The following is a 121896-nucleotide window of genomic DNA, read 5'->3' as shown; positions in this document are numbered from 1 at the left end:
CACGAGGGGGTATGGAATATATACCACGACTAAGGGCTGTTCTTATGCACGATGCAATGCAGAGTGCCTGGTTACAGCCCTTAGCTGTGGTATATTGGCCATATACCACAAACCCCCGAGGTGCCTTATTGCTATTATAAACTGGTTATCAACGTAATTAGAGCAGTACAAATAAATGTTTTGTCATATCCGTGCTATACGGTCTGATATAACACGGCATTCAGCCAATCAGCATTCAGGGCTCCAACTATCCAGTTTATAATTTATTATAATCTGTATTCATTCCCAGAGCGAGAAGTGAGTGGGTACATAAAGGGGTGTTCAGTTCAAAACAAAATAGGCCTTTAAGTCTTTAATGCTAATCCCACAATAAAAGATCATGACAAATAGTCAACAAGAAAGGGCTATAATTGTCCAGCTAATATAAGGGCACAAGGCACAAACCTCATGGCTTAGTTTTTGCTCTGACATGCACTATCAACTGTGGGATCTTATATAGACAGGTGTGTGCCTTTCCAAATCATGTCCTATCAATTGAATTTACCACAGGTGGACTCCTATCAACTTGTACAAACATCTCAAGGATGATCAAAGGAAACCGGATGCACCTGAGCTCAATTTCGAGTTTCAAAGCAAAGGGTCTAGTGTCCGGAAGGGCGCTCTCCTTGGCAACAGATGTGTGGGAGCAGGAATCCACTGTGTGTCATAGCCTGGAGGAATTTATGGCAGAGGTGAGGAAGGTTTTCGATTCTCCGGTGCCCGGGAGGGAGGCGGCTCAAAGTACTGCAGATACGTCAGAACTCCCATAGTGTGGCAGACTGCACGGTAGATTGATTAAGGTGACCAAGAACCCGATGGTCACTCTGACAGAGCTCCAGATTTCCTCTGTGGAGAAGGGAGAACCTTCCAGAAGGAAAACCATTTCTGCAGCACTCCACCAATCAGGCAGACAGAGGCCACTCCTCAGTAGGAGGCACATGACAGCCCGCTTGGAGTTTGTCAAAAGGCACCCAAAGGACTTAGACCATGAGAAATAAGATTCTCTGGTCTGATGAAACCAAGATTGAACTCTTTCACCTGAATGCCAAGCATCACGTCTGGAGGAAACCTGGCACCATCCCTACGGTGAAGCATGGTGGTAGCAGCATGATGCTGTAGGAATTTCTTTCAGTGGCAGGGACTGGGAGACTAGTCAGGATTGAGGGAAAGATGAATGAAGGAAAGTACAGAGAGATCCTTGATGGAAACCTGCTCCAGAGAGCCCAGGACCTCAGACTAGGGCAAAGATTCACCTTCCAACAGGACAACAACCCTAAGCACACAGCCAAGACAACGCAGGAGTGCCTTCGGAACAAGTCTTTGAATGTCCTTGAGTGGCCCAGCCAGAGCCTGGACTTGAACCCTGATCAAACATCTCTGGAGAGATCTGAAAATAGTTGTGCAGCAACGCTCCCATCCAACCTGACAGAGCTTGAGAGGATCTGCAGAGAATAATGGGGGAAACTCCCCATACAGGTGTGCCAAGCTTGTAGCTTCATACCCAAGAAGACTTGAGGCTGTAATCACTGCCTAAGGTGCTTCAACAAAGTACTGAGTAAAGGGTCTGAATACTAATGGAAATGTGATATTTCATTTTTTTTTTTTTATACATTTGCAACAAGTTCTAAGAACCTATTTTTGCTTTGTCATTATGGGGTATTGTGTGTAGATTGATATGGGGGAAAACACGATTTAATCAATTTTAGAATAAGGTTGTAACTTAATAAAACAAGGTGGAAAAAGTCAAAGGGTCTGAATACTTTCCAAATGCACTGTACATTTGAAATGAAATAATATTTTGTCTGAAATAGCCAAATTGTTCAATTTGACCAATCCAAATTATAGTATCTTGCTATTAATTAAAAACATATATTTTTAAAGGATAAACTATTTTCTATGTATGGAGAACATCCTACTTATTTTTTGTAATATTTGGTTGTCCTTTCTGGCTTGATTTGGAGAGGTAACCTTCTATCTTACTTCTTTACCATAAAATGAATGGAAAGGTAAAGAGGATACCTAGTCAGTTGCACAACTGAATACATTTAACCAAAATGTGTCTTCTGCATTTAACCCAACCCCTTATCAATGACACCATTCTGACCTCATAAACCACACATATAATGATTATTTTTAAAGTTGTTATTTTGATGTGTAGAGAGGGCATCAAAGTTACCCTTGAAGTATTTGGTTGTCTATAGTTGTAGAATTTCAAACAGAAACAACCTCACCAACTTGTCTATCAATGTATGAATGTGGCCCTACGTCTCCGTTTGACAACTCTTTACACACAATGTCTGGGTTTTGCAACACTTACAAAACGACCTTTAGCTCTGACACAGAATGTTAGTAGAATGTTGGCACTCACAGGGTTAACATGACTCTGTGAGTGTGGAATGAGATCAAGATGTGAGAATAAGACAACAGTCTGACTGCAGGACATGGAGGGAAGCCATACTTTCACTCAAAGCAAGGTTCTGGCTCTCCCATTCCCAAAGCCCAGGACAGGGCAGCATCTGGACAGGGCAGCATCAGGACAGGGCAGCATCTGGACAGGGCAGCATCTGGACAGGGCAGCATCAGGACAGGGCAGCATCTGGACAGGGCAGCATCTGGACAGGGCAGCATCAGGACAGGGCAGCATCTGGACAGGGCTACATCTGGACAGGGCAGCATCAGGACAGGGCTACATCAGGACAGGGCTACATCAGGACAGGGCTACATCTGGACAGGGCAACATCTGGACAGGGCTTCACAAGGACAGGGCTGCACAAGTACGGGGCTTCACCAGGACAGGGCTACATCAGGACATGGCTTTACCAGGACAGGACTCCACCAGGACAGGGCTGCATCAGGACAGAGCTACATCAGGACAGGGCTACATCAGGACAGGGCTACATCAGGACAGGGCTGCATCAGGACAGGACTTCACCAGGACAGGGCTGCATCAGGACAGGGCTACATCAGGACAGGGCTGCATCAGGACAGGACTTCACCAGGACAGGGCTGCATCAGGACAGGGCTACATCAGGACAACACTATCAGACCTCAATAAAGACCAGACTTTGGTTCAAATACTATAAAAAATCTTTAAAATAACTTGAGTGTTTGCTTGAGTCTACCTGGAGGGCCAGTTGAATGGGGTGTGCAGTTCTCGTACCCTTCTATTAGTTCATTAAGCCAGGCAAGGTCAATCAAGCCAAGATTAAGCATTTCAATTATTTCATATAGTTATTTGAAGTCTGCACTGGAACAAGGATTAAAGGTTTTGCCTCCTTTTCCTGTTTACACACCAGCTTGACAAATATTACAATGTTAAAAGATTTACAAAATAAAGAGTGCCTTAGATGTGAATTTTACATCATATAGTCAAACATTTAATAAAAACACAGCCTCTGAAGCCCAACTGAATACCCCTATGAAGATATCAAGTACACCGTAGATGGTGTTCTTCATAAAAAGTTTCAATAGCATTGCAGGGATGTCCTTGTTGTGAGGGATTTCAAATGTGTGTGTTGTTAGTGTAATGAGTAATAAATAACACCAGTGGATAAACATCTGTCAGTGGATACAGGGAGCCTGGGGCTTCCTGCAAACTCTATCACACACAGACATAAAGAGAGAAAGAGAGGGTTTGTCTGCCTCTGAAGATGTGGCTAAGAATCAAAGCAATAACACATTAAGAGCGTGCTTACAGGGACGTCTCTGTTTGTTCCTCCCTCCCTCCCTCTGTGTCTCTCCCTCCCTCCCTCCCCCTCTATGTCTCTCTCTCTCTCTGCCTCCCTCCCTCCCTCTCTTTGTCTCCCTCCCTCCCTCCCTCCCTCCCTCCCTCCCTCCCTCCCTCCCTCCCTCCCTCCCTCCCTCCCTCCCTCCCGGTCTCTCTCTGTCTCTCTGTCTGTCTCACTCCCCCTCTCTGTCTCTCTCTCTCTGTCTCCCTCCCTCCCCCTCTCTTTCTCTGTCTCTCTCTCTCCCTCCCTCTCTCTCTCTCTCTCTGTCTCTCTCTCTCTCTGTCTCTCTCTCTCTCTCTGTCTCTCTCAATAGTAATGACAGACACTGGACAGCAGTTCTACAATATTTGTGATTCTATTGGTGTTAAAAGGGTTAGCTAACCCAATGTATAAATGTGCCTCGTCTTATGAATACCTAGAAAGTAGTCTTCCCAAAGACTCAGTAATCCAACATTTTAGTTTTTATTTTGTTGTTAAGCAACATGTTAGCATGAGAATAATTTAATGCAAATCAATGAAAGTAGTGAAATCCACAATGGAAGAAGTGAAATCACTGTTACACTCCAAATATCAAGTCTAATGTTCAGATTGAATTGAGCAGCTGGAAGAATCTCGAGTCATTGAATTGAAACCACACAACAAGTTATGAGGTCGAACAACAAGTAATGAGGTCAAACAACAAGCAATGAGGTCGAACAACAAGTAATGAGGTCGAACAACAAGTAATGAGGACGAACAACAAGTAATGAGGACGAACAACAAGTAATGAGGACAAACAACAAGTAATGAGGTCGAACAACAAGTAATGAGGTCGAACAACAAGTAATGAGGACGAACAACAAGTAATGAGGACAAACAACAAGTAATGAGGTCGAACAACAAGTAATGAGGTCGAACAACAAGTAATGAGGTCGAACAACAAGTAATGAGGACGAACAACAAGTAATGAGGTCGAACAACAAGTAATGAGAACGAAAAACAAGTAATGAGGTCGAACAACAAGTAATGAGGACAAACAACAAGTAATGAGGTCGAACAACAAGTAATGAGGTCGAACAACAAGTAATGAGGTCGAACAACAAGTAATGAGGACGAACAACAAGTAATGAGGTCGAACAACAAGCAATGAGGTCGAACAACAAGCAATGAGGTCGAACAACAAGCAATGAGGTCGAACAACAAGTAATGAGTTCGAACAACAAGTAATGAGGTCGAAGAGCAAACATGATGATAGAGCATAAGCTGCAGTCTGTGAGAATGAAGTAGCATGTTGAACATGGAATCTGACTTCTCACAAGAGAGCTTTTAGATTTCAGTAGTTTAGCAGACACTCTTATCTAGAGCAACTTACAATAGTGAGTGCACACATCTTTCGTACTGGTCCCCTCGGGAACCCTGCAAGCGTCATGCTCTTTAACCCACGTCAGATGCTTCAGAAAAGGTGGATTCATACCATCCAAGACTGCTGGGCCTATTGAGGGACCCTCTTGTCGACTATAATGTTAACTAAACATTGTAAAACTATTCCACTGCATGCAAGCTCATATTGCCCTGTTTATGTTCTGTCCTTTAGTGGTGGTTGAGTTTTACACAGAGCTACATTTTATAGGTCTCTGAGCTCTGGATGATGCAGGCTAGAAAGAGTACTGTCTTTATTAGCGTGACAGGAGAGGGCACAGGTCCAACAGACTCCCTACGCTGTTGTTGAGATTTTCTAAAGATGACCCGTATTATTCTCTATCGTTGGATTTGTTTGTTTTCGCAGGGGGCAACCATTTGTGGAATCAAAGGCAGAGTGAAATAAAACACAAACTACTTTAAACCACAGAATGGTAGACCTTAGCACACTGTTGCGAAATGTGGTTTCCTTTGAAAGCTAAGCACACTTTATGACATGCGTACTTGTATTCAACCTCCTCTTCTCTCAGTGCAGCACAGAGGGGCGTTCTCGCCCTCGCAGCTTCTGAAGAGGAGAGACTATATGAGACGTATTGATCAAATTATGACAAATGTGGATGTTCTAAACCAAACAGAAACCACCAACGATGGCTCGCTATTTAGAGTAGACTGAAAGCGCATAGTCTTCAAATACTGTTACAGACCACCACATTTGTATTATTGAAACGTACAGTCTGTAATAGTCTGTAATAGTCTGTAATAGTCTGTAGTAGTCTGTAGTAGTCTGTAGTTGTCTGTAGCAGGCTGTAGTTGTCTGTAGTAGGCTGTAGTAGTCTGTAGTTGTCTGTAGTAGGCTGTAGTTGTCTGTAGTAGGCTGTAGTTGTCTGCAGTAGTCTGTAGTTGTCTGTAGTAGGTTGTAGTAGGCTGTAGTAGTCTGTAGTAGGCTGTAGTAGTCTGTAGTAGGCTGTAGTCATCTGTAGTAGGCTGTAGTAGTCTGTAGTAGGCTGTAGTAGTCTGTAGTAGTCTGTAGTAGGCTGTAGTTGTCTGTAGTAGGCTGTAGTTGTCTGTAGTAGGCTGTAGTAGTCTGTAGTAGGCTGTAGTAGGCTGTAGTAGTCTGTAGTAGGCTGTAGTAGGCTGTAGTAGTCTGTAGTAGGCTGTAGTAGTCTGTAGTAGGCTGTAGTAGTCTATAGTTGTCTGTAGTAGGCTGTAGTTGTCTGTAGTTGTCTGTAGTATTCTGTAGTAGGCTGTAGTAGTCTGTAGTTGTCTGTAGTAGGCTGTAGTAGTCTGTAGTAGTCTGTAGTAGGCTGTAGTAGTCTGTAGTAGGCTGTATTCGTCTGTAGTAGGCTGTAGTAGTCTGTAGTAGGCTGTAGTAGGCTGTAGTAGTCTATAGTTGTCTGTAGTAGTCTGTAGTTGTCTGTAGTAGGCTGTAGTAGTCTGTAGTAGTCTATAGTTGTTTGTAGTAGGCTGTAGTTGTCTGTAGTAGGCTGTATTAGTCTGTAGTAATCTGTAGTAGTCTGTAGTAGGCTGTAGTAGTCTGTAGTTGTCTGTAGTAGGTTTTAGTAGTCTGTAGTAGTCTGTAGTAGGCTGTAGTAGTCTGTAGTAGGCTGTAGTAGGCTGTAGTAGGCTGTAGTAGTCTGTAGTAGTCTGTAGTAGGTTATTTGAGAGAACTATCATAACTCTGTGATTCCTTCATTCAGGTTTGTCTTCTTGTAATCTCCAATGCACTAGAAAATTGTCTGTCATATCATATGTCAGACTATCATTTGACTGTATGTGTGTTCAGTTAATGTCATATTTACAACTATGATTTACTGTAAGCTTTTGTATTAGACTTTTATTCTAAAACTATATTGAGTCCGTATATCTGACAGTACTGCTATTGTGAAGCATTTAAATATTCCCAGAAGGCACCTGTGTGTGTCCAGAGGGAAAAAGAAGAGCTTTAATGTTGATGTGATTCCTACTTGGCTGCGGTCTTGTGATGGGAGAACTAATACAAGATAAAGTATTAGCATTTTTTTCAGGGCTCCCCATTCCCCCGGAAGATGAATGAATATAATACACAACTATCATCAGAATTAAAACATAGAAAAGGCAAGCTATAAAACGCTATAAAAACGATCAGTGAATGTGGTCATCAAGATTGGACAGGGCCAGCGTCTGTAGTAGTTATGAACACAGGATCTCTGTTGTGCTGATAAGTAGAGCCTCTCCATACTTAGGATACCTCCCAAATTGGCACCCTATTCCCTATATTGTGCACTACCTTTGACCAAGACCCATAAGGATCTGGTCAATAGTAGTGTACTGCGTAGGGAATAGGTTGCCATTTGTGACACACATGTCTTTGTGAAGCTGAAGTGGATGATAATGTAGTGTACACCGTACTTAAGCCTGGTTGGTTGGGATTTGAATGAATTAACACTCTCTGAACATCGAGTGATCTTAATTGCATTGAGAATGGAGGGGCTGGGTGCACCGCGTACCAATTAGTAGGACGCTCTTCTATGGGGGGCGCCGGGTGGGGAGGTACTTTGACACTGTAGGAAGGTGATAGTTATCCCATCTGCATCATGGCTATGCCATGTTTACTGATAAACTCAAGAGACAAATATCAAGAATGCCTAACGCCATGTACTGTATGGGCAGCGACACTGAGGACAACCACCTCAGATTTCAGTCATATTCATATCGGTGATACCAAAGATCCCTCCCAAAGTCATTAATATTGCATACATACAGCATTGTTGTGATTTGTGGGAAAATATGTTACAATTCTCACTTCCAAAACCATTATAATGTAACACTTTACTTGGATAGTCCGTCTGTAGATGCTCAGTAACATTTCATGTCAACTCTCTTCTAACCCTTGCCCTAACCCTAGGCCTAGCCCTTATCCTAAACCTAAACATAACCATTACCCTAACCCTAACCCTAACCCTAACCCTAAACCCTAACCTGAACCCTTACTGTTATTTTAGCAAGCAGTGGCTTATCAACAGATAGTTTGTTGATAGTATGACCATCTGTAGAGCACCTCGAGCATCTACAGATAAACTATCCCGACTATCCAAATAAAGTGTGACGTAATGTTCTTATAATACTGTAGGGATACCAGTATTTGTGTCATCAAATCACTTTCCAGTTGTTCAGAGAGAGAGGAGTCAGTGGATGTTCAAAGAGAGAGAGAGGAGTCAGTGGATGTTCAAAGAGAGAGAGAGGAGTCAGTGGATGTTCAAAGAGAGAGAGAGAGGAGTCAGTGGATGTTCAAAGAGAGAGAGAGAGGAGTCAGTGGATGTTCAAAGAGAGAGAGAGGAGTCAGTGGATGTTCAAAGAGAGAGAGAGAGGAGTCAGTGGATGTTCAAAGAGAGAGAGAGAGGAGTCAGTGGATGTTCAAAGAGAGAGAGAGAGGAGTCAGTGGATGTTCAAAGAGAGAGAGAGAGGAGTCAGTGGATGTTCAAAGAGAGAGAGAGGAGTCAGTGGATGTTCAAAGAGAGAGAGAGAGGAGTCAGTGGATGTTCAAAGAGAGAGAGAGAGGAGTCAGTGGATGTTCAAAGAGAGAGAGAGAGGAGTCAGTGGATGTTCAAAGAGAGAGAGAGAGGAGTCAGTGGATGTTCAGAGAGAGAGAGAGAGGAGTCAGTGGATGTTCAAAGAGAGAGAGAGGAGTCAGTGGATGTTCAAAGAGAGAGAGAGGAGTCAGTGGATGTTCAAAGAGAGAGAGAGAGGAGTCAGTGGATGTTCAAAGAGAGAGAGAGGAGTCAGTGGATGTTCAAAGAGAGAGAGGAGTCAGTGGATTTTCAAAGAGAGAGAGAGGAGTCAGTGGATGTTCAAAGAGAGAGAGAGAGGAGTCAGTGGATGTTCAGAGTCAGCGAGAGGAGTCAGTGGATTTTCAAAGAGAGAGAGAGGAGTCAGTGGATTTTCAAAGAGAGAGAGAGAGGCGTCAGTGGATGTTCAAAGAGAGAGAGAGAGGAGTCAGTGGATGTTCAAAGAGAGAGAGGAGTCAGTGGATGTTCAAAGAGAGAGAGAGAGGAGTCAGTGGATGTTCAAAGAGAGAGAGAGAGGAGTCAGTGGATGTTCAAAGAGAGAGAGAGGAGTCAGTGGATGTTCAAAGAGAGAGAGAGGAGTCAGTGGATGTTCAAAGAGAGAGAGAGGAGTCAGTGGATGTTCAAAGAGAGAGAGAGAGGAGTCAGTGGATGTTCAGAGTCAGCGAGAGGAGTCAGTGGATTTTCAAAGAGAGAGAGGAGTCAGTGGATGTTCAAAGAGAGAGAGAGGAGTCAGTGGATGTTCAAAGAGAGAGAGAGAGGAGTCAGTGGATGTTCAGAGTGAGAGAGGAGCCAGTGGATGTTCAGAGAGAGGAGTCAGCCAACTGGTTGAGGGAAAGGAGAGCATCAATATATCACACTTCCTAAATTACAGATTAGAAAGCATCTGGTTCATCGAACAGCGTTCTGCTTCTCATTTAGAGTCAGCCCTCCCCATGTTATGTTCATCATCCCTGTATTCTCCCTGTAGCTCCTCTCAGCCTAGATCAGTCTGAAGGAGAAGACCAGATGGCTATGATCATTTACCAAGTTCAAATCAGACCACCACCTTTATGTGTGTTGCATGGGTTTATTATTGAGTCATTAGACAACTATTTTTCAAAGCAGTGGTTTTATTCTATGAGAAAATATAGGGATACATTTCAGATCATCTTTTTACAGATTTGGATCCTCTCTGTTTTAGACTGAAGTTCATGACTATGTTATAATGGTCACTGCTGGAAAATGGAGGGACTTTATACTAGATGTATACTAATCATTAGATCCAGGCAGGGTCAAAGGCCAAAGCTCCATAATAAGTTATCAACATTCAACCCTGTAACCCTTGAAGTGTTGTGTTTCCACAGCCTGCTGCCTGCAGCCCGTAGTCATCTAGACCCTGTCAGAACCATTTATCTCAGGTGATTTCCTGCTCCTAGTGATAATTGCAGCTGTGCCCTGAGGGTGGTATGTGTTTTCAGCTAGCTAATCTGTGAGGTCGGCGATCTCTATCAATAAGTGTTTATCTCTTGCAATCTGGAACTCGTTAAAACAATTAACCCTTAACATAAACATTTTAAAATCTATTTCAAGAATAATCGTCTATAAAATATATCAGTAAAGGAGAAAAATATTGTGTTTGCCTGTCATCCAGACTGACTGAAAATTACAAAGAATTACGAAGACAGACAACCCCCATACAGTCCTAACTCAATAACCCAAAGGTCCTTCCTTACCTTACAACTCTACAGCCTTATAGCCTTACTGCCTTGTAGCTTTACTGCCGTACTGCCTTACAACCTTAGAGCCTTACAACCTGATAGTATATCTGCTTTACACCCTTACTGCCTTAGAGCCTTACTGCCTTACAACCTTACAGCCTTACTGCCTTACAGCCTTACTGCCTTACAGACTTACAGCCTTACAACCTAACAGTCTTACAGTCTTACAGCCTTACTGCCTTACAACCTTACTGCCTTACTGCCTTACAGCCTTACTGCCTTACAACCTTACTGCCTTAGTGCTTTACAGCCTTGCAGCCTTACTGCCTTACAGCCTTACTGCCTTACAGACTTACAGCCTTTCAACCTAACAGTCTTACAGTCTTACAGCCTTACTACCTTACAGCCTAACAGCTTAACAGCATTACAACCTTACAACTCTACAACCTTACAACTCTACAGCCTTACAACTCTACAACCTTACAACTCTACAGCCTTACAACTCTACAACCTTACAACTCTACAACCTTACAACTCTACAACCTTACAACTCTACAACCTTACAACTCTACAGCCTTACAACTCTACAACCTTACAACTCTACAACCTTACAACTCTACAGCCTTACAACTCTACAACCTTACAACTCTACAACCTTACAACTCTACAACCTTACAACTCTACAACCTTACAACTCTACAGCCTTACAACTCTACAAACTTACAACTCTACAGCCTTACAACTCTACAACCTTACAACTCTACAGCCTTACAACTCTACAACCTTACAACTCTACAGCCTTACAACTTTACAGCCTTACAACTCTACAACCTTACAACTCTACAACCTTACAACTCTACAACCTTACAACTCTACAACCTTACAACTCTACAGCCTTACAACTCTACAGCCTTACAACTCTACAACCTTACAACTCTACAACCTTACAACTCTACAACCTTACAACCTTACAACTCTACAACCTTACAACTCTACAACCTTACAACCTTACAACTCTACAACCTTACAACTCTACAACCTTACAACTCTACAGCCTTACAACTCTACAACCTTACAACTCTACAACCTTACAACTCTACAACCTTACAACTCTACAGCCTTACAACTCTACAACCTTACAACTCTACAGCCTTACAACTCTACAGCCTTACAACCTTACAACTCTACAACCTTACAACTCTACAACCTTACAACTCTACAGCCTTACAACCTTACAACTCTACAGCCTTACAACTCTACAACCTTACAACCTTACAACTCTACAGCCTTACAACTCTACAACCTTACAAATCTACAACCTTTACAACTCTACAGCCTTACAACTCTACAGCCTTACAACTCTACAGCCTTACAACTCTACAACCTTACAACTCTACAACCTTACAACTCTACAACCTTACAACTCTACAGCCTCACAACCTTACAACTCTACAACCTTACAACTCTACAACCTTACAACTCTACAACCTTATAACTCTACAACCTTACAACCTTACAACCTCACAACTCCACAGCCTTACAACTCTACAGCCTCACAACCTTACAACTCTAACACCAAACAACCCCAACGCCCATACCTTGATTGCCTACAACCCTAACCAGGCCCTCAGATCAAAAATACTTCAAAGGGCCTCATATAACTATACTCTCTGTCCCACCACATCAGACACACACAGTCACCACAAAAACATGACATGATAGTCGATTTGTGGGTCTATGAGAAACAGAGCTAAAGATGTGTAACAATCTACACCATACAGATATTGGATCTTAATTTGAGCCAGTTTGCTACAGCAGGAAAATAATCTTACTGTCAGTCCAGAGGCGCTAGAGCCGCCCGTCAGTCCAGAGGCGCCAGAGCCGCCCGTCAGTCCAGAGGCGCCAGAGCCGCCCGTCAGTCCAGAGGCGCCAGAGCCAACCGTCAGTCCAGAGGCGCCACTCACGTCCTCTAATCCGGGGTCGGAGGTGAGGGTTCCCGCTCCAGAGGAATTATTAAAGTGGGCCGAGCCAGAAGTGGAGCGGGGTCCACGTCCCTCACCAGAACCGCCACCGCGGAGTAATGCCCACCCAGACCCTACCCTATAGGTTCAGGTTTTGCGGCCGGAGTCCTCACCTTTGGGGGGGGGTACTGTCACGCCCTGACCATAGATTGCTTTGTATGTTTCTATTTTTTGTTTGGTCAGGGTGTGATGTGGGTGGGCATTCTATGTTTGTATGTCTATGTTTTCTATTTCTATTGTGTTTCGCCTGGTATGGTTCCCAATCAGAGGCAGCTGTTCATTGTTGTCTCTGATTGAGAACCATACTTAGGTAGCCTGTTTTCCCACTTTGAGTTGTGGGTGGTTATTTTCTGTTTAGTGTTTGTTGCACCTTTCAGAACTGTTCGTTGGACGTTTTGTTGTTTTTGTTCGCGTGTTCATCTTTATTAAAAGTATTATGGATACATACCACGCTGCACTTTAGTCCTCCTCTTCTTTTCCCGACGACAATCATTACAGAACCACCCACCAAGAAAGGACCAAGCAGCGTGGTATCGAGAGGCAGCGATATCTGGAGAAATGGACATGGGAGGAGATATTGGACGGCAAGGTACCCTGGGCACAGGCTGGGGAATATCACCGCCCCAAAGAAGAACTGGAGGCAGCTAAAGCTGAGCGGCGGCGATATGAGGTAAGGCAGCGCAACAGGCACGAGAGGCAGCCCCCCAAAAAAGGGGGGGGGGGGGCCACACGGGGAGATTGGTGGAGTCAGGCAATAGACCTGAGCCAACTCCCCGTGCTTACCGAAAGCAGCGCGTTACTGGTCAGGCACCGTGTTATGCGGTGAAGCTCACGGTGTCGCCAGTACGCACTCATAGCCCGGAGCGCTATAGGCCAGCCCCCCGCAAGTGCCATGCGAGAGTGGGCATCCAGCCAGGGCGTATTGTGCTGGCTCAGCGTGTTTGGTCTCCGGTACGCCGTTTCGGCCCAGGGTATCCTGCACCGGCTCTGCGTGCTGTGTCTCCGGGGCACTGGGAGGGTGCAGTGCGCCCTATGCCTGCGCTCCGCCCGTGCCGGGTGAATGTGGGCATTGAGCCTAAGGGAGAGGTGCGAGTGGTATGCACCAGATCTCCAGTGCTCCCCCACAGCCTGGTTCAACCTGTGCCTGCACTTTGCAGGGTCCGGGCTAAAGTGGTCATCCAGCCTGGAGGAGTGGTGCCAAGGCTGCGCACCAGAACTCCAGTGCTCCCCCACAGCCCGTTCCATCCGGTGCCTCCTCCACGCACCAGGCCTCCTGTAGGTCTCCCCAGCCTGGTGGGCCCTGTGGCAGCGCCACGCACCAGGCTGTCTCTCCGTCTCCTCCCTCCAGGTTCTCTCTCCAGTCCGGAGCTGCCAGAGCCGCCCTCCTGTCCGGAGCTGCCAGAGCCGCCCTCCTGTCCGGAGCTGCCAGAGCCGCCATCCTGTCCGGAGCTGCCAGAGCCGCCCGTCAGTCTGGAGCTGCCAGAGCCGCCCGTCAGTCCGGAGCTGCCAGAGCCGCCCCTCAGTCCGGAGCTGCCAGAGCCGCCCTTCAGTCCGGAGCTGCCAGAGCCGCCCGTCAGTCCGGAGCTGCCAGAGCCGCCCGTCAGTCCAGAGGCGCCAGAGCCTGATTGGTTCCCAATCACAGGCAGCTTCTGATGAGTAATGAGTAATGAGTAATGAGTAATGAGTGATGAGTAATGAGTAAACTTAAATATTTTACAGTGAACTATGGGTGTACGATAAAGAATGGTGGGAACATGGAGTACCAGTCTTTGGTGTAGCATCCAAGTTAGTGAATAGACAGTAAATATGAGCCTTGAGGCCAAAGAAGCAGGCCAGTAACCAGAAGGTTGCTGGATCAAATCCTAATTGTCCCTAGAATTTCTAAGCAAACAGCGGGAGGCAGGGCTTTCTCCTATAGATCTCAATTTTTATGGAACGGTCTGCCTACCCATGTGAGAGACGCAGACTCGGTCTCAACCTTTAAGTCTTTACTGAAGACTTATCTCTTCAGTAGGTCATATGATTGAGTGTAGTCTGGCCCAGGAGTGTGAAGGTGAACGGAAAGGCTCTGGAGCAACGAACCGCCCTTGCTGTCTCTGCCTGGCCGGTTCCCCTCTCTCCACTGGGATTCTCTGGCTCTAACCCTATTACAGGGGCTGAGTCACTGGCTTACTGGTGCTCTTTCATGCCGTCCCTGGGAGGGGTGCGTCACTTGAGTGGGTTGAGTTACTGACGTGATCTTCCTGTCTGGGTTGGCGCCCCCCCTTGGTTTGTGCTGTGGTGGAGATCTTTGTGGGCTATACTCGGCCTTGTCTCAGGATTGTAAGTTGGTGGTTGAAGATATCCCTCTAGTGGTGTGGGGGCTGTGCTTTGGCAAAGTGGGTGGGGTTATATCCTTCCTGTTTGGCACTGTCCGGGGGTTTCTTCTGATGGGGCCACAGTGTCTCCTGACCCCTCCTGTCTCAGCCTCCAGTATTTATGCTGCAGTAGTTTATGTGTCGGGGGGCTAGGGTCAGTTGGTTATACCTGGAGTACTTCTCCTATCTTATCCAGTGTCCTGTGTGAATTGAAGTATGCTCTCTCTAATTCTCTCGTTCTCTCTTTCTTTCTCTCTCTCGGAGAACCTGAGCCCTAGGACCATACGTCACGGCAAACCGGACATGATGACTCCTTGCTGTCCCCAGTCCGCCTGGCATTGCTGCTATTCCAGTTTCAGCTGTTCTGCCTGCGGTTATGGAACCCCTACCTGTCCCAGACCTGCTGTTTTCAACTCTTAATGATCGGCTATGAAAAGCCAACTGATATTTATTCCTGATTATTATTTGACCATGCTTGTCATTTATGAACATTTTGAAAATCTTGGCACTCTCTAATTCTCTCCTTCTCTCTTTCTTTCTCTCTCTCGGAGGACCTGAGCCCTAGGACCATACGTCACGGCAAACCGGGCATGATGACTCCTTGCTGTCCCCAGTCCGCCTGGCCTTGCTGCTATTCCAGTTTCAGCTGTTCTGCCTGCGGTTATGGAACCCCTACCTGTCCCAGACCTGCTGTTTTCAACTCTTAATGATCGGCTATGAAAAGCCAACTGATATTTATTCCTGATTATTATTTGACCATGCTTGTCATTTATGAACATTTTGAAAATCTTGGCTCTCTCTAATTCTCTCTTTCTTTCTCTCTCTCGGAGGACCTGAGCCCTAGGACCATACGTCAGGAATACCGGGCATGATGACTCCTTGCTGTCCCCAGTCCACCTGGCCTTGCTGCTATTCCAGTTTCAACTGTTCTGCCTGCGGTTATGGAACCGCCACCTGTCCCAGACCTGCTATTTTCAACTCTTAATGATCGGCTATGAAAAGCCAACTGAAAATTATTCATGATTATTATTTGACCATGCTTGTCACTTATGAATATTTTGAACATCTTGGCATAGTTCTGTTATAATCTCCACCCGGCACAGCCAGAAGAGGACTGGCCACCCCTCATAGCCTGGTTCCTCTCTAGGTTTCTTCCTAGGTTTTGGCCTTTCTAGGGAGTTTTTCCTAGCCACCGTGCTTCTACACCTGCATTGCTTGCTGTTTGGGGTATTAGGCTGGGTTTCTGTACAGCACTTCGAGATATTAGCTGATGTACGAAGGGCTATATAAAATAAACTTGATTTGATTTGGAAGTGGTGGGAGTGAGCTGGTAACTGAAGCTGCAATCAGGATACATATGATTTTGTATCTGGCATCACAATATCAGATGCCACCTACTGCCATGTGCCCTTAAGCAAGGCACTTAACCTGCTCCAGGGGTGTTTCTCTGCAGTGGAACATGTGCTGCCTCCTCCAGATACTCATAGTGATATTGGCTTGTGTCGCAAATGGGGATCTGTGAAACTCAGTCGACCTATAGTTTCTGCACTAGCTTTTCGGTGGAGTGACTGGGTAAGATGCTCCTGGAGGGCAGTCACTTGTGTTTGCGAAGCAGACATCCTGTGTCCAGCAGACGTCCTGTGTCCAGCAGACGTCCTGTGTTCAGCAGACGTCCTGTGTCCAGCAGACGTCCTGTGTCCAGCAGACGTCCTGTGTCCAGCAGACGTCCTGTGTCCAGCAGACGTCCTGTGTCCAGCAGACGTCCTGTGTTCAGCAGACGTCCTGTGTCCAGCAGACGTCCTGTGTCCAGCAGACGTCCTGTGTCCAGCAGACGTCCTGTGTTCAGCAGACGTCCTGTGTCCAGCAGACGTCCTGTGTCCACCAGACATCCTGTGTCCACCAGACATCCTGTGTTCGAGCCTCAGTATGAGCCAGTACCCACTAAGCAAGCAGTGTGATGTCCTTTCCACTTGCAGTCTTTCTCCCATAAACCTACTCCATACCTCCATCTCTTCAAAATAGAAATGTGTTATTCCATCAGATTTATTTTGACACTGCAAAACAACCATAACATGTACCAATATCTTGACAGGGGTGTAGCCTATATATTATTTGTGGGAATACTTTAAATAAGATGTACATATTTTGCTCACTATGTCTGCCCTCTAAATAACATTATAGTGTCCAGCTGTTTCGAATGTGAAACCATTTCTGCCATCTTTACCACCGATGTCTTCGTTTTAGCATCTTTCCACCAACTGGGCAAGAGTTGGGAGTTTGAATTGACCAGGGGAATGCTGGTGTTGAAACCGATGCTGTAGGCTATAATTTTGGAATGTCTAATTGGCATTTTGGATCCATCAAAAGTAAAGCTGAGAGGAACGCTCTGTCCTCAGATGGCTGGCTCGCCCTTTGTGGCTTTTTTGCGGCTTTCAGCAATGAGCCTCTGTGTGTAATGTCATGTTTTATCCATCCATACCTATTGCACTCTCATAGCTCACACAAGACCGTACCTTGACTTCTCCGTCGTAACAATCGCCCCAATAGGGCTATCGAATGAATGAGGGCTTTTATTTTGCACGCAACTTGGACATCTTCACGGTGTACTCGTCTCGTTTCCATGACGATTTCAAAATCAGGTTGACTGAAAGCGAGTTACTGTTGGCAAAACGAATGTATCTAAAGTGGATCCATTTTATCGGACTGGACTAATGGACTCCCTAAGAATTCGATGGAAACTATTGAGTCCGTTTTTGTCACTCATGGAAAAGGACTAATATACTATTTTCGGCCATGCCACAATGGTTATAATTCTGGTCTTGCTATTGGTGAATGTATTACACCCCAGTCACCAAAAGCCTCGTTCTTCTTCGGTGGTAAGGACATCTACTCCGCAGAGTGTCGGTGGGCAGAGCTGTGGCCTGAGGCACCGCAGGGATGCTGTGGGGCGCGGAGGAGTGTATGAGCACCTTGGGGGAGCACCAAGACACAGAAAGCTGTACTGTGCCACAAAATATCACTTACAAATACATCCCAATGGGAAAATAGATGGGACCCTGGAGGAGCATAACCCTTTCAGTGAGTAGAGTATAATTTGCGCTCTTATTTCTTCCTTGTTATATGCTATGCATATATTGAAGTTTACGTTCAGCCACTATAGAGGCTAACGCCTAACAAACATAGTCCCACGGTATACATGATTGGAAATAGTTTTCAAGTAGACATTCATGATTTTTCAGTTAAAACAGAGCTCTGATTTACTTCTTACAAGTCGCGTGCATTATTACGGGGGTCGTTCCTACTAGCCACTGTGCATTGGTAATTTGGTAGGCTACATTGGAGTGACCAGAAGACTACCTGATGATGTAAAGTGTTACTGAAGTCTAACTAAAATCCATTGTTGCATCCAACACAACTGTAGTGGTATCTACGTTATGATAACATTGTTATTACACTGACATAAGTATCACTTGTCATTCCATGAAATGACAATGAATTTAAAAAAAAATTAAATTGACTAAATTGTTTTCCAATTGAGGTATATTGGAGATCACAGCAGTGGATGTGGGACTGGTGATGATTAAAGGACTGTTCTCCGGGAGATATCTGGCCATGAACCAAAAAGGACGACTACATGCATCTGTAAATGAGACATGATCTCTGAGATCTTTCTTTGTCCTCCCTCTGTTCTTCTGTCTCTCTCTCTCTGTCTCTCTCTCTCTCTCTCTCTGTCTCTCTCTCTCTCTCTCTCTCTCTCTCTCTCTCTCTCTCTCTCTCTCTCTCTCTCTCTCTCTCTCTCTCTCTCTCTCTAATAATTGGATAATTGACTACCATTCATATACAGCCTCATTTCCATTGTGCACAGTGTTACATTTGGAAAATCTTTATTTGGTTTCAACTGAAGTCATTTTGTTCTCAGGCTGCCTTCACCCAGGAGTGTGAGTTCATAGAGAGGATCCATGAGTTAGGCTACAACACCTACGCCTCCCGCCGCTACCGGACAACTCCACACTCCACCTCAACAGGAAGTAGGCGAAGGGTGAGCGCTGGGAGGCTGTGGTATGTGTCAATCAATGGAAAGGGCCAGCCGAGGCGGGGCCTGAAGACCCGAAAGACAGAGAAGGCCTCCCTCTTCCTGCCTAGGGTCCTGGGCAACGAGGACCATGACATGGTTCACCTGTTGATCAACAGTAGTCTGGGGTACAGGCAGACTGCCCTCAGACTCACAGGGGAAACAGGGCAGAGGAGATAGAGATGTGTCCATCTCCAGGGAGCTTGATGACAAGTCTCACTTGTCAGACACGTGGACTGTGGGAAGAGCATGACTGGTGACTGAGAGATACAAGCTCCCCCTGCTCTAATTTAAACCGGCATAATGATACTGTCCTGTGAATAAAGTGATGAGTGTCTTGAATATAATGTATCTTTGTACTCTTATTGTTAACTCACATTATCGGAAGTACATGCAGTTAATGTCCTGTATTTTTCTTGATGACCATTTCATAGGAAGATGTCTGGAAGGATGCATGTGGATTTACACAATAATATAATGTACAAAAAAGCACTTGTACAATCAATGGTATATTGTCCTTTGTGACTCAGTTGGTAGAGCTTGATGCATGCCAGGCCAGGATTGTGGGTCCCATCCTGATGTACGTTACTTTGGGTAAAAGTGTTTGCAAATGATAAATAGTATGTATATTACCATTGTGGTGTTTATTTATTTGCTTTTTATATCATAAACACATTTTCATTCAAAATTGCTTTTGCATTGTTTTTCTACTGGTCTATATAACTCAAGTTTTATGAATCATGGCAGTCTAGGTTTTTATTTAAGAATTAGGCTAATAGTCTAGAGTTTTGAGGAATTATCGGGCCGCCTGTGTAAACGCAGCCTTTGGGTTCTATTTTCAAGGGGTAGCATCGGTTCTGTTCATTAGTAGACACTGCACCCTAGCGGCAGCAAGTAAAACCACTTCTCTTCAGACGTTCTGTTCACATTAAATTACATTCCAAGAGAGTAACTGTAACTGTACTCTTTAAAATAAATATTTTAAGCTATTATTAGTTGACCAATTTCCCAATGACAACAGAAACATAACGAAAGGAGCACAGCTCATTCGTTATTGGAGTATTGATAAGGAAGACAGTTGTAGGGCCTACTAATCTCAGTAAGGTAGTCATAAATCACTTTCTTACAAAATCAATGTATTTTATTATTTGAAATTACTGAAACAAGTGACGGACTGTGGCTTTAACATACATTGTTTCACAGCCTGTGAAAAGTTAAACAAAGACATCCTGGATGCGGCACCCCGTCCAGCATCGATCGGACTATAACGCAAAACCACGTGGCTAAAATGCAGTACCATGGAGAGCAGCTGGAAACGCGTATGTATAGGCTAGAATTCAGAAGCCTGAAATTATGATTCATATTTTGGCTCTTGCGTGATACGATATGGGTAAATATCAACAAACAACCGATCTAATAAAAAATAACAATCTAAAAGACTGTGTTGAAGTTTGATTCTTGCAAAGCAATTAATTACCTAAACCTGAAGATTTTCAGACTTTTTTTCAAGTATCAAATAAAATAAGTAGGCTACCTAAATATCAGACTAAAGGCTAATATCTTTCTTGGGACATGAGTTTGCGGTTAAACATTTACTCTCAACCGATTCCTAAGCAATATTGTTGGAAGTTCAATACCAAAAACACGTTTTAAACATCAAATAAAGTTAAGTATATTTGAGACTTTTGCCAAAGTAATGGACCGTTTTGACTTAAACTCAGGACCACGTTATATCAAAAGTAAATATAGATTTATCAGTGGAGGCTGCTGAGGGGAGGACGGCTCATAATAACAGCTGGAAAGGAGATAATGGAATGGCACCAACACATGGAACCCATGAGTTTGATGTATTTGATACAATTCCACTCATTCCACTCTAGCCATTAAAATGAGCCTGTCCTTCCCAATGAAGGTGCCACCAACCTCCTGTGGATTTAATATAGCTTCTGACATGGCCCTCAGTCTTTGTTTCATGCATAATTTAACAACAATTAGCCGCAATTTTTCCACCAGTAATTCGCCAGCTTGAAATAATGAAATCATGTTTGTGAACAGGTGCAAAAGTCGCTGCGCCTCACGCCCCAATTGACACCTCTATGTCATTCCGGTTGTGTATTACACTGGCAAAGTGGCAATAGGCTTTCCAAGGTGTGGACGGTCACACATAGGGTTCAAACCTCGAGCAAACCTTTGATATGAACTTTTATTTAACTTTTATGGACGTGCATTGATATTGCATGGATGTTTTGCGCATCACTGGCCACCATGGGCCAGAAGTTGAGTCTAATAATGGACATCTCCAACATCCTGTGCGTAAAGCATTGGAACCTTGTGCGTAGTCGCTTGGTACAGTCTGGGTGTTTTACATTCTGTTTAGCTGATCAGATGAACAGAAGATTACTGTATCAGATTACTGTAGATCCCTCATCCCCATGGCAGGAGGCTTGGGTTGATAATGTCACCAACCTTTTTATGATGCTAAAGTATTTGTCTTGCATCAAAATAATACAAATATAACCTTATTGTTGATATTGTTCCATTTAAATAATAGGTTTCTGTCTGTCTGTCTCTTATTTCCATTATTTTAAAAGTAGGAAATTCCACTAAAGTGCTGTTGTTTTCCTGTTATGGTTTCATTTATAGCACTGTCTACTGTGCAACAGTCTGCTGGCTTTTCAGCTTCCTATTCTGCATCCTGCAATACATTTGTTTTATTTCAGACGATATCGGAGGAAGTTTTAGACAACGATCACATGCGTAATTCATCCTGTCGCCTGGACACACATTGAGAAGCCTGGGAAGAGCAAGATAAAGACACTATATACAGGCTGGGCAAAACGTTTATATGGTTACATGTGTCAGCTCACACTAACATTAAAGTCAATACATCAACCGAACGCATTGAATTGCTTGCCCACCGCCACTCCGATATCAAAGTGCACAAGAAAGGGAGGTGGTTTTCTAATGACTTTGCGTCGAAGGTTACTCCGACTCTAAGAGTTGAGAGCAACATTTCGGTACAGTAGGTGGCGTGTGATGTAATTTCGGAGCACATATAAGTATCGCCAGGAGAGGAGATACATGGCCATGCCCTGCAACACGACTGACAACACACAACTCCAACACAAAGCAACTCGGAATAGAGTAATAGAAAACAAACAGCGGAGCCATTGAAGTAGCCTACAGAAAAGACTTCATGCAGACTCAGAAATAAGTTAACCTTTTCACTGGATAGACTAGTGAGGCTCACTGAGTCCCACAGTCTCCACAACTTGTTTTTGTCAACCTGTGAGCACCACGGACAGGGGAAAGGGGATTTGGGGAATTGTAAAACCTCTTCAAACACGTGAGACAGCACTGACCGACCGCACAGGGATGTCTGTCCACGCGTCCTGGTTACCAGTACCGCTGCTGGTGTGGGGACTAGTGTGTACCTCAGTGCGCACTGCCCCGTTCGCGGGTAGGCAGACCGACACTCCAGAGCGCCATTGGGAAACGCTCTACTCTCGCTCACTGGCTCGAAACCCATGGGAAAAAAGAGAAATCAACCGAGACGGTGACTATCTTACAGGCATCAAAAGACTTCGGCGTCTATACTGCAATGTCGGCATTGGGTTTCATATTCAAGTTTTACCAGACGGAAAGATAACTGGAATACATAACGAAAACAGATACAGTAAGTTCATTTTCATGCTTTTATTGAACCCATCATCTTTGCGCAAATTGTTTGATGCCCCTCTCTTGGTCTGCAACCTGTTTGTGCCATGCGCCACCACTTTGGAACTTCATATTATGGGATCGAGTTGTGTGAATGGGCACCATGCCAACTTGAGCATAATACGGTGTTTAGATTAGGCTACTAGCGAATTGACGTCACATGGATGTTAGTGTTATTGTCCCATGTGACTACAGTGGAAGGATGCATCGGTGTGTTTTAGCCAAGAGTGATTTTTCATTTCGGCTTCTTTGCAAGGCTTTGATTATTAATGCGCCTCCTTGAACAATTTTCGCAGGTCTTAAAAAAAAAGGCTTCGGGACATGTTTCTGAGATGTCAAAAGGAATCAGGGATGATACCAGATCTGAGAATAGAGGGGAAGGGGGGGGGGGGGGGCGCCCCAAACACACTCACTTTAAAATGTACTATTTTATTTACAAAATTATATTTAAAAAATCGCTCTAACCAAGTGGATTATTTATCTTTAGGCTCCCCTACTGGTATATATAAAACAGTTTATAACTAACAGTTTATAACTCTAACTGCATTAGAGTATATATACTATATAACTTTTTCTAAATCACAAAATATTAGATCAAAATGCCTCAAAATCGTTTCTTTGGAGTGACTTAAAAAGTTGATATGACACAGATGAAATGTTTAATTGAGCAAGACTAGTAGTATCCAGGGAAAGTGTTGAAAAAATAACATAAAGTGGTTTCTGTGAGAAATACAGGAGGGGAGCGTTTAACCGTTGGCTATCAATATATTGGTGTGATATTAGGTCAGTTGTTTTCCATTATATATATTTTTATTTAACTAGGCAAGTCAGTTAAGAACAAATTCTTATTTACAATGACGGCCTACCCCGGCCAAACCTGGACGGCGCTTGGCCAATGGGACTCCCATTCACAGCTGGATGTGATGCAGCCCGGATTCAAACCAGGGACTGCAGTGACACCTCTTGCACTGAGATGCAGTGCCTTAGATCACTCGGGAGCCCGGGTATTATGGAGAATAGACTAGTCATCATCCAGTAGTGTATAAAGTAAACCAATTGGAAATTATGGACTATTTTCCTCTTCTTTCCTCACAAATGAGTCTATGAGAATAAGTAGTATTATTTTTTAAACAATCCTCAAATAGAGCCAGAGAGACAAGACAAAGTTGTAAAAAAAAAAATGTATCTTGTTTTATTGTGCAAGCCCAATGTAGGCAATTTAATCAAAAGTCCAACCTGTTACTGGGTACTTGACTGAAAGGAAGTCTATATCATATTTAGCCTGGGCCTACTCGATGCTCCAATTCATCACCTAGTATCAAGGGAGGCATCATTTCCTTGCAGGATGTTCCAGTACCAGTTTGAACAGAGACCTAAACAGACCTGTCTACTACAGTTGTCCTTATCTTCTCCGTCTACTTTTACAACACAATGGATTATAAACAACTTCGTTTTGGTGTAGATAAGTACAGTGTAAACATAGCAGTGATATTCTTTGTCTCATTTCAGGTCTCCTTGAGATATCACCTGTGGAGAGAGGGGTTGTGACGCTCTTTGGCGTCCGAAGTGGTATGTTTCTGGCCATGAACAGCAAAGGGAAGCTGTATGGATCTGTAAGTGGACATGACATGTTTTCTGGGATGTATTTCTGCGTCACACCATACTTTGCTTCATGAGAGATCTCCACAGCAAAATTATAGTCAATGTCTTGGCACGCCTGTACATGTTTTGTAGCTTATGAACGTCATAGTACACTACGCCACAGATGCATTCAATACAAGGTCATTTGGGGTCATTTGGCAAACAGAGCTTCGTTATAGTCTACTGTACATTGGATTATTTTAAGGTAAATATTAACCTCTCTTCTCTCATCCCTTCTCCAGGGTCATTACAATGATGAGTGCAAGTTCAAGGAGAATCTCTTGGCAAATAACTACAATGCTTATGAGTCAGCAGCTCACCCAGGGATGTATATTGGACTGAGTAAGACTGGCAAAACCAAAAAAGGAAATCGAGTTACACCAGCTATGACAGTGACACACTTCTTACCAAGGATCTGAATGACTCCAATGAGACTGTACCTTCAACAAGGGTAGAGGAGAGAGACTGGAAACAATGCACTTTCAAATGTTTTTATAGAGTGAGATATTTAAGTTATTTATTTATGATTCCTGAGAATGTTTATATTTTGGGAAAGTGGAGTAATGTAGAAAGAGGGGATGAATAATGACAATTGTTTTGTTTTGTGTGCTGCTATAAGTGTCTTAAGATGAATGCTTTTTGAAAATTGATTTAGCACTTTTTTAAAGAACTGTTGTGCAGCAAAGGTTGTGCAGTAAGCATTGTTATCCTACTTGTACTGCTTTTAAAGGAATTGGAGACCCACGTTTGTCAGATTTGTGTCTCGGGCATCAAAAAGGAAGATGATGATGGCAGGTCCAAACCATTCAGCTCAGTACTGGTCCCATTATTTTTTCATTCCTAATTGATTTAGTGTTTTACTACCTCATTATGGAGAAGCAAGGAGGGATTGTGTTGTTGTTTGTTCAGTGTCATTTATGTTGTTTTGTCTTTCTGAGCATGACATACAGTATGACGCAACCACGCTTCTACGCTTTACAACTTAGCCGACACTGGATATCACTGATGAGATTGAATAGAGAGGAACCTAATCAGAGAGAGGGAATCGGAGTTTAGATGGCACATCTGTTAACCCTGGTCCGAGGTTTAACTATATTTTTGTTGTATGCATGTATGGTAAAAACTCTTTCATAAATAGCAAATGCACACACAAATGAGTGGACCCTCCTCTACTGCCACATTAGTGATTATTATAACTTTATATACATATATAAAGTTATCAATGACATTGTCACGTTGTAAGGTTTCCTGTATTTCAAATATATGTCTTGTTGTACTCAATGCCTGCTATGTGCAAATGAAACCAAGAAGAATGTCATTTCTTGTTTGGCACGGCGGATGCAGAAAATGTACATTTCAGTCTCTATTCAGGGCTCTATTCAGTCTGCATCGCTGAAGCATTACAAATTGCCCAATGGAAATATAAAGTTAATTTCAGATTTAGCCAACATACTGATGTAGGATCTTAATTTGAGCCAGTTTGATACAGCAGGACAATAATCCTGCAGCAATAGGAAATGTGAATTGTTATTTTGATTATAATTAATGAACATTTTTGTAGGTGTTGATGCATTTTTCGTAAGGGAACTTCAGAAGACTTTTTAAACCTCAAATACGCTAAAAGTTTAAAATGTCTTGCATTGCAGGAAAGGGTGGTCTAATTAAGATTCTACATCTCTATGCAGTGTTTAATGTGAGTGCAGTCTCCGTTAACGCGGGGAATTTGCTTTTAAATTTCAATCACACTTTATTAACGCTGAACTTCCGTGGTACGGATTGAATAGAGCAGTAGTTGTGTTTCTTACTGTGGTCATTAATATTATCCCTTGTGATATTCTGCGTTCCGTTCAAAATGATGTTATGTCCCCTTATGTTATGCATTTCATGTAGCCTATACAGTATGTATCAACATTATGTCTGTAGTTTTATACAGGTCCTGTTCAACATTATGGTGTATGTGCAGTGCATATTATCAAATGACATTAGGAAAGTAAATAAATTGTCTTCTACAGCATAACAACTTTGTGTTATGGATTGTTCCAGAAAGCAGTGCATTGACAAGTAGAGACTGAAACCAACTCTGCACCACCCTATCAAGCTAATACTCAAGTTCAAGTCAACCTAAAAAAAAATGCTGTGTCTGTGAATAATGCCAACCTCTCTCGATAGTTTACAAACACAGTACCCGTCAAAAGTTTTGACACACCTACTCATTTAAGGGGTTTTCAGTATTTTTACTATTTTCTACATTGTGGAATAATAGTGAAGACATCAACACTATGAAATAACACATATGGAATCATGTAGTAACCAAAAACATGTTAAACACACCCAAATATATTTTATATTTAAGATTCTTCAAAGTAGCCACCCTTTGCCTTGATGACAGCTTTGCACACTCTTGGCATTCTCTCAACCAGCTTCATGAAGTAGGCACCTGGAATGCATTTCAATTAACAAGTGTGCCTTGTTAAAAGTTAATTTGTGGAATTCTTTCCTTCTTAATGCATTTGAGACAATCAGTTGTGTTGTGACAAGGTAGAGGTGGTATACAGAAGATAACCCTATTTGGTAAAAGACCAAGTCCATATTATGGCAAGAACAGCTCAAATAAGCAAAGAGACACGACAGTCCATCATTGCTTTAAGACATGAAGTTCAGTCAATCCAGATAATATCAAGAACTTTGAAAGAATCTTCAAGTGCTGTTGCAAAAACCATCAAGCACTATGATGAAACTGGCTCTCATGAGGACCACCACAGGAAAGGAAGACCCAGAGTTACCTCTGCTGCAGAGGATACGTTTTTTAGAGTTAACTGCACCTCAGTTTGCAGCCCAAATAAATGCTTCACAGAGTTCAAGTAACAGACACATCTCAACATCAACAGTTCAGAGGAGACTGCATGAATCAAGCCTTCCTGGTTGAATTGCTGCAAAGAAACCACTACTAAAGGACACCAATAAGAAGAGGAGACGTGCTTGGGCTAAGGACAGTGGAAATCTGTCCTTTGGTCTGATGAGTCCAAATTTGAGATTTTTGGTTCCAACCGCCGTGTCTTTGTGATGTGCGGATGATATTAATTTGTGTTTCGCACCGTGAATCATGGAGGAGGAGGTGTTATGCTGTGGGGGTGCTTTCCTGGTAACACTGTCAGTGATTTATTTAGAATTCAAGGCACACTTAACCAGCATGGCTACTACAGCATTCTGCAGCGATAAGCCATCCCATCTGGTTTGCGTTTAGTGGAACTATCATTTGTTTTTCAACAGGACAATGACCCAACACACCTCCAGGCTGTGTAAGGGCTATTTAACCAAGAAGGAGAATGATCGAGTGCTGCATCAGATGACCTGGCCTCCACAATCACCCGACCTCAACCCAATTGAGATGATTTGGGATGAGTTGGACTGCAGAGTGAAGGTAAAGCAGCCAACAAGTGCTCAGCATATGTGGGAACTCCTTCAAGACTGTTGGAAAGCATTCCAGGTGAAGTGGTTGAGAGATTGCCAAGAGTGTGCAAAGTTGTCATCAAGCCAAAGGGTGGCTACTTTGAAGAATCTCAAATATAAAATATGTGTGTTATTTCATAGTTTTGATGTCTTCACTCTTATTCGACAATGTAGAACATTGTAAAAATAATGAAATACTCTTGAATGAATAGCTGTGTCCAAACTTTTGACTGGTACTGTATATAAAATAGACACATATCACAGATAATTTGTCCATACCACCGATTCACAGCACTTGTGGAATTCAGAAAGCTCTTTCAAGTAGGCCTACTGATTGGGGCAATAGTTAGCCTGGGGGACCTAGGCCTATCAGACGCTCCCATAACAAGAACGTGTTACGCAGTGTGCTCTTGTGAAAGATGACTCATAAGGATACAGCTCAGACTTCAAACTATGACGCTTCGGTGTGTCACACTAAATAATCGGGGTTGCCCAAAAATGACAGTGTTGGAATGCATTCTCAAAAAAGACAGAAAGTGAACGAAACGATTAATAATGGCGATGAATAACGGATTGTATTATCTTACTCCCCCCTGTAATTTAAACTCACTTACAGACCTGCAAAAGATTTAACAGCAGCACTTTAAGTTAGACTTTAAATCCAGACTGATTTCAGCCTCATTTCGTATCTGTTTCAGTGAAAGAATGGTGAAACGTGGCATGATTAAATCTGAAATTCCAGGCTAATTATCAATGACACTTCAACAGAGAAATCCAAGTCCACGCTGCTTAGGTTACTGAGCGGTAACCAGATCACTGAGACGAAAGGGTAATTTGCATACTTGTATTTATCACTGTGTTGAGAGCAGATTAACACGCTAAAAGCCTGTTGCATTCACACTTCTCTAAAGTGGTAACGCTGCGGAAATCTCATCAGTAAAATTGGCCATGCTAACAGGGATAAACATGACTAGACGGTTTTACTTGTAGCTGGCTGAGACAGCGTGAATGGAGGACAAAGCAGTAGCCAATCCGAGAGTGTGATTTCAATGAATGAATGTACTGTGTGTCAGGAGAGCATCAGTCCTGCCTCCTCGTTTGGCTCCACTCAGCCTCTATACATGCTCTGCTTGCCTGGATTAAACCGCCATTCACTATAGAGACAGACATTCAGAACTTTAACAAAGTGCTTAGCCCATGTAAGTTAGTCTTCTGACATGCTAAATCTAAGGTGGCTCTAAGATGCAAAGTAGCAACCGGGAATTTGTTTTTCTACTTTAGTAGCTAGAATCATAAGATCACAGAAGGTAGTGGCTTATTAGGTAAAAACAGGTGTTGTATGTGTCCACTCCCCACACTAACATGTTAGGCCTCCTCTTCCAAATGCTTCCCCCATAAAGATGACAGTACGCTGATACCCTCCCAGCCAAGATCTGTCTTGCAGCTGAGAGGACCTATAAAATCGGTGTCATTTCCGCACTAATTGCACTATCATCATCAAAACCAATATTTGCGCATCGCTCGGGTGCTACTCCTACATTGAACAGCTCACCTCAAGGGTCTGCTTTATGCCCAATGGTCATTTCATGTCCTTCAGATGTACAAAGGTCCCAGCAAACTCCAGACAATCCAGGAAACTGACAACGATGTGTGTGATAACCGAAAGTGTATTGGTTGATAGTAATTGAAAGAGGGTTAAACATCCCAGCCAGGCAATGGCAGGCTAGATGATAGCTTTTTGCTAGCTATTTTCATGTGATGTGTTCCTCTCTCCTTTGCACTTTGCAGTGCTAACACACACACACACACACACACACACACACACACACACACACACACACACACACACACACACACACACACACACACACACACACACACACACACACACACACACACACACACACACACACACACACACACACACACACACACACACACACACACACACACACACACACACACACACACACACACACACACAGAGTGGCATGGAGGCTTGCAGCAGGGAACTCACAGCCAGCACGACACATTGACAGCAGGCTGTTGTAAGAGTGCATGTATAATCCAACCGTCATCTTGTGTCTGAGAACTCAGGTGCAAAAGGGGGGATGTCGTAAATGTTTGCAGAATCACATTAGTGGAAACCAAGACTTTTCTCAGTGCACGCCTGGTTGTAGCTTGAAATGTTTGAGGTGCGCTGTGGACAATTTAGTAATTTTAGTTAACCATAACCCTTTTCCTAACATTAACCTAATCCTCCTTACCTGCCACATTAATCATCCTAACCTGTTGCGTAAGTTCTCCTAACCTGCTGCGTAAATTCTTCTAACCTGCTCCGTAAGTTCTCCTAACCTGCTGAGTATGTTCTCCTAACCTGCTACGTAAGTTCTCCTAACCTGCTCCGTAAGTTCTCCTAACCTGCTACAAAAATTCTCCTAACCTGCTCCGTAAGTTCTCCTAACCTGCTCCGTAAGTTCACCTAACCTGCTCCGTAAGTTCTCCTAACCTGCTACGTAAATTCTCCTAACCTGCCACGTAAGTTCTCCTAACCTGCTGCAGAGGTTCTCCTAACCTGCCACGTAAGTTCTCCTAACCTGTTGCGTAAGTTCTCCTAACATGTTGCGTAAGTTCTCCTAGAAGAAAAAGAAACGCACACCTATTTAGGAGAGGTGCTGGCTAGCGGAGTAGAAAACTTGAAAATAAAGGAGAGCCGCACACTCTAGGAGCTCAGATGCAAAAAATATTTAATTTACCAACGTTTCGACAGGCAAGCTGTCTTCATCAGGGTACAATCACAGACACTGCGGGATGACTCGTTTATATAGTGTCAAGACACACAGGTGTCTATAATCATGGCCAAGAGTGGCCTAATATCATTGGTTAATTTCTCAAATATTAAAATGGCATAGAAAGAGCAGCATACAATAAATACAAATGGATAGCATACGATCATAGACTCACTTAAGACCACACAAGCCTACAAACAACCACAATGGCAAAGTCACAACAATCACAAGAATGGCTTCAGATCAAAGTCCACGTTGAGACCGAAGGGAGCAAGGGTCTTTAAGTTAAAGATCCAGGCAGCCTCTCGTTTTAACAATAAATTATCAAGGTCACCCCCTCTCCTAGGGAGGGTGACATGTTCGATGCCAATATAACGCAGAGACGAAATCGAGTGGCCTGCCTCCAAAAAGTGGGCCGCAACTGTTGTGACTTTGCCATTGTGGTTGTTTGTAGGCTTGTGTGGTCTTAAGTGAGTCTATGATCGTATGCTATCCATTTGTATTTATTGTATGCTGCTCTTTCTATGCCATTTTAATACATAAGTTCTCCTAACCTGCTGTGTAAGTTCTCCTAACCTAATCTGTAAGTTGTCCTAACCTGCTGAGCATGTTCTCCTAACCTGCTACATAAGTTCTCCTAACCTGCTACATAAGTTCTCCTAACCTGTTGCGTAAGTTCTCCTAACCTGCTACGTAAATTCTCCTAACCTGCTACGTAAGTTCTCCTAACCTGCTACGTAGGTTCTCCTAACCTGCCACGTAAGTTCTCCTAACCTGCTGCAGAGGTTCTCCTAACCTGCTGCGTAAGTTCTCCTAACCTGCTACGTAACTTCGCCTAACCTGCTGCGTAAGTTCTCCTAACCTGCTACGTAAGTTCTCCTAACCTGCTACGTAGGTTCTCCTAACCTGCCACGTAAGTTCTCCTAACCTGCTGCAGAGGTTCTCCTAACCTGCTGTGTAAGTTCTCCTAACCCGCTACCTAAGTTCTCCTAACCTGCTAAGTAAGTTCTCCTAACCTGTTAATTAAGTTCTCCTAACCTGCTGAGTATGTTCTCCTAACCTATCTGCTGCTTAAGTTCTCCTAACCTGCTGCATAAGTTCTCCTAACGTACCTGCTATGTAAGTTATCCTAACCTGCTCTGTAAGTACTCCTAACCTGCTACGTAAGTTCTCCTAACCTGCTCCGTAAGTTCTCCTAACCTGCTGCATAAGTTCTCCTAACCTACCTGCTGCGTAGGTTCTCCTAACCTGCTGCATAATTTCTCCTAACGTACCTGCTATGTAAGTTATCCTAACCTGCTCTGTAAGTACTCCTAACCTGCTACATATGTTCTTCTATCCTGCTGCGTAGGTTCTCCTAACCTGCTGCGTAAGTTCTCCTAACCTGCTGCAGAGGTTCTCCTAACCTGCTGCGTAAGTTCTTCTAACCTGCTACGTAAGTTCTCCTAACCTGCTGCGTAAGTTCTCCTAACCTGCTGTTTAAGTTCTCTTAACCTGCTGCGTAAGTTCTCCTAACCTGCTGCGTAAGTTCTCCTAACCTGCTGCGTAAGTTCTCCTAACCTGCTGCGTAAGTTCTCCTAACCTGCTACATAAGTTCTCCTATCCTGCTATGTAAGTTTTCCTAACCTGCTACGTAAGTTCTCCTAACCTGCTACATAAGTTCTCCTAACCTGTTACATAAGTTCTCCTAACCTGCTACATAAGTTCTCCTAACCTGCTATGAAAAGTAACTTGTGTCTGTCCCATGCACTGTATATGAGAGACATAAAAAACATCAGGAAACTATCTTTATTTACTTTTTATCTTAGGCTCTAAACTATCTCCATATATTCTTTCATTTTTTAAACTGGTACTAGGGACCTTCAGATGAGTCTTTAGAGGTTTGTGGTCGTCCTAGGGAAGACTATTGTGTTAGTGAGAGTCTCAGCTTTCCACAGAGGGGTTATTATATTAGTGTGTAGGCCAAACCGTTTCGGACACTACAGACGTTTTCGTGAGAAGACCTATTTTCGGGATGTCTCATGGTCTGACAAACACTGCTCTAGCCGATATCGGCGGACGCAGTGGATTGAGACGCAGCCCATGCAACAAAAAAAAACGTTATATCTCTCTAGCTTAAACAGACGGATTTTGATGGGGATTTTTTATTATGTTAATTAGATTTACGGCGGGGCACGGAAATTGTAGGGCAAAGGTTAAACTAAGCATTTGTCTTAAAATTTAGCTCCCACTTAATCTTCCTATAATGCTGTGAGTGAATGAATCTTCCTCTGCCTCTACTGCTGTGACTGACGTATTCTTCCTCTGCCTCTACTGCTGTGACTGACGTATTCTTCCTCTGCCTCTACTGCTGTGACTGACTTATTCTTCCTCTGCCTCTACTGCTGTGACTGACGTATTCTTCCTCTGCCTCTACTGCTGTGACTGATTTATTCTTCCTCTGCCTCTACTGCTGTGACTGACTTATTCTTCCTCTACCTCTACTGCTGTGACTGACGTATTCTTCCTCTGCCTCTACTGCTGTGACTGATTTATTCTTCCTCTGCCTCTACTGCTGTGACTGACTTATTCTTCCTCTGCCTCTACTGCTGTGACTGACTTATTCTTCCTCTGCCTCTACTGCTGTGACTGACTTATTCTTCCTCTGCCTCTACTGCTGTGACTGACTTATTCTTCCTCTGCCTCTACTGCTGTGACTGACTTATTCTTCCTCTACCTCTACTGCTGTGACTGACTTATTCTTCCTCTGCCTCTGCTGCTGTGACTGACTTATTCTTCCTCTGCCTCTACTGCTGTGACTGACTTATTCTTCCTCTGCCTCTACTGCTGTGACTGACTTATTCTTCCTCTACCTCTACTGCTGTGACTGACTTATTCTTCCTCTGCCTCTACTGCTGTGACTGACTTAATCTTCCTCTGCCTCTACTGCTGTGACTGACTTATTCTTCCTCTGCCTCTACTGCTGTGACTGATTTATTCTTCCTCTACCTCTACTGCTGTGACTGACGTATTCTTCCTCTGCCTCTACTGCTGTGACTGATGTATTCTTCCTCTGCCTCTGCTGCTGTGACTGACTTATTCTTCCTCTGCCTCTACTGCTGTGACTGACTTATTCTTCCTCCGCCTCTGCTGCTGTGACTGACTTATTCTTCCTCTACCTCTACTGCTGTGACTGACTTATTCTTCCTCTGCCTCTACTGCTGTGACTGACGTATTCTTCCTCTACCTCTACTGCTGTGACTGACGTATTCTTCCTCTGCCTCTACTGCTGTGACTGACTTATTCTTCCTCTACCTCTACTGCTGTGACTGACTTATTCTTCCTCTGCCTCTACTGCTGTGACTGACGTATTCTTCCTCTACCTCTACTGCTGTGACTGACTTATTCTTCCTCTACCTCTACTGCTGTGACTGACTTATTCTTCCTCTACCTCTACTGCTGTGACTGACTGTCAGGGGAGCCTTTGACTATTCATGGTCCCATTAATGTCTAATGTCTCAGCATCCATGATTGTTGAATCCATTAAATAGACAGGGGGTTTTATTCCCCTCTTTATCCTCCTTTAACAAACACACCGACTCTGCTTTTGGGAGACAGCGATAGGCTCAGTGCCGGGAAGCAGTCTCCAGGACAGGGCTCATGTCTTGTTCTCTGTTATGGCCTTCAGGCTTGAGCAAATAGGAGAAGAGCTGTGGAAGGATCGTGAGTACACCACAGAGAGGGGGTTTGTGGGTATGGTAGTTCAGTAGGAGGTCAGATTTGCTACTAAAGACTCATATAGTTCAGCGACTTTCTGGACCATGTATGAAATGTCTGTAGACACGGGAGCGTAAAACAATGCAATGCTTTGGTGAATCCAGTATGACATCAGGGGCTGGTTTTCCCGGACACAGTCCCCCATAACTTTCCTTTCAACATGTGTTTTGGGGACAGTAAGATACACCTATGTCATTTCTTCTTCAACACAAAATCCACTTGCCTTTTGATCACATTTAATTGATGATTCACAAGACTGTGAATTAAAGCTGTACTCGATCCACACTGCATGTCATTTGACTCGTGTTAAAGGTTTACTCTCTAGATCTCAGAGCTTTGGTGTGATACTCCAGGCACAGCTAGTGTTTGGCTGTGCTGCTGTTTAGTCTGGCCCTGGCCTTTTATCTAGTCACTTCACCTTGGGCTAAAACAAAACACAGAGCAGATGGAAGTCTTTCTTTCCCTAAAGTCAGACCACCTTGCATATTATACTTAGCTATAGTACAATATTGAAGTGCATAATGACAGTGCAGTGCCCCTAGCGGGTTTCAAACCCAGGTCTCCCAGACAATAGCCATACTCGCTAACAACTGCTAATTATTTTATTTTTTTCATGGGGTTTGAAATATGATACAATTGCTTTGGGAACATATAAATATTTGTGTGACTGTGTTCTTTGTGAGTGAATGTCAAAGTAAAATGTTGTAGTATTGAATCCAGGCAAGTACTAAGCGAGTTTACTGTCCCGTTCGCAAGAAGCAATTCTCAATGCAAACAGAACATTAAACATCAAAGGGGAATTACTCATGGCCAGACATGAAAGAGCGCTCATTTAAGAGTGAAATCGCATGATATACAGTCAGGGCTGCAGTAAGATGCCACATGCTCCGGTCTGTTTGTCTGTAATCATTTCTAAGCACGTAATGGCCAGCCTTTTCTTTGCTAGGAATTCACAATCTGGGAAGTCGTAGCTTAGCTGTTCACCTGCTTCTCCTCCTTCTCCCTCCAAACTAAATGGCCACTCATGTGAAAGTACTCATTTCCTATCTGGGCGTGCTCTGTAGAAGTGTGCGCATGTCTGCTCCTGCCCCGTGCAGCAATGGCGGCCCAGGCTTGGCCTGGGTCCATGGTGTGGCAGGCCCGGACCTGCAGCTGGGAGCCGAGTCCTAGCCTAGCAGAGCAAGGGATGTGTTTAGCCAGCGTGTTTGTGCCCCTGGTCTCCTTTGTAGAGCCAGCTGTGAGGTGTGTGTTTGGGACAGTGGTGCGGTGCGGTCCTGCAGATGTTTGACCATAAAGTGCAGCACTTCAAAAGGGCTGAGACATCCCCGGCTCCCCCCTCTCTACCCTCCCTCCTCCCTCCTCCCTCCTTCCGCTCCTGTCTTCTGGGACACAGCTCCACACTGGAGGAGTTTAGAGATGGGAAACAATGCAGACTTGGGCCTTGTAATCAGAGGCCACCGACAGGTGTGAAGAGTAAAGGGCTAGTTCTGGACTGGAGAAACAAGTTTAGATGCACATCACTTTCTATGCTGTTGTCTCTCACATGATAGAGCGGACTGGCCACTGTAAACTTTGGGCACCTTGAACTTGACTTCTACTTGCCTTCCCTCCTGGCCGTCCTGTTTCTGTCCAGGAACAACCTCTAGTAAAGCATTTGAAAACACCAGAACCTGAAACATAAAAAAATGATAAATGGATTAGCGTGTGTGAGTTAGGAAAGCTTGTGTTCGTACTAACACTGGGTGTTTTATCAATATATACTGGGAACTGGATCAGCTAACATGTTTGCATTATCTATTTAAGGATCCATTTTGTTCTGCTCTAACAATTACATGTAGGATCCATTTTGTGCTCTGACTTACATAAAGGATTCAATATATGCTCTGACAATTACCTGTGGGTAATTTAACCAAGGATTTAGACCTGTTAAACCCATCTGTTTGAAGCTCTTCAGATCCGCATCACAAACACTTGATTGCAGGGACCACAGAGGAAATGACTGGTTGGTGAGGACATTGGAAGTATTGGAAGTATCAACACTGTTGCATTTACTGTGTTATTTCCTGTTAATTCTCTCTAAACTAGCCAAGTTCATATCTGACAGAATATAATGTGCTAGATTCAATCGGAACTTCGCGTAGACCAACAACTGTACAATGCGGGTTCCCCAGGGATCTGGCTTGGGGCCTTTACACTTTAGCTTACAGTATGTCACTTCTAATTGATCATAGTATCCTAGCGGTGGCATAGCGCCTGGTATAGTGTAACTGCTCAACCCTCCTGGAAGCTCCATTGAAGCCCCCACTAGTTGACGAGCCCCAGGTGACAAGCGGTATAGGCAGGACATAGGAGGGATGTGCACACCTCCAGTGTTTGTGTGATTAGAATCTTCTCTAGGGGGGAATAGAACAACTTCTGTTCTCAAAGGTCAGTCAGATTTCTACTGCATTCCTGCTACATGTTTTCACATTTCCAGTAGCTTTGTCAAACGTCCCCATTCTTCTCCTCTGGCACTCCCTCACAGTTGAGTTGGTGCTGCCAGGGCAATATGGCCATGAAATGTTACAGCTCAAACAGATTTCTCAGGCAGGCCGTGAATTTGTAAAACAAATAAACAGCTTGTACACTTCTGTAAGAAATTGAATGGTTCTTCTCCTTTTCAAATAGTTAAATAGATCGTTTCCAATAGAACATGAAACAATGGTTTCTTTTTCAACAAACGTCTTTATTTTTTCCTGATAAGGTCCAACATAAAGTGATGCCTAAGCACGCTCCTCTTGACCCAGGTTTGTTTCGCGGCATGGTCAGTGAGGTCGTTAAAGATAAATAAAATAAAAAATTCAACTTCATATTCATCATCTCCAGCACCACCCCAACATCCACATATGTGAAAATTGCTTGTTTCTGTGTTTTGTAGTAAAAAAAGATCGAGAAAGATAAGTGTTTACAATTACATAATCGATACGCATCGTGTGATTTTAACCAAGTATGAGTAGGCATTGCCTACTAATTGTCTACTAATTCGTTGATGATGTAAACACTTATCTTCTATATTTGTTACTACAATTTTCACAAACTGTATGTTGGGGTGGTGTTTGGAAATTATGAATATGAAGTTGAAAAATAGAGAAATGTACCTTTAAGATCACACGCCTTCATTTGACTGGCTCCTCCCTCTCGTCAGCGGTCTCGTTGACATCCACAGCTGAGTGTCATGCCCGGGCCTCAGAGAGTCGTGCCCGGGGATAATACTCCTGTCCTGCCGCTAGACTCCTATCATAGAGAGAAGAAGTGATGGCTTCAGGGGGGGGAACATCTCATCTCATTCATCAACGTTTCTGAGTTCAGGCCCTGCCCTAACTCAAAGATGTATCGTATCTGATCTGTTAAGCATAAGAAGCCGTCTTCTTTCATTTAGCAGCCTCTTGATCAAACGCTTCACTCTCAGGTATCAGATCCAGCAAACATTTGGCTGCGACAGGGAACAAGGTACCGTATCAGTACATGAGGGCTCGCTATAAACAGGGGTATTATCGTTTCATAAATGATGTGGGACACTTGATTGTTGCTCAGGATTGACGTTGGTGGTAAAAGGGCTTTGAGTTTTTAGGTACTCTGTGAACTGTGACTACCTCAGACACTTCACTGTGCTTATGGTTCTTCATAATGCATAGGGCATTAGTTACAGTATATGAATGGCATTCATTTCACATATGACGAATAGATGCAGTGTTTAATCATTGGTCTCATAATCTACATTAACTCCTATTCCTGCTGTTTCCCTCATTTTCACCTGAGTGCCTCCTCAGTGGCCTATGGGGGTTGATGTCAAATCAGGCAGAGACTATCGTTCCAGAAAGCTGCCGCAGCCTTATTACCCCATGGGAGCCTGAGATCAAACAACCTGTTATGGGAAGTCATTAAGCAGGAAGCAAGGTAGGCACACATTTTGTATCTGAATCAAACTTTACTCATGATTTAAGTCAACAGAATAGAGCACTCAGTGAAACTTCAGAAGGGGACAAACATGTGACATGGTTTCAGAGATTATAACATGAACATTCTTTTGTTATGGAATAACGTTTGATATCATTCAATCCCTTTGTGTTTGATGGAATAGTAGTACAGTAGTACAGACAAATGACGAATAACACATTGTCAGCATGTCCTACAACTATCCAACTTACATATAGCAGCGTATTCCCTTCCCGTGTTATCTGACAGTGAAACAAACTCTCAAAGACAATCTGAGGGGGAGTGAGCTGCAAAATAAACACTTTAAAAGTATTATTAGGGGAAATATACGTCAGCTTGTTGAGAGTTGCACTCTGGGGGGGTTCTAATCATCAAACACACGAGTCATCAGTGAGTTTCTCAGCAGGTGAGCAGTGAGTTCTCTAGGTGTCTGTCCTGTCCTGTCTGTCTCTCTGTGGTGGAATGGGCTCTGGAGATCAGACACTACATCCACCCCAGTCTCTGTGTGTGTGTGTGTGTGTGTGTGTGTGTGTGTGTGTGTGTGTGTGTGTGTGTGTGTGTGTGTGTGTGTGTGTGTGTGTGTGTGTGTGTGTGTGTGTGTGTGTGTGTGTGTGTGTGTGTGTGTGTGTGTGTGTGTGTGTGTGTGTGTGTGTGTGTGTGTGTGTGTGTGTGTGTGTGTGTGTGTGTGAATGTGTGAGCGTGTGAGCGTGTGTGTGTGTGTGTGTGTGTGCGTGTGTGTGTGCATGCATGTGTATCTCCCACCCACCTTGGAGTGACAATAAATCTATACAGGCCAGGCTCACTCATCATCAGGAAGTGTTCCCTTACCCTCTGGGCAGATGAGCAAACTGTGCAATAAGATACGTCCTACACACTGGAAAACAAAACAAGTGAAGTGGGTTGAGTCAGCGGATTGAGAGACACAAGGAGTCAGCCTGACTGAGGGCTTCTCCTGATGAACACCTGTCAGCCCTGGTTCCATTTCCGCCTCCTGTTTTAGATCCTGTGGCTCTTGTGTTCATAAATCCAAAAAGATTCAAGGACTCGGTAGGTGAAGCAGTATAGTGACGGCCCTAAGCCATTAAATAAAGGTAAAAAAAATCGAAAAAAGTCTCTGTAACATGCTAAGTGGTGCATCTACCAGCACTAGTCAGAAAATTCACATCTTTAAGGAGTAGGCGTCATCAAAGGAGCTAGGATAAAATGGAACTGGGCCTCCTCAACTGGGCCGTCTCAACTGGGCCTCCTCAACTGGGCCTTCTCAACTGGGCCTCCTCAACTGGGCCTTCTCAACTGGACCTCCTCAACTGGGCCTCCTCAATATGTGATCTTCAAAGTGTGAGTAGCGTGTTGGTGCAGGAGCGGCAGCTCCCACACGAGGGCGATGTTGCGTGAGAACAGATTGAATAGAGACGGAATTTCAAAGGCTGCGTTTGTAGTGCCGCTCAGGCTCACCTGCAGAAGTGGACTAGATTTACAGGTAGGTACACATGCATTCATGCTTATGCCCTGACATGCATGGAGTTAGATTTTTTTCTGCATGGGCCAATAGTGTAAATCACAGACCAAAGGTGTAATATGTATTCCCATTGACAAGCTTAGCACCCTTACCCAGGAGACCCTGTAACCAATAAGGGTGATTTTTGTGTGACAATAATTTAGAGTGTAACATGGAACGTACAGTATAGGACAAATGGCTTATACATGTATTACACCAGTATCCCACACACTGAGAATAGCGTGTCAATTTCCCATCAGCCTTGACAAAAACAGTCATCTTAAAAGGCTCTTTTAAGCCACCTTATTTACCTGCTTGTCCTCTGATAGGGAGCCCTTGAAAGGCAGAGCCGCTCCAGATAAGATACCGCGACATAACAATATATTCCTGGAGGAGCACTACACTTCAGAGACACCAGAGAGCAGGGGGCACAGATTACCTCAATGCTGGCTGCAGGAATGCCCATTTAAAGGAAGGTGTTTTGTCCTGTTCTGTTTAAGGATTTACCTGGAGAGCTTTGAACAGCATGTACCTCAGTTTATTTTGCCAACTTTGTCCCAGCAATGCTCATTCTGCTTCATTTGAGTAGATTGGATTGGACTGAATTAGACTTAAAAAATGAGAAAATCATAAACGATTCAACAACAAACATGATCCTGGGTACTGTGAGAATTAATTAAGGATCAAAAACACAGAAGGTGAGCAGATAAGCAGACAACTACAGTTCTAATCATCTAATCTACTGCTCCAAGGTTCAATGGGTTTTAGAAGATATCAGACATGTAGGTGTTGAAAGCAGTTCAACCGGTTAGTATAGTAAAATCAGTCACACATTAAATTACTTTTTGTGAGACTCCAAAGTTAGAAGGAAGACCCCATTGGGATAGTCTGGGTGCCATAACAGTTACCTAGCAAACATAATCCAGCAAAGTGCTGCCATCATCTGGGTAAAATAGAGAATCACAAGGTAGCAATGTGGTATAGTCTTTTCTCACTCTCTGCAGCCATTAGGAATGATTTCTGAAGCATGCATCTATATAGGTCTTATAGAAGGTTTATGATGACTTCATAAACTATTGAACATTTTTGTTTAATTAAAGTGTGACCCCAAATTCTACAGAAAGGTGGAAGTATGACAACAACCGTATTGATTGCCTTATTATCAGACGTGTGCTCAATCTGTTCTGGACCCTCCAGCAGAGGGTGATATGACCCTTCCTCTGGGACCCTGTGACACCACATGCCACTACAGTTGGTTGAGAGTGAATGAGAGCCACAGAGGCTGTCTGCACAATGCTGCTGCCTGCCAGGCTGGTTTTGTCCTGATGCTGCTGGACAGCTGCCTTTCTGATTTTCCTTTTCCTAGAAGAGGCCTGGATCAGAACTCAGCAGGACAAAGCAGGCAGGGGCCAGCTGCCGAAAGGACAGCTGGCCTATAGCACTCTGCAGCAGGTGAGGATCGGACTGGCGGCATGAACTGAGGCCCACTGATAACATTGCTTTGCTCTCGCTCTCTCTTCTCTCACTCTCTCTCTCTCTCTCTCTCTCTGGTATCTCTCTCTCTACTTCAAGGCTCCACTCTGCAAACAAACAGCACTTCACGTCAAATGCTGCCAGCTTTACCGCTTGTAAACCTGTGTGCCAACGACCATGACCCTCTTCTTCATAATGCTATGTCAGTGGAAAATGCAAGAGCACAAAGTGGACAACTCTGAGAAGCACACTGTCTGTAAGAGCATTTTGTGTTGGTAAGACAGATCATTTAGAAAAGGAGAGAGAGAAAGCAGCATTCTCTAGAAAGCAGTATTCTAGACAAGCGACAGCTGATATCGAAAGTCGTCACATAAGAGGAAAACCCTGCAGTCGTTATACTGTAACTAATTTACACATCACAGCGTACATCCCTTTACAGGCTACTCTTTATGGTTACAGTGTTAACTCTCTGGAGGACAGAAACTAAAAGCAGATTTACAATCTTACAAGCTAATGAAGAGGATAACGCTACTGCTCTCGCTACTGTTTGATAAATGACATTATGCAGTAAGAGGCTGGTTACTATAGCAGCTGTTCTATTGTGTGACGTAACAATGGTGGTGTCATAGTCATTGGCGACTCCATTACCCGCAGTATTAGACTTAAAACGAATCACCCAGCGATCATACACTGTTTACCAGGGGGCAGGGCTACCGACGTTAAGGCTAATCTGAAGATGGTGCTGGCTAAAGCTAAAACTGGTGAGCGTAGAGAGTATAGAGATATTGTTATCCACGTCGGCACCAACGATGTTAGGATGAAACAGTCAGAGGTCACCAAGCGCAACATAGCTTCAGCGTGTAAATCAGCTAGAAAGATGTGTCGGCATCGAGTAATTGTCTCTGGGCCCCTCCCAGTTAGGGGGAGTGATGAGCTCTACAGCAGAGTCTCACAACTCAATCGCTGGTTGAAAACTGTTTTCTGCCCCTCCCAAAAGATAGAATTTGTAGATAATTGGCCCTCTTTCTGGGACTCACCCACAAACAGGACCAAGCCTGGCCTGCTGAGGAGTGACGGACTCCATCCTAGCTGGAGGGGTGCTCTCATCTTATCTACCAACATAGACAGGGCTCTAACTCCTCTAGCTCCACAATGAAATAGGGTGCAGGCCAGGCAGCAGGCTGTTAGCCAACCTGCCAGCTTAGTGGAGTCTGCCACTAGCATAGTCAGTGTAGTCAGCTCAGCTATCCCCATTGAGACTGTGTCTGTGCCTCGACCTAGGTTGGGCAAAACTAAACATGGCGGTGTTCGCCTTAGCAATCTCACTAGGATAAAGACCTCCTCCATTCCTGCCATTATTGAAAGAGATCGTGATACCTCACATCTCAAAATAGGGCTACTTAATGTTAGATCCCTCACTTCAAAGGCAGTTATAGTCAATGAACTAATCACTGATCATAATCTTGATGTGATTGGCCTGACTGAAACATGGCTTAAGCCTGATGAATTTAGTGTGTTAAATGAGGCCTCACCTCCTGGTTACACTAGTGACCATATCCCCCGTGCATCCCGCAAAGGCGGAGGTGTTGCTAACATTTACGATAGCAAATTTCAATTTACAAAAAAAAAAATGGCGTTTTCGTCTTTTGAGCTTCTAGTCATGAAATCTATGCAGCCTACTCAATCACTTTTTATAGTTACTGTTTATAGGCCTCCTGGGCCATATACAGCGTTCCTCTCTGAGTTCCCTGAATTCCTATCAGACCTTGTAGTCATAGCAGATAATATTCTAATTTTTGGTGATTTTAATATTCATATGGAAAAGTCCACAGACCCACTCCAAAAGGCTTTTGGAGCCATCATTGACTCAGTGGGTTTTGTCCAACATGTCTCTGGACCTACTCACTGCCACAGTCATACTCTGGACCTAGTTTTGTCCCATGGAATAAATGTTGTGGATCTTAATGTTTTTCCTCATAATCCTGGACTATCGGACCACCATTTTATTACGTTTGCAATCGCAACAAATAATCTGCTCAGACCCCAACCAAGGAGCATCAAAAGTCGTGCTATAAATTCTCAGACAACACAAAGATTTCTTGATGCCCTTCCAGACTCCTTCTGCCTACCCAAGGACGTCAGAGGACAAAAATCAGTTAACCACCTAACTGAGGAACTCAATTTAACCTTGCGCAATACCCTAGATCAGGGGTGTCAAACTCATTCCACGGAGGGCCTAGTGTCTGCAGGTTTTTGTTTTTTCCTTTCAATAAAGCCCTAGACAACCAGGTGTGGGGAGTTCCTAACTAATTAGTGATGTTAATTCATCAATCAAGTACAAGGGAGGAGCGAAAACCCGCAGACACTCGGCCCCCCGTGGAATGAGTTTGACACCTGTGCCCTAGATGCAGTTGCACCCCTAAAAACTAAAACCATTTGTCATAAGAAACTAGCTCCCTGGTATACAGAAAATACCCGAGCTCTGAAGCAAGCTTCCAGAAAATTGGAACGGAAATGGCGCCACACCAAACTGGAAGTCTTCCGACTAGCTTGGAAAGACAGTACCGTGCAGTATCGAAGAGCCCTCACTGCTGCTCGATCATCCTACTTTTCCAACTTAATTGAGGAAAATAAGAACAATCCAAAATTTATTTTTGATACTGTTGCAAAGCTAACTAAAAAGCAGCATTCCCCTAGTGAGGATGGCTTTCACTTCAGCAGTAATAAATCAAATCAAATCAAGTTGATTTTATATAGCCCTTCGTACATCAGCTAATATCTCGAAGTGCTGTACAGAAACCCAGCCTAAAACCCCAAACAGCAAGCAATGCAGGTGTAGAAGCACGGTGGCTAGGAAAAACTCCCTAGAAAGGCCAAAACCTTGGAAGAAACCTAGAGAGGAACCAGGCTATGAGGGGTGGCCAGTCCTCTTCTGGCTGTGCCGGGTGGAGATTATAACAGAACTATGCCAAGATGTTCAAAATGTTCATAAGTGACAAGCATGGTCAAATAATAATCATGAATAGTTTTCAGTTGGCTTTTCATAGCCGATCATTAAGAGTTGAAAATAGCAGGTCTGGGACAAGTGGCGGTTCCATAACCGCAGGCAGAACAGTTGAAACTGGAATAGCAGCAAGGCCAGGTGGACTGGGGACAGCAAGGAGTCATCATGCCCGGTAGTCCTGACGTATGGTCCTAGGGCTCAGGTCCTCCGAGAGAGAGAAAGGAAGAGAGAAGGAGAGAATTAGAGAGAGCCAAGATTTTCAAAATGTTCATAAATGACAAGCATGGTCAAATAATAATCAGGAATAAATGTCAGTTGGCTTTTCATAGCCGATCATTAAGACTTGAAAACAGCAGGTCTGGGACAGGTAGGGGTTCCATAACCGCAGGCAGAACAGTTGAAACTGGAATAGCAGCAAGGCCAGGCGGACTGGGGACAGCAAGGAGTCATCATGCCCGGTTTGCCGTGACGTATGGTCCTAGGGCTCAGGTTCTCCGAAAGAGAGAAAGAAAGAGAGAACGAGAGAATTAGAGAGAGCATACTTAAATTCACACAGGACACTGGATAAGATAGGAGACGTACTCCAGGTATAACCAACTGACCCTAGCCCCCCGACACATAAACTACTGCAGCATAAATACTGGAGGCTGAGACAGGAGGGGTCAGAAGACACTGTGGCCCCATCAGAAGAAACCCCCGGACAGGGCCAAACAGGAAGGATATAACCCCACCCACTTTGCCAAAGCACAGCCCCCACACCACTAGAGGGATATCTTCAACCACCAACTTACAATCCTGAGACAAGGCCGAGTATAGCCCACAAAGATCTCCACCACAGCACAAACCAAGGGGGGGCACCAACCCAGACAGGAAGATCACGTCAGTAACTCAACCCACTCAAGTGACGCACCCCTCCCAGGGACGGCATGAAAGAGCACCAGTCAGCCAGTGACTCAGCCCCTGTAATAGGGTTAGAGGCAGAGCATCCCAGTGGAGAGAGGGGAACCGGCCAGGCAGAGACAGCAAGGGCGGTTCGTTGCTCCAGAGCCTTTCCGTTCACCTTCACACTCCTGGGCCAGACTACACTCAATCATATGACCTACTGAAGAGATAAGTCTTCAGTAAAGACTTAAAGGTTGAGACCGAGTCTGCGTCTCTCATATGGGTAGGCAGACCGTTCCATAAAAATTGAGATCTATAGGAGAAAGCCCTGCCTCCCGCTGTTTGCTTAGAAATTCTAGGGACAATTAGGAGGCCTGCGTCTTGTGACCGTAGCGTACGTATAGGTATGTACGGCAGGACCAACTCGGAAAGATAGGTAGGAGCAAGCCCATGTTACGCTTTATAGGTTAACAGTAAAACTTTGAAATCAGCCCTTGCCTTAACAGGAAGCCAGTGTAGGGAAGCTAGCACTGGAGTAATATGATCAAATTTCTTGGTTCTAGTCAGGATTCTAGCAGCCATATTTAGCACTAACTGAAGTTTATTTAGTGCTTTATCCGGGTAGCCGGAAAGTAGAGCATTGCAGTAGTCTAACCTAGAAGTAACAAAAGCATGGATTCATTTTTCTGCATCATTTTTGGACAGAAAATTCTCTTGACACAATGATGAAAATAATCATGGCCTCTAAACCTTCAAGCTGCATACTGGATCCTATTCCAACTAAACTACTGAAAGAGCTGCTTCATGTGCTTGGCCCTCCTATGTTGAACATAATAAACGGCTCTCTATCCACCGGATGTGTACCAAACTCACTAAAAGTGGCAGTAATAAAGCCTCTCTTGAAAAAGCCAAACCTTGACCCAGAAAACCTTGGCCTATATCGAATCTTCCATTCCTCTCAAAAATTTTAGAAAAAGCTGTTGCGCAGCAACTCACTGCTTTCCTGAAGACAAACAATGTATACGAAATGCTTCAGTCTGGTTTTAGACCCCATCATAGCACTGAGACCGCACTTGTGAAGGTGGTAAATGACCTTTTAATGGCGTCAGACCGAGGCTCTGCATCTGTCCTCGTGCTACTAGACCTTAGTGCTGCCTTTGATACCATCGATCACCACATTCTTTTGGAGAGACTGGAAACCCAAATTGTTCTACACGGACAAGTTCTGGCCTGGTTTAGATCTTATCTGTCGGAAAGATATCAGTTTGTCTCTGTGAATGGTTTGTCCTCTGACAAATCAACTGTACATTTCGGAGTTCCTCAAGGTTCCGTTTTAGGACCACTATTGTTTTCACTATATATTTTACCTCTTGGGGATGTCATTCGAAAACATAATGTTAACTTTCACTGCTATGCGGATGACACACAGCTGTACATTTCAATGAAACACGGTGAAGCCCCAAAATTGCCCTCGCTAGAAGCCTGTGTTTCAGACATAAGGAAGTGGATGGCTGAAAACTTTCTACTTTTAAACTCGGACAAAACAGAGATGCTTGTTCTAGGTCCCAAGAAACAAAGAGATATTCTGTTAAATCTGACAATTAATCTTGATGGTTGTAAAGTCGTCTCAAATAAAACTGTGAAGGACCTCGGCGTTACTCTGGACCCTGATCTCTCTTTTGACGAACATATCAAGACTGTTTCAAGGACAGCTTTTTTCCATCTACGTAACATTGCAAAAATCAGAAATTTTCTGTCCAAAAATGATGCAGAAAAATGAATCCATGCTTTTGTTACTTCTAGGTTAGACTACTGCAATGCTCTACTTTCCGGCTACCCGGATAAAGCACTAAATAAACTTCAGTTAGTGCTAAATATGGCTGCTAGAATCCTGACTAGAACCAAGAAATTTGATCATATTACTCCAGTGCTAGCTTCCCTACACTGGCTTCCTGTTAAGGCAAGGGCTGATTTCAAAGTTTTACTGTTAACCTATAAAGCGTTACATGGGCTTGCTCCTACCTATCTTTCCGAGTTGGTCCTGCCGTACATACCTACACGTACGCTACGGTCACAAGACGCAGGCCTCCTAATTGTCCCTAGAATTTCTAAGCAAACAGCTGGAGGCAGGGCTTTCTCCTATAGATCTCCATTTTTATGGAATAGTCTGCCTACCCATGTGAGAGACGCAGACTCGGTCTCAACCTTTAAGTCTTTACTGAAGACTTATCTCTTCAGTAGGTCATATGATTGAGTGTAGTCTGGCCCAGGAGTGTGAAGGTGAACGGAAAGGCTCTGGAGCAACGAACCGCCCTTGCTGTCTCTGCATGGCCGGTTCCCCTCTCTCCACTGGGATGCTCTGCCTCTAGCACTATTACAGGGGCTGAGTCACTGGCTTACTGGTGCTCTTTCATGCCGTCCCTAGGAGGGGTGCGTCACTTGAGTGGGTTGAGTTACTGACGTGATCTTCCTGTCTGGGTTGGCGCCCCCCCTTGGTTTGTGCTGTGGTGGAGATCTTTGTGGGTTATACTCGGCCTTGTCTCAGGATGGTAAGTTGGTGGTTGAAGATATCCCTCTAGTGGTGTGGGGGCTGTGCTTTGGCAAAGTGGGTGGGGTTATATCCTTCCTGTTTGGCCCTGTCCGGGGGTATCATCGGATGGGGCCACAGCGTCTCCTGACCCCTCCTGTCTCAGCCTCCAGTATTTATGCTGCAGTAGTTTATGTGTCGGGGGGCTAGGGTCAGTTGGTTATATCTGTAGTACTTCTCCTGTCTTATCCGGTGTCCTGTGTGAATTTAAGTATGCTCTCTCTAATTCTCTCCTTCTCTCTTTCTTTCTCTCTCTCGGAGGACCTGAGTCCTAGGACCATGCGTCAGGACTACCGGGCATGATGACTCCTTGCTGTCCCCAGTCCACCTGGCCTTGCTGCTGTTCCAGTTTCAACTGTTCTGCCTGCGGCTATGGAACCCTGACCTGTCCACCGGACGTGCTACCTGTCCCAGACCTGCTGTTTTCAACTCTCTAGAGACCGCAGGAGCGGTAGAGATACTCTTAATGATCGGCTATGAAAAGCCAACTGACATTTACTCCTGATTATTATTTGACCATGCTGGTCATTTATGAACATTTGAACATATTGGCCATGTTCTGTTATAATCTCCACCCGGCACAGCCAGAAGAGGACTGGCCACCCTTCATAGCCTGGTTCCTCTCTAGGTTTCTTTCTAGGGAGTTTTTCCTACCCGCCGTGCTTCTACACCTGCATTGCTTGCTGTTTGGGGTTTTAGGCTGGGTTTCTGTACAGCACTTCGAGATATTAGCTGATGTACGAAGGGCTATATAAAATAAACTTGATTTTGATTTGATTTGGTGCAGTTTGACCTGAGGCACAATGCGGTTGGCTGACTGGCAAAGTAGTGCACTACAGATGTTGGATCTTAATTTGAGCCAGTTTGCTACAGCAGGACAATAATCCTGCATCAACAGGAATTGTGAATTATTACATGGATTATAATTAATTGTAAAAAATTTGGGGGGGTTGATACATTTTCTGTAATGGAAAATCAAGTCTGAAGTTTCAAAGTGGAAATTACAAATTTCAGACGCCTTTTAATACCTCAAATATACTACAGGAAAGTTCTCCTGCAACAGGTTGCTCAAATGAAGATCCTACATCATTCAGTAGGGAATAGGGTGGCATTTGGGATACGGTCTGGTGGTAGGAGGCAGGGGTACAGCATTGCTCTTCTCCTTCCACTGCCCTGGCCCATTCTTCACTGTTTGTCCAGCTCATGTTCACTGGCCTGTGAGAAAGGATTAGGGTTTCAGCCTTTCCATTCCTCTATACAGAACCCCCCTTCAAAAGCATTCCATGCATAACAAAATAGTATGTACTATGTCCCTCTCCTTCCTCTCTATTGCCCCCCTCCATCTCTCCCCCCCATGTCTTTTCAACAAATGTTCCCCACTAGGTAGGAATCAAAGTGAGAAAGACTTGTACAGCAGCATCATATCCATGCAATGTATTTACTTGACTTTTCTCAGAGACCAGAGGCATACATTATTTTCTTATTTTATGACAAAAAAAACACAATATTGGCTCAGTGTGGGACACTAACATACTATAAAGACAAAAGATGCAGTAGTCTCCTGGGTCATTTTTTTTTCTCTCCATTTATTGTGCAGTAAAAACACATGATTGATAATGTCATGTCTCTGGTCGTTTCGAGCTGATGACACAAGATGGCACAATGTTAATTATTTTTTATCAAAATGGTGTTAAATCGATATCAGAAAACAACCTATGGCTTAATAGGTAAAGATCCCATTTACAAAAGTCCATCATATCTGTTTTCAATTTGTACAAAAGCTGTATATGTATATATATATATATCTATATACACATATATATAGGGCCATCGTCGACCTAATGGGGGATACAGGCTTCTTAACTGAAACAACTTAAAAAGGGCTTATAAAGATGTAATAAAGGAGTTATAACAACTTATAGGTTGGTTATTATGGGACCAGGTTCAATCAATGCTTTCTACTAGCTCCCTGCAGGACCCATTTGGATAATGGTATTAAACCATCATTTTTTTTATTATAATGTTATACCAGAACTATCATCATAGGCAAATAAAATAGTAAAACTCAGATGAAATGAACAGATAATTGTGTCTGTGGCATGAGGTATTGTGAAGGAAACAGGAGCTCTATTTGAAAAACAATTTGAATAAAGCAGAAATCATAAAACAACAGTTTAAAAAAAATCTGATCACATACCAATACAACTATGAAAGAAGGACAATATCAATAATATCATATAATTTTCTATGAGAAAATTAATTTTATTACATGGCAGTATATTGACATTTTAATAAAAATATCTACAAAGTAGCAGCAAACAATTGATAAGGGAAAAAAAGCATTGTTTTTATTTTATTTTTAATTTCATTTAGTCGTGAAACTTTGCTGGGAATATTCCTCCATAGCAGCCTCATTATAAGGAGTGTTCACTCGTTACTTTTCTGTCATTATACAATCAAACGCATTGATTCTGCAGTTTACCCACACACTGTACTTCATGCCCCCCTATCACTCCCCTAGCAACCCCATATCACTCCCCTAGCAACCCCTATCACTCCCCTAGCAACCCCCTATCACTCCCCTAGCAACCCCTTAGCAACTTCAGTTATGTCTTCCAGATTCATCCTCCACAGATCTCTAACAATACAAAAAAGACATATATGAGTTTGTGCAAAATGATATAAAAGCCCTTTAAATGTTTATTTTATGACAGGTGAAAATTTAAAACATTTAGTTTTTTAATTTGAGCTTTTCCTCAACATTCAGTACACTAAGCCAATGCAATGATTTCATAGTAATATTTTGAGTTTACTTCCACTTCGCATGCCTTTCAAAGTATTGAATGGTTTGACATATTGACATGAAATAGCCTTCTGTCATCATGATCCACACGGGCCTTGACAATAGAATATTGTGCAATAAATAGTTGTTGTTCATGTAACTATAAATTACAAGCTTCAGATTCAATTCAAGCAGTTAGAAAATTCCAAATCTGTCATCAACTGTCATGAGAAGAACTGATAGAAAGGTGCCTGCTTCTGAGGATGGCACCGCCATCTTTCACTGTGTCTTTACTATTAAGAAAGCTTGGGTCCAGGTACTATAGCTGGATAAATAGATTAGACTTCCCCAAAACATCCTACTATGTCCTGCCTTTCCCACATAACACCATATTTAGACATCCCAGAGGCAAGTCTGTCGTTGTTCCCAAACCATTCCATTCTTCTCAAAAATAGTCAGTAAAGAGTTATTGACCCAAAGTGCTTTTCCGATGGAATGTTTTTAGAAAGTAAGACAGAGTAACAATTCTATAAAGACTGTGGACTATGTTAGCTTACATAGAGAGAGCATGCAGGACAGCTAGCTAATCATTCTGTAGCAGAATGCAATGATGCAAGTATTCAGTACAATAGAATGAAGACTTTTTCCTGACGACATTCTGAAGTAACTGTACCTTACTGGTTAGCTTGCTGTCTTCCGAAGGCAGAGTCTCAGCAGTTATGACAGAGGTAATCCACAGTCCTCTGATGATAATTGAAAAAGTATGCTAAACAAAATACATTGTATATGGTTACATTCTCCATTTAAAAATAAGAGGAGGTTAGAAGACCAATTTTCTAAACAATATCTCAAAGTTGGTTAAACGTTGAGGCAAGCATGGACATACCAAACAAACCAGGCACAGCAGGCACACCACTCCTTTAGAAGTGGGGTTAACACTCTTTAAAACGTCTATGTCATCAAACAACTTGAAACTAGCTTTTTATGTGAGAAATTGCAGGTGTACGGTACTCAATCTGTTGAACAAAAAGAAGACCTGGTTCATTATTCTATAGTTTGTCTATGTTGCACATACAGCACTACATCTAATTTTCTTCTCTTATTCAAGCTTGTTTTGGAAACACGCCCAATTTATGCTGCCTTAAACCAGTGAAGGGACAGAGAGCAATGTAGGAATGAAGCCCTGGCTGATCCCTTACAACACACGTTGGGAGCCAGACAAGACGTTCAGGCCAGGCCAGACCAGTCCCTGTGCTATGAGCACAGGTATGTAAGTAGGTGAGAGCGCAGTCAGCGGGGAGCGGTGCTGCTGAGACAGTGTCAATCAGCGCATCCTCTTCTCTCTCCCGAAGCCCTCTCCTCCATCTATGGCCTCTCCTTGGAGTGCACCAGACAACACTGTCCCACTCAGATGTTCACATCTCTCACGTCCGTAGGCGTGCACGAGAGGTCCACCTCCTCATCCATGCTCTTGGTGTCCGTGGAAACAGTGTGTTGCTGTGCCTGACGGAGACTGGTCTCCAATAAGGACTCGATCTGTTCTTGACACGCCCGTAGACAGTCCTGCAGAGGGAGACACATCGTTAGTGATGAGATATGAACTAACGTTAGATTGTTTCTCAGTAATGAGTGCCACTTACAATCAGGGGCAATTGACTAACAGGTGGCCTTTTGGTCTGCCTTCTAACAAACACTTTCAATCAATCTGAACAATACAGATGCAGGATCTTAATTTGAGCACTCTTTTGTTGATGAGAATTTCCCTGTACTGCAGGGAATGCAAACTTGTAGTGTATCAAGGTTTAAAAAGGCTTCTAAAGTTTGTAATTTCCACTTTCAAATTTCAGACTTGATTTGCCCGAATGTCAAATGTATCAACCCCTATAAAAAATATCCATGAATTATAATACACAAAATAATTCACATTTCCTGTTGCTGACGTATTTTCCTGCTGTAGCAAACTGTCTCAAATGAAGATCCTACATCTGTATACAGTATAAGAATGGTACCAATGACCACGGCTAAGGAGTCGTGGCAGCACACATAGAACCGCAAGGGCAGAGTGGTACTCTACTGGGAAGGGCTGTGACTATGTGAGGATTAGGAGGAAGACAATACATCCAGAACGACTGGAAACCCAATCTGCTAGCACCCATTTCTGGCCCCAAAACAATAGGAGCTAAAGCAATTCACTGGGCCAAGGATAAGAGGGCCAGACCCTCAGTCAGGTGGGGGAAGGAGTGCCCCAGGGACAGCATTCTAATGATTACGCTTCTTATTACCTGGATCAAAGAGGCCTGTGGAAACTAGAGCCAGACCAGTGGGTGAGGAAGGTTTCAGAAGTTATTCTATTGCTAACAATACTAAGTTATTAACCTAAAAGAGAGGATGGCTTAAAAGTGTTTTTATTTAAAAAAAAGTAATTTGTGACATTCCTCTGAAATAATGAGAGATTCTGTATTGAATTATGAAATTAGGACTGTGTCCTGTGTTGGTTATGTGAATATGCACAACAGACTTCTAGAAAAAAAGTACATGCTCAAAAGTGCATTTAATCATGGTGCCTCCTCTACTTTCATTTTATTTAGATGTTTTTCTCCTTTCCTTTTGGACGCCACAAGAGTTAGGCCCCTGTACCAATGACCATGGGAACAACGAGCGAGAACGTTTTCACACTGTTGTTGTGGAGCTGATTTCACTCGCCTCTCATCTCCTAGCCCCTTTCAGAGACAGGGTTTATGGCATGGCTACCTGCTGCTTGGCTACCTGCTGCTCCACATCCCGTCTCTCAGATCTCTCTCTCTCTCTCTTGTTCTACTGTCATCCCCTCTCCCCCACGAGTTACCACATAGTGGAAGCAATCAGATCAATAAATGGAATCTGTGGAAGATACATCTCAAACTGACTAAAGAGTCGGGCATAGATAAAGTATGAACAGCTGTGCAGAATTACTACACATTTGTTATATTAGGGTCTCTTCGGAGCTATATGTGCAATTTCAATCTCTTTGCATGAGACTGGGTTGTCCTCGCGTACCGGGTCACTTCTGATGACTTGGGACAGGAAGTAAGTCAGTTGCTGGGATGACATTGCATCGTCCATCTTCAGATGCAGCCCCTGCACAGCAGCCGCCACACTGCCCGCTGCGATCATTGACGGAGGGTTGGCAATGAATTTGACATCTGATGTGGAGAGAGAGAGAGAGAGAGAGAGAGAGAGAGAGAGAGAGAGAGAGAGAGAGAGAGAGAGAGAGAGAGAGAGAGAGAGAGAGAGAGAGAGAGAGAGAGAGAGAGAGAGAGAGAGAAAGAGGCAACAGATCAAATTCCTGAAGCAAGGCATTTGATCCACAAACAATTCACTAATGACCTTGTTCACTGGCTGCAACGAGGCAGCTCAGGCCATTGACTATCTGTAGGGAGCAGGCGACACAGGCTGGGACAACAAGACACAGATTACAAATGTCAATGGGCCATTCTAACTATCCACATCTTCTCCATCCACCACCTTGGCAGTGAAGGGTGAGGAGGAGGTGTGGGGGAGGAAGAGAGGGGTGAGAAGAGGTGACGGGGAGGGGGGAAATGTTTTAATGTGACACAACCAGATAATGGCAAGGCAGAGAGGAGAGAAACCGTGCGTCCAGCAGAACCAGAACAGAGGTATTCTAAAGTTCTAGTGACACCATGCTGATATGTGGCAGGATGCTACTGATGAACTATGCTGTAGGTCCCAGCCCTTATTACACCCCTGCAGCCATCATCCCTTCTCCTCTCTCCAGACCCCTCTCTCTATCCTCCCCTTCCAGCCGCCTCTCTCTACGCCCCAGCTCTGTCCTCTTTTCTCCAGCCCCTCTCTCTATCCTCTCGATCATCCTCTCTCTGTCCACTTAGAGAGTAAATTGGCATGCATACAGCACATTAGGTAAGATTAAAGAGCAGATAAAACATGCAATTAAAATAAGAGGGGAAACCTATTGCACTTGTTGGAATAATGTAGTTGGTGATGAATTATTTATTCAGCCAAAGAGCTTCTTAATAATCACACACAGAGAAAGAGAGACATTCACCTCCTAACCCCCTCCACCCCTCTACCTCTAGCCCAAACCCCCCTCTAACCCCGACCTCCAGCCCAGACACCCTCTACCCCCTTTTCACCTCCGGCCCAAACCCCCTCCACCTCCAGCCTAAACCCCTTCCACCACCTCCAGCCCAAACCCTCTCTACCCCCTCTACCTCTAGCTCAAAACCCCTCCACCCCAAACTGCCTCTACCCCCTCCCCCTCCAGCCCAAACCCTCCACCTCCAGCCCAAACCCTCTCTACCCCCTCCAGCTCAAACCCCCTCTAGCCCCTCCAGCCAAACCCCCTCTACTCCCTGCAGCCAAACCTCCTTTCCCTTCTCTTCTCCACAGCCTCACAATGCAATAAATCACCTTTCAACTAGCTCTGCTGATACCCCTCTCTGGAAAGATCATGTCTCACTTCCTATTTTTAAGTGGTTAGAGAGACAATGCATCTACTCCAGGCAGGGGTGCCCACACACACACACACACACGCACACACGCTCACACGCTCACACGCTCACACGCTCACACGCTCACACACTCACCCGCTCACACACTCACCCGCTCACACACTCACCCGCTCACACACTCACCCGCTCACACACTCACCCGCTCACACACTCACCCGCTCACACACACACACACACACACACACACACACACACACACACACACACACACACACACACACACACACACACACACACACACACCTCGGGCGAGGCACACTGTGTGAAACAACAGGTCTAATCACTAGGCCATTAATTTGACCATATTAATTAGGGGGCCTCCCAGTCTAGGAGACAAGCCCCCTTTAAACCCACCAACCCATGCAAAGAATATGAGGCATCACTGTGACTGAGCTCCCATTACAAGAGCCTGCACCACAAAGAGCTTAGAGACAAGGATTGAGGTAGAGAGCTGTCAGATTAATTGAACTTGACACTGGCATAAAGGCAAGCCAGAGAGCCATTATCTGGGCCAATATCCTCACTAGATCTACCCAATCATATCTTCTCTAAATCTACCCAATCATATCCTCACTAGATCTAACCAATCACATCCTCACTAAATGTACCCAATCATAGGCTCCCCTAAAAGCCTTTAGATTAAATGTAGGAATGCCAGCCAGTAGCAGCCCTTAAGGAACTATATAAACAAGAGACTCCACAGTCTCAGAAAAAAGGAGCTATAAAAAGCGGATCATCTCTTCTATGGTGGCAAGATGAAGGAAGTACAGTAAATGTATTTCACAGAGGTATTTCACAGGGGTGTGTCAAAGCCTATCGAAACACCTTTGACAACAACAATTTGGCAGCAGTTCAAAACTACACTGAACAAGAATATAAACACAACAGGTAAAGTGTTGGTCCCATGTTTCATGAGCTGAAATAAAAGTTCCCAGAAATGTTCCATATGCACAAAAAGCTTATTTCTCTCAAATGTTGTGCACAAATTTGTTTTTATCCCTGTTAGTGAGCATTTCTCCTTTGCCAAGATAATCCATCCACCTGACAGGTGTGGAATATCAAGAAGCTGATTAAACAGCATTACCATTACACAGGTGCACCTTGTGCTGGGGGCAATAAAAGGCCACTCTAAAATGTGCACTTTTGTCACACAACACAATGCCACAGATGTCTCAAGTTTTGCCGGAGCATGCAATTGGCAGGAATGTCCACCAGAGCTGTTGCCAGAGAATTTAATGTTAATTTCTCTACCATAAGCCACCTCCACGTCGTTTTAGAGAATTTGGCATTACGTCCAACTGGCTTCACAACTGAGTGCCCCATCATGGCAATGGGGTTATGGTAAGGGCAGGCATAAGGTACGGACAACGGACACAATTGCATTTGATCAATGGCAATTTGAATGTACAGAGATACTGTGAAGAGATCCTGAGGCCCATTGCCGTGCCATTCATCTGGCAACATAACCTCATGTTTCAGCATGATAATGCACAGCCCCATGTCGCAAGGATCTGTACACAATTCCTGGAAGCTGAAAATGTTCCAGTGGCCTGCATACTGACCAGTCATGTCTTCCATTGAGCATGTTTGGGATGCTCTGGATCGACGTGTGCGACAGCGTGTTCCAGTTCCGGCCAATATCCAGCAACTTCGCACAGCCATTGAAGAGGAATGGGACAACATTCCACAGGTCACAATTAACAGCCTGATCAACTCTATGCGAAGATGTGTCGTGCTGCATGAGGCAAATGATGGTCATACAAGATACTGACTGGTTTTCTGCTCCATACCTTTCTGGTCCAAGCTCTTTGTGGTGCAGGCTCTTGTAATGGGAGCTCAGTCACAGTGATGCCCCATACTCTTTGCATGGGTTGGTGGGTTTAAAGGGGGCTTGTCTCCTAGACTGGGAGGCCCCCTAATTAATATGGTCAAATTAATGGTCTGCGCCTGGTGATTAGACCTGTTGTTTCACACAGTGTGCCTCGCCCGAGGAGCCCCGGTGTGTGTGTGTGTGTGTGTGTGTGTGTGTGTGTGTGTGTGTGTGTGTGTGTGTGTGTGTGTGTGTGTGTGTGTGTGTGTGTGTGTGTGTGTGTGTGTGTGTGTGTGTGTGCACCCCTGCCTGGAGTAGATGCATTGTCTCTTTTTCTTATGTATCTTTGACCAACAGATGCACATCTGTATTCCCAGTCTTGTGAAATCCATAGATTAGAGCCCAACTAATGTATTTCCTTATATGAAATGTAACTTTGTAGAAATTGTTGCACTTATATTTTTGTTCAGAATAGTTAAATCCCTTCCTTAGAAGTATTACTCATCACAAATAGCACATACAGGATCTTCAACATGCTTTCACACTCTCTAGTCTTCCACTCCCTACCCCCGCCACATCCAGCCTAAAATCCTCTACCCCTCCACCTCCAGCCCAAACCCCCTTTATCCCCCTCCACCTCCAGCAAAAAAACACCTTCAGGCCCATTCATTCAATCTCCTAAATTATGCAGTAACTTCAAACAGCACCTTGAGTTTTCCCCTGACTTACCACAGGGCAAAATAGTTTCCTCTAGCACAAATCCACTTTTGTTGAGGAGGTACAGGTTTGAAACCTACAGAGCAGGTATTCTCCTCAGTATCATCTTAGTTAAAACTTTCCCTGCAATTGGAGAGCAGTCTTCCATTGTGCAGACATGGTGGAAAATGAACGGTGCAACAGCAGCTAAGCCTAAGTATCTCCCTGAAGTATTTGCCCTACTGATCAGACATAAGGAGAAGACAATATATATGTAACTCACAGCTTTAACTATGGGATTGATCACACCATTGACAAATATCAATGTAACTGCTTACCTTAAAAACCCATCTTTAGTACCACACAGACAGAATATCTATAATCCAGCTGGATATGTAGGCCTACAACATCCCTCTAAATCAGCAGCACTAAACAACAACAGCAAGAGCACAGTAGAGCAGCCAGCAGTATACAGATGTAGGATCTTAATTTGACAACGTTTGCTACAGCAGGAAAGTAATCCTGCAGTCACAGGAAATCTGAATTATTATGTGGATTATAATTAATGGATGTTTTTGTAAGGAAAAATCTAGTCTGAAATGTCTAAATGGAAATTACAAACTTCAGAAGCCTTTAAAACCTCAAATACACCTCAAGTTTTAAATGTCCTGCATTGCAGGAAAGTTCTCCTGCAACAGGGTGATCAGATTAAGGTCCTACATCTGTAACAACAGACAGGCAGGTGGTGGTGGAGCTCCCATCATGCATACCTGTAGCACAGAGGGCCACAAAGGTCTGGGCATGCTTGCGCAGGATTTGCTCGGTGTCCTGATGGATGGGTAGTTTGGAGAGGAAATGGTCTATGAAATCGTGCGGAGTCACTGAGGCTAGATCCCATTTCAGTTTGTTCAATACTAGTAGTTCCATTTGCTGTAGATAAGAGAGAGAGAGATAGAGAGTGAGAGAGAGAATAACCTGTAGTGGAACAATGTGCAAGGGTTCAAGACACCAACACACCACTAGAGGGGGTATACACCACACAGGTCTACGCTCTGCCACTGTGCCAATGACTTATCATTACAATCATTGATACAGTATGTTATGGGAATTAGGTTTGAGAATTTAATTCAGAATTTGAGTTATTTTCTCATTTTAAAAAATTGATCTCCCAAAGTTAACCATGGCTATATGGAATATAATGAACACATCAATTATAGTTATGATTATAGGCATACACTATACTATATTATACAAAAGCTCGTTAACAGAATCTACATTGGTTACAACTAATGAGAACATGATGAGGAAGTCAAATTACCAGCAAATCGATTGGTCGGATGGAATTGTCAGTGTATATGCACAACTTCTCTGCGGTTAGCGGAATGGTCTCCTTCATTTTAGACGCCAGAAACATGCAGGTAGCTCCCAATAATTGTAGTCGGGTCTTCTTTGTCGGTTCAACAGACAAATATCTGTCCAAAAAATTCATAGCGAGGGGAAAAACCTCCTCTTCGCATTTCTGTTCCTCACACACCTGTGATCAAAAACCAAACGAAAGATGCGTTACATGTGCAGTCTATACCCGTATAGGCCTATATCTATATACTACAAAGTAGTGGTGGGCACCAATATTGATAATTCAATATTATATCAATATCGTTTGATATCGATATGAGCAAGGCATATCATGATATTGGTTTATTCTCCCTGTTAACCTACACTGTTCTGTAAACAAAAAGCATACATGACTGTTCCTGCATGCAAAAAAAATCTTCGGATATAAGCATACTTAATTGCCCGCTGATGGGCCAACAACTGTGGATGGGATCCCCTTGTTTTCAAACTGGTTGGGTAGCTTTAGGCTACCAGAACATTTACACCAGAGCCAATGGGCAATCCGAAAGCAGTTGTATGAACTGTACTTTCTACAAACCGATATGATATCAATATCAAATCGAAAAATGCAACTGAGATTTTACATATCGGTGACCCTCACTACTACAAAGTAATCTTAAAGAACAAACAATAACACGAGTCATACATGCATGCATATAAATGCATATTATGTGACCGTAAATGCAGATGTAAGACCTTTTGGATTAATCTACAACATTTTGACATACATTTTATTTCACTCGTGGACACAAAGGTGGCCGGCCTCAAGGCAAGCACATGGCGTAGAAAGCAATTGTAGTTCGTCATATTTTCAAAAAACATGTTTTAATATTTTAAAATTGTTTTAGCATGTAACAATTGAATGTAAACAGTCCAAGACGTATACTTAATCGGACAGAATCGTCTTATTCCGAATAGCTAAAATAATACTGGTCAAAAATAACTTTTTTGTAAGCCACTAAATTGGACAAGGAGCATGCGCCCGAATCTCATTACAGCATGCAACTTTAGAAATTAATTAAAAGTATATTCGTCCACATCACGAGAACATTTTTATCATGTAAATTTTAAGCAATGTCTCTTCTTTCATTATATGACACTTTCATTGCATTCTCTCGAAAGGGATCGAAGCTATTAACCATATTTAGACTAGTCGACCTTAGCAACTATCACAACCACGTTGATGGTTCAGTTGTAAGTTTGCTTTATCAAGTTGTACAATATAAACAATATAAACATAGCTCCAAATGCATATGAGTTCAATTAGCCTACTATATCGAAAACATCAGTGACAAAATTATAAAAAATGTAAACACACAAAAGTGCTATAAACCACAAGAAAACAAAGATGGCGCATTTTGGCACTTGTGACTGCATACGTGTACATTGACTTTAATTTAGAGAATTATGAAACTAAATTGTTCGTTCCCTTTAATACATAATATAATGGAATATTTGACGTCATTTGCAGCATGTCTCTGGTAAAATTAGTCTCAATGAGTCTCACAGACAACCTCTTAATGTAGTCCAAAGGATAAACTGGGTGAATAACTAGGTCTAATGTAATAAACACATTTTAAAGGTAGGCCTATAGAAAACGTTGACCAACACAGGACAAGTAATCTTTATAGACGCATGTTAGTAGCGTATGTTGCCTATTATTATTCCAAAGGGCATATAGGCTAGACCTATGATATGTTTCAGTGAATGGAATGTTATGTTTCTGTTAGAAAGTGTTTCTTGCACAAACCTCCAGCATCCACGTAGAAACAATTCTCCTCATGCAAGGTACAATCTCTTTCTGTACACATTTGAAGTAGTTCGTTGCTGGGAGATAGCTGTCTTCGGCTTTTAGCATGGTCTGCAGAACTCTGTCGTTGAGCAGGTTCGAGTCTTGGTAAGCTCTCCGGATGGTCTCCACTTCACAGCACAGCAACTGGCGTTCCATTCCTCCGGCTTCGGCAGTCGCTCGAGCAATGAGAGAGACAGAGAGAGACTGATAGAGAAACTGATTGGTTGCTTCCCCTAAAAGTTTCGTGGATGTTGCTCTGCTCTGTCTGCTGCGACTGCTGTGTCGAAGCTCTCAGGAGGCGACCCAACTCTGCTCTCCTCAATAAACTCCCCTCCCCTCCGCGCACTTGGTCAGTGACGTGCCTGTTGTTATTAGAGAGCAGATTAAAGGAAGGCGGCGTCCACCATGAGAGACAGTCAGAGAGACAGAGAGAGAGAGAATTCGACATACCAATTAGGATCTGGCAAAAAAATACTAGAATCAGTTAAAGAACCCATTGCCCTTTATGGTTGTGAGGTCTGGGGTCTGCTCACCAACCAATAATTCACAAAATGGGACAAACACCAAATTGAGACTCTGCATGCAGAATTCTGCAAAAATATCCTCCGTGTATAATGTAAAACACAAAATAATGCATGCAGAACAGAATTAGGCCGATACCCGCTAATTATAAAAATCCAGAAAAGAGCCGTTAAATTCTACAACCATCTGAAAGGAAGTGATTCCAAAACCCCCCATAACAAAGCCATAGCCTACTGTACAGAGAGAAGAGATTAACCTGGAGAAGAGCCCCCTAAGCAAGCTGGTCCTGGGGCACTGTTCACAAACACAAACCGAACCCACAGAGTACAGCAACACAATTAGACCCAACCAAATCCTGAGAATACAAAAAGATAATTACTTGACACATTGGAAATAATTTACAAAAAAACAGAGCCAACTAGAATGCTGTGTGGCCCTAAACAGAGAGTACACAGTGACAGAATACCTGACCACTGTGACTGACCAAAAATAAAGAAATATTAGACTATGTACAGACTGAGTGAGCATAGACTTGCTATTGAGAAAGGTCGCCGTAGGCAGACCTGGCTCTCAAGAGAAGACAAGCTATGTGCACACTGCCCACAAAATGAGGTGGAAACTGAGCTGCAATTCCAAACCTCCTGCCAAATGTATGACCATATTAGAGACACACATTTCCCTCAGATTACACAGACCCACAAAGAATTCGAAAACAAATCCAATTTTGATAAACTCCCACATCTATTGGGTGAAATACCACAGTGCGCAATCACAGCAGCAAGATTTGGGACCTGTTGCCACAAGAAAAGGGCAACCAGTGAAGAACAAACGCCATTGTAAATACAACCTATATTTATTTTTATTTATTTTCCCCTTTGTACTTGAACTATTTGCAAATCTTTGTATAGACACTGTATATAGACATAATATGACATTTGAAATGTCTTTATTCTTTTGAACATTTGTGAGTGTAATGTTTATAATCTATTTCACTTGCTTTGGCAATGTAAACATATGTTTATCATGCCAATAAAGCCCTTTGAATTGACAATTGAGACAGACAGCAGGAGAGAGACCCCCAAAAAAGAAGCCGCCTTAGAGAAGAGGGCAAGTTTTAGAACGCCTGAGCTCAGTCCTTTCCCATCGCAGCCAGAACATTGCGTGGGCTATTGGAAGTGGGAGGTCTCAGGTCCGATCTGGAGGCAGTAGGCTAAGCGAGGCTATGAGTGCAGCTACTGAGGGGTACCAAAAGGGGAAGCAGAGATGCTCGGTGGCAGGACTGGAGAACCTGGTTCAGTCACTTTGACATTGTGGGGTATTGTGTGTAGATTGGTGAGAAATCTATTTCATCAATTTTGGTATCAGGCTGTAACACAACAAAATGTGGAACAAGTCAAGGGGTAAGAATACACTGTATTTTGGGTTCTGATGGGGTACGACAGTTGAACTAAGCTTATGAGGCATTTATTCTTCTTCAAGAATCAATGGGTATTTACTGTATAATGAATCTTTAAATGCCAAAATGGATTAAAAAAAAATAAGGATTCTAGCTTTATAAGCATGTATTAATAAATACTGCTCTGACTCCTCTAGCAACTTGTTCACAATAGGCCTATAGGCTACACTACTTGTAACTAAGATTTGAGTGAGTCTGAAAAGGGTAGCTGGGTTTAGCTTTCTAGGCTTTACATCCAATGATATAGACATTACAGTTTCACCAATTCAAAGATGCAGCACTCATGGATTTTAGTTGCTATGAAGGGTCGCTGCTTGAGCATAGTAGCAGCATGGAACATTCCAATCATTCCTCTCTCAGCTCTGCACAAGCTGTAAAACTCATATGAGAACCGCATAAATAATATCTAATAAATAGACTAGGCCTACTACAGACGTAGGATCTTAATTTGAGCCAATTTGCTATAATCCTGCAGCAACAGGAAATGTGAATTATTATGTGGATTATAATTGATGGACATTTTTGTAGGGGTTGATACATTTTTTGTAAGGGAAAATCGAGCCTGAAATTTCAAAGTGTAAATTACAAACTTCAGAAGCCTTTTTAAACCTCAAATACACTAAAATATTGAAATGTTATCCTGCAACAAGGTGATCAAATTAAGATCCAACATCTGTAGGCTAAATGGCAATAATCAGGACTAAACAAACTAAACTAAACAAAATATGTTTTCCCTTTTAGTATGATAATTACAGTAAAAAAATCATTTTTAGTCTGCGAATTACTGTAAAACAATCCCTTTCAGTCTGAGAATTACTGTTAAACAATCCCTTTTAGTCTTAGGATTATTGTAAAACAATCCAGAGTTCACTTCCCACACAGCACTTTGTGTTCTCACATCATGTATTGTGAATTCAGAACAAACCATTGAGTATTCATACTAATATATTGTAAAAACTAAATATTTCCTTACAGTGTAACATGTCTGTGTGGTATAAGAAGAAAGGGAAAACATACGCACGCACGCACACACACACACACACACACACACACACACACACACACACACACACACACACACACACACACACACACACACACACACACACACACACACACACACACACACACACACACACACACACACACACACACACACACACACACACACAAACACCTCTTCTATAATTGTCCTCTGCTAAGCTTGCATCAGGGGTAGACAGAGGGATTCATTCCTCCCGTTGGTCTGATCAGGGGAATAATACAATAGAAAGAGTAATACTGTATACTTCACTTATTTCACAGTGACTTTCTGGTCCATTGCCACGTATGAGCAACAGAGGAGGTATGTGAGTGTGTGCCAAAGCCTGACCCAGCCCTGTGTAGGACGGCTCCACTTCAGTTCCAGTAGAGCAGAGTGGGAGAGGTGGAGGTGATGGGAAGGCGAGGGCAGTTTAGTTTTCCCACGGCCCTCTGCTCTCTTCCTCTGTGCCATACACCTGTAGGTGTGCTTGAGGAATAGCTACTCATTAGCTGCCAGTGGGGCTGGCTCTTTTCAGTTGCCATGGATTATCAAAACAAACTAATTCATGGATGAATGAATGAGAGAGGTAAAGGTTGCCATTCATGGTAAGTAACAACCCTCTCACTTTTTGCCCACACTGACTGTGAGTCACACCTACTGTAGCTTTACAGTTGTGTCAGCAATCTATTTGACATGTCAATTTGACATTGTAGATACAAATGCCAAAATATTTGACTAAAGTTAATCAAAAGAAAAATTAAGAACAAGTAACAGCAAGCATACATTCCGGCGGCGTCAGCTAGCCTACCGGTTAGAGAGGCAATCAGAGGGTTGCCAGTTTGAATCCTGGGTTGGACTGAAAAAATCTGCCAGAAGTGAGCGGGCAAATCCTGCCATTGACTGACATTGTGCCCTTGAGCAAGGCACTTACCCCCCCCCCCCCCCCACAACAACAGCTCCCCAGTGTGGCAGTCCCCTGCCCCTTTCCAACAACCTATATGTGTGTCTTTTGGAGGGGTTAAAAGTTGAAGTCAAATTTCAGTTGGACATTGTGTAAAATTGACCAATAAAGTTATCTTAGTCACAACATACTGTATACAATAGATGACAGAACAGCAGCTGATATGATTTCCCCTGAGAGAAGGCTGAGTAACTTCTGTTTCAAAAATCCCCTTTGGTCTAAATCTTGAGCCACACCTCAGATCACCTTGTGAACATAAATTCCAGTTCCTTGGAGAATTCTGAAGTTTGACAACCCCATAAATCAGGCAACATAATGGAAAACGAATTACATAGGGAGTGGTAGAGTACCATGTAACAGTAATACAAGATGAATGTCTACACTCTGTCTTCTGACCACAACACTGTGACCCCATAGCTGTAAATCAACTATACTTGAATAGATTCAAAACCCAATGAATCTAGAACTCAAAGGAGGGAGTTTGATTGGTTCTCATAACCTGTGTTAAAGGTTCCAAATGAAAGAACTTGTCAGAAAGGGAGTGTCATTGGCCGGCACAAGCAACAAAGGCAATGATGTTTTGATATTAGGATTTTTTTGTATGGCCTGGATCATCTTGTTGGGGTCAGGGTTATTTTGGTCCTGTCCTGAGTACGGTTCCTGCTTAATGGACCAATAGGTCTTCAACTGAATCTTTGTCTTAGCATGGTCTTAATGTTATCAGTGTTTACCTTGTTATTTATTACTTGTCATTGTACCTTTAACCATATCAATACCCCGGAGTAATAGCAATCATTAGCAATAATTAGGACAGAGAAGGGTCCCTATCAATGCTTACATGAGGGCCTCTCTCCACACAGACCCCAGTGCAATGCTGCTTCAAATCAAACTGTATTTGTCACACGCTCCGAATACAACAGACCTTACCGTGAAATGCTTACAAGCCCTTAACCAACAATGCAGTTCAAGAAATACAGTCAATAAAATATTTACTAAATAAACTAAAGTATAAAATAAAAAAATCTAAGCAATCAATAGGTAACACAAGAAATGTACATAACAATAACGAGGCTACATACAAGGGGTACCGGTACCAAGTCAATGTGCGGGGATACAGGTTAATCGCTTGTTGACGTTGTTTGGTTTTATTTATTCAAGCCTCAGTGACTTGATTACGCAGTGACGTTATGCCATGGCCTATGGGAGAGAGGTTTTGTACATACCTTTATGGCTGCTGTAATATTCAACTGATCTCCAGGGCTATATTTTCTGTCTCGCACTCTGTCTCTCTGTGTATGAAGGATCAATCCCAAATGGCACCCTATTCCCTTCATACTACACTAAAGGGGTATGAGTAGTGCACTACTTTTAGAATTAGCCATAGGGCTTTGGTCAAAAGTAGTGCACGATATAAGGAATAGAGTACCTTTCGGGATGCATGCATGTGATTCAATCCCCAGCTAGCCTGTGTCTTTTTGAAGTCACTCTCCTTCTCCCTGGCCAGTGTTTTTTATGCGGTAATGATGATGAAGATAAATGAAGTGCCAGGCAGAAGAAAATAGATGCCTGCTGCCCTTTGAGAAAGATCTGGCATTTCTGTCTTTCTGTGAAGATGAATGTAGAAGAAGTGAGTGATCTGAAAGCTTTAGTTTTGGGGGATTATTTGCATCAAAGTCTGTCCTCCTGTGAGGGGGAGGGCTTTTGTCTCTTTATTCCACACCCACTGGATCCCTAATCTCAAACCAAGAATCAAACCTGCTTGTGTGCTTGTGGGCAGCTACTCGATTTGAACATCAATGTTAACAATCTGTCATGACTGGATCCGTAACATGTTTAATCTTGTCAATCAAAATGAATGTGATACAGTTATAACGAATATGTGATTGTGCGTACAACGTTTCCTTTATGACAGAGATTGAGAATTTTCAGTTTACATTCCATTCAACCAAGTTGAGATACGAGTAAATAAGCATTTCCCAATCAGTACTAATGGAAAAACCCTAACCCTGCTTTCAAAGTACTCAGCCAAGCCAAGCCAGTCCAAGACTGTTTCTACACATTCCTTGTTTTCACTAATTGACCAATTTCAAAATTATTTTACAGGCATTAGAATCTGACAGTCAAGCACCCAATAACGCAAACACAGCACACTGCCTGTAGAAAAAGCTCATTGAGGAAATTCCCCATTGAAACAGCCAGGGAGCATAGCTACAGTGGGATTCCTCCCCTGAAGCACGTCACTGAGAAAACCAAATCCTTTCAAGCAGGGGAGCCTAGATTAGAGGCTGTTTACACAGGGTCATCTCTAATTGATGGATGTGCTGCAGTCAAACCTGGGTTCAAAAAGTGTTTGAAATCATTTCAAATACTTTAGCTGAGCTTGATAGAGCTTGCCTGTTGCATGGGAACCAATAGAATTGGTCCCAAAAGTGCAAATCAGGCACCTGACACCATCTGGTAGCCCAGGCAGGTTTAAGCAAACACAAAAAAATATTTGAAAGTTTTTTGAACCCAGGTCTGACTGCATTAGTGCTTCACGACCTCTGACTGAGGGGGCTGTAATGGGGCATGGGGTGGGGGTACGGAGCAGTAGGGGGGCCGGGATGAGGGTGTTGTTTTGCAGGATCTTTCACGCCTCGCCGCAGGTTTCATGAGATGCACCGGTGACAGACACATAGTCACCCGTTTAATCCTGCCCTCTGGGCATTCCATCGTCTCTCGAACTAACTGCAAACTAACTGCAAACGAACTGTAAAGTAACTGTAAACTAACGTTATGATTAGTACCTTCTTTTGACTAGTGAAATTGAATTCAAGCCTGGTCGTAAAAAAGAACAAAACAACTCCTACTCAATTAAGACAGGATTAAGGCAGGATATTTTATTCAGACAGGATTATAATACAGTGGGCGTGAACTACCTGGAGGATAGAAGGTGCTCTGAGAAGAAAAACACTTTACTACAGTGAGACTCTGTCACAACAGGTTGCTGACAGACAGGCCGGAAGTTTGGGCTCTTGTGTGAAGAATGTTCTGTGTTCTGTGTTTGGGTTAATGGGTGAATCACTGTTTGAGTGAGCACATTGAGTACTTGACTGCTAATGATGGTAGATATCTTTTCAATAACATTAGGATATCTGGTTCCCTCAAATTCAGCTCTGCGTATGATTCTGCATGAACCCTTCTCCTACAATTTCCGCGGACCTGCAGAAATCGAATTAACATAATAAAAAATCCCCATCAAAATCTGTCTGTTTAAACCAGAGATATCTATTTTTTTTGCATGGGCTGCGTCTCAATCCACCACATCTGACGATATTGCCCTTCCGCATCTGCGGAGAAAGATGGCAGAGCTAGAGCGGTGTTTTACAAAATTATCAAAAACTAATTGCTAAATGATCCCATATGTTAGCTTAGTAGAACACCCCCTCCCCCTTGGGGTATAAAAAGTTTTTAATGAAAGTGACTTAAAAATATATATTTAAGCAGGCAGTCAGTTAAGAACAAATTCTTATTTACAATGATGGCCTAGTGGGTGAACTGCCTTGTTCAGGGGCAAAATGACAGATTTTTACCTTGTCAGCACAGGGATTCGATCCAGCAACTTTTCGGTTACTGGCCCAACGCTCTAACCACCAGGCTACCTGCCACCCCACTTACATTCACCCACAGCAGAGACTGAAAGAGAGAGAGAGAGAGAGAGAGAGAGAGAGAGAGAGAGAGAGAGAGAGAGAGAGAGAGAGAGAGAGAGAGAGAGAGAGAGAGAGAGAGAGAGAGAGAGAGAGAGAGAGAGATAGAGAGAGAGAGCAAGAGAGAGAGAGAGAGAGAGAGCAAGAGAGCAAGAGAGAGAGAGGGGAGAGAGCGAGAGCAAGAGAGAGAGAGAGGGGAGAGAGCGAGTGAGAGAGAGAGAGAGAGAGAGAGAGAGAGAGAGAGAGAGAGAGAGAGAGAGAGAGAGAGAGAGAGAGAGAGAGCGTGAGCATCACAACAAATTATACTGAAAAAAATATAGACAGAACATGCAACAATTTCATTGATTTTACTGAGTTACAGTTCATATGAAATAAATTCATTAGGCCCTAATCTAGGGATTTCACATGTCTGGGAATACAGATTTGCATCTGTTGGTCACAGATACCATAAAAAAATGGGCCTCACAATGGGCCTCAGGATCTCATCACGGTATTTTTGTGCATTCAAATTCTAATCGATAAAATGCAATTGTGTTCGTTGTCCGTAGCTTATGCCTGATCATACCATAACCCCACCGCCACCATGGGGCACTCAGTTTGCAACGTTGACATCACCATATCGCTCGCCCACACGGCGGTTGTGAGGCCAGTTGGACATACTGGCAAATTTTCTAAATTTACGTTGGAGGCGGCTTATGATAGAGAAATTAACATTAAATTCTCTGGCAACAGCTCTGGTGGACATTCCTGGAGTCAGCATGCCAATTGAATGCTCACTCAAAACTTGAGAAATCTGTGGCATTTTGTTGTGTGTCAAAACTACACATTTTAGAGTGGGCTTTTATTGTCCCCAGCACAAGGTGCACCTGTGTAATGACAATTCTGTTTAATCAGCTTCTTGATATGCCACACCTGTCTCACTAACAGGAATGAAAACAAATCTGTGCCCAGAATTGGAGAAAAATAAAATGTCTGTGCGTCTGAAACATTTCTGGGATTTTTTTGTTTCAGCTCATGAAACATGGGACCACGACTTTACATGTTGTGTTTATATTTTTGTTCAGTTTAGGAATTCAGAGCACTAGGGTAAGTATGCAGACCGGTGTTGTATCGTTTTCTCTAGAGCCTCTAACTAACCAAGTGCTATCTGATACAACACATTCCTGCTGCATCCCAGTCAGTGGATGGCTTGTTACAGACCAGAGACTATTGATGACAACATGATGTGTGGAAGGAAGACAATCGTGGAGAAAGAGAACATTCATGATGCACAACCAACATATTGTGATTATGTGATCTCGGATTTATGTTCATTATTATACGACTAAGTAAAGCTTTTGAAACAGGACTTTGGCCTATTTCCACTATATAAATGAAATGCTGAAACAGGACATGCTATATCAAATCGTTATTTGAAAACTCTTTATTTGAAGAGTACCTACTTAGGACTTCATAACACATTAATAAGCTGTACATAACACATTCTTAGGCAGAACATAACGATTTCATATTTAATTTTTATCTTTATTTTACATTTATTTTACCAGGTTAGTCTCAATGAGATAAAAAATATATTTTGCAAGATAGACCTGGCCAAAATTGCAGCACACAAACTTTAAAAAATGTACAACATAAAACACAAAGCACTACAGTTTAAAACATCAGCTTACACATTGAACTGGAACATTGGTTTTGGGAGGAGGGGTTCAACTTGGGGTCAAAACATTGACAGCCTCCTAAATCATTTTCCACCATAGCGTTTTCCCTAGCTGTAAAAAACATTTAAGGAGACAAGCTCCTGTAGTTTCAAGTCCCTTTGTAGTTCGTTCCAAGTAGAAGAGTACTGGAATGCTGTTTTTCTCCCTGTACGGAACTTAGGCTTCTTCACGGAGATACAGTCCTGTGCACATTGGCGATAATTGTCATTCGTCTGTTGGACAGTGTGCGTACACAAGTAAAATGGGAGCTGCCTTCTAAATAAAAATGTACCAATGACTTAGTCTCCAAAGAGCTAAGGAATGCCAGCCCATTCTGGTATAGAGGTTACAGTGATGGGTGAGAACTTTGGAGATGACAACACGCCTCTAATGGTACACAGTGTCCAGCATACGTAACAACGCCACAGGGGCAAACATGTACAATGTATCACATAGTCTATTACAGGCAAGAAAGCAGCGGAATAAGTTTGTTTTTTGCTTTAAAAGAAAAACAACTTATTTCTAAAATAAAAACCCATCTTGGGCCTGAGCTTTTTCACAAGACCTTCTATGACCTTCTATGACCGTTTATGACCTTCATTAATGAATGTTGCAATATTCGTCTGTTAATGAGTTAGAATTTCCCACAATCCACCTCTTCCATCCCACTCTTCTGTCCATCCGAGGGAACGCCGCTCTCTCTGGCTCCCGGTCTATCAGCTGCTTTGATGTCCCGCTGAATACTCTTCATGTCACGGATATCAAGTCTGGGCATTAAAAAAGAAAACGGATAAGGGCTTCCCAAAATAGACACATAGTCTGGGGGTTTGCTTCGTTTTCTTTCTTAACCTTCAGGAGGAGGAGAAAGAGGAGAAAAAGGTTTCCCAGTGAAAGAAAAGCGTTCTCAACCCAGGGTGTCTCCACAATAATGAAACGATGGATAGAGAAATGGTCCTGTTTAGTGATCCGCAAAAGGGAGAGAAGGGGGTCCTCTGTGCACCGGACCCGACCTGACCTGACACAGAGGGGGCTAGACAATGAGAGGCCAAGGGTGCTAACGAGAGGAAAACCCGGAGACAATAGGGGCCTCCACCAGAGCAGAGCTATGGCCACGCCAGCCACAGAGCAGCAAAATGAAATGCTTTAGACACCAGAAGGCCAAGTGGAGCGTAAGGAACGCAAAGTTTCCCCCAGTGACCAGAGAGAGCAGAAGCAGTCAGGGTGGGCTACCGTGTGGCCTCGACCATTTGGGTTTAGAAATATTCTTAGGGACTGGACTCCACAGGTCTCCTCAGTGAGAGCTTAGTTAGACACTATCCACTCAAATAAAGATGATTTGATTTGACATGAAAAGGAGTTGCACCCAAAGGGGGTTGTGTTTAAACATACTGTAGTGATGAATAGGGTCTGTGGTCTCCTGGCCTGATCGATCAGCAGCTAAGGCCATTCCTCTGCTTCATTCCTTTCCTCCAATAAGGCCCTGCCACTGTTCTCTCTGTTCTCTCTCTCTCTTCCTTCTGGAATGTTGTTTATGTTGTCAGCCAAAGGAGCAGATGGGAAATTAGAACATTTCAAGCCAATTAGAATGGAATTATGCAGTCATCAATCTTATTTTCTAGGCACGTAGGAACCCCACAGCGGAACAGGGCCACAACAGAACTAACATGGAGGTCCTGTTTAGAATGACTAATCAAAAGACTGTTTAGTTTAGAAAGTGACTGCTTCTTCAAGTCCTATTTATCTGACTACACCATAGCAGTGTTTCACGTCAAAAGACAGGGAGCTAAAAGAGACATGAGAAAACATTTATGTTGCTGGTTATTACAGCTCTTTATAAGTTATGTACAGAAATTCAAATAGTATGCTTTATTATGATGACCAAAATGCAAAATGTTAACCTAATTAACCTGACCCAAGAGTAGCCTATGTCCGTCTTCAAAGTGTATTTGTTGGCCAACATATGAATGAATCAGAGAGTGTTTTAATCCTGGTTCAGTCTGACTTTACGACAGACTTACACTCATCCACACTCATACATTTTTAACCACAATTTCCTTTTAGCTGATTTCTCAACAATTACATTTTCCAACTAAATTAGGACATTAACTTTGCCAAAGCACTCTGTTGCTCTATATAATTATTTTTAATCAATGTTGAGTCATGAATCATGCTTGCTAAAGGGCTTGAAAATAAATGACGTACTTGATTCATGAATCATGCTTAATAAAGAGCTTGATCATATACAGTATGAGAAATAAGCATGATGAATGATGAGCATGTTCTGACCAAATTATCTGTAATGCAAATATGACTATTGAGAATTTATGTGTTTTACAATGCAATTTATTTTCCATTCCTAATGTTTTGATTTCTTGGTTAAGAAGTGACCCAGGGGATTTAAGGTCCTCGTTTTCTATCTAGATTCTATATATCTATAAGATTTTATTTTGGGGGAGGAAAGAAACCCTTCTGGAGTTCCCAGCCCAATCACTTTGAACTCAGATTCATTGTATGTGGCTTGAAAAAGGTTTGTTCGTATTTCAACAAAAGGGTCCCAATCCCCTATAGCTCTGTTCAAGCATTATCCATATTCATCAAGACTTAGGGCTACCATTCTGCCCTTGTTTCACAAACAACTTGTCTGAACTTTATATGTGGCATAATGTGACTAGACATTCACAAAATCTACCAGTGTCAAACTATCCAGTAAGAGTTATCCACCAGAAATAAGATAATGTCTATTTTCAAGGATTTATCTCCACTGTGATAAGTTATGTAAAATAACAAGAAACAGCCCACCCATTAATAACAAAGTAAGTGGCCCTAAGTGGGGCCTTATGGGCCTTTGTCCCTGCATGCCTGACCCCATAGTGCTACCTAACATTTTCTAGCTACACGTTATTCATCCTCTGGGAATTTTCTCCTCACCAAACCCCTCAGCTCTTGATCTGTGTGCAGACACGACATCATGTGCAGGACAGGAGCCAAAGGCAGGAAAAGAGAAAAAACTAAACAGGAGGGCGGACAGTCTCTCTCTCTCTCTCTCTCTCTCTCTCTCTCTCTCTCTCTCTCTCTCTCTCTCTCTCTCTCTCTCTCTCTCTCTCTTTCTCTCTCTCCTGCTCTTTGACTGCTCTGCACTGATGTTAGGGACCAAAGATCCTGAGAACAGATGGTGTACATGGAATCACCTGGGATCGCCCAACTAGCACAACCTCTTATTTCAGTCAATGTGAGTTAAAATAACAGGGCGGATCTCCTTACACTGTCTGCGTCCCAAATGCCATCCTATTGCCCATATAGTGCACAGGGCTCTGGACAAAAGTAGTGCAATATATCAGCAATCGGATGCCATTTGGGAGGAACACCCTCAGTCCAACCCTTCCTAGGTGATAGTTACAACTGTGTTCAGGCTGCTCCACTATTTTACGCACAACAGCTAAAGTCATCATGGACGTGAGGTGGTCCACTTTAAACAGAGGTCAGGGATTAATGATTACATTATTAGCAGGCCCTGCAGAGGAATGTAGATGTCAACAGTTGGTTACTGGTTGCAAGTGATCTCTTGTTTAACAGTTTACAGCAGCGCATGGTACCGTCGCTAGACCAGTCACATTACTGGGGTGAAGGTGTTGCACGGACATTCCACAAGTCCTCTGTAGCTCAGTCGGTAGAGCATGCAAGGATAGTGGGTTCCATTCCTGGGACTACCCATACAGAAAATGTATTACACCCATGACTGTAAGTCACTTTGGATAAAAGCGTTTGCTAAAAGTCACATGTTATTATTCTACCAGCTGGAATGCGGTTTTTAACCAATCGGCGTCCAGGATTAGACCTACCCGTTGTATAAACTAGCATAAGTAAGATGAGTGTTCAATAACAACACTAACAGTTCGGTAGTGTGATAGAACAGACACCAGTAGCCATGTAATGTACTGACAGGACACTAGTATCACTCTGTCGCTCTCTGTCGCTCTCTGTCTCTGTCTCTCTCTGTCTCGCTCTGTCTCGCTCTGTCTCTCTCTGTCTCTCTCTCTCTCTCTCTCTCTCTCTCTCTCTCTCTCTCTCTCTCTCTCTCTCTCTCTCTCTCTCTCTCTCTCTCTCAAAACCACTTCCATGGGAGCCGTGGGAGAGAGAGGTCAGTCTGTGTTGTTGGGAGAACTGGCATAAGAATGAGGTTGTGAACCACTACTTAGATTCATACACACTGAACACAGCTAACCTTTCTTTTAGCATTACTTATACTTGAGATGGACAGCAGTTGTATCCATTTTGCCAAATGGATGTTCTGCTGATGCAAGATATTCCAAATAAACCAACTTAGCTTTCATTATGAAAGGGACAATTTGAACATAATGGAAACAGTCAGTCTGACGACTTGGCATTTTTTCAAAGCAGACATTCATTCAGTGACTATGATTGACTGGGCTGCTTTCATTTCGGCATTGGTTTCCTTTGACCCTCAAATATAAACAAATATTGTTTTGTAATGGCTTGAAACGATCCATGCTTTCCTGCAATAGAAATGTGTCCTTGACTAGTGGACTTTAAAGTGACGATTGGAAAGTGATCCTGGCTTGGTGATCAGACGGATGGGATGCGTCAGCCCCATTCATGAGGCTGTGGCCAAGAGTGATAGCTGAGACAGGGGGCCGGGGCCAGTAAAGTCTGGATGCCACACACAGCGTTTGGCCTCTCCCTGTCACAGAGGCACCCATGGGGCTGGAGAGGACAAGTGGGATGGGAGGCAAGGCCCTCCTACACTGCAGTTTCTGTAGACCTACCATTCTGCTGAGGGTTAGGAGGACAGCATTGAAGGATACGTTCATTTTAGAACTCATCGTTATATGGTTCCTTACCAGTGGTGTAAAGTACTTAAGTAAAACTACTTTAAAGTACTACTTAAGTCGATTTTTGAGGGTATCTGTACTTTACTTTACTATTTATATTTTTGACAACTTTTACTTTTACTTCAGTACATTCCTAAAGACAATAATGTACTTTTTACTCCAAACATTTTCTCTGCCACCCAAGAGTACTCATTACATTTTGACAGGAACATGGTCCAATTCAAACACTTATCTAGAGACCATCCCTGGTCATCCCCACTGCCTCTGATCTGGCAGATTCATTAAACATAAATGCTTTGTTTTTAAATTATGTCTGAGTGTTGGAGTGTTCCCCTGGCTATCTGTCAATCAAAATAAAAATACAAATGTGCAAAAATACAAAAGTACATTTTAGCAATTCCATTTACTTTTGATACATAAGTATATTTAAAACCAAATAGTTTTCGACTTTTACTCAAGCAGTATTTTACTGGGTAACTTTCACTTTTACTTGAGTCATTTTCTATGAAGGTATCTTTACTTTCCTTACCGTGACATTAGTCTATGGGCCAGGAGAGACAGGATTTTTCTTTAATAATAAACAGACACTACTAACCCAGTAACACATTGGTTCTTGAAAATAATTCCATTGTAATTACATCTCCCACATCTTATCTAGACTGGACTCCTGTGAAACACAAGCCACTGCTAGCTCCCATCCATGCAAGGCCTGGCATCACGTCAAACAACCTGCCAAAGCTCAATTAAACACATTGGCACAATGCAAACAGCTCCACACTCAGCTCCTCGATTCACTCATTAACTCACCCTAATTAGCATTTAAGTGGAAAAACAACAAAAGAAAAGGCACAGAAGTGCCTGTTGATTTCTCGTGCATTGATATATTAGATGAATGGTAGACACTTTTACTAATACTTTTACTGATACTGCTACTGATAAGACTACTGATAATGACACAGATAATGATACCGATAACGATATAGATAATGATAATGCTACTGATAGCGATACAGACAATGCTACCGATAATGCTACAGATAACGACAATGCTACCGATAATGATACAAATAAGGATACCAATAATGCTACCGGTAATGATAACACTACCGATATTGATACCGATAATGTTACTGATAACGACACAGATAATGCTACGGATACTGATAACGCTACTGATAATGATGCTAATAATGATATTGATAATGCTACTGATAATGATACTAATAATGATATTGATAATGCTACTGATCATGCTACTGATAATGCTACTTTTACTATTACTTCACTTGACTTTACCTTGTGTTACTTTACTGTACTTGTCTGTACTTTACTATATTTGACTTTACTTGACTGTACTTTGCTTTACTGTAAGTTACTGTACTTTCCTTTTGTGAAGATGAGTGAAGATGGTGCAACATTAGTTCAGGCTGCTGTGGACCTGAGTCTCTTAACCAAACAGATATTGACCGGCAACCTAACCTTGATATGTTAAATTCCTACCACCAGGTTCTGGTCTGGTGTCTGAGTTCAACTGTGTATAATACCTAAAGGGTCGAAACAAATCATATTCTGTAGGAGTTCTCTTTGGCTCGTTTTGGCCAAGTAACTTAGAATACAGGGAAAACAAGCAAACCTTCGTAAAGGACATCACTAGAAAGACAGGAACACAGGCTAAAGGATGGGTATTACATATAGAAACTATGAAGCTGGCTCTTATAGTGCGGTTGCGTCGTGTGTATCCAAAAGGTCACCAACCATGGACATTTTCCTCTCCAAGTTATATTCCACAGTAACACAGTAATCCAGCCTGCTTCTGTAGGATACATGTTTTAGAGGGTTATATCTAGTTTTGAAATTGTGAAAACAAATAATGTCTCCCACAATTCCTTGGAGACACAACGACACAAACATGGCGCACACATTCCTTGATATTTTTTTTTTTTTAAAGTACCCCTTTTTCTACACAATTTCGTGGTATCCAATTGGTAGTTACAGTCTTGTCCCATCGCTGCAACTCCCGTATGGACTCGGGAGAGGCGAAGGTTGAGAGCCGTGCGTCCTCCGAAACACAACCCAGCTGAGCCGCACTGCTTCTTGACACAATGTCCGCTTAACCCGGAAGCCAGCCGCACTAACGTGTCGGAGGAAAGACAGTACATCTGGCGACCGGGCGCACACACACACGCACACACATTGGGCTCCCGCGTGGCGCAGCGGTCTAAGGCACTGCATCTCAGTGCAAGAGCTATCACTATAGTCCCTGGTTCATTTCCAGGCTGAATCAAATCTGGCTATTATTGGAAGTCCCATAGGGCAGCGCACAATTGGGCCAGTATTGTCTGGGTTTGGCTGGGATAGACCGTCACTGTAAATAAGAATTTGTTCATAACTGACTTGCCTAATAAAAAACAGACAATTCCTGAGCACAGGCCTACACATGCAAGTAACAGACCATACAACATGTTTCTATTGTTTTCATGTAGAGCTCATAGTCTTCACGGTTCATTTTCTAGTACACTGACAGACATAATAAAGCTTGCTGCACATCTCTTTCCATGTAGTAAACAAAAAGGTTATGACAAGAACACCTCTTTAGGATTACCACTGTTAGACACGCTGTCCCATATGCTCCCGTCTGGTTACAGCAGGCTCCTGGAGGGACTACAGGCTTATCATGCCAAAACAGCCAATACTTAGTTAACAGATTTGGAAGCAGCACATACGTAGGCGACAACACTACATTTACTGTTATATGGATGAACTTGAAGATGAACCTGTTAGTTAGGAAGACTTCTATTTTGGCGCATGTTGTTCAATGGTCACCTCTACAGGGGACCTCTATGACCTTATATGGCTAGTCCACCATGGATAATCGCAAATCAGAACCACCCAGTCTCCCCTATTGTGGACCTGTAAATAGTTGACAGGAGTCAGTGTTGTAGCCCAAGGCTCTCAGGCCCTGCTCATGCCCTCCCTGTCCAGCTGTAAATCCTTCAGTGGAAAGAGAAGGAAAGAGTGAAGGAAAGAAAGAAGGAAAGAGAGGAGAAATGTAAAGTGGGCACTGCCATTTGTCAACTTAAGACTCCTTCCTCCCTTCTCCTCGATAAGACTTTTCTTTGCAGTCAGCCAGGCTAGCCAGGTTTGGCCCTAGCTGACACATCGTTTAGCATCTCTCAAAGCTTTAGGTCAGTGTGACCTGTGACATGGAGCTCTTTGTCCATCTGGATAGTGCTTATAGCCAGGGATCCTCTGAACTTCTGTTGTCTTTATGGTGAGATTTCCCAGTAAAGGAGAAAGAGAAAAGGAGGGGACAATCCATTTCCCCCACTCTTACCTCCAGTGTTTCCCCTTCTATAAGACCCCTTACAAAGACGGTGTCTTTAAAAAGACAAAACAGCTCCAGCCCCATCACCCCAACACCAACCCCTAAACCCAATGGTCAGTGCAGGGTTTCTTCAATGTGGTGGTCACTTTGTCTGTGGTGTAATGATAGTCGGAAAATAATCGACTAAAACAGGGGTCTTACGGACTTTTCTTGCCAAGGGACCACCGCCCAGGCATATCGGGGATCCATGGACCCACATCACATGTTTAGCAAGACATGTTTCACATGTTTTGACTCATCAGGTGAATGATAATGGCAAGCAAAATTAATCAACATTCTAAAATGAATAGATTTGGTCGATAGTTTTCCAATATTTTAACCTCCCCACATTATAATTGGAAGAGGAAGTGTAAACTCTAACAGCCTATTAGCTAGAAAAGTAACTCCAAACACATTTTCGCTAAGAGCAGCTCTTAAGCTGTTTAAACAAAGGTTAGTGTTGTGTGGGCAAAAATGTATGTCCAGAAAGATTACCAGCAGCCAGTGGCACTAACCACAACTGCTTTTTCAAAGCCTACAGATGTAGTATCTTAATTTGATCACTATTTGATGATAATTTTATTTTTATTTTTATGTAACCTTTATTTCACTAGGCAAGTCAGTTAAGAACAAATTCTTATTTACAATGACGGCCTACCAAAAGGCAATAGGCCTCTTGCGGGCTTGGATAAAAAAAAAATATATATATATATATATATGACAAAACACACATCACGACAAGAGAGACAACACAACACTACATAAAGAGAGATCTAAGACAACAACATAGCAGGGCAGCAACACATGACAACACAGCATGGAGGCAACACAACATGACAACAACATGGTAGCAAACTTTTAGTGTATTCAGGGTTTAAAATGGCTTCTAAAGTTTGTAATTACCACTTTAACATTTCAGACTTGATTTGCCCAAATGTAAAATGTATCGACCCTTAAAAACCATATCCATGAATTATAGTGCACATAATAATTCAATAATAATCAAATTTCCTGTTGCTGCAGGATTATTTGCCTGCTGTAGCAAACTTGCTCAAATTAAGATCCTACATCTGTATGTCAGATACTCCAGTAAGTGTAATTATCTCAATATTAGGAGTTGATAAATTAAGTTGTCATTAGAAAGAAGATATTCTCCCTCTTTTCTACTGTAGGTATGTAATTCAAAATGTGTTTATTCTGTTCTTTCCATGTATATTCATAAAAACAAGTATTCAGATACATTTTATTTGAAAAGACAAGTAGTTGAATATTTATGAAATACACTCCCATGCATTTAACCCAAGTATGTTAAAATAGTATTTGAAATAAGTATTTCTCAAATCAATTTGGTAGACTGTTATGTTTTTACAAATTAAATCCTCAAAAAGAAGTACTTGTTTTGGGGTGTGTATTTGAAAATAATCAAATACACAGAAAACATTTATTTAAAATATCAGATACTCAAAGACACATTTATTTCATCCCAGGTCTGCAAGATTCATGATCATATTTAAAAGTTCCTACTTCAAACTAGTTTGCCAGGATGTATGAGAAGCCTTTTGCATGAAAAGCTCTTCATCATCAATGTTATGGTGCAAGTGAGAAACCCATTGGATCATTCACCATAACAATTTTCTCATGAGAACCCAATCGGATCATTCACCATCACCATTTTCTCATGAGAACCCATCGGATCATTCGCCATGACCATTTTCTCATGAGAACCCAATCGGATCATTCACCATAACAATTTTCTCATGAGAACCCAATCGGATCATTCACCATAACCATTTTCTCATGAGAAGCCAGTTGGATCATTCACCATAACCATTTTCTCATGAGAACCCATCGGATCATTCGCCATAACCATTTTCTCATGAGAACCAAATTCACCATTCACCATAACCATTTTCCCACGAGAACCCAATCGGATCATTCACCATAACCATTTTCTCATGAGAAGCCAGTCGGATCATTCACCATAACCATTTTCTCACGAGAACCCAATCGGATCATTCACCATAACCATTTTCTCATGAGAACCAAATTCACCATTCACCATAACCATTTTCCCACGAGAACCCAATCGGATCATTCACCATAACCATTTTCTCATGAGAAGCCAGTCGGATCATTCACCATAACCATTTTCTCACGAGAACCCAATCGGATCATTCACCCTAATCATTTTCTCACAAGAACCCAATCGGATCATTCGCCATGACCATTTTCTCATGAGAACCCATCGGATCATTCACCATAACCATTTTCTCACGAGAACCCAATCGGATCATTCACCATAACAATTTTTTCATGATAACCCAATTGGCTCATTCACCATGATAGTTTTCTCACGAGAACCTAATCGGATCATTCACCATAACCATTTTCTCATGAGAACCCAATCGGATCATTCACAATAATCATTTTCTCATGAGAACCCAATCGGATCATTCACCATAACCATTGGATCATTCACCATAATAATTTTCTCATGACAAGTTTCTCATACTTCAACAGTAGTAAAAACACTGGAACTAAAACCCAAATCGAAATGTTCAGATTCCTCAACAATTGGTTTTGATAAATAATCTTGTAGGTTTACTCAAGGTCATGTCTGAGACATGGACATAACTAGCTAATAGCTAATATCATGCATAATCATCTCAATTCCAGACAGATCAATAAGGTGATCCACACCCTAACAGATCATGTTCTTATTGATTACTACACACCTATCATCAAGCAGGATGTTGTTTTGAGTGTGTGTTGATTCGCCCTATGGAAACAAATCAAATTATTTAACCCAGATCTATAATAATCATTTGAGTCTTTCATGGTCTGTGAGGCAACATTAGCATGCATTAAACATCTGAGTTTTGTAAGTGACATATAACTAACATGTCAGCTAAGGTGACATATAACTACCCCCCTCCGTCAGCAGCACCCCCACCCTGTCAGCAGCCCCCCACCCCACCCCAAAACATCTTCCCGCGGCCATGAGGACAGGAATTCCAACAACAAAGGAGTTCTTTGGCATTTATGGGGTGGCTGGAAAGCACATTACACTGTTCAAATGACGTCCTCCTCGGACTTCCCACGCCGACATGGGCTGAGAACTGTGGCGTACGGGTATGGAACACAGGATAGAAGGGCCCCATTCATATCCAAAAGCAAACAGAGGTCTGGAAAAGAAATACAAATAGTAAATCCCTCATTCTGAGTGAGAGATTCTAGGCTCTGAACCCCTTCAGTCCCTTGAAGTCACAGAGTCAGAGGAAATATAGAGAGGTTCAACTTGAGCCTGCTTCTCTCTGATACAATACTCACTTTATTGTCTCCATGCAAATGTTGGCTGCCACTCAACCATGTCTGAAAAGGATTAAACAGATACAGTAGAACTGTAGAAAACGTACAGTAGGCTTACAGTAACTTACAAACTAGATTTCATGAATATAGTAGAGGTCTAGACTATTTTGAAAGATCGGATATTATCTCAGGGCTCAAAAGAGGGTTACAGTTAACTTTGAAAAACTGATAGATGACAGCACATTGGCCAGAATAAGGCCAGTGCTGTCCTAGCTAACCTGGCGACCTAGCATGGCTACGGAAAGGTAACAAGCCTTACTGTAGGTTACGTAATACTCCAAATCATAAGGCCTCCGTGCTTCATTTAATCGAACCTCCAAGCCGAGCAATTAATTTATCAGATTAACATTAGTAACAATACGCTTTACATTTTCTATCAGTGAAATAAAACTTGCCAGGCAATATGTTTTTGGAAACCCCTGATGGATGAACAGATGATGTGGAGGCCCTTGACCTAATTCTCAGAACAGCAGACAAACAGGGGGCCATGGTCTACAGCAGTGTGGGAAGAGGGGCAGTAGACAGATAAAGGTCCCAAGATGTGGAGGGCAATGTGTGTGTGTGTGTGTGTGTGTGTGTGTGTGTGTGTGTGTGTGTGTGTGTGTGTGTGTGTGTGTGTGTGTGTGTGTGTGTGTGTGTGTGTGTGTGTGTGTGTGTGTGTGTGTGTGTGTGTGTGTGTGTGTGTGTGTGCACATTCATGCATGCATGCATGTGTGTGTAAATGTGTGTATGTGTGCGTGTGGAAGGTCCCAGTCCCATGCACTCCCATCCCATCCTATACTGACCAAACAGATCGGGCGGCTGCCCAGTGAAACGGTCTGACAGGTGGATGCTTGGCCCCCAGTCCTCCAGCGTTTATGTAACAATGTCAATGGGCCAAGGGGCCCCAGCTACGGTGCTGGGTGGATAATGAGCACAATGAGAACAGGGTGACGTCTCAAATGAAGAAGGGGTGACTGTTTGTTCTGAGGAGAGGGGCTGATGTGTGGTATGGGTTTGGTTGGGTCTGTTTGTGGTGGTGTGGGTTGTGGTAATGTGGGGTATGAGTTTGGTTGGGTCTGTTTGTGGTGGTGTGGGTTGTGGTAATGTGGGGTATGGGTTTGGTTGGGTCTGTTTGTGGTGGTGTGGGTTGTGGTAATGTGGGGTATGGGTTTGGTTGGGTCTGTTTGTGGTGGTGTGGGTTGTGGTAATGTGGGGTATGGGTTTGGTTGGGTCTGTTTGTGGTGGTGTGGGTTGTGGTAACGTGGGGTATGGGTTTGGTTGGGTCTGTTCGTTGTGGTGTGGACTTGATATGGCAAGCAGATTATACTTGATATGGCAAGCAGACTGGACTTGATATGGCAAGCAGACCGGACTTGATATGGCAAGCAGACCGGACTTGATATGGCAAGCAGACCGGACTTGATATGGCAAGCAGACCGGACTTGATATGGCAAGCAGACCGGACTTGATATGGCAAGCAGACCAGACTTGATATAGCAAGCAGACCGGACTTGATATGGCAAGCAGAGTGGACTTGATATGGCTAGCAGACTGGACTTGACACGGTAAGCAGACTGGACTTGATACGGCAAGCAGACTGGACTTGATATGGCAAGCACACTAGACTTGATATGGCAAGCAGACTAGACTTGATTTGGCAAGCAGACTGGACTTGATATGGCAAGCAGACTAGATTTGATATGGCAAGCAGACTAGATTTGATATGGCAAGCAGACTGGACTTGATATGGCAAGCAGACTAGATTTGATATGGCAAGCAGACTAGATTTGATATGGCTAGCAGACTGGACTTGACACGGTAAGCAGACTGGACTTGATATGGCAAGCAGACTGGACTTGATATGGCAAGCACACTAGACTTGACACCGTAAGCAGACTGGACTTGATATGGCAAGCAGACTGGACTTGATATGGCAAGCAGACCGGACTTGATATGGCAAGCAGACCGGACTTGATATGGCAAGCAGACCGGACTTGATATGGCAAGCAGACCGGACTTGATATGGCAAGCAGACCGGACTTGATATGGCAAGCAGACCAGACTTGATATGGCAAGCAGACCGGACTTGATATGGCAAGCAGAGTGGACTTGATATGGCTAGCAGACTGGACTTGACACGGTAAGCAGACTGGACTTGATACGGCAAGCAGACTGGACTTGATATGGCAAGCACACTAGACTTGATATGGCAAGCAGACTAGACTTGATTTGGCAAGCAGACTGGACTTGATATGGCAAGCAGACCGGACTTGATATGGCAAGCAGACCGGACTTGATATGGCAAGCAGACCGGACTTGATATGGCAAGCAGACCGGACTTGATATGGCAAGCAGACCGGACTTGATATGGCAAGCAGACCAGACTTGATATGGCAAGCAGACCGGACTTGATATGGCAAGCAGAGTGGACTTGATATGGCTAGCAGACTGGACTTGACACGGTAAGCAGACTGGACTTGATACGGCAAGCACACTAGACTTGATATGGCAAGCAGACTAGACTTGATTTGGCAAGCAGACTGGACTTGATATGGCAAGCAGACTAGATTTGATATGGCAAGCAGACTAGATTTGATATGGCAAGCAGACTGGACTTGATATGGCAAGCAGACTAGATTTGATATGGCAAGCAGACTAGATTTGATATGGCTAGCAGACTGGACTTGACACGGTAAGCAGACTGGACTTGATATGGCAAGCAGACTGGACTTGATATGGCAAGCACACTAGACTTGACACCGTAAGCAGACTGGACTTGATATGGCAAGCAGACTGGACTTGATATGGCAAGCAGACTAGATTTGATATGGCAAGCAGACTAGATTTGATATGGCTAGCAGACTGGACTTGACACGGTAAGCAGACCTGACTTGATATGGCAAGCAGACCGGACTTGATATGGCAAGCAGAGTGGACTTGATATGGCAAGCAGACTGGACTTGATATGGCAAACAGACTGGACTTGACACGGTAAGCAGACTGGACTTGATATGGCAAGCACACTAGACTTGACACCGTAAGCAGACTGGACTTGATATGGCAAGCACACTAGACTTGACACCGTAAGCAGACTGGACTTGATATGGCAAGCAGACTGGACTTGATATGGCAAGCAGACCTGACTTGACACCGTAACCAGACTGGACTTGATATGGCAAACAGACTGGACTTGATATGGCAAGCAGACTAGACTTGATATGGCAAGCAGACTAGACTTGACACTGTAAGCAGACTGGACTTGATATGGCAAGCAGACTGGACTTGATATGGCAAGCACACTAGACTTGACACCGTAAGCAGACTGGACTTGATATGGCAAGCACACTAGACTTGACACCGTAAGCAGACTGGACTTGATATGGCAAACAGACTGGACTTGACACCGTAAGCAGACTAGACTTGATATGGCAAGAACACTAGACTTGACACCGTAAGCAGACTGGACTTGATATGGCAAGCAGACTGGACTTGATATGGCAAGCAGACTAGATTTGATATGGCAAGCAGACTAGATTTGATATGGCAAGCAGACTAGATTTGATATGGCAAGCACACTAGACTTGACACCGTAAGCAGACTGGACTTGATATGGCAAGCACACTAGACTTGACAGTGTAAGCAGACTGGACTTGATATGGCAAGCAGACTGGACTTGATATGGCAAGCAGACTGGACATGATATGGCAAGCAAACTAGACTTGACACAGTAGGCAGACTGGACTTGATATGGCAAGCAGACTAGACTTGATATGGCAAGCAGACTAGACTTGACACAGTAAGCAGACTGGACTTGACACCGTAAGCAGACGGGACTTGATATGGCAAGCAGACTAGACTTGATATGGCAAGCACACTAGACTTGACATCGTAAGCAGACTGGACTTGATATGGCAAGCACACTAGACTTGACACCGTAAGCAGACTGGACTTGATATGGCAAGCAGACTGGACTTGATATGGCAAGCACACTAGACTTGACACTGTAAGCAGACTGGACTTGATATGGCAAGCACACTAGACTTGACACCGTAAGCAGACTGGACTTGATATGTCAAGCACACTAGACTTGACACAGTAAGCAGACTGGACTTGACACGGTAAGCAGACTGGACTTGATATGGCAAGCAGACTGGACATGATATGACAAGCAGACTAGACTTGACACAGTAAGCAGACTGGACTTAATATGGCAAGCAGACTAGACTTGAAACAGTAAGCAGACTGGACTTGACACTGTAAGCAGACTGGACTTGATATGGCAAGCAGATTAGACTTGATATGGCAAGCAGACTAGACTTGACATGGCTAGCAGACTGTACTTGACACAGTAAGCAGACTGGACTTGATACGGCAAGCAGACTGGACTTGATATGGCAAGCAGACTAGACTTGATATGGCAAGCAGACTAGACTTGACATGGTAAGCAGACTGGACTTGATATGGCAAGCAGACTGGACTTGATATGGCAAGCAGACTAGACTCGATATGGCAAGCAGAGTGGACTTGACACGGTAAGCAGACTAGACTTGACATGGTAAGCAGACTGGACTTGATATGGCAAGCAGACTGGACTTGATATGGCAAGCAGACTAGACTCGATATGGCAAGCAGAGTGGACTTGACACGGTAAGCAGACTAGACTTGACACGGTAAGCAGACTGGACTTGATATGGCAAGCAGATTATACTTCATATGGCAAGCAGACCTGACTTGATATGGCAAGCAGACCGGACTTGATATGGCAAGCAGAGTGGACTTGATATGGCAAGCAGACTGGACTTGATATGGCAAACAGACTGGACTTGACACGGTAAGCAGACTGGACTTGATATGGCAAGCACACTAGACTTGACACCGTAAGCAGACTGGACTTGATATGGCAAGCACACTAGACTTGACACCGTAAGCAGACTGGACTTGATATGGCAAGCAGACTGGACTTGATATGGCAAGCAGACCTGACTTGACACCGTAACCAGACTGGACTTGATATGGCAAACAGACTGGACTTGATATGGCAAGCAGACTAGACTTGATATGGCAAGCAGACTAGACTTGACACTGTAAGCAGACTGGACTTGATATGGCAAGCAGACTGGACTTGATATGGCAAGCACACTAGACTTGACACCGTAAGCAGACTGGACTTGATATGGCAAGCACACTAGACTTGACACCGTAAGCAGACTGGACTTGATATGGCAAACAGACTGGACTTGACACCGTAAGCAGACTAGACTTGATATGGCAAGAACACTAGACTTGACACCGTAAGCAGACTGGACTTGATATGGCAAGCAGACTGGACTTGATATGGCAAGCAGACTAGATTTGATATGGCAAGCAGACTAGATTTGATATGGCAAGCAGACTAGATTTGATATGGCAAGCACACTAGACTTGACACCGTAAGCAGACTGGACATGATATGGCAAGCACACTAGACTTGACAGTGTAAGCAGACTGGACTTGATATGGCAAGCAGACTGGACTTGATATGGCAAGCAGACTGGACATGATATGGCAAGCAAACTAGACTTGACACAGTAGGCAGACTGGACTTGATATGGCAAGCAGACTAGACTTGATATGGCAAGCAGACTAGACTTGACACAGTAAGCAGACTGGACTTGACACCGTAAGCAGACGGGACTTGATATGGCAAGCAGACTAGACTTGATATGGCAAGCACACTAGACTTGACATCGTAAGCAGACTGGACTTGATATGGCAAGCACACTAGACTTGACACCGTAAGCAGACTGGACTTGATATGGCAAGCAGACTGGACTTGATATGGCAAGCACACTAGACTTGACACTGTAAGCAGACTGGACTTGATATGGCAAGCACACTAGACTTGACACCGTAAGCAGACTGGACTTGATATGTCAAGCACACTAGACTTGACACAGTAAGCAGACTGGACTTGACACGGTAAGCAGACTGGACTTGATATGGCAAGCAGACTGGACATGATATGACAAGCAGACTAGACTTGACACAGTAAGCAGACTGGACTTAATATGGCAAGCAGACTAGACTTGAAACAGTAAGCAGACTGGACTTGACACTGTAAGCAGACTGGACTTGATATGGCAAGCAGATTAGACTTGATATGGCAAGCAGACTAGACTTGACACAGTAAGCAGACTGTACTTGATATGGCAAGCAGACTAGACTTGATATGGCAAGCAGACTAGACTTGACATGGCTAGCAGACTGTACTTGACACGGTAAGCAGACTGGACTTGATACGGCAAGCAGACTGGACTTGATATGGCAAGCAGACTAGACTTGATATGGCAAGCAGACTAGACTTGACATGGTAAGCAGACTGGACTTGATATGGCAAGCAGACTGGACTTGATATGGCAAGCAGACTAGACTCGATATGGCAAGCAGAGTGGACTTGACACGGTAAGCAGACTAGACTTGAAATGGTAAGCAGACTGGACTTGATATGGCAAGCAGACTGGACTTGATATGGCAAGCAGACTAGACTCGATATGGCAAGCAGAGTGGACTTGACAATGTAAGCAGACTGGACTTGATATGGCAAACAGACTGGACTTGATATGGCAAACAGACTGCACATGATATGGCAAGCAGACTGGACTTGATACGGCAAGCAGACTGGACTTGATATGGCAAGCATCATTCCAATAGAATTATCGATTTTTGATATCAAAATAGCCTTTAATGCTTTTATATCTCTACCAATATCGCCCTGAACATGCAGCAAGGCCTTTACTAATATATCTTATCTACAGGAAACTGTCTTAGAGCGTCTGTATCAGTTTTGTCCTGAAGAGCACAGTCAGGAAACACTAACTCACTGTTGGCCTCCACCATCTCTGACTGCAGTATATTTCTTTTGACACAATCAGTTTGTGTCACCATATGGCTCAGTTGAATATGGCCACAGCCGGCCTCCACACATCCCCAGGATTTCCAGGGTGGAGCTCCACAAAACTATCAGAGAGGAAAAAAGAAGGAAGGATCCCAAAAAATATAATAATTTGTCTAAAATGGCAGGGGAAATTGCAGCGATAAAAAGCTTTTCATGATGTTAACCTATGCACTTTATCATGGTAAACTATTGTGTCAAACAACGGAGAACATGAACTAGGCTTATCCTAATATAGAGCACCTATTCTGTTAAAATATAAATTATCTTTAAAACAACTCCAGCTGTTGAGAATCTTCCTTCCCAGTCATGAACCAAGTAGATATAAAAAGGGCCACATTTTTGGGACTCGGCAGGTTTTGAGCCTCAACAGGCTTGGGTCTCAACAGGTTTGGGCCTCAAAAGGTTTGGGCCTCAATAGGTTTGGGCCTCAACAGGTTTGGGCCTCAACAGGTTTGGGCCTCAATAGGTTTTGGGTCTCAACAGGTTTGGGCCTCGACAGGTTTTGAGCCTCAACAGGCTTGGGCCTCAACAGGTTTTGAGCCTCAACAGGTTTGGGCCTCAATAGGTTTTGGGCCTCAATAGGTTTTGAGCCTCAACAGGTTTGGGACTCAACAGGTTTGGGACTCAACAGGTTTGGTCAACAGGTTTGGGCCTCAAAAGGTTTGTGTCTCAACAGGTTTGGGCCTCAACAGGTTTTGGGCCTCAATAGGTTTTGAGCCTCAACAGGTTTGAGACTCAACAGGTTTGGGCCTCAACAGGTTTGGTAAACAGGTTTGGGCCTCAAAAGGTTTTGAGCCTCAACAGGTTTGGGCCTCAACAGGTTTGGGCCTCAATAGGTTTTGGGTCTCAACAGGTTTGGGCCTCGACAGGTTTTGAGCCTCAACAGGCTTGGGCCTCAACAGGTTTTGAGCCTCAACAGGTTTGGGCCTCAATAGGTTTTGGGCCTCAATAGGTTTTGAGCCTCAACAGGTTTGGGACTCAACAGGTTTGGGACTCAACAGGTTTGGTCAACAGGTTTGGGCCTCAAAAGGTTTGTGTCTCAACAGGTTTGGGCCTCAACAGGTTTTGGGCCTCAATAGGTTTTGAGCCTCAACAGGTTTGAGACTCAACAGGTTTGGGCCTCAAAAGGTTTGGGTCTCAACAGGTTTGGGCCTCAAAAGGTTTGGGCTCAACAGGTTTGGGCCTCAACAGGTTTGGGTCTCAACAGGTTTGGAATTCAACAGGTTTGGGTAGTCTTAACATCCTAATTTCATTATGAATACAGTCGGTTGATGATTGATGAGATATGATGTGATGGCAGCCATTAACAAATGGCATTACTAAATGCATACATTTGGATATAGGTTGTATGAGTGGGAATGATCTTTACAACAAAAAGCCTTAGGTTAGATTTCCTGAGGGTAGCCTATATTTAGAACTATGCAATTCCCCAACGACATTCAGTTGTTAAAGGGTTTACCATCATCAACTAGAAAGTTTTCCTTCACGTATACTTTCTCCACCTGTTTTCACTCTTCTCTTTGCCTTTTCAACAGTGTCCCTCCCCCACCCTTTACTTCTCCTGCTTCAAATAACTCAATGTAATCCTGGTAAAATACCCTGCATTCCCTTTGCAGACCAGACCATCCCATCTCCCTACCCCCATGTTCTTCCCTCAGTCAACATAATGAAGCTGTTTGCATGATTTCAGTAGTTCATTAGCTCCGAATGGCTTCCTTAAACCAGGGCAGCTAGGCAGCAGAAATGGGATAGAAAGGAGGTCCAACCCAGGAACGAGGGGAGAGGAGAGAGGGGAGAGGGGAGAGGGAAGAGGGGAGAGAGGGAAGAGGGGAGAGGGGGGAGAGAGGGAAGAGAGGAAAGAGGGGAGAGGGGAGAGGGGGAGAAGGGAAGAGGGAAGAGGGGGAGAGGGGTGAAGAGAGACTACAGCAGCATGAATGAATGGAGAACACCAAGTGGGTGGCTTGTCAAATTCCAGGGATTCCTTGGGGAAGCCTGAGAGCATCTGTTGGGGGAATCAGCCACATTGTCAGCCATGCATGGATTTGTTTGTTTTAAAATGCCTGTTTTAATGAAGGGAGGGAAATAGAGTTGTTTTGTCTGTTGACTTGTCTTGTTTGTTGAATCACATCGTAGCACTGTGACGGAAATTGATATTTAGCAGTTCATAAATGTTTTGGTAACGAGCCACCAGCCACCCTTTCATTGAGGAAATCCCATCTGAAGCATAAATACAGCATTTCATATGTTGACAGTGTGTGGTAGGCTTACCGCAACAACTTAGCAGAGTGTACATGAATATAGGAGTGAGCACCATGATGTATTCATTCAGATGCTCTTGATACAATTTGTTAGGGTGCTCCTGGGTGGCGCAGTGGTCTAAGGCACTGCATATCAGTGCTTGAGACATCACTACATTACCTGGTTCAAATCCAGGCTGAGTCACATCTGGCCATAACTGGAAGTCCCATGGGCCAGCGTTGTCCAGTGTAGGCCGTCATTGTAAATAAGATTTTTTTCTTAACTGACTTGCCTAGTTAAATAAACAGTCATGAATGATTGTTGTTATTCTAGACAAACAATACCATGGCAACATACAGTATGATTTGTAGACAATGTACTGTGGTTTCCTAAAACTGGCAACATTCATTAAAATCATTCACTACTAGGCATTTTCTGAAGAAAACAACAAGATGCATCTGAATAAAACAATGAGATGCATCTGAAAAAAACATTGAGATGCATCTGAAAAAAACAATGAGATGCATCTGAGAAAAACAATGAGATGCATCTGAAAAAAACAATGAGATGCATCTGAATAAAACAATGAGATGCAAACCCAAACCCATCTTCTCAGTTGGACAGCAGGAAACACCTCTGGTGGTAACAGCAGTGTTGGGTGTGACGCTTTACGTAATCAGATTACTTTAATGAGTAACGGAGTAAAGTAACTTGTTACTTCATACAATGGGGTAATATTACTACAGTTACTTTGTCCAACAACACGTGCGTTACTTTCAGAATCATTTCTCTACCGAGCGCGTGTTTCCATGACCCGATCTTGACTTTTTTCCCACTTTTAAGACTCGAGCAAGCGGAGAAAGGCTAGAAATGTATAAAGGGCGCATCTTTGCCACTGATTGCGTCTGTGATAGCAAAGTCCACAGAAGGTTTTCCCATCTAGTGGCAAGTGTGCCTTCTATACATCTCTAATGGGTCATTGTACGTGCGTCCGTACATCTATAAACAGAACTGGCGGCTCTAGAGAAAGATTTTGAATGAAAAGATGTGAACTCTGTGCAGATGTTTGGCTTACAGTGTATATGGCTAATTAAGCAGCCCATATGATAACCCCGCACTGGCACAGGAAAGCAACGCCACAGATGAAAGGAGAAACTGGTGGCCATATCTGAGTTAGTAAGCAGCCTATCTTTGGTGGAGTCTTGCTGCCTCTGACAGTCAAAGAAAATGGTGAGATTGTGTGATTTTTTGAGTAACGCAAAGTAATATAACTAGCAATATAAAGTGTTACTTTCCACACAAAGTAATATTGTTAAAGTAATGCGATACTTCTGTAAAATGTAACGAGTAACTTGTAATATATTACATTTTCAAGTAACTAATCCCAACACTGATGGTGAGCCACATCTACATGCTTTTACTCACAGGACTAAAACCTAATCTCCTGCCAGGCTTCAAGATTTGTTTTTCAGTTAATGGTGCTCCCGTCATATGCGATGAAGGGGCCATGCAGGACCACAACTTTCCAGTTCACACCTCAGTGACTGACTGATCCTCAACCCCTCCTGAAGAGTAGCTCAACGAACCCCTATAGAGAAACAAATGTCTGTTGTTTACATTCCAATGGTGACCTACTGATACAGTCAGTTCTTCCCCAGTGGTGTCGATGGAAGCTCCTTTTGATTGGGGGAACAATCAGCTCATTGGGATTTAAAGTTGTCGGCTTGAAACATCTGGCTTAGGTGTTAAGAGAAAATGTGTGTGTGTGTGTGTGTGTGTGTGTGGGGGGGTGCTTTTCGTTCAATATATGTTTTGAGAATCAAGTCACTTGTGTGGGGGGGGCTTTTTTATAACGTACAGCTAAAGTATAAGACATAGTCAATGTCTCCCTGGTGTGAATGGAGTGACGATTGCTGTCCTCTGCAGTGGGAGTGATGTATGGAGGCAGACAGCTGGATCTCTGGTCTCCTCTCTGCAGTGAGAGTGATGTATGGAGGCAGACAACTGGTTCTCTGGTCTCCTCTCTGCAGTGAGAGTGATGTATGGAGGCAGACAACTGGTTCTCTGGTCTCCTCTCTGCAGTGAGAGTGATGTATGGAGGCAGACAGCTGGTTCTCTGGTCTCCTCTCTGCAGTGAGAGTGATGTATGGAGGCAGACAGCTGGTTCTCTGGTCTCCTCTCTGCAGTGAGAGTGATGTATGGAGGCAGTCAGCTGGTTCTCTGGTCTCCTGTCCTCTCTGCAGTGGGAGTGATGTATAGAGGCAGACAGCTAGTTCTCCGGTCTCCTGTCCTCTGCAGCACTACCAGACTGAATATCAGTGGGTCAGGTTCTCATGGCCTGGTGGCCTGGCACAAGAGGCAGCATTCCTCCAATTATTCTCGGCCGGCCAGCGAGCATCCCGCCCGCTAGCAGCAGCGACACGGCCTGATGAGATTGGGCACAGAATGCCTGCCAAACAGGAGATAGCCTGCTGTTTGAAGGTGGCGGTGCAGTGAATAGCGAGCTCTGTGGCTCTGACCCCCCTCATCTCCCCCAGCTCTAGTTCACACCTCTCCTCTACTGGGCCTCCCATTTGTCTGATTCTGTCATTTACATCACAAGTTCTGATATTATATCATACTTAGAAGATATGGAGTCATGTTATGCGACTGGACAATTACCCTTTTTGTTTGTTAAGTTATATACCGTTGCATACAAACACGTCCAAGAAAATTACCTCTCTCTCATGTTGGAAAGTTTAAAATGTGACAACACTATGCCAAAGAACAATAAAAAAAATATATATATGAAAAAACGAATTGTGCATTTCCAGTTGTGACCATAATTTAAAACAAAAAACCCTCATGTCTCACGGTTTGTGAAATGAGCCGCTGGTCTTGTCATGGTCAACCATTGGTGCGTCAAACAATTCAGGATTATTTTCACTGCAGAAAGTGAGACTCGCTCCATAACCCGTTTTACATCAACAAAATATAATAGAAAATGAAGACTGCTTGTCAACCAACCGATAAGAACATCTGATGTAGCCCCCCACTCTGGCATATACCCAGGAATTCTATAGCGCAGAAAGAATTACCTCGGCACCGAACCCCCCCACTGCCATGTGTCCCTGGATTAAAGCAATGCTTTACAGGCCTCAGTGTTTCTCAGTGTTCCCCAGAAGTGGGCAAAATGCTTCCACCGAAGGGTCAGTGACAGGCAGTGCTAGTCTGTATTGCCCAGCACTATAATCACATTATGCACTTCTCTCTTGCTGAATTAGAGGGTGCCTCTGTTTTGGGGAGGTAGGTCAGGGGATTCTAGCCTGGCACAAAACCGTCCAAGCAGTTACACGCTGACACATCCTCTAATGAACTTTGTAGTTCAGCGTTTAAGAACAAGCTACATAGGGAACTTAGTAGCGGTGCCTGGAATCCCGTTAGGCGGTGAATATGGACATCCTACAGGGAATTCAGGAGGAGGTACCAATAGGCGAGCTGAGAGAATAATGGAATTAGACTATGGAGGCTATGCTGACTATGCAAATGTGAATTATTTCTGATGGTTCATTTCCATAAATTATCTAGAGTTTACTCTGCATTTATTATATGGGTGTATATATGATTATGTAATATGATAATATATTAAATTCACATGTCGGCCATTTTAAACATTTTCAAATATTGTGTTTGTTATCATCAGGACAAAAATACACAGTAGCAGAATGCACTTGAGCTACAGTAGATATCATACATCTCCCAGTTAGTTAGCAGGTAGCAGTTCAGGCTAGTAAGGTGGATTCATAGAGCTACATGTAGAACACATACGTTTTTAATTTTATTTGTCACATGCACCGAATACAACAGATGTAGACCTTAATGTGAAACGCTTACTTACAAGCCCTTAACCAACAATGTAGAGTAAGAAAACATTTGCTAAATAAACTAAAGTAAAAATAGTAGGAGGCAGACAGCTGGCCCTCGCATACTCCCTTAAAAGCTTGAAAAACAATAAAAAAGTGACAATAGTACTTCTTGTCCCTTTTGAGATGCCGTAGCCAGTATTACACTTCATGACAATAGTCAGAATGAATCTAAGATAACTCAAGATATCTGTTATTAATTTTAACATTTTTGCAGAGGAGATCTTACTTGCGCAATTTTACACCTAACAAAGATGTTTGGTGCAGTATTTGTCAAGTGAAAAAATGTGCAACAAAACTAGTCATCTCTTGTTGAATGATAACACCTCCTGTTTACCAATCACAGATGAAGGGGCATACTTCGGCTAGCCTCAGGAAAAACATTTGTGTGCTCAAAAAAAACCTTGCTGAAGACCAAAGCGAACCAAATTGTCACAAAATGCCGTCATAACATATAGACAAACTGTTTCGGATGGGAAACATGCCTTCACTCTCTGTGTCTTTCTCTTTCACTATGATGTACTCCCTTCCCCTTTATAAATTCCAACGTCAAACGTTTACAGTTATCGGGAGGAAGTTTGCAATTACTCCCTCACATGTGGGAAAAAATTAAGCAACTGACAGACAGGCATTTTTGTCCAGCAGAGCCTAAATGTGTGTGCTTCCCAAATTGCACCATTATCCCTATATAGTGCACTACCTTTGACCAGAGACCTATGGGCTCACTACATAGAAAATAAGGTGCCATTTAGAATGACCAGAAGCAATTTGAGTGCAAGGAGAAGGAAGTGTGCGACATTAAAAAGGGCACTGACAACTGCAAAACAAATGTACACTAACATCAGGCATGAGAACAATTCAGATTTTGTGTAATTATACAACATGGAAGTCAACAGTTGTTGCACCCCCCAGCTCAGGTGCATCCTGTTTCCATTGATCATCCTTTCGATGTTTCTACGACTTGATTGGAGTCCACTTGTGGTAAATTCAATTGATTGGACATGATTGGGAAAGGCAAACACCTGTCTACATAAGGTCTCACAGTTGACAGTGCTTGTCAGAGCAAAACAAAGCCATGAGGTAAAAATAATTGTCCTTAGAGCTGCGAGACAGGATTGCGTCGAGGCATAGATCTGGGGAAGATTACCAAAACATTTCTGTAGCATTGAAGGTCGAAAGAACACATTGGCCTCCATCATTCTTAAATGGAAGAAGTTTGGAACAACCAAGACTCTTCCTAGAGCTGGCCGTCCAGCTAATCGGGGGATAATGGCGGGGAGGTGACCAAGAACCCGATGGTCACTCTGACAGAGCTCCAGAGTTCCTCTGTGGAGATGGGAGAACCTCCCAGTAGGGGAACCAACTCTGCAGCACTCCTTCAATCAGGCCTTTATGGTGGAGTTGCCAGATGGAAGCCATTCCTCAGTAAAAGGCACATGACTGCCCACTTGGAGTTTGCCAAAAGGCACCTAAAAGATTATCTGGTCTGATGAAACCAAGATTGAACTCTTTGGCCTGAACGCCAAGCGTCACGTCTGGAGGAAACCTGGCACCATCCCTACGGTGAAGCGTGGTGGCAGCATCATGCTGTGGGGATGTTTTTCAGTGGCAGGGACAGGGAGACTAGTCAAGATCTATGGACAGATGAACGGAGCAAACTTTCGAGAGATCCTTTTTGAAAACTTTCTCCAGAGCGCTCAAGATCTCAGACTGGGGCGAAGGTTCACCTTCCAACATGACAATGACCCTAAGCACAAAGCCAAGACAACGCAGGAGTGGCTTCGGGACAAGTCTTTGAATGTCCTTGAGTGGCCCAGATTGAATCCAATAAAACATCTCTGGAGAGACCTGAAAATAGCTGTGCAGCGACTCTCCCCATCTAACCTGACAGAGCTTGAGGTGATCTGCAGAGAAGAATGGGAAAAACACCCCAAATACAGAAGCTTGTAGTGTCATACCCAAGAAGACTTGAGGCTGTAATCACTGCCAAAGGTGCTTTAACAAAGTACTGAGTAAAGGGTCTGAATACTTATGTAAATGTGATATTTCCATTTATTTTATTTTATACATTTGCAAAAAAATTAAATAAACTTTTTTTGCTTTGTTACTATGGGGCATTGTTCGTAGATTGATCAGGTGGAAAAAACAATTTAATACATTTTAGAATAAGGCTGCAATGTAACAAAATGTGGAAAAAGTCAAGTGATCTGAATACTTTCCGAATGCACTGTATATAAGCAAAATAGCGACCTAATAAAAGGTTAAGACAGAATTGAGATTGATCAGGTCTCATTGCTCCTTATAGAAAATCAAGGCACCTTTAACATTACAACTTAGACCATAAATTCTACTTCTGTCATGAACAAAAACTTCTTAACATCTAAGTTGAGTGACGGGGGACTCTGTCTTATCAATGTTCCTTTAGTGTTTACAATTTGTTGTACCATGGACTATATCAGTCTACACACTGGTTTGATAACCCTCCAAAACCTAGAAGTGGAGTGATTGCCTGCATGGGGGCCCTTTTTAGGTTGTTCTGGGGCAGGGGGACAATGAGGGGCAGGGATAGGGAAGGGGGATAAAGGGGCACCCGCACCAGTAGCAACAGCCACAGGAAGCTTATCTGAGTGAATGTTCATCTGTTGGTTACTTGGGTTAAGGCTGCCAGTGTTTTCATCAGTGTCTTCAGCCGAAGACTGTTCTTGGACCCAGGAAGTAGTGCGACCCTCAGCTGATCCATCTAGCCAGCAGAGAGCATCCTCCATGGAAGCTTCAGCTGCTGATGAACTCCAATTGAGGAGCTTCAGTCTCAGGCACATCTGTCAGATGGGTGTCACTTGCCATACTGTTGTTGCTCTGGAAGCTGGGGGCAGACACATCTTGTGTCTCATTCAAGGGGAGGAAATTGACTTGGAGCAGAAGGTTGCTGTGCTGCACCCTCTCATTTCCAGCCCGACCCTGGATCTTGTAGATGTGGAGTGCAGGCTTTGAAGCCATGACAGTGTAGACATTTGGTTACCACTTGTCGCCGAGCTTGCGTTTTCCTCTGCATCCTTTATTAGCCACGAAAACTTGTTCACCAATGGAAAGAGACTGGCCCTTAACTCTCTTGTTGTACTGACCAGACTGGTGTCTCTGTTCCACTGCAAAATTAGAGTTTGGAGCATGGCAGACTGGAGGTCACTCACCAGGGACTTCACTTAGACATCGCAGTCTTAGACAGTCTCGTGCTGGAAGAAGTTCTTGAACATCAGGTCAACAGGCGGCCTGGGTACTCTACCAAACATCAAGTAGAAGGCTGCAAAGCCAGTGGTCGCATGAGCAGTACAGTTGTACACAAAGCTCATGTTCTGGACCATCTGGTGCCACTTATGCTTTGACTTTGGGGTCAAGGATCTCAGAATGTTGCCTAGTGTCCTATTGAACCTCTCAGTGCCACCGTTCCCGATAGGATGGTAGGGGGAGATCCAAGAGTTCATGACACCGGCCAACTGTAAGAGTTCGGTCATGAGTTCACTTTGGAAATTCGCTCCGTGGTTCGAGTGGAGATGGGTAGGAAATCCATAGACACAGAAGAAGTTGTCCCAAAGCTTCTTTGCCACTTTCTTCGCTGTCTGGTCCCGGCAGGAGAATGTATGTGGTAGCTCGGTGAAGTGATCAGTAATCACTAGAACATCCACAGACTTATTCTTGTTGTCTTCAGCAGACCAGAAGTTCCATTGGGGCAGTGGTCTTGGTGATCTCCAGTGGGATTTTTGCTGTAGGCTCTGAGGTCTTGCTTAGGTCACACCTTTGACAGGTCTTGGCATAGTTGCGGACGTCTTTCTCCGATTCGTGCCAGAAGAACCTCTGACGGGTGAGGAAGAGGGTCCCAGCCAGGTCATAAACACCAGAAAATTCCTCCTTCCTTAGAGTCTCAGGCAGGACGAACTGGAATCTCTTGCTCCTGGTCAGCGGATCTTTGGAAACTCGGTACAGGATATCATTCAGCAGTGTGCATTGAAATTCAAACACTTGTTACATGTACATGTGTGTGTGTGTGTGTGTGTGTGTTGTGTGTGTGTGTGCTTCTTATATTGTCATTATCTATTATCCCAACTAACTGTAGGAAGCATTGTAAATCACAATTGAACATAAACTTTATCTCCAGACTTTGTTAGTACTTCCTGTTCTCTTACTTTCTGTGCTTTCTGTAGTGAAAACTGCTGACAGACGTGAGCCTGTCCACATACTGATATGACTGCTCTGTAGAACAATGGTTGTTGGGACTCTATAGTCTACAGTTTCTTCTTTTGAAGTTGTATTGAACACAATGGCAGCTGCCGCTTGGTCACCCTCTGGCCCTCTTCACTGAGAAATCTTCCCACAGTTCTGACCCTGAAGCTCACGCACAGTTTCACCCAAATTTCAACGAAATACATCACCATATCAAAAGTGCATCCATTTTGACCCTGATCCCTTGAACCACGACCCCAGCTTTAAAGGTTGCTTCCACCAAGCCCCTTCACTACATGCCCTGGCTGCCCTGGGCCAACAGCCCTTTGTCTTAGATGCTCTAATCATTCATCTGCTGACAGGTAGGGTAGGCTATGACCTGGAGAAGGGCTTTCTACAGGGCAGGGCAGGAAACATTACCTAGGTATCGTTGACATGTAGATCATCAATTTCATGTATTTAATCAATGCTCAATGGTCAATGGTTGATATTGAGTTAATGAGTTCAGTGGTGATCAATACTTGTTCGGGGACGTCAAGTACTTTTTATCTTCTCTTCTTCTTTGTTCCGCAACCATACCAATTAATTACATAGTATAAGGACCTGTTTAGTTTCTCCTGACCAAAAATCATTAAGCCACACTTGCTATCTAAACAAGGTCATAACTTAACCATATATTTAAGAGCACTGGGTAGTAACCCATTGACATCTATTTCTGTGTAATAACCTTTGTTTTAAAGACAGAATAAAAGCCCAGTGTTATATATCTAGGTGGTTTAATCCTAATGATTGGTCTTGTTGTCCTGCTTCTCTTCACAGGGTCATGACGAGGGGTGAGAGATTCCTTTGGCTGTCTGATCTATTGATAAGTCATGTCTCTGCTCTTTCCAGCTCTGACCCTGTGATCAGAATGAATGAGCTAGGCCAGAACTTCTCTCTCAGAGGCTTCTCATTCATTCACACTGAGTGACGACCACTGAAGACCACTCCATCTCCCCCCACAGATCCACACCACACAGCCCCCACTATGACCGATTCAGCAGGCAGCTTTTCAAAGCTTGCCTGGCTGTCAGATTAATGTTGTCTAGCAGAGACATTGTGATGCTAACTAGACTAACACCGTGTTCTGCATGCCTCACCTGGAGGCTGGAGCCATGGTTGACCAGGTCTCACTGCAGAGAGAAATGAAATATGAACAATAAACTTTATCTTTCTCCTATCGTACCTGTAATACCCAGAGCAGAGGACACCTCAGACATCACAGAGACTGAGAAGCTACAGGGAGATACTTTTACAAAACTTTTTTGTCTGTGAAAATGCTCTAATGTTGAAAGTCCAACGAACCGTTGGAGTCGCAACAATTTTCTAAACATAAGCGATTTGCTATAACCCATATTTCAGAGTGGTATGATGATGACAACTTTCACTCACTCAATCAATCATCTAGTTCCTACCACTGCTTTGTCAAATGAAGATGACCGACCGACTCTACTGGATTAATTCATTTCAAACATTGTGATTCATTGTAACATTATTCCCTGGCTGTCATCACCCCTGGTGAGACTCCCTATTCTAATGTCATGAGCAATGAGAGTGATTGAGAAAGAAGACAAGAGAAAGCAGGAGTATGCTGGAGTGTGTGATTGCAAATGAGTAGGCTAGCAGGGAGAGGGAGAGAGTTGGGGCAAAGAGACAATGAGAGAGTGGGGGCAAAGAGAGAAATAGAAAGGGAAAGAGAGATGAGAGGGAGAGAGAGATAGAGGGAGAAAGAGAGATTGAGAGATGAGAGACAGACAGACAGAGAGACAGACAGACAGAGAGAGTAACATGGAGGTGAATCTTTGTGAGAGCCAGACAGTGGTCTTCAGTAGGGGTCAATAGGGGTCGTGTCCGCAGGCCCGTCAGCTCAGTCAATATACAGATAGAGAGAGGACCCCTCATCTCCCCTTCCTAGTACCTCTCAACAGACCCTGATGACAGGACAGGCTTTGGCTAGGTGCCAGGCCAGGCCAGCCATGGACCTCTGCCAGCACTCTGTGCCTTCTGTCACTAGAGGACACATTGTATAATGAGAAATACTGTATGCATACAGTAGACAGTATATGGGCGTCAGACACAAATCTCCCATTGACACCAATTAGTGTTTGTATTAGGGTATCACAGGATATCCACATTCAGCCCACTATCAGAGCCACCATCTTTAGAGGCCTTTTAGAGGGAGTGTATACTATATAAAGTGTATACTATATAAAAAAATGTTAACAAGAAATCTCCCATTAGTAAACATAATAGTGTATAACTAATATGTGCCAATGTAAATGTATTTCGCTATCTTTCACAAAGTTGAAAAAAATAAACCTGATTATAATAATTGATTGGATTTATTTTGCATTTGTCTGTCAACTGAGTGACGTACTCAAAGCACTTTACATATTAGGGGGAAACTCACCTTATCCACCACCAATGTGTAGCACCTGGGGGATGCACGGCAATCATTTTTGTGCCAGAATGCTCACCACACATTTGGTGGAGAGGTGTGGAGCGATATATGCCAATTAGAAATGAGGGGATGATTTAGTGGCCATGATGGAATGGGGCCAGATTGGGAATGATATGTACCATGGGATTTTTAATGACCACAGAGAGTCAGGACACCCGTTTAACGTCCCATCTGAAACACACCACCCTACGCAGGGCATTGCCCCCTTCCCTGCCCTGGGATCTCCTTAGACCAGAGGGAAGAGTGCCCCCTACTGACCCTCCAACACCACTTCCAGCAGCATCTGGTGTCCCATCCAGGACTGATCCTGCTTTGTTTCAGAGGCAAGCCACCAGTGGGATGCAGGGTGGTATGCTGCTGGGTAGGCGGGAAAATCCCCCCTTTCAATGCAGTTATTTCACAGCTTTCTCTTCCCGCATACAGCTGTTCTTAGTAAATCATGAACAAACCTCTACTCACCATCCAGACCCATCTCAGAGCAATCAAAAGTGAAAGGGAGAGGGGTCAGTTGTAGCCACCTCAAAGATAGCAGAAGAATGGCCCATTTTACAACCAGAGGGGGTGAAAACACTGGAACATTGGCATGACAAGGGTTGGGTTTCTCTCTCTTCCTGTGATGTCGAGGAACAGAGTTGAGCATCTTAAAGCTACAATCTGGGATTTCAAAAACTACAAAGCAGCAGCTGTCACTTGTTTTGCTATTCAGCTGAGGGATGGGTCTATAGCTCATGAAGCATTCATAAGTTATATTAATCAAGAATCAATGGGTAAATATCAAGAATAAAAATGGGCATTCAACAGATTCCAAGATCACAGACTGTAGCTTTAAAGGGGCAATCTGCAGTTGCTACATCCATTTTTGGAGTTCTACATTTAAGCTTGTTTTCTGCAATGTTTGTAAGCAATGTAAATGTAAACAAACACTATACAGTACCAGTCAAAAGTTTGGACACACCTACTCATTCAAAGGTTTTTCTTTATTTGTATTATTTTCTACATTGCAGAATAATAGTGAAGACATCAAAACTATGATATAACACATATGGAATCACTCCTTCAAGACTGTTGGAAAAGCATTCCAGGTGAAGCTGGTTGATAGAATGCCAAGAGTGTGCAAAGCTGTCATCAAGGCAAAGGGTGGCTACTTTGAAGAATCTCAAATATAAAATGTATTTTGATTTGATTAACACTTTTTTGGTTACTACATGATTCCATATCCGTTATTTCATAGTTTTGATGTCTTCACTATTATTCCACAGTGTAGAAAAGAGTAAATAATGAAAAACCCTTGAATGCATCGGTGTGTCCAAACTTTTGAATGGTACTGTACATCCTCAAAACATGGTTAAAACTTACATTTTGATAACATGGATGGTCAGTACTTGCATCCATAGATCTGTCTATACATTTAAGAGTGGTTAGATTTCTCCAGCCCCATACCTCAGCTTTTTACCAAAACAGGGGTGGAGGAAAAAAGCTTTGTTATTGTTTAAACTGATGATTGCCCCTTTAAAGAAAGAGAGGGGCAGGCAGAGGTTGTATGACCTCACAGTGATCAGAGGAGAGAAAGCCTCATGCCTCCGGGGTGATAAGTGTATTAGAATGGTAGTGCACTATATAGGGAATAGGGTGCCATTTGAATCAAATCAAATCAAAGTTTATTTGTCACGTGCACCGAATACAACAGGTGTAGACCTTGCAGTGAAAAGCTTACTTACAGGCTCTAACCGATAGGGGATCGTACATGGAGTCTGCTGCTGCGGGGGCCAGGCTTTGGTGACAGCTGTAGAGAAACACCCAAGTAAAACATGCATTCCACAGGCCTGACATCATATTTGACTAAGTCAGGGAAAAAAGCTCAGAGAATCTGTCAGCACAAAACCTTAAATAAGGATAAATTCAGAGGCCTTGTAATATCAGCGTGTGATTAAATGTTACTTTAGATTTTATTGAAGCAGAACCTGTTGGCAGAAGTTGAAGGATAGATGGATTATTTCTATTGATCCAGCGATGCTCTACAGTATATTTTTGGAATGGTGTGATCTACATCCACACATAACCCAACTCCACCCCCCCCCCCCCCCCCCGTTGTTGACTGTCTACGTGAAGTGAAAACTTGAATGAGCAATAACATTTTAAAACTAAATGACGAAAAAACTGAGATCATGCTCATAGGCCCCAACTCCCTCATCAAGAAACTGGGTCAGCAGAGATCATGCTCATGGGCTCCAACTCCCTCATCAAGAAACTGGGTCAACAGAGATCATGCTCATGGGCTCCAACTCCCTCATCAAGAAACTGGGTCAACAGAGATCATGCTCATGGGCTCCAACTCCCTCATCAAGAAACTGGGTCAGCAGAGATCATGCTCATGGGCTCCAACTCCCTCATCAAGAAACTGGGTCAACAGAGATCAGGCTCATGGGCTCCAACTCCCTCATCAAGAAACTGGGTCAGCAGAGATCATGCTCATGGGCTCCAACTCCCTCATCAAGAAACTGGGTCAACAGAGATCATGCTCATGGGCTCCAACTCCCTCATCAAGAAACTGGGTCAACAGAGATCAGGCTCATGGGCTCCAACTCCCTCATCAAGAAACTGGGTCAGCAGAGATCATGCTCATGGGCTCCAACTCCCTCATCAAGAAACTGGGTCAGCAGAGATCATGCTCATGGGCTCCAACTCCCTCATCAAGAAACTGGGTCAGCAGAGATCATGCTCATGGGCTCCAACTCCCTCATCAAGAAACTGGGTCAACTCAACATGACAATTGAAGGCTGCATCATCCACTCCAACTCCACAGAACCTTGGTGTTACATTTCACCCCATTCTGTCATTTGAATCCCACATCCAGAATATCACCAAGTCAGTCTTTCTTCCAATTCAAAAACATCTCACGACTCAGACCCTCTCTCACTGACCCCACTGCTGAAACCCTCATTCATGCCTTTGTTTTATCACGCCTGGACTACTGCAATGCCATTCTCTACGGACTCCCCGCCAAAACACTGGACAGACTTCAATTTATAAAATATTCAGCTGCACGAATCCTCACATACACCAGACCTTGGGACCAAATCACCCCCAACCTTAACAAACTCCACTGGCTCCCAGTTCAATACAGGATCATCTTCAAATTGCTCATGCTCACCTACAAAGCACCCATATGCCTTACTGACCTCCCGAACCCCAACACTCCCACATGTTCACTGTGCTCCTCTTACACTTGCCTCCTCACTATCCCCCACCAGGCTCCGCTCCATGGAAGACAGGGCTTTTAGCAGTGCAGCTCCCCAAATCTGGAACCTGGGCTGGGGCATTCCTCTGACATCTCTTTCCTGGGCTCATTGTCAGAACCTCATAATTCATTCACATATCCTCCATGGTTAATCTGTCATCATGTTTACTGTTCTCCCTGGTTAATCTGTCATCATGTTTACTGTTCTCCCTGGTTAGTCTGTCATCATGTTTAGTATTCTCCCTGGTTAGTCTGTCACCATGTTGAGTGTTCTCCCTGGTTAATCTGTCATCATGTTTACTGTTCTCCCTGGTTAGTCTGTCATCATGTTTAGTGTTCTCCCTGGTTAGTCTGTCACCATGTTGAGTGTTCTCCCTGGTTAATCTGTCATCATGTTTACTCTTCTCCCTGGTTAGTCTGTCATCATGTTGAGTGTTCTCCCTGGTTAATCTGTCATCATGTTTACTGTTCTCCCTGGTTAGTCTGTCACCATGTTTACTGTTCTCCCTGGTTAATCTGTCATCATGTTTACTGTTCTCCCTGGTTAGTCTGTCACCATGTTTACTGTTCTCCCTGGTTAGTCTGTCATCATGTTTAGTGTTCTCCCTGGTTAGGCTGTCACCATGTTTACTGTTCTCCCTGGTTAGTCTGTCATCATGTTTAGTGTTCTCCCTGGTTAGTCTGTCACCATGTTTACTGTTCTCCCTGGTTAGTCTGTCATCATGTTTACTGTTCTCCCTGGTTAGTCTGTCATCATGTTTACTGTTCTCCCTGGTTAGTCTGTCATCATGTTTACTGTTCTCCCTGGTTAGTCTGTCATCATGTTTACTGTTCTCCCTGGTTAGTCTGTCACCATGTTTACTGTTCTCCCTGGTTAGTCTGTCATCATGTTTATTGTTCTCCCTGGTTAGGCTGTCATCATGTTTACTGTTCTCCGTGGTTAGTCTGTCACCATGGTTACTGTTCTCACTGGTTAGTCTGTCATCATATTTAGTGTTCTCCCTGGTTAGTCTGTCACCATGTTTAGTGTTCTCCCTGGTTAATCTGTCATCATGTTTACTGTTCTCTCTGGTTAGTCTGTCACCATGTTTACTCTTCTCCCCGGTTAGTCTGTCACCATGTTTACTCTTCTCCCTGGTTAGTCTGTCACCATGTTTACTGTTCTCCCTGGTTAGTCTGTCACCATGTTTACTCTTCTCCCTGGTTAGTCTGTCATCATGTTTAATGTTCTCCCTGGTTAGTCTGTCACCATGTTTACTGTTCTCCCTGGTTAGTCTGTCATCATGTTTACTGTTCTCCCTGGTTAGTCTGTCATCATGTTTACTGTTCTCCCTGGTTAGTCTGTCATCATGTTTACTGTTCTCCCTGGTTAGTCTGTCATCATGTTTACTGTTCTCCCTGATTAGTCTGTCATCATGTTTACTGTTCTCCCTGGTTAGTCTGTCACCATGTTTACTGTTCTCCGTGCTTAGTCTGTCATCATGTTTACTCTTCGCCCTGGTTAGTCTGTCATCATGTTTACTGTTCTCCCTGGTTAGTCTGTCACCATGTTTACTGTTCTCCGTGGTTAGTCTGTCATCATGTTTAGTGTTCTCCCTGGTTAGTCTGTCACCATGTTTACTGTTCTCCCTGGTTAGTCTGTCATCATGTTTACTGTTCTCCCTTGTTAGTCTGTCGTCATGTTTACTCTTCTCCCTGGTTAGTCTGTCACCATGTTTACTGTTCTCCGTGATTAGTCTGTCATCATGTTTACTGTTCTCCCTGGTTAGTCTGTCATCATGTTTACTCTTCTCCCTGGTTAGTCTGTCACCATGTTTACTGTTCTCCGTGGTTAGTCTGTCATCATGTTTAGTGTTCTCCCTGGTTAGTCTGTCATCATGTTTACTCTTCGCCCTGGTTAATCTGTCATCATGTTTACTGTTCTCCCTGGTTAGTCTGTCATCATGTTTAGTGTTCTCCCTGGTTAGTCTGTCACCATGTTGAGTGTTCTCCCTGGTTAATCTGTCATCATGTTTACTGTTCTCCCTGGTTAGTCTGTCATCATGTTTAGTGTTCTCCCTGGTTAGTCTGTCACCATGTTGAGTGTTCTCCCTGGTTAATCTGTCATCATGTTTACTCTTCTCCCTGGTTAGTCTGTCATCATGTTGAGTGTTCTCCCTGGTTAATCTGTCATCATGTTTACTGTTCTCCCTGGTTAGTCTGTCACCATGTTTACTGTTCTCCCTGGTTAATCTGTCATCATGTTTACTGTTCTCCCTGGTTAGTCTGTCACCATGTTTACTGTTCTCCCTGGTTAGTCTGTCATCATGTTTAGTGTTCTCCCTGGTTAGGCTGTCACCATGTTTACTGTTCTCCCTGGTTAGTCTGTCATCATGTTTAGTGTTCTCCCTGGTTAGTCTGTCACCATGTTTACTGTTCTCCCTGGTTAGTCTGTCATCATGTTTACTGTTCTCCCTGGTTAGTCTGTCATCATGTTTACTGTTCTCCCTGGTTAGTCTGTCATCATGTTTACTGTTCTCCCTGGTTAGTCTGTCATCATGTTTACTGTTCTCCCTGGTTAGTCTGTCACCATGTTTACTGTTCTCCCTGGTTAGTCTGTCATCATGTTTATTGTTCTCCCTGGTTAGGCTGTCATCATGTTTACTGTTCTCCGTGGTTAGTCTGTCACCATGGTTACTGTTCTCACTGGTTAGTCTGTCATCATATTTAGTGTTCTCCCTGGTTAGTGTGTCATCATGTTTAGTGTTCTCCCTGGTTAGTCTGTCACCATGTTGAGTGTTCTCCCTGGTTAATCTGTCATCATGTTTACTGTTCTCCCTGGTTAGTCTGTCATCATGTTTAGTGTTCTCCCTGGTTAGTCTGTCACCATGTTGAGTGTTCTCCCTGGTTAATCTGTCATCATGTTTACTCTTCTCCCTGGTTAGTCTGTCATCATGTTGAGTGTTCTCCCTGGTTAATCTGTCATCATGTTTACTGTTCTCCCTGGTTAGTCTGTCACCATGTTTACTGTTCTCCCTGGTTAATCTGTCATCATGTTTACTGTTCTCCCTGGTTAGTCTGTCACCATGTTTACTGTTCTCCCTGGTTAGTCTGTCATCATGTTTAGTGTTCTCCCTGGTTAGGCTGTCACCATGTTTACTGTTCTCCCTGGTTAGTCTGTCATCATGTTTAGTGTTCTCCCTGGTTAGTCTGTCACCATGTTAACTGTTCTCCCTGGTTAGTCTGTCATCATGTTTACTGTTCTCCCTGGTTAGTCTGTCATCATGTTTACTGTTCTCCCTGGTTAGTCTGTCATCATGTTTACTGTTCTCCCTGGTTAGTCTGTCATCATGTTTACTGTTCTCCCTGGTTAGTCTGTCACCATGTTTACTGTTCTCCCTGGTTAGTCTGTCATCATGTTTATTGTTCTCCCTGGTTAGGCTGTCATCATGTTTACTGTTCTCCGTGGTTAGTCTGTCACCATGGTTACTGTTCTCACTGGTTAGTCTGTCATCATATTTAGTGTTCTCCCTGGTTAGTCTGTCACCATGTTTAGTGTTCTCCCTGGTTAATCTGTCATCATGTTTACTGTTCTCCCTGGTTAGTCTGTCACCATGTTTACTCTTCTCCCCGGTTAGTCTGTCACCATGTTTACTCTTCTCCCTGGTTAGTCTGTCACCATGTTTACTGTTCTCCCTGGTTAGTCTGTCACCATGTTTACTCTTCTCCCTGGTTAGTCTGTCATCATGTTTAATGTTCTCCCTGGTTAGTCTGTCACCATGTTTACTGTTCTCCCTGGTTAGTCTGTCATCATGTTTACTGTTCTCCCTGGTTAGTCTGTCATCATGTTTACTGTTCTCCCTGGTTAGTCTGTCATCATGTTTACTGTTCTCCCTGGTTAGTCTGTCATCATGTTTACTCTTCGCCCTGGTTAGTCTGTCATCATGTTTACTGTTCTCCCTGGTTAGTCTGTCACCATGTTTACTGTTCTCCGTGGTTAGTCTGTCATCATGTTTAGTGTTCTCCCTGGTTAGTCTGTCACCATGTTTACTGTTCTCCCTGGTTAGTCTGTCATCATGTTTACTGTTCTCCCTTGTTAGTCTGTCATCATGTTTACTCTTCTCCCTGGTTAGTCTGTCACCATGTTTACTGTTCTCCGTGGTTAGTCTGTCATCATGTTTACTCTTCTCCCTGGTTAGTCTGTCACCATGTTTACTGTTCTCCGTGGTTAGTCTGTCATCATGTTTAGTGTTCTCCCTGGTTAGTCTGTCATCATGTTTACTCTTCGCCCTGGTTAGTCTGTCATCATGTTTACTGTTCTCCCTGGTTAGTCTGTCACCATGTTTACTGTTCTCCGTGGTTAGTCTGTCATCATGTTTAGTGTTCTCCCTGGTTAGTCTGTCACCATGTTTACTGTTTTCCCTGGTTAGTCTGTCATCATGTTTATTGTTCTCCCTTGTTAGTCTGTCATCATGTTTACTCTTCTCCCTGGTTAGTCTGTCACCATGTTTACTGTTCTCCGTGGTTAGTCTGTCATCATGTTTACTGTTCTCCCTGGTTAGTCTGTCATCATGTTTACTCTTCTCCCTGGTTAGTCTGTCACCATGTTTACTGTTCTCCGTGGTTAGTCTGTCATCATGTTTAGTGTTCTCCCTGGTTAGTCTGTCATCACGTTTAGTGTATTTTTATGTACTTATATTAATCTATGAATGTATTACTTGTTATCCTGCTGATTTTCTTGTTTATGTAAAGTGACTTTGGGAAAAATTATTGTCATTCTTATTATTAAATTATTCACCACATCAATACAAAGACAAGTCATCGCCTGCACAGTGGTTTGTTCGAATGCAAACAGGGGATGGCGACAGGCTCCTGAAAAGAAGCCTCACTTCACACAGTTGGCATGAAGCTGTGGGCCAGGCGGGCCAGGCGGGGGCTGGGGACCGACAGACAGACAGTGCAGCCTTCTTTAGGACTGTCACCTCTCTGTGATGACCCCCTCCTCCGCTCCGCACCCCCTCCGCCCCATTCCCCCGCTCCTCAAAAGGAGGACTGTCTCCTCAGGCTATCTCTGGCTCCACTCCCCGGCCCGGGGTCCGCTGGCCGGCAGGGCTGTGTGAATTAATATACATGCCTACGTCTTGGGGACTGCATGAGGCCTCAATCGTCTCTTATTGTGCGTTCCTCTTCCAGGCTCACTCCACAGAGCAAGGCCTCATCTTCACAACAATGTCCTTTAAAAGGCCCAGTGCCACTCCAAGGCCCTGGACATGAAAGGGGGGCCTTTGCTTGGTGGACGTGTTTTGAAGGAGGGATGGGGTTGCATTGGCAGGAGGCCACTAGTAGCTATTCATGCAGAAACACGCAGGCAGTGGAGGAGAAGGGGAGAGGGGGACAGTGATGAGGTGGACAGAGAAAGAGAGAGAGAGAGAGAGAGAGAGAGAGAGAGAGAGAGAGAGAGAGAGAGAGAGAGAGAGAGAGAGAGAGAGAGAGAGAGAGAGAGAGAGAGAGAGAACGAAAGAACGAGAGAGAACGAGAGAACAAGAGCAAGCTAGAGAGAACGAGAGAACAAGAAACAGAACGGGAGACAGAACGAGAGAGATAAACGGGCCTGAAGTAAGTCACTTTCAGATGGAGGTGGCATCCTATTCCGTACATAGTGCACTACGTTGGACCAGAGCCCTACGGGAAATAGGGTGCACTTTGGGATGCAGAACCAAATAACGGGGATGGATGGCTGCTGCTAGGAGACCCAGTCAGTGGCATGTTGCTGGCAGCCTGGCCTCCCAGCCAGCACCAGAAACATCAATGACCATGGGCTCCTCCAATCCCCATTAGGACTCTGCAATGATAGAGATATACAGGAGAAAAAGCATGAATCATAATGAAAGGCCACAATGCCAAATGGGATGTTAATTGTTGTTGAGACTAGAGACTAGAGAAAAGGAAACGGAAATCATCAGATACAGTATGAGCTGGTGAGCTGTTGTCTTTGTCTTAGAAGTCCACACTGTTTCCAGTCTTCAAAGAGGCGTTGGTTTGGAATGTGGAAGCTATGGGTGAGATGTTACTTCACCATGCATGTAGTAAGTAGTCATCTGCATTGGTATTTGTTAAGCAGTCACACTTATCTTACCAGCATTTCAGTTGTATAGCTATGCAACTTCATACGTATGAACTGCTGAACATACCCAGCTGTGCTCCATTCTGGCTAAATGCTTCCCGAGTGGCGCAGCATCTCAGTGCTAGAGGCGTCACTGCAGACCGTGATTGAGAGTCCCATAGGGCGGCGCACAATTGTCTCAGCGTCTCAGCGTGGTCTAGGTTAGGGTTTACATTTACATTTACATTTAAGTCATTTAGCAGACGCTCTTATCCAGAGCGACTTACAAATTGGTTTAGGCCGTCATTGTAAATAAGAATTTGTTCTTAAACGACTCGCTTAGTTAAATAAAGGTTACATAAAATAGATCCCCTCCCACGATGACGTTTTCCTACTTCAGCTGTTCTGATCCCAGAGACACATCCTCCCTGCCCCGTCCCTAACTACCACTGTAGACAGCTTCTTCCCTGTGGAAACCAAACCACTCTCAGTAACACACAGTATGTCACAAACTTACTGTTAATGTTTATCCACTGAAATGTGTTGAATTCATTTATGTCTTTAGATAATACGAAATACATTATTTTCATTTTTCCATTCTGTTTCTGTAACATTATATGATTTAAAAAATGTTTTGTTGAGTCCTGGATCTGCACAACAATATCAATATAAACTGATCTGCTGAATACTGTCAATGGAAAATATCCGTGACTTAACTCAGAAGTGGATGATCCTGGGGGTCAGAAAGGGTCACCACCCTTTTCTTCCTCTCATAGTCCTGAATAAGCCTTTACCAACATAGGACATTTCTAACACCCAATAACAACATACTAGCATGACCACCACCAATCCCCATACCCATCTCATACTCACTTTCTTTCTTTCTTCCCTTTCTTCCACCCCATCCAAGCTCCATGGCCCTCCACGTTAGACCATTCTGGAATTCCTTTCACACAATCACATCCCTTTGGAAGGCCCTGTCTCTCTTCTATTCTCAGGGCCCTGTCTCTCCTCTCTTCTCCTCTCTTCTCTTCTTAGGGCCCTGTCTCCCCTCTCTTCTCTTCTCAGGGCCCTGTCTCCCCTCTCTTCTCCTCTCCTCTCTTCTCAGGGCTCTGTCTCCACTCTCTTCTCCTCTCCTCTCTTCTTAGGGCCCTGTCTCCCCTCTCTTCTCTTCTCAGGGCCCTGTCTCCCCTCTCTTCTCCTCTCCTCTCTTCTCAGGGCCCTGTCTCCCCTCTCTTCTCCTCTCCTCTCTTCTCAGGGCTCTGTCTCCACTCTCTTCTCTTTTATTTCCCTTTCTTCTCTTCTCTTTTCCTCGCAGGCAGAGATATGTGATAGAGTTGCCACAGTTTCCTGAATGCATAGTTAATCCCCTAACACTGGGAGCACATTGTGTCCCGCTGCCGCAGCCCAGGAAAGAGAGGTCAGAGGGAATGCACCAGCCCAGGAAAGAGAGGTCAGAGGGAATGCACCAGCCCAGGAAAGAGAGGTCAGAGGGAATGCACCAGCCCAGGAAAGAGAGATCAGAGGGAATGCACCAGCCCAGGAAAGAGAGGTCAGAGGGAATGCACCAACCCAGGAAAGAGAGGTCAGAGGGAATGCACCAGCCCAGGAAAGAGAGATCAGAGGGAATGCACCAGCCCAGGAAAGAGAGGTCAGAGGAATGCACCAGCCCAGGAAAGAGAGTCAGAGGAATGCACCAACCCAGGAAAGAGAGGTCAGAGGGAATGCACCAGCCCAGGAAAGAGAGGTCAGAGGGAATGCTGGTGCCTAAAGGCAGGAGAGAGAGAGAGAGAGAGAGAGAGAGAGAGAGAGAGAGAGAGAGAGAGATGAATAATGGGTAGAAAAAGAAGGTAGAGGGGAAGAGGAGAGAAAAAAGTCAAACTCTGCAAATGAGAAGGTCTGAAAAAACGGATTATGCCACAATATCCGACTACATTGAGGGGTCAGGGGAATTAAGGCTAGGAGCAGCTTGCTCAGTGTGAGGACAGATAAAAGGGGGCCCTTGGCTGAATGGCCGTAGTTGAAGTGCAGACGCTTTGGGCAGGCTGCTCCCCGATTCTCTTTAGGGCCAGGCATCACTTTCATGTGTGGGCACACATTGTTGGGGAGGCCTCATAGAATTGCATTGGTAATAGGCCACAGGCAGAATAGAATACCCCAGTTCCATTGAGGTGGTTGTGGGTAGAGAAGAGGAAGATGGGCGAGGTAGAGGAAGGAGGAATGCATTCTCTGATTGGTTCAGAAGGCATCTGACGGTCAGTCAGAGACTCAGTACAGCTGCTTTACAGACACACACAAGCATTGGCATGCTACCTCATTTATCTCCCGAAATATTATCTAACTAACTAGTCAGACAGCTTTTGGTGATGTTATTCAAGACTGGTAGTGAATGGGTAAATGCTTCACTTGTTTTGTGTTTTGTAGTAGAGATAAGAGACTAGAGGAAATACTGGATGTGCTTAGTTTTTAAGTGTAGTTATCAAACACCACAACCAGGATTGAGCTGTTGCCTGGAGGTATGTGGGACAATCAGGCTTGAGCTGATGTCTGGAGGTATGTGGGACAACCAGGATTGAGCTGATGTCTGGAGGTATGTGGGACAACCAGGTTTGAGCTGTTGCCTGGAGGTATGTGGGACAACCAGGATTGAGCTGTTTCCAGTAGGTAAATGGGACAACCAGGATTGAGCTGTTTCCAGTAGGTAAATGGGACAACCAGGATTGAGCTGTTGCCTGGAGGTATATAGGACAACCAGGATTGAGCTGTTGCCTGGAGGTATATAGGACAACCAGGATTGAGCTGTTGGCTGGAGGTATATAGGACAACCAGGATTGAGCTGTTGCCTGGAGGTATATAGGACAACCAGGATTGAGCTGTTGCCTGGAGGTATATAGGACAACCAGGATTGAGCTGTTGCCTGGAGGTATATGGGGAACGGTTCAGTGTTCAGGGTGTTGCACATCTGTAACCCTCCCATTACATCATCAGCACACTGGACAGGCCCCTCTGATAGCTCCTGTTGGGTTGGCTCAAAACAGGCCCATCCTGCCTCAGTTTCCTCAGACACTATGGAGATAACAGAAACTAGCTGGGCTATATTTAAACTCTCTTCCCTTGCGCGTGCAGGCCAGACCACGGCACAACCAAAACAGGCACAAAAGGAAGCCGTGGAGGCCTGTCTGTTTTTACATTGTTCGCCGGTCCAGCCATCAAAATAAACAACATCAGTGTGTCTCATTCATTTCAGAATAGTTGATCCTATAGAGGTCTGGGCTTAATGGATTTCTCCTCAGAGCCAGGGTGACGTGACTACCAGGGGTGTGTGGGGACACTGTCTGCTCTCTGCCGCCTCAATGAGGTCAATGTCTGCCTATAGTAGTCATTACATCAGAGCGACGAATCTACCTGCACTGATCAGTGGACCTTTACATAATTCATGAAGTCATCACCTATCCTATGCATGGAAAAATATACCTGTTGTATGCAAGTTTAAAGTATGTGATAGTAACGTTTATAAATATGCTTTAACATTCACATTTTACATTTTAGTCATTTAGCAGACGCTCTTTGCCAGAGCGACTTACAGTAGAGTGCATACATTTTATTACATTTTTTTAACATACTGAGACAAGGATATCCCTACTGGCCAAGAGCAGACGCTCTTATCCAGAGCGACTTACAGTAGAGTGCATACATTTTTATTAAATTCTTTATTTTTTATTTTTATTATTATTATTATTTTTATTATTTATTTATTTTATTTTATTTTACATACTGAGACAAGGATATCCCTACCGGCCAAACCCTCCCTACCGGCCAAACCCTCCCTAACCCGGACAACGCTATGCCAATTGTGCGTCGCCCCACGGATCTCCCGGTTGCGGCCGGCTGCGACAGAGCCTGGGCGCGAACCCAGCCCAGCCTGGGCGCGAACCCAGAGACTCTGGTGGCGCAGCTAGCACTGCGATGCAGTGCCCTAGACCACTGCGCCACCCGGGAGATAAAATCAATGCGACTGGGAAACATTTCGGAACATTAGGGCTTAACTTGTTCCATCCAGACAGAAAATCAGAATATATGAATGTTCCCTTGAGCAAGGCACTTAACCCTAATTGCTCCTATAAGTTGTTCTGGATAAAAGTGCAGTGGTGGAAAAAGTAGAGTATTTGAGGTTTTACAGCTGCACCATCGAGAGCATCCTGATGGGTTGCATCACTGCCTGGTATGGTAACTGCTCTGCCTCTGACCACAAGGCACTACAGAGGGTAGTGAGTACAGCCCAGTACATCAGCGGGGCTAAGCTTCCTGCCATCTAGGACCTCTATACCAGGCGGTGTCAGAGGAAGGCACTAAAAATTGTCAAAGACTCCAGCCACCTTAGTCATAGACTGTTCTCTCTGCTACCGCATGGCAAGCGGTACCGGTGCGCCAAGTCTAGGTCCAAGAGGCTTCTAAACAGCTTCTACCCCCAAGCCATATGACTACTGAACAGGAATACTCGTTACATTTTGAATGCTTAACAGGACAGGAAAATGGTCCAATTCACACACTTATCAAGAGAACCTCCCTGGTCATCCCTACTGCCTCTGATCCGGCGGACTGTGTGTTAGAGTGTACCCCTACATATCCAGTAAATACTAAATAAATAAAAACATTTGCACCGTCTAGTTTAATATAAGGAATTTTTTATTATTTATACTTTTACTTTTGATAATGAATATTTTAGCAATTACAATTACATTTACACTTGATACTTAAGTATATTTAAAACCCAATACTTTTACTTTTTCATTTCCTATTAAGCTATCTTCACTTTTACTCAAGTTTGACAACTGGGTACTTTCCCCACCACTGCTAATTGTCTAGTTAGCGTGTTGACCTTAAATAATCTGTACTAGGACATATAGGTCCTAGTATTGTACTAGGACATATAGGTCTGCACTCATCGGTTTAAGGCGAAAGTAAGAAAATGTTTAGTCCGTTTCTCAAGACAATGATTAGAATTTAAAGTACAGTATCGTAATGGGGTCAATGCTACAGTGTGTCGTGTGAAGTCCTTTCAGAGCTAACCCCACCAGCGGAACTAGAACAACCAGGAACACATGTGGACCATTATAATGGCTGTTAACAGTCTACTTTATTAGCTTTCATAAACCTGATTTCTGCACTAGGTATTTGATCATTAAAAAGCTATTGTGGATATTGAATAACAGAAACCCCAATTCCCCATTCAGAACAGTCACCTGTAAACTGTAGTCTGCTAATAACCAATAACATATTCACTTCTTTATTTTGATGTCTCATTCCATCATTCCTATTCAAACTTCTACTGGACCATAACAGACACTATGTAACCATAACAGACACCATATAACCATAACAGACACCATGTAACTTCTGTGCTCTGTGACTCTTATCCTGACCTTTGATTGACTCAGTAGCTAACTCTTCTACACTGGAGACCTGCTGCTTTTAACCAGCCAAGGATGTGGTGCTCGTTTGTGCCAGCCAGGTTGCTCCTGTGGTATTTAGACTGGTCTCCTGTGGTACTAAGAGGATCATTAGGCTCCATTACGGAAAAGAGAATGGTTAAGTGATCATTATGAAAAGGGAATGGGCTGAATGTAAGTGAAGGATTTACAACTTCTCCTGGAATACATTGCAGCCTTTTGCTTTGTCCTTTTATGTGATCTGAAATATTAGAACAGGATACACTACCATAACAATTACCTTATAATTCACAAGATGTGGGCTACGTGGTTCAATGCTGATCCCTGTTGAAGGTGTTTAATAAAGCCACTGAAAAAAGAACGTGAAGTCATACAATTCTGCACTGTCTGTTGTAACAATACTGGTTTGTGAGGTTTAGCAGATATGACTATCATCACATCATTGATTACAGTTTTCCCCAATTGTTTACACACTAAAATTCGAACTTGAAACACAATCACCGAAACCTGAAACTAATGTACCAAATCCCTAAACCAAGTCTGCAAAATTGCAAGCACAATTCCTGCTTTACACTCAGTTTTCAATTCTATATCACACTTTTTGCAAAACACTACACACAGTTCTCTACATTAGGCACAACATTTAAAATTAAAATCTCTTTAGTCCCTTTGGGAAAGCAACTCCAATCACAATGCCAAGCTCTGTACACTAATTGGCAACACCCTCTCCTCACAGGTGTAAACACTAGTTGCTGAATTGTTCACTTAGAAATCAGAGCTTTAGTACTATAAAAGGCCACAGATGAGCTCTCCTGTTTTGGAGGAAAATGAAAGTCAATGGTGAAGCAAGAACTAGAGGTGAAGGCGTGATAGGAAGATGAGGAAGAGGAGGATGAGGAAGGACAGTTGTCTCAGATGAGAAAAGGGCCACATTGGTTGACCATGTGCTCAACCATGGATTGAGTATGAGGGAGGCTGGGCAGAGTTCAGCCCAACCTGAGCTGCTACACAGTTGCATCTATTATCCGTACATTCAGAAATGACAACCGGTAAGTTACCTACCATCTACACTATGCTCTTTATGTATGTATACTGAGGTCCGACATATCAGTAGGCCTATGTTACTCAGTGATTGATGGCTGATGTTACAATAATGTAATTTCATATTGAAAGAAAATAGATTATTTTAGCTTACTATAACCAATCCTATCATATTTGTGGATCTTCTGCAGAACTGAGAGAGTCAGGCCATGGTAGAAGACACTGGCTGTTCACACCAGAACAGGAGACCGCTATTGTGAACATGGTGGTGGCAAACAATACCATTAGACTATGAGAAATCCAGTACCACATAATTGTAGACAACACAATAAACAATAACATTCACCAGGTGGGCTTGTCTACATTGAACCGTGTTTTACAGCGCAACCAAATCCGGATGAAACAGGTGTACAGGGTACCATTTGAGAGAGTTAAAGAACAGCGCTATGAATATGTGCCAGTAAGTACTATACTATGAATTTACTATCATATCAGCACTGTATGGACACATTGCAGTACTGTAATCCAGTGTATTGTGCTTCATCATATTGGCTGCTCTAGGTCTATGTCACATTGTCTTGTCTGTTTCAGAGAGTCTTGGAGCTGGATGCCGCTGCAATTCAGCACATTTATACTTACATTGATGAGGCTGGCTTCAACCTAGTCAAAAGAAGGGGACGGGGAAGGACATTATTGGCCACCATTGTGAATGTCCCTGGACAGCGTGGAGGGAATATCACCATGTGTGCAGCCGTTAGCCAGCAAGGCGTCCTCCATCACCATGCCAACCTTGGTCCCTACAACACCGCCCTTCTCATCACATTCCTGGACACTACATGGCATCCTCATTCCAGCCGAGCAGAGGGGTGGACCAGAGCAGCCAAGGTATGTTGTCATCTTGGACAACGTCAGTTTCTACCGGGCTGCTCTGGTCAGCATCTGGTTCATCGACCACCCACAATTTATTGTTCTATACCTCCCACCATCTTCCCCATTCCTAAACCCAATTGAAGAGTTTTTTTCGGCATGGCGATGGAAGGTGTATGACCGCCATCTCCTCACACGCATGCCTCTTCTCCAGGCAATGGAGGATGCATGTTGTAAAGTTGATGTGGGGGCTTTCAGCGGCTGGATCCGTCACTCCAGAAGATTCTTTCCCCACTGTTTAGCCAGGGAGAACATCGCTTGTGATGTAGATGAGGTGCTGGGGCCAGACCAAATAGGAAGCAGGATGCAGCCTAATGTCTTTTTTCTTAAATTTTGCATGTGTTTTTGTCTTTCTGTGTTTAGTTTTGAAAGAATGAGCCACTTTCATTTTTATTTTTGTACAGAAAGCCCTTTATCTTACTGAATGTTTTTCCTGGTTTTCTCCTGTTGGGTATAGAAAGTGTTACATACAAATCACAAGTGTTCAAAAACACTGCATTTTGAAAATAAATGACAATGTTTTTGTTAATGTATTGCATGTGTGTGTTTATTTATGTATATTTGAGTAGGTATACATTACTGTAAATCTGTTACAACCGGCTACAGTGTAACACTGAAAATGCAAAAGGCATAACCTACTCATGGTGTATTCATAGTAGTGTTTTGTGTTGAGCACAGTGTGTTGATTGGTATACAGATCTATTCATATGACGTGTGTCATTTTGATGCAAAAAACATTTTGGAGATAAAACAGTTTTGAATGCAGTGTTTGCTTTTGCTAGAGATTTGTAGAGTTTTGCGTTTTGTGTTTAGAGTTTTTGGGAAAATGACTCAAAGATTCAGCAAACGTGTGTAAACAATTGTGGAAAACTGTAATATAGTGTTATCATTTGGTATCTTTCTCACACAGATTTAATTCCTTCAACGCAAACTAGAGCGAGTATGTGGAAAAGGAACTCAATGGTAAATGGTTGAGACTTTACAGATTTGTCATGAATACAATGTAAAATGGCATCTCAAGTATTCTTCTTCTTGCCTGTGAACCGACCAACAGATGGCTGGAATGGTCGGTGGCATCTCCACTGCCTTTGGCACACCTTTGTGCACTCCAGCCCAGGCCCTAAGGCATATCCTTCACACAGCTTAACCCACGTCTGTTTTACATGTCATAAAGGGCTTTACAGTGCTGGTGAAATTCCTCAAACATCTTTAAAATGTGACATAGCGACTCGGATTAAACCAGTTTCTTCCTCTGACTGACTCAGCTATCTAAGGCCTTGTGATGTGATATAACTTGTGTGAACAGATACTTTATTTAACCAGGTAAGTCAATGAGAATACATTGTCTTTTACAATAATGACCTAACCAAGAGGGAGCAATGAAAGAGAAGTATGACAATTATTTAGTTAACTTATAAGTATACAATAGGGAATGTGTAATATTATACAGAGTTGCAGATGTAATATTATACAGAGTTGCAGAGAACGTAACATAGCCAGGGTTAGTATGTAAATAATGATGTTTATCAGATTGATTAGATCAAGCATATAAGATATCACTATAGATATATTTCACTACATATCTCAGTAGTTTATCACTAAACGCAAATCAATAAAATCAAATTGCATTTGTCACATGCTTTGTTAACAACAGGTGCAGACTAACAGTGAAATGCTTACCTACGGTACAGTGCCTTCGGAAAGTATTCAGACACCTTGACTTTTTCCACATTTTGTTAAGTTACAGCCTTTTCCCCTCATCAATCTACACACAATACCCCATAATGAGAAAGCAAAAACAGGTGCTTTGACATTTTTGCTAAAAAATAAATACAAAAAATCATGAAAGATCACATTTACATAAATATTCAGACCCTTTACTCAGTACTTGTTGAAGCACCTTTGGCAGCGATTACAGACAAGAGTCTTCTGTATGATTGGGTTCAAGTCTGGGCTCTGGCTGGGTTATCAAGGACACTGGAAGGTGAAACTTTGCCACAGTCTGAGGTCCTGAGCGCTCTGAAGCAGGTTTTCATTAAGGATCTCTCTGTACTTTGCTCCGTTCATCTGTCCCTCGATCCTGACTAGTCTCCCAGTCCTTGCCGCTGAAAAACATCCCCACAGCATGATGCTGCCACCACCATGCTTCACCGTAGCGATGGTGCCAGATTTATTTCAGACGTGACACTTGGCATTCAGGCCAAAGAGTTCAATCTTGGATTCATCAGACCAGAGAATCTTGTTTCTTATGGTCTGAGAGTTTTTAGGTGCCTTTTGACAAACTCAAAGCGGGCTGTCACGTGCCTTTTACTGAGGAGTGGCTTACGTCTGGCCACTCTACCATAAAGGCCTGATTGGTGGAGTGCAGCAGAGATGGTTGTCCTTCTGGAAGGTTCACTCATCTCCACAGAGGAACTCTAGAGCTCTGTCAGAGTGACCATCGGGTTCTTGGTCACCTCCCTGACCAAGGCCCTTCTCCCCCGATAGCTCAGTTGTGTCGGGCGGCCAGCTCTAGAAAGAGTCTTGATGGTTCAAAACTTCTTCCATTTAAGATTGATTTGTTCTTTCGGACCTTCAATGCTGCAGAAATGTTTTGGTACCCTTCCCCAGATCTGTGCCTCGACAATCTACGGAAAATTCCTTCGACCTCTGACGTGCACTGTCAACTGCGGGACTTTATATAGACAGGTGTGCATTTCCAAATCACGTCCAATCAATTGAATTTATCACAGGTGGACTCCAATCAAGAAACATCTCAAGGATGATCAATGGAAACAGGATGCACCTGAGCTCAATTTAGAGTCTCATAGCAAACTGTCTGAATACTTAAGTAAATAAGGTTTTTCAGTTTTTTATTTATTATACATTTGCAAAAATGTTTGAAAACCGGTTTTCGCTTTGTCATTATGGGGTATTGTGTGTAGATTGATGATATATATTTTTTATTTAATCCATTTTAAAATAAGGCTGTAACGTAACAAAATGTGGAAAAGTCAAGGGGTCTGAACACTTTCCAAAGGGACTGTATATAGCCAAGTTATCGGTACTCATTTTGTATTTATTCTTCGTGTTATTTTCCTTCTATTATCTGTCTGTTATATCTCTGTGCATTGTTGGGAAGGGCCCGTAAGTAAGCATTTCACTGTTAGTTTAAACCTGTTGTTTCTCTGTGCATTGTTGGGAAGGGCCATAAGTAAACATATCACTGTTAATTTAAACATGTTGTTTACGAAGCATGTGACAAATAACATTTGATTTGATTTGAGGCATGCTGACCTAACCTGCAAGCCTCAGTGTACAAGTGATAATAGTATCATATCATACATTATAATAATAATATCAACATACAGCTAGCTGGTTATACAATGTACCGGCAGGATAGAACAGCGGCGTCTGGTAAGACAAGGGGCGGCGGACTATGTATTTTTGTAAATAACAGCTGGTGCACTATATCTAAGGAAGTCTCGAGCTATTGACGCCTGAGGTTGAGTATATCATGATAAGCTGTAGACCACACTACCTACCGAGAGAGTTATCATCCATATTCTTCGTAGCTGTTTAAATACCACCTCAGTCAGAGGTTGGCACTAAGATAGCATTGTAATGCAGGGAAAATTACATCAGTTTTACCGAATTTCTATCAGCATGTTAAATACGCAACCAGAGGGAAAATAACTCTAGACCACCTATACTCCACACACAGAGATACCTACAAAGCTCTCCCTCGCCCTCCATTTGGCAAATCTGACTAATTCCACCCTCCTGATTCCTGCTTACAAGCAAATATTAAAGTAGGAAGCACCAGTGACTAGATCAATAAAAAAG

General features: G+C 43.4%; 3 protein-coding genes across 3 annotated transcripts; 2 read left to right on the top strand and 1 right to left on the bottom strand.

Annotated features, from left to right (window-relative positions):
• Positions 1 to 17470: 17470 nt before the first annotated feature.
• On the top strand, positions 17471 to 19199 carry LOC139584020 (fibroblast growth factor 3-like). The gene is made up of 3 exons (XM_071415560.1): positions 17471 to 17863; positions 18324 to 18427; positions 18705 to 19199. Exons 1-3 carry the CDS (start codon positions 17587 to 17589, stop codon positions 19035 to 19037), a joined length of 714 nt encoding a protein of 237 aa, XP_071271661.1. The 5' UTR covers positions 17471 to 17586; the 3' UTR covers positions 19038 to 19199.
• A 2768-nt stretch (positions 19200 to 21967) lies between these two features.
• LOC139584019 (fibroblast growth factor 4B-like) lies at positions 21968 to 26200 on the top strand. Its single transcript, XM_071415559.1, has 3 exons — positions 21968 to 22533; positions 24084 to 24187; positions 24458 to 26200. Exons 1-3 carry the CDS (start codon positions 22233 to 22235, stop codon positions 24632 to 24634), a joined length of 582 nt encoding a protein of 193 aa, XP_071271660.1. The 5' UTR covers positions 21968 to 22232; the 3' UTR covers positions 24635 to 26200.
• Positions 26201 to 49857: 23657 nt separating this feature from the next.
• LOC139584321 (G1/S-specific cyclin-D1-like) lies at positions 49858 to 60930 on the bottom strand. The gene is made up of 5 exons (XM_071416015.1): positions 60592 to 60930; positions 58765 to 58980; positions 58217 to 58376; positions 53448 to 53593; positions 49858 to 51974 (listed from the first exon to the last, which is right to left on the bottom strand). The coding sequence occupies exons 1-5, from the start codon at positions 60787 to 60789 to the stop codon at positions 51819 to 51821; spliced, it is 876 nt and encodes a 291-aa protein (XP_071272116.1). The 5' UTR covers positions 60790 to 60930; the 3' UTR covers positions 49858 to 51818.
• Positions 60931 to 121896: the final 60966 nt, after the last annotated feature.

The sequence above is a fragment of the Salvelinus alpinus genome, chromosome 9, assembly GCF_045679555.1.
Source record: "Salvelinus alpinus chromosome 9, SLU_Salpinus.1, whole genome shotgun sequence".
NCBI lineage: Eukaryota > Metazoa > Chordata > Actinopteri > Salmoniformes > Salmonidae > Salvelinus > Salvelinus alpinus.
The sequence above is the reverse complement of the archived record's forward strand: the minus strand, read 5'-3'. Positions and strand labels throughout refer to the sequence as shown.

Coding starts and splice junctions, on each gene's coding strand:
- LOC139584020 (XM_071415560.1), top strand. CDS start 17,587: ATGGTTATAATTCTGGTCTTGCTATTGGTGAATGTATTACACCCCAGT. Junction 17,864..18,323: donor GGAGGAGCATAACCCTTTCA/GTGAGTAGAGTA, acceptor TTTCCAATTGAG/GTATATTGGAGATCACAGCA. Junction 18,428..18,704: donor AAGGACGACTACATGCATCT/GTAAATGAGACA, acceptor TTTTGTTCTCAG/GCTGCCTTCACCCAGGAGTG.
- LOC139584019 (XM_071415559.1), top strand. CDS start 22,233: ATGTCTGTCCACGCGTCCTGGTTACCAGTACCGCTGCTGGTGTGGGGA. Junction 22,534..24,083: donor ACATAACGAAAACAGATACA/GTAAGTTCATTT, acceptor GTCTCATTTCAG/GTCTCCTTGAGATATCACCT. Junction 24,188..24,457: donor AAGGGAAGCTGTATGGATCT/GTAAGTGGACAT, acceptor TCCCTTCTCCAG/GGTCATTACAATGATGAGTG.
- LOC139584321 (XM_071416015.1), bottom strand. CDS start 60,789: ATGGAACGCCAGTTGCTGTGCTGTGAAGTGGAGACCATCCGGAGAGCT. Junction 58,377..58,764: donor TCCGACCAATCGATTTGCTG/GTAATTTGACTT, acceptor TCTTATCTACAG/CAAATGGAACTACTAGTATT. Junction 51,975..53,447: donor AAGTCATCAGAAGTGACCCG/GTACGCGAGGAC, acceptor CTCCCTCTGCAG/GACTGTCTACGGGCGTGTCA.